This window comes from Heterocephalus glaber, unplaced genomic scaffold (genome assembly GCF_053883595.1).
Source record: "Heterocephalus glaber isolate CG9 unplaced genomic scaffold, H.glaber_assembly_v1.0 deba00001795, whole genome shotgun sequence".
NCBI classification, from domain to species: Eukaryota; Metazoa; Chordata; class Mammalia; order Rodentia; family Bathyergidae; genus Heterocephalus; species Heterocephalus glaber.
In genome coordinates this window covers 4286960-4412183 of record NW_028258476.1, presented here as the reverse complement: position 1 = coordinate 4412183, position 125224 = coordinate 4286960, and the positions used below count along the sequence as shown (strand labels likewise).

Here is a 125224-nt window from a genome sequence, read left to right as displayed (position 1 = left end):
CTCTAAGCACATGAGCTTCTTATAAAGACACACCTTGCTGGACATGGTGTGCACCCCTGTAATCCCAGGACCGGGAAGCTGAGTCAGGATGATCACCACAAATTTGAGGCCAGCCTGGGCTATATAGTGAGTTCAAGGCCGGCCTAGAATATGTAGCAAGACCATTTCAAAAAAAAAAGGAGGAAAAGACCTGTAAGCTGTAAGCTGAGGCAGCCACGGGCTTGCTTTCCTTTTCCCTAAATTTGGTACTACTTGGTTTTTAATGTCTGGAACATTTCTTTTTACAATTTTGACTGATTGTATAGTTGTTTATAGTGGGAGGGCAGTGTCTGCAGCTATATTTCCTCCATGGGTAGAAGCAGAAGCCTTCTTGAGGCAGTTTTTCAGTTGGAAACAACTACTGGGAGGTTATATCCCAAGAGAAAGGCCCCTGAGACAACCTGACAAGGATATAAGGGTAATAATAACCCTGGTCCTGGCCCATAGAGACGCACAACCTTTTGTGGACATAACACATGCTGGAGAGAGGGGAACGTCCAACACCTGAAGAACTGTGAGGGTCCTGCTCGACATGATACTTCAGGGTCCGCAGCAGCACTGTGGGCTTCTCAGAGTGGTGGTGTAGGGTAAGCTGCGTCACAGGCTCAGGTGTGGCCCTACCTGAGGGTCTACTTTGCTCACAGCCCCACCTGGTGGGCGTTTCACCGGTCCCAGTAGACACCCAAAATGGCATATGGTGGCTGGCAGCACCAGTACACGGTGCTTTTTAAAATTTTTTTTGGTACCGGGGATCAAACTCGGGTCCTTGTGCTTGCGCAGCAGGCAGCGAAACCACTGAGCTAAATCCCCGGCCCCACGGTGCTTTTAGTCTGGGAGGCAGAGTTGTGATGATAGGTTTGTTTGTTCGGAAGACCAACATGAAGCCCCCGAAACGGCCTCCTCTATTAAGGGCCAAGAGAAAAAAGTACCACACGAACCCCTCCCCCTTTCTCCAATCCTAGAGATTGAATTTAGAGCCCTCGCACTGAGCTCCATCCCCAGCCCTTTCTAAATGTTTATTTTTGAGACAGGGCCGTAAGTTGCCTGGGCTGGGCTCCAATTTTCGATGTTCCTGCCCGGCCTCCCACAGTGCTGGGATTACAGATGTGTGCCACTGGGCCCAGACTTCCACGTTCCCTTTGAAGATCTAAAGGATGTGGGCTGGGGGCCTCATAATGCCATTTACTTCAGCAGTCTGGCCCTGGCTAAAACCAAAGGGATCCTGGAGAAAGGCAGATCGCTGCAACAGCGATTAAGGTTGATTCTATCTGCCGTCCCAAATGGTCCCAAATGCACTGTCTTTGTTAGAGAAGGTAAAGAAAGCCACAGAACATGGTACCTGTTGACCTCAGAAATGCATTCTTTTTCATCTCTATAAGAAAGGAAGATCAGCCGGGCATGGTGCCGCACACCTGTAATCCCAGCACTTGGGAGACTGAGGCAGGAAGATTGCTGAGAGTGTAAAGTCAGCCTGGGCCACATAGTGAAGTCCAAGGCCAGCCTGAACTACATAGTGAGACCCTGCCTCAAGAAAAAAAAATCATAAAATTCTTCTTTCACTATTGAGATGAGAAACAGCACACAGTGAGTCCTGCCCTGGACCACGTAAAATATCCCACCCTCTGCTGCGGTGTGGTCTGGAGGATGGGGCCATGTGGATGCCCCACGGGATATCACATTATGATGCCAAGGTGGTGAAAGAACAGGATGAGCAAGGAACAGCAAGTAAGCTGGAGGCCTCAGGAGGATGCATGCTCTTCGAATGCCACACGCAAACCCTGCAGGGTCCAGCATCCTGGCGCGCCGCTCAGCTGTCTTTGAGTCCAGTGCTCCGGAGCACATCAGCACGCTCCCTCTCACATAAAGAGAAGTTTTGCATCTCACTTGCATCTCGTTACTAAGAAGGGGCTGCAGAGCCTGGCAAACCTCCCGGGCTCTCGAGGGAGTGCATTCCACACTCGGGAATGCTCCTGGGACCCAAATATCAGGTGCCAACTCCAAGTGGGGCCAGAGCAGGAAGAAAGCTCTGTCACAGGTCCAGCCTGTAGTAGAAGTGGCCCTGGCCCTGCCGCTTGGTATTCTACTAGAGGTACCAGCAGTGGGAAAAGACCACATACTGTTCATGGCAAGCCCCGGCGGGAGGACACGTGGACCATTCTTCGTAAGATGAAGGTGTCATGTGTGGAACTGGCTCAAGCAGGGATGAAGGGTAAAGTGGGCTCACAGGTGACCACGTTTCCTGTCACCTACACTGTTGCCCTGGTGCTTCTCCCTCATTTACGCTGACATCCTGTGGATCAGAGGAGCATGAGCTTGGTTAGTGCAGGGTTCTCAGTAGGTGGAAGCAAGCAGAGAACCAGGTGCTGGACCACGGCCCCACTCGGAGGTGGCCTCGAAAGATGCAGCGTACCTGCCTGAAGCAAGGATACCTGCATAGGCTAATGGGCAACAGTGAATGACTCGACTCGGCTGGTTGGTCAGAAGCCTGGATGGAAAAATGGCAAATTAAGAACAAGGAAGTCAGCTTTGCCCAGTGGCAGTATCACAGGCAGTGAGGTTTATCTGAGGTGTGATTATTGCTAATTGAAAGCAAGGTAGTCTGAGAAGGTCCCTAGTGTGCCTGTTTGTGTTGTGTGTTGGTGCCCGATGGTGAATATCTCATCTACCCCAGAAAAGGCACCACCTTACCACAGGCTGAGGGCCTGGTGACGTCAGCTGGCCTGTGGCTGGTATCTCAGTGCTGGCGAAGGGGCCTGAGTGGAGGGCCACGGTGGAAGTGTGTACAGGCCCCTCCTGGTCTGACTGAGGTCGACCTAACCCCTGCTGTGTGGATGGCCACCTTGCCAGCAAGAGAGCGAAACGGAAAGTCACCCCTCCACTGGGTGGCTTGTCACTGCGTGGAAGGGGCAGTGTTCCGTCCTGGGTGTGAACTGATGTTTATTTTGGGTTGGGTTTGCCTCTCCCTCCTGCAAAGCCTCAGCTGCACCATTGAGGGCCTGCAGTCTGACCCACTGGCAGGCACGGGAATGTCCATTACTTTGGCTCAAGAGGTGCAGCCTGGGGACATAACATGGGATCTGCTGCCCAGAAGCTGCCCGATGAGATAGACGGCCTACTGACGGCACAGCTAAGGAGCAGCCTGGAAGGATGCCCACCGCACTCCAGGATTCTTCATATGTCCCAAGCAGTGGCCCCCACAGAGGTGCCATATCCCTAAGGACACCTCCTGGGACTGGGAAACAAGGAGTGGAAGGAGGAGCAGCCCACAGTGGCATCACTCCCAGTGACCTGACTGGAGAACTGCCCCCTCTGAATGCTCTGGCTCTGAGCATTCCAAAGTGCTGGTTCCCAGAAGGTTCTGCCAGGGCATCTCCGAGGACAGCACCAAAGTCTTGTTAACCTTTGAGCTGTGGCTGCCACCAGACAGGGAGAAAAGGCAGTCACTGCCCTGGCAGGAGTAAGTCACCCGATCACCGGGGTAGGGCTGCTGCCACGCCATGGGGACAGGAGAGAATATGTTTGGCCCCAGGCCTCTCACTTGCATCTCATTTCCCTTTCGCCCAATTTTGTTAGCGTACGTCTGCGCTACATGGTAGTTACAGTCACTTGGGGGGACCGGTACACATATATTCTGATCCTTTCCCCCACATACACACTACCCTCCCTCTCTTGTCCCCCTCGCCGCTTTGAGACAGGGTCTTACTATGTAGTTCAGGCTGCCCTTGAACTTGCACCAATCCTCCTGCCTCAGCCTCCCGAGTAGTACAGGCCTGCACCAGCATGCCCAGCTTCCCCCAGGTTTCAACAGATGGACAAGAGCAGCCATGGCCTGACAAGAGCATGACGGTCAGGGACCTAAGCAGTAATCTGCCTGGACCGGCAGAAGTGCGCATCTGAGGTGGTCAGTGAAGGAAACCAGAATGGAGAGTAGCGATGAAGACCCCCCAGACTCAGCTACAGCAAATCTGGGCCTGACGCATGCTCGGCAAGTGCTCTACCACTGAGCTGTACCCCATCCCTTTTTGAGGCAGTCTTGCTTAGTTGCCCAGGCTGGACTTGATTTTGTGATTCTCCTGCTTCGGCCTCCTGAGCAGCTGGGACTCCAGGCATGCCCCAGTTTAAAAAGTTTCCCAGGAAGAGGGCCGTCAGAACCCTAAGTAAGCATTCCAATACTTGAGACGGCTCTGGGCACTTCAAGGAAACTGGAGTGTCTGTGGTGTGCCGCCCAGTCCCTCCTTCAGGACCAAAGCACTGAGAATGCGGACAGCTGGCAGCTCTTGCCTCAGTCCCACCAGGAAGTGCCTTTGCCTGAAGTCCCTCACCCAAGGCCATGCCCCTTTTGCAGTCAAGCAGGGCTATGGAGTCTAGCTTGCCTGCCCTATGGAGCAGCCTGCAGAGCCACCCTAGTCGGAGTTCCCTGTGGGATCAGCTGACAACTGTGTTCCCACCGCACCAAGCCAGCTACTCTCTGTAGCTAAACCTCTTCTGCCCCCTATGGGTGCTGATCCAGTACTCCCTCAATAAACCCCATGTACAAACCTGTTTTTGCTAAGAACTCAACCTACAAGTATTTCAACACCGGGATTAGTTGTATGAAATATGCCTGTTGTGTTATTTCAGAGCATCGTGACAGTGGTAATACTGAAAAGTGCTGTTAAAAGAACCTTCCAAGTGGGCCCTGTGATCCCAGCACTCGGGAGGCTGAGGAAGGAAGATTGCCACAAGTTCGAGTTCTCCACTACATAGCAAGTTCAAGGCCAGCCTGGACTACACAGCACGGCCCTGTCTGAAAAAAACAAAAACAAAACAACCAGAAAAGAAAGCCTTCCATTTCAAAACTTTGAGAGATAGGGTAGGAATCACTGAAATGGCAAATCTCAAACAGTACCACGCTATGGGAGTTATGAGAGTTCTGGCAAGTGTGTGATTGGGTCACGATCACGATTATCAGTGCAACTACTGACGAGACCTCTCTTTCCTTAGCTGGGCTGAGCTGAGTGACGGGTGAGCTCAAATCGGCAGAAACCAGTCTCTGTGAGCTGCCGGTTAAGGACAGCAAAGGAGTCAGTGGTCTCATCTTTATCCCCCTAAAGTGCAGGACCTCGTGTTATATGTGAGTAACCCCAGCACGACATGCATCAATGGTGGACCTAGGGCTTACGCAGATCTGTGTCTCCTATACCGACAAAACACCTATTCCAGAATGATCTCATCACCTCTGTATTTTTTTTTTGGTACCGGGGATCAAACTTGGGTCCTTGCACTTTTGAGGCAGGTGGCGGAACCACTGAGCTAAATCCCCAGCCCCCACCTCCGTATTTTAACCTTGCCTTAAACTCTTGATCCTCCAGCCACAGCTTCCTTGAGTGCTGGGATTTCAGGCATTGCCACCGTGTCCAGCTACCAGTTCCCTTCTTAAATTTCCTTCATCTCAGGTTCATTTTTTCTACCACTTACCCTTAAGCCTAATTCAGATCTCCTTAGAGAAGTAGAACCCACTGCACCTGTTCACACTGCTGACTTTATCAATATATCTAATGAGAGCAAGGTTTAAGACCAGTGACAAGCAGCTTATGGAGAGAGATTTGCTCACAGCAACTGTGAGATACACAAAGCTAACATATTCTCCCTCTCCCTCCTTTTCAGCAGCAAACTTCAATGGCTCAAGAAGATATACACTAGGGCTGGGAATTTAGCTCAGTGGTTCCATTGCTTGCCTTGCAAGCACAAGGACCTGAGTTCGATCCCCGGTACCAAAAAAAAAAAAAAGGAAAAAAAAGAAGATATACACTAATGTTTTATCTCCAGTCTACTCAAGCCAAGTAAATAACACCTAAAAAAACAAAGACTTTTATTTTTGCTTGAGATACAAATGTTGAGTTTAGATGATGAGACAGAGCCAAGTCCTAGAGACAGTGTCCGTCTCCTCCATTTGTTCCAGTGGATTCCGATGGAGGAAGAGGCTAAGTGGCATCAAGACTGAATCCACTGACACATAGCTCATCAAATCCAGTCTGGTACTTCTTGAGCACAAGTGCCCCAATAAAGCCGGGCTGATGGCTGTCGAAGATGGATGTGGCCTATGGGGGGGTCCCAAACTTGCATGCAGTTCAGGCAGATGTCTCCACTTGCTCTCCAGACTTGCACATTTGGTCAGAGGGGAGTGAAGTCAGGTGCTGGCCCACTTTTGCTCCATTGCTACTGTGTTTCTGCTTTCCGGTCTCGGAGAACAGGTTCAGACCACTGGGGAGCCGGAGGAGGCCATCCCCTTGGCAGCCTGCTTGGCTAGCCAGGCCTTGTATCTTTTGATCTTGGGATTCTCAAAGTTCACCACAGACATAGGAACTTTCACAGTGTCAAGCCCATTTACCTGAACACAAAACAAGCATCCTTAGGGATCAGTCAGATAGGTATTAGCTAACAGGCTCGAGTTCAGTGCTTCATGCTGATTCCCTCCCAGTCAGAGAGGGGCACAACTATATGAGACACTCACCGTCACTTCACACCAGTACTCGCCCAACTGTGTGATTGGCTCCTCTGGTAACTTCAGGGCATGCGGAGCCACCACAACACCAAGCTGCAAAACATCAGCCAAGCGAACTCTCATGGCTGCCAGTGGGCCAGCAAATACACAGGGTTCTATAGTTTCCTGGACAAGGATGAATAAAACTCCGGCTGACCCCACAGAATGGTACAGACTCCCACAGGTGGCAGCAGAGAAACTCAGCCCTAGTTTCTCAGAAAGGGAAGTAGACTCACAAAGAGAAAGGGGACTTGAAACCAAAACTCACTTCATCCACAAAAGTAACAATTCCCCAGTGAGTCACATGATCTCCTGGCTTTCTCTAGTCAGAGAAAATTAATAGAAACCTCCATCCGGTTAGTCACCACCCTTGGCATCCTCCCAGGGGCAGCTTCCACTCTCAGGGGTACAGTGACATTTGAAAAAAAACTCACATTCTTGAAGAAGTGACGAGCAACTATTTCAGGGTTCAACTCCCATTTCACATCGTCCTTCATTCCTACTTCCAGATGACAGCTTTTCAGAAATTTCACTGTCTAAATTGAATTAGAAAGGGAGGCTGGGTTAGTTGGGAGTCAAGAAAGGAAACAGAATTCCAAGGACTGAGAGTTGCGGCAAAGGGCCTAATTCCTGCCTCACGGGCAAGACAGGGGAAAAAATAAGTGGGAAAGAGAATATTTTTATTGTCTCAAGGTTGATATGGCAGAGAGACTTTAGCAATACTTGGTAGAGGCATGTCACCTGTATCTTATTCCTAAGCAAAGAGAGAGTGGAAGCCTCAGGTATATGTCAGGATGAAATGGCTTTCATAAACTATTTAAACCCAATTCTGGCCCTTCAATCCTATATCACCTTAATGGCTCTTCCCTAATTACAGAATGCAATGATATTCATTAGCTAAAAACTCAAGATGTTTTGCGTATCTTGTCTCAATACTCTATTTAGCCATAAATTTCCTAATATACTGTACAAATCCTCTGCTTTAAGCAACTTGGTCTACTTTTTATGTTTAAACATGCCTTAAACTTCTACTTATATTTACTCTCCCTTAAGAACACTTTTCCTACTCTCCTGACTTATTTAAAGGCTACTCACCTCAGAAGACCTAATTTAATCCCACCTGGAAAACCACCCCAAAACCCATTATGATCCATGTAACTCTTATAATTTACTGCCTTCAGTTTACTGATTATCTTCTAATGTGTGTATGTTGTCCCCAACTTGTCTGTAAGGATCCTTGAAGGCAGAGCCCTCACCTCACATTTTTTGCATGGCTCCCCTGATGCCTAGACTGGGGACTCCAGCAATAAGCTAGAGCATTTTACCCAACATGTCATGATTTCCCAAGAAGTCTCCATACCAGTTATGTGGAGCAGTCACAATACTTCTTTCTCCTACTCTTATGTATACAATTATAAGACTTCAAAGAAATCAGGGAGACTCTCAGAAGAGGCTGGTGATTCTAATCTCTTTATTTATTGGTTGGTAACTTATGTTTCTACTTACCGCCTCACCTGCCTTGGTCTGTAGCCTCTCTAATTTTCCTTCTTGTCTCAGCTAGAAAAGAGTTAAAGATGAAAATTAGTAAAAGAAAAATGTGCCTGTGTAAGTAATATCAAACTCTTTTTTTTTTGGTACCAGGGATTGAACTTCTGCTTGGAAGGCAGGTGGCCACACCACTGAGCTAAATCCCCGTCCCAAGTAATATCAAACTCTTACTGTGGTAGCCATAGGCTGGAATTTTGAATTTCTGGTCTTTGATCCTCTATCTCATTTTCAAATTAAATCTCAAAGTGAAGGAAGTTGCTAGAAGTAGCCTTAAAGTTTTATTTTTCCAAGACTTTCCCTTTGAGCTTACCAATTTCTCCTCTTCAAACAGCTTCCTGTTTTCGGGAGATGCGTATACAGCTAGTCCCTGAGGAAGGAGTTTGTTACGACCCTCAGATTTTGTCACCGAGACCAGGTCACCCCGCACTCCAAGTTCTGCCAATGAGAACAAGAGAGACACAGAGACCCCAAGTTTGATCCTCTGCACCACCAAAGGTGGAGGAGGAGATGATCAAAGAGATAAGCACTATTTATTTTCCCAGTGTTTATTCTTCCTAAGATGTTAGTTCATATTCATTAAGAACAACACCGAGGACACTGATAATTTGGTTCTCTGGACCTGACAGAGAAACTTAGTACTCCCTATATGGAGCAAGAAGTTGTCCGATCAGAGGATTTCACTCGCTGTGACACAAACTGTCAGACCTTTACCTCCAGTTAATCGTGTTGCAGCACTATTTTATTTTTCCGTGTAGGGAGCCAATGTCACCATCACAGTACTTTTTTTTTTTTTTTTTGGTACCGGGGATCGAACTCAGGACCTTGCACTTGTGAGGCAGGCGCGGGAACCACTGAGCTAAATCCCCGGCTCCCATCACAGTACTTTTAATGGCTTTCTTTTCACATAGAGCGTATCATCTCCACAAAGTAGAGAAAGCAAGGGCAAAGAGATGGGGGAGAAATGGCAGGAAAAACCATACTGAACAGAAGCAGCCTGAGGTGAAGTGCCTTGGGCCAGGCCTTACCCTCCACAGACTGCGTGAGGATGAGCTCCAGGTTTGCTTTGGGCCGGTGTTTCGTGTCCTCTACCAGCCTGTAGACCCGGTGTCGCCGGCGCAGGCGCGGCTTCCTTCCCTCCCCGGCCAGCGGCACTTTCCACCAGCGCTCTACGATGACTGTGCCCTGTAGCAGGGAGGCGAAGGTAAGCGAGTCGCACCGCTCTCTCCCGCCATGGCCGCTGGCACCCCAAGGAAAAACCGCAACCAAAGGCCAGGCCCCTCCAAGTCTCAACGCTCCAGCATAAATAGCCTCACCAAGGCCAAGGATCCCACAACCCAAACCTGGCCCTCACCCGATGGTGAGAAAGACTGAAGTCGCGCTCCAGGCTCTCTTCAAGTCGCGGCCAGAGCAGCTCCCGAACTCCTCGCAGCATAGCTCTACCGGGGGCAGCAAAGACAAGAGCCGCCATGATGCCGGGCCGCAGGAGACCTGAGGAAGGACCCCTGAGCCGGGAGGCAGGAAAGGCCCCGCCGGGGCTGCCCGCGGCGCGCCTGAGCTGGCGCGGCTTTAGTCTGGGCTGAAGCGGAGTGGAAGAGGAGGATCTGCTGGAAGGACCTTTCCTCGCTGCTTCTCCAACGCCCTTAGGAACTCGGAAAGAAATGTTCTTGGTTTAGCATTTTTCTCCTCTCTTTTTTTGGGTAGAGGTGGTGGGTACCCATAATTATTGATAGATAATGGAATGAGTAGGTGGATTTCTTGAGAAAAGACCATTTCACTGCACAGTGCTCTAGGTGCCGAGGCCACTTTGATTGACATTCTAAAACCGGACATTGACGGAAGAAACACACTGCTCTCACTTTTCAAATCTACCTAAAGGTAGCAGAAAGATGGGATCCTCTGGAAAACCGCCAAGCCCAGGAAGTCTCACCCTTAATGGTTACTGCAGTTTTTGAAGGATTCTCAGTCACAAGGGATGTAAGCCATAGAAAAAAGGAACCACGGTAGGGCCAGGCACTTCAGGAATGTACCAACTTCCCACAAGGAATGTAAACATTATGTACTAATAAATGAAAGACAAAACAAACAAACAAAAACCAGTATGAAAGTCTGTTTGGCAGAGAAGACCAGAAAGATGCTGTGTTTCAACATGTGACCCTTAAGCAGGATCAGTTGATCCTCTAAATATTTGCTTGGCTTTCAGGACTCTGTCTTTTTCAGTCTCCTTTACTGATTTATCTTTTCTCCTCACTTTTTTTTTTTTTTTTGGCGTTACCGGGTATCGAACTCAGGACCTTGCACTTTCGAGGCAGGCGTGGGGCCACTGAGCTAAATCCCTGGCCCGCTCTCCTCACTTGTTAAAGTGTCCTCAGGACTCAGTCTTTGACTTTTACTCTCCTCAATGCACACTCTCCTCATCTAGTCTTGGCTTGCAATGCTATTTATATACCAATGATTTCCATATTTTTATCTCCATCCTAGACGTCTCACAAACTCCACACTAGAATATCTGCTTATACATGTATTTCCTCTTATATGTCTAACAGACATCTCAAAGTTACCTTGTCCCAAATTAAACTGATTTCTGACCCCCTCTCTTCCCAAACCGCCCCCACTGCAGCCTTTCCCATTTCAGTTGATGGAAACCCATTCTTTCAAGTCTTAAATTCTTTTTTTTCCCCCTTAAATTCTTTTATTGGTACATTTTAGGTATACAATACATTTACATTTCTCATTGGGAACTTGTACCTTTACATGACATATCTGGGTTCTTATTTTTTCCCCATTCCCTGCCCTCCCTTCAGCCCCTCCACCCTTCCCTATTTACAAAGGCTTTGTTTCCGTTTTTTCCTTGTCTTAAATTCTTTATCTCATAGTTCATCAGGAAATCCTGTGGGGTCTACTTTCAAATCCTTTCCAGAATCCAGCCACTTGCTACCACCTCCACTACTGCACCTTGAAATTTTTTTTCATGGATTACTGCAGCAATCTTCCAACAGATCTCTACAGCTTATATCAATCAGAAGGATATTTTTAATTTTATTTATTTAATTTTTGAGACAGAGTCTCACTATGTAGTCCAGGCTGGCCTTGAACTCCTTATATAGCCCAGGCTGGCCTCTTAACTGGCTGTGATCCTCCTACCTCAGCCCCTTGAGTGCTAGGGTTACAGGTGTGCACCTCCATGCCCGGATAGAAGGATATTTTTAAAAAGCTTAAGTCAAGGGCCGGGGATTGAGCTCAGTGGTTTTGCTGCCTGCTGTGCAAGCGCAAGGACCCAAGTTCAATCCCCAGTATCAAAAACAAAACAAAACAAAAACTTAGGTCAGATTATGTCATTCTCCCACCCAAAACTTTCCAATGACTTCCCCTTTAGTCAGAATAAAAAATCATAGAAAGGTCTATCAGGGCCTCCACACACTGGCCCCATCAGCTCTTTTTCCCTATATCTTAGACTGCCCCACCCACAACGGCTGCCTTGCGGTTACTTGAAAACCCTGGGGCATATTTCTCAGTGGGAGCATTTGTACTGGCTATTGCTTCTAGATGGAATGCTCTTATCCCCAGGTATTGGCTTAGCTCCCCCAATCTGTGATTTCGTGTCACCTTTTCAGTGAGACTCACTCAGAACATCTTGTTATCACATCCCTGCACAGTGCCTTCACACTCTGGATCCTTCTCTGCTCTCCCCCAACCCACAGCAGCTATTTGCTGATATTACTTAATAGGTTTGTTCTCTTGGTTCTAGAAGAGACCCGATAGGGCATGGATCTTTATTTATTTATTTTTTTCATGGATCTTTATTTTGTTCACTGACATATCCCAAGCACTAGGATAGTACCTGGTCATAGTAGGCCCTCGATATTTATTGAATGACAAAGGAATATGTAAAGGCCTCAAACTGGTGGCCACAGGACCAAATTTTGCTCACAGTGTTAGTTTTTCTCATCTATTTTTGTTAGTAGCTAATACTTAAATATTGAGGAAGTTCACTCCAAGTGTTTTCTAGTTTCTGTTGAAAAATCATAAGATCAGACACTGCTGTGTTCCTGCACAGCAATCAGACGGAGCTGAGTCCTGCTGCAGTTTAGATAGGGATGAGCTTCCCACTTTTGCTATAGCCCTACCCTGCAGCGCCCCCAATTTCCATTTGCTGTTTGGGCCTCTAGGAGTGTTTAGTGATTCCTCCCTTACCTGGCAATGGAGAAAGTTCAGTAATCTGTACCATCTCTGGGTTAAGGGCAGGGATGATACCGGTAGTAAAAATACTGAACTGGGAGCCAGCTAACCAGCTCGATGCAGGATCAAGGCCTCAGAAGCCTCCTGCAGTGCCAGGCACCAACCCTTTAGCTGCTGGATTTTAGGGAAAAGGGGTGTCCCAGAGGGACAGGGTAGGTGGCCGTGAATGCTTAGACAGGGCTGTTTGCCAATCAGTAGAGAAGAATTTTAACCATTGTTATCGTTGTAAAGTGCATACTAATTGACTGTGAACCCGGCTAAAGGACAGGGTGGGGCAGTCCAGGCCTGAGGTGACACAGGGCTGACCTCCTGTCTATGTCACAGTGCCCACCAGGTCACAATGGACAAGGCTGCCTGAACCTCTGCCACCTGCCCTGACCCTCACTTTGCCGCTGGGAGGCACTGAACAGAGAAACTGCCTTGTAACAGGTCCCACCCCTCTCTCTCCTCCCTTTCTTACACCAAGAGGGGAAAAACACGGAACCACCTGGTCACCATACGCCTACTACCTTTACTGTTACAAATACCGGATCACCCTCCGGGAGAAGATGCTGCCTTGTTGTTATAAAAGGTACTTGTTTTCATCTCTGTTTGTAACCTATATAAACTGTAAGGAAAAACAAAAATTTGAAATCTTCCCAAGTGACAGGAAATGATACCAAAATCAAGTGGGAGGCTGGCCTGAAACTTAGAATTTTTACATTTTGCTGGCCTGGGAACTGGAAACATGTTGGTCCACAGACAGCACATAAGACACAGCCTTAGCTCGCCAGTGTGCCGAGATGCCAGCATAAATTGCGGTCTTTCTTTTCCAACCAGCATCACTTACAAGGAAGAGGAGGACCTGACCCTTCGGCCCCGCTGCTGCCTGCAGTGCTCCTGAGTCCCTAGCAGGCCTCCAGGCGGGCAGAAGTACAGAGCACAGGACAGACCAAGACCAGCCTAAAGTGCTGTACTCAGTAAGTGGACTGTGAGCTTGCTGAAACGATGCCTGGCACAGGAGGGGCAATGCCTACTGGAAAATGCATCCGAGAATTAGAGCTAGAGCACATGTGTGAAAGCTGCCTCATCGCTGTATTTATGGGCAAGGGTTCTAGCCAGAGATCTTCAGTCCAGGTCATCCAGCTGCTAGTGAAAAGCAGGGTAGGAAGAGAGGAAGTAGGAACAGAGGTAGGGCAGACTTCTGGGATGTAAAGCTGGGTCTAGAATCCAGAATTCCTGCACCTTCCCTTGCGTTATATTACGGGAACATGCCTGGTCATGACCTCTGCGTTTTAAGTGAGAAATGGAGAATTTAAGAGAACCATATGATGAAAAAGAGGAGGAGAGTAGAGTGAGAAAGGAAATGGATACTAAAGCTGTAAGCAGTGAGTTAGCTGGGTGTGGTGCTAAGTCTGTGTCTCAGCTACTTGAGAGGCTGAGGGAAGAGGATTGCTTGAGCCCAGGAGTTTGAGGCCAGCCTGGGCAGCATGGTAAGACTGTCTCAAAACAAAACAGAGCAAGACACGACCAGTCTGCTGTCTGAGTCTGACATGAACAGTGAGATTCTGGCTAGGTGTGGTGGCACGTGCCCGTAATACCAACACTGCGGGAGGCTGAGGCAGGGAGTCCCAAGTTCACATCCTACCTGGGCAACTCTGTGAGACACTGCCTCGAAATTTAACACTTTTAAAAGGTGGTGGTGCTGGTGATGGTGTGTGCGAGTGTGTGTGAGTGTGGGTGTGCATGCGTGCTGGGTAGAGCGCTCTGGGTTCCAACCCCAGTACCACAAAACCAACACAAAACACGGAGATTCTCAACAGTTAGTGCAGCCCAGGGTTAGGTCAACCGGCAGTCTGGATTCCAGGTTTGATATCAAGTAGAACTCAGTAATGGATGGCCGTTAGTCCCTAGGATTAGGGGAGACATTGGCTCCGCTTCTCCCAGGCTCCTGCATCTACTCCCTCCCTGGCTTCCCCAGATGTCCCCAAACCTGCCTGCGACCTGACTGGAGGGCCAGAGGAGCGCAGAAGCGGGAGACCATTGCTCTCATTTTAATTTCTTTTTTTCAGGCTGGGAACCTGACAGTACTTTCTACTGACCCTCTGCTCCACCAGGACCCAGTGCAGGTAGACTTCCACTTCCGCCTCACCCCACACAGCTCTGCCCATTGGCACGGCCTTCTTTGTGACCACCGACTCTTCCTGGATCTCCCCTATCAGGCCTTGGACCAAGGCAACCGAGAAAGGTGATGGCCGGCATGGGCTGGCGGGGAGGGAATTTCCCCGCCATCAGTCACAGTCAGCAAGTGGGGCTGCAAACACGCAAACCACCCAGACAGCCAGAGCCAAGCCTGGGAGCTGTGCTGGGCCTGGGGTTCACGGGGTGATGGTCCATGGGAGGCTGCTGGACTCAGATTCAGGAACACAAGTGGGGATCTGGAAGTTGTCTACCCAGCAGTTTCCAGCCACGTAAGAGCCCCTTCTTCCTGGACCTTCTGCTGCCTGCACCTCAGTCCAGTTGTGTGCAGTCCCTCGACTTCTGACAAAAAGTTACCAGAGCTAGTTTAGCAACTTTCATTTCCTGGCTTGGGTGGGTGCAGAGTAAGAGGTGACCAGGAAGATTTCCTTTGCCAATTTGGTGTCTTTTTAGATTCTGCGTTAGCTAAACATTTTCTCTCTGTGCCCTAGTTTGACAGCAACACTGGAGTATGTGGAGCAGAAGACCAATGTGGACTCCGTGTTTGTGAACTTCCAAAACGACCGGAAGGAGAAAGGTGGGGATCTCCTGTCCTCCTTGCCCTCTCTACTGAGACAGCTAACAACTCCTTTTCCTTCCCAGGAGTCGCTCTTCGCTTACTCTTGAAAGAGCCACCCTCCAGCATTTCAGGGGTTTTCTCCCTTCCTACCACAATGGAAATTAAGGCACATAGCTAGCATTCTGTTCCAGCAGGACATCCAGGTTACAGCTGGACTATCAGGAAGCTGTACCGGCAATGTCAGAGGCCAGACTGAGGGAGCATTGTGAAATTACACAGAATCCACTCAAGGGATATGGTCAGCCTGAAGGAAAGGATGGCAAAGGCTTGAAGCATCTACAGTGTCACAGGGTTGAGCATGAGGCCAGGACCATACATAACCAGATGCCCAGAAAATGTTATGGAAACTATAACCTCGTCCCTTTAGATTCTAGAAGTTTACTTAGTTGGATATAGGACAAAGGATCGTCAATGCAGTATCGATAGTAGATACCTCCTAAGAGATGACTGTGCCATCACTATGTTGAGTGCCTCATAAACCCACCTTAAATTCTTCGAGGAAGATGCTCTGATTCCCTTTACACATGAGAAAACTAAGAATCGAAGGATTAACCAGGAATGTTCCAAGGTAAGCAAGTGTTACAGCCAGGGCAGAGCCTAGGTGGGTCTGTTTCACCCCAAAGCACAGCCGAATGGCTGCCCCGCTCCCCAGAGCCCTCCCTAGTGGAGACCAGATCTCTAGGGGGCACACAATCAAGGTTCTGAGTTCTGTTCCTTCTGGCCTTTCACAGGTGACCTGCTGCGGGCCTTCAGCTACATGGGCTTTCATGTGGTCAGACCAGATCACCCTGCCCTTCCTCCCTGGGGCAATGTCATCTTCATGGTGTATCCGCTTGAAAGGGACTGTGGCCACCTGCCCAGTGAGTCTTCCTAAATATGCTTTTTCCACCTCTGTGAGGGGCCAGAAGCCGTGACATGCAGGACTCGAGGGCCTAGGATGTAATGTAGGTCACCGCCATCCTAGGAATAAAGGGCAGCGCAATCATGCTATGCACTGTTTCTTGGGGTAGGAGCGGAAGTCACTTGGAGGGGAATGAGCACGAGATAATGACAGATCAGAAGGCCTGAGCCTCTGAGAGGGAAAGGACTCCAGGACTTTATGTCCCTTCTGCTTTCCTGCTACCCCCAAACTATTTCCCTGTGTAACCATTTACTGAGCACCTGCCAAGGCAAGGACCAATCAACTGGGCAGTTTAGAAAGACTCAGCCACACTTCAGTTCAAATTGGAGACAAGCACCAATTCCTTCTCTTTGGGTATGGAGAAAACCAGAGGATACAAAGGGTGATGGAAAGATAGGGTGAATGCTTACACTAAGACTTTATTAAAGATACACTGTGAAGGGAATGGGATGTGTTCAAAGCAAGGAGTTTTTGGAAGAGGATTAATGGTAATGTGTCTTACTGGAATTAAATAGCCACTGTATTTTATGGTCATCTGTCAGATACAAACATTACAGTGTGTCTTCACCCACCTTATTCACTGGATCTGGCATTGTGCAACTTCTGGCTCTTCCCTAAAGTTGAAATGTTCAGGAAAAGTAAATGTTTGAATGGAATCAGGTAAGGAGGCAGCCATGACAGGCAACTAAAGATACAAGAGGACTCCTGGAACTGCCTACGGAAGTGGTGGGAATGATGGGCTAAGTACGTCTGAAAGTGAGAGGGAGTATTTTTGTGGGGATTAATGGCAGCATGTCTTTGAAACTTTAAAAAGGTTTTAAAAACATTCACTCTTATTTTCCAATCACACCTCATCCTATGATCCCTTGGGAGATGACAGAAGTAGCAGCATAGAAGAGGGTTCCAGACAGCAAGCTCGGGGTTATACTGGAGTGACAAGGAGCCTTAGGGGTGGAATGTAAATGACAGAATGTAAAGGTCACATTAGCTTTCTGTGGTATTTTGATAGGATACTGGATTGTGTCTGTCATATTTGTGCCCCTTCCATGTTCATTTGGATACTGATTTGACAACTGACTTAAATATTTGCTTTTAAAAAATATTTCTATGTGTGATAGCAAACTGCAGGTAAGAGACACTAATCTGCCAGAGCAGGAAGTCCTAAGAGTACTCTGTATCTGGGGACCACTGTCCACAAGGCCACTGGGACTGGGGCCTCACGACCCTGCCCAATGGTGGCCCTGATTCCAGGGCCGCGCGGGCATCCCTGAGCTCACTGCACCACCAGCACCAGAGATGCCTGGACGCTTCCAACACTGCAAGAGTTACTGAGCGTTGCTCCTCCTCGAGACCCTTTTGGAGAAGAAAAACCTGCAAACTAGTGGTGGGGAAGATGGTTGCCAGGTAGTGTGCAGTCGGACCTCCCTGTTCCTAGATGGAGGAGAAGGCCTGGTGTGAGGCGCCCTAACCTGCCATTTTGTTTTCCAGTTCATTGCCATTATTCGATCGCACATGTCACTCTACATTTATGTGCTTTCAAGGACCTTCACAGTTCACTGGAGCCTCGTAATACTGTCAGAGATGGAAAGACGCTGTGAGGAAACGGGGCCAGAGTCTTAGGGAAGTTACAGTGGAGACCTTCTCCTGGAATCCAGTTTGCTAGACTGCTAATCCTCCTAGGACTCCCTCTTGTCTGCCCAGGGCCAAACAATGTGAGGTCTTATTTACAGAGGGTAAACCTACACTGCTTCTGGTTCTTGGTGAATGGTCAACCCTGAAATGTAGGACGGGAGTGTGTGCAGGAGAGACCCCGCGTACAGAGCAGCCCAAGCTGTGAGGCACCCACAGGCCAGCTCCCGTTCCGTGATTCAGTCAACATTTGTTTTTAGATAAGTCTGAGAACTTTATTTAGCAAAGAATCCCTGAAATGATTTTAACCAAACTGTGTATGTTCTCTTTCAGTGTATTTCACACATATAGATAATATACTAGCAATTCAGAATATTTCCCGAGTCACCTCTCTCCTTTTCTTTTTAACTAAGGTTCACAAGAAACAGCTGGAGCAGTGTTTAGGGAACCTGTCTCCAGTAACATATCAGCAATGGAAGACGGGAGGTGGCCTCTCGTCCTGCCTCCCAAGGCTTTTTCATATATTTATGCTAATTTTTGCCTTTTCTTTCTGACTCAACTTGAGTCTTTGAGTCCAGTCCTCTAACGCTACCCTTAGCAAGAGTCACCTGGGGAGGTGAGTCACAAGTCTGCAGTCATCGCTGCTCCCAATAACCAAACCGTGGCTGTTTCTCAGCCTCAAAAAGGACACGGCCTAGCAACAGTCTGCACTGTGACTGGCACGGGGCCCAGCCTGAGGCTGAAGAGCTGGAACTAACAGCGGCATTCAAACACTGGAAGACACAGGCGGGATCAGGGTGGGTGACACGGGAAGGGGACGTATGCGTCTTCCTTTGGCCCCAAGGTGAAAAGGGATTTGGTCCACAGCAAGCCAGACTGAGTGTGTAACGAGGGAAGGACTGCATGTATCTATCGTCATCTTCTCTCCAGAAGCAAATCCTGTGCCAAATCCTGCCAAAGACACAAACACAGGGACAAAAAGCTTAAGAGGGCTCAATCTGGGAGCAAGTCACACGCAGGAAAGCAGCTGCAGAGAAACAGATGAAGCTAGGACACAGGTGAGGCCCGCCCTGCTGTCACCCTCATTACTTCCTGTTGCTACGGACAGCTAGCTCCACTCACAGCAAAGCAGATGGCTGAGGCAGCGGAGGCCCAGGCTTCAGAGTAAGTAGTCGTCTTCAAGGTTATCGTCACCAGACATAGAGGCAGCTTCTATTGAACGGAAGTGAGGAAAAAATTAGATGCTGCCCTGTTCTGGCAGGCAGTGCCAGTGGGGCCCAGGCGCAAAGTGGGCTCTTGGTGCTTACCGACCTAAGAACCGAGCGTTAACGTAAGCCCCTTAGTCTGGAGAGGCTGACTGCGGAAAACTAACTTCCACAGATGCTGCAGCCAGGCAACACAGTTCGTACCTGATAAGCTGAGGCAGGACAGGGTATGTGCTAGCTCTCCAGGGCTCTTTCTGGGCTCAGTCAGCATGCTGGCGAGAGAAGCATCTGTTTCAGTGGCCTGAGGGCATGAAAACAAGAGAAAATGGCTCCCAGACAGGCACAGGCTTCATTTCACTGGAAGGTAACGAAATGTCCTGACCAGAAGCCCTCACCGTGTCTCCATGCACTGCATTTCTGGGGAGAAGCACCCTAAGTGACAGTAACGGCTTACCATGTCCTTCAACATGTCTGGGACAGCTCTGTTTTCTTCCACATCTTCAGGAAGCTCAATCGCATATCCTTTTCGGACTAATTCTAGCCCAATATCCAGCTTCTGAGAAGGAAAAAGGGGAATGATGTTCTGTCAGGAAGGGCAAATCTGAGGAAATGGGACAGAACAGCTAGGACTGACACTTTAAAGACTCCTTTGATGGAATGGTGAGCAGAGTCTTCCAAAGTAGGAGGAATATCACCTAAGGGTTTCTGGGAAAGAGAATGTAAGCAGTATCAGGAAAACACAGAAGATACAGTGAGCCTGAGTGAAGCCCTCTTACCTTTCCATTGCTGGTATCATATAAGTAGATCTTTGGCCAGGTGGAGATCCCGGTCTGGACATAGCTAGAGATCTTGGCCACCAGTGGCTTCCAGTCAGCGCAGTAGGTGAGTCTGTCAAACTCATCCAGCGCTTCCTCTTCCCACTGCTCCCCTGGCAGAAGGTTGCAGTGTGTGGGTGCCTCGGAAGGGGCAGCCCCAACAGGGTTCCTGCCCGTCTACACAGGAAGGGTCTGGGTTTGGGTTTGACTGCAGGGCAAGTTTCTACCTGATGCTTTCTAGTGCTGTTAAAGAAAAAAGGCACTGGAAACTCTCGAACTCAAAATGTTCGAGAAGGTGCAAGTTCCTCTCGTGGAGGTGGCTCTACCTGAAGGCAAGGTCAGTGGGTGGGTGGCTGCTGTACCTGAGGGGGCGATCCGTGCCAGACTACATTCTATGGCTTGAAACGGAAGGCTTAGGAAGTCACTCCTAAAGCGAAACAAACTGCAGTTAGCGTCCCAGGGCCAGGAGGGCCTTCCTTGCTTTTAGACAGAACTAAGCTGGTAGAAGAAGAAATCATCTGCACTCGGTGAGCAGCTTCCCCTTCCCATCCCGAACCCCCGGGTGATAAGTGCTCAGTACTAGCAGCTCAGCATCTGTGAGCAGCGGTGAGACCACAGCTGGAACCCCAGCTGACTCCACCCTGGCCTCGGCACCGACCTGAGAGCCCTGAGGTCCCTCAGCGGGCAATCTCCATTATCTCCAAAGTCAACGAAATAGAGGTCCAAGTTCCCATTCTCCAAGGTGCCAAGGATCCGAGCTCGATACCAGGAACCATTTGCAGATAAGGGCGCTGCTACAATGTCTCCCACGCGAGCAGTCAAGTCTTCCGGCTGTACACAGGGATGGGGTCCGGAGGGGTAGTCAGAAGTGGTAGCTAATTAGCAGATAAACGGGGATGCCAGAAGGAAGAGGAGGAGAACGCATTACAGCGAAGGAGCTGGGTTCCTTTCTATCCAAGCCCAGCCCTTTCTGGGACGACTCACCGGACTGTTCTCATAGTGCTGGGTCATCTCACTGACGAGTTTGTCTAGCTGCAGGCTGCGGGAGCCAACGATCTGGATCCAGAAGTGGTTAGGGTGTTCAGACGCAGACACGTAGACCTCCAGGTACTCATCAGCATGGAAACTGAAGTCGGGACTGGGGACTGAACATAGGGATAAGGGCATGGCCTCCTCAGAACCAACTCTGGCGGGCACGGGGAGCATGCGTGGGGGGTGAGAGGTACAAATACTGAGTGGCTATGGACCCTTTGAAAACTGGCTGGATCATATGAAGACATCCTGAAGAAACGCACTAAGTTATTTTCTGTCCCTTTCTATGTAAGTAAATGATAATGTAACACTCTACAGTCTTTTGGCCTGTTCTGTGGCATTCAAACCCTACACCATGTACAATGAAGGTAAATCCTCCATCTGCCAGCTGCAGCAAGGTCAATAAAAGGCACATGGACAGCAGCTCTGCTTGGCCCAGATCCCATTCTACCACAGTCTCATCCTGTGATCCTGGACAGGCCCAGGAGCCTCTCGGGCCCTGGTCTCCCTGCCCACGCCAGCACCCCTGTGTAGAGGAGAAAGCTCAAGACCCTTCCGTTCTTCTTCAATAGTGATTTTTTAAAAAAACAGTAATGAGTCAGGCAAAAGAAAAAATCAGATTGAGAATTTATTTAACAAATGTCTAAGAATAAAACAAAAACTCAATTATTTGATGTATTACTCAGTCGAGTTTCCTGTGTTGGCATATTTCTATCTTATTTTCCTTTACCATTAGCTGGTTTATATTCAGAAAAATATCATTAATGCTTAGTATTAATCTAAGTAAAATTCACCAGAAAGTTATTATCTAGAATGACAGACTTATACGTGCAGTCATAAAAATAGGATTTTTACTGCTTCCTATTTGGGGTCAGTTAAACCAGGACTCCTATCTTTCACATGGCTAATATGTTCCCTCTTTTTTTTTGGTACTGGGGATCAAACTTGGGTCTTTGTGCTCGCTCGCGCCCCTCTTTGTTACATACTTTCAAAAATGGACTTCTCTGGACTGGCCTGGGCTCCAGACTCCTGAAAGCCATGATCAGCTTCCTCCCAGGAACCCTCTTTTGGTCTCACAACAGTCGGGTCACCACCTCCTTTGCGGGCAGGAACCGCCAGGGCCGCAGCCTGCCTGCCGCCAGAGCCGGAGCTGGCGTTTTCCCACAGAGCTGGCTCCCCAGCGCCGCCCGACTCTGTTTCCTCTCTTCTCACGCTGATTGGCTGCTTGCGTGGAACTCTGGCTTCTGCAGAATGGGCGATTCTCTTCCGAAGCTCTTCATCTTCTGACACTTTCTCCAGTATCAAATGCTGTGGAAAAGAGGCGAATGGGCAGTATGTATGCAGCCAGATACTGACCCAGGATGGGGGTCTCGGATTCTTCTCACTCTTAGCCATGAGTCAGGTCTGTGAGTTACGTGCCTTGGCTGCTGCCACTTCCTTCTGTGTCCCTGAGATTTTGATAAGTCTTGATAGTAGTAATGTCCCCTCCGATTCTTTGTCACAGGTAATTTTGGCTCCTGAGGCCTTGCAGATAGAACGAACTGTCTCGCCGCCTCTCCCTACATTGAACAGCACATAAAAAACTGCCCTGGGCCAGGGATTTAGCTCAGTGGTTCTGCCGCCTGCCTCGAAAGCGCAAGGTCCCAAGTTCTATCCCCCGTACCAAAAAACAAAACAGAACAAACAACAACAAAAAAACCCCTGTCCTTTCCAACCTTAACTACTAGAGAAATCCATATTTTGTATGTACTAGGAGAAGGGAGTTAAGTTCTCATTTCCAGACGGAACAGAATGTAAGATGATGAATAGAAGCCTGGAGTTACTGAACACAGGACCCTGCTTTATCCATTTTATCCCTGAACAGGGGACAGGACATTTCTCTGCCTCTAACAGCAGCACTAAAGCAGGACCCAGGGCTGGGGATTTAGCTCAGTGGTGCCGCCGCCTGCCTTGCAAGCGCAAGGTTCCTAGTTCCATCCCCAGTACCGGGGGGAAAAAAAAAAATGACCCTAATTCAGAAAGCATAACAAATGCTCTTGAGTGCACTGTCTCACGTGACCCGGGCTAGCACGAACATTGCTAGTTCACCTAGAAACATCTACTATGAGATGAATACCTTTACCAGAACACTTCTGGAACCTATATGTAAGGTTCAGCCATACAACTTTCTGTCTTTTCTTTCTGCTCGGGGGCACTCCATATTCCCAGCCCCCTGCTTTTTTTTTAGAGAGGGTCTTAACTAAGTTGTCCACGTGGGACTCAAGCTTGCAATCCTTCCGTCTCAGCCTCCATCAGTGTTATGATGAAAGGTGTGTGCCACTCACCCACCTCAGATCATACAACTTTCTGAGGTAATGGGTTCTGTTTTACCCTCACTTCTCAAAGAAAGTAAAGTTCTGATCTCAATATCCAACTTTTTTCCCCCCACGGCAAGGTAAAGAGGGAGTAGGCCAGGAAAGCCCTTGGGAAGGTACGAAAGAAAGGCAAAGGTAAAGAAGAAAGGGAGCAGCAGAGGAAGCCATCCAGTGGTACCTATGATTCTGCCCACAGACCTCTGGGGCACTGAGAGCTGCTCAGACACCGGGGTGTTCTCCATCAGGATCTGATGGATCGCAGCTTTGGCCTTGCACACCTGAACGGGAAACCCACTGATCAGCAGGACGCACTCTTCGCCTACATCCTCTGTGTCCACATCGATCCGAGCACCGGTCTGTTTCCGCAGCTGCAGAGAGAGACAGAGAGAGAGAGAGAGAGGGAGAGGGAGAGGGAGAGGGAGAGGGAGAGGGAGAGGGAGAGGGAGAGGGAGAGGGAGAGAGGGAGAGAGGGAGAGGTGGAGGAGCAGCTCCCACTTGGGCACAGCTAAGAGGAGTATCAACAAAACCCCGGAGGTGGACACAGTAAACCAAAAGCATCAGCTAAATCAGGATGCGTAATCAGTCATTACTTCTGCTTATGAAAGAGGTGAGTGACCAAGGCAGCCCCAAACAGCAGTTAATTCAAAGCCATTCCTCTTTGAATCTACAAGCTTTTCCCCATTTTATTTGGATTAGAGAAATGAGGATTTTGTTTTCTTGGCGTTTTAACTGGATAATGGAAGACGGTAAGAAAAACTAGGTAACCATTCTACATTTACTGTCAATTAATGAGACTCTGTAATAGGAAAGACTAGTTCAAGCTATCACGAGCTGAGATTCATCCAATAAAACACTCCTATTTCAAGCACTCATTTTCTAGGGAGAAGCGCTAATCCCTGGAAGGGAAACAGCACGGTTAGCTTTAAAAATGTTCGCGCGCGTGCGTGCGTGTGTGTGTGTGTGTGTGTGTGTGCGTGTGTGTGTGTGTGTGTAGGTATGAGTCCAGGGCTGGCGTATGCCAGGCAAACACTCCACCTCGGAGCCACCTCCTCAGCCATTTTTCTTTCTAAAATACACATAGCATGGGAGTGGTTTGTGATATGGGGTCTGAGGAAGGAAACGGGCCTGCTCATTCACCTGTTTAATATTGGCTCCCTGCCGGCCGATGATGAGCTTCACAGCCTCCTGGGGCACCCGCATCTCTATCTCGATGTCGTTGTCCCCCACGAATGTCAGCCGCTCTTCTGCAGAGACCATGGCTTATTTGATCAGACTGAAAACACTCAAAGCTGCCACCACCCCTGCCCTCAATCTGGCTGTCAGAAAAACAAGGGCAAACCGGGGATCTCAATCCCAGTGACAAGGAGAAGCAGCAGCAGAGTGGGAGTTAGGTCCCAAAGGCAGGCTCAGGGCTGGGGCTTAGCATGCAAGAAGCCAAGTTCAAGCCCCAGGCCCCCTTGTTCCCCCAAAACCACAATTTAGCATTTTCTTTGGGATACTATTTCAGATGCTAAAATAGGAAAAGCAGACTGCAAAGAAGAGGTTTCAGGAAAACTACTTTCCCCAAGACAACACCTGGAGAAGACTGAGGCCTGAAGTTGCCTGAGGTATCTAAAATTTCTCCTGACTCCTCCGTACCTTACGTATTTTTTCTAGGTCCTATTCTCTGGGTCTACCCTGTGTGGGGACCACCTTTCCCTAACAACTACTTAAAAATAAGGAACATATACATAAGAGTATATATTTAAAAATAATGCCACATTGATTTTGCTAGTGGGAACAGATCAATGGAATTACAAATTCATTTCACAGACTAGCTTCACAGTAAGAACAGGCAAAGGAAGAAAAACTATTTTCAGTCAAATAGTCCTCACAGAAAGCCAGTTGTATCTCAACAAACACCACCCAGTCTGACAAGAAAAGAGTTCTCATCTTAATCCGACAAGGCGGGAAGGTAATCTGAGTGTGGGAGCAGTTGCAGCGGGGCCACTTACCCCTGCTCTCCCTGTACCGGCGGTACAGGATGTAGGCCACTGCTGCGCTGGCGGGGATCCCGAGGCCCAGGGCCACCTTTTGAAGGGTGGACAGGCTTGTCCAAGAAGTCTGCTCAGTGGACATTTTCCACTGTCCTCTTACATCCTGAAAAACCAAACCAAGAAAAAGCAGTTTTCAACCAACACTTGTCTGGCTGGCAGAGAATGAGAATACATGGAGGAGGATACTGCTGCGTATTTTCCTGTTTCAAGAGCTTTCATGGAAAAGGTCTGGGGTGTTTTTACCAAGTGAGCCTAGGGACACACACAACTGGATAGAAGCATACTTCAGTTTTTTTTCCTAAGGAGAGCCATATATTGATCAGTTTTAAAAAGACAAAGCGTCAAATTACTGAAGAATCAAATGGTTAGGAAACATATGGATTTAGATTTTATTTTAATTCCTTCTTTATGCCTCTGGGGCTTTCCAGAAGCTGTTATCACTGCAAGAGGCGCCGTTCCAGGCCCACAAAGGCCTTCCCCTCTACAACTTGGAAGCAGTCTTCATTTACTGTCAGTATTTCTAGTTTCTCTTTGTTCCTCAACCAACAGTGAAATGCAGCCCCGCCCTGCCACTTCACCAGCACTAACTTCCCAGATAATCAACCCTCAGGACGCGCAGGAAACCCCATCTTGGCTCCCTCCACAAAGAAACCCCTTCTTGGTTTCTGTATCTTCTTTCTCCCTCTTCCTCCTGCTTTTCCTTCCTACTTCCCCCGCAGACCCTTCTGAGTTTGGGGCCTGTCTTCCTGTGCCTCCTCTCTGCCCACTGCACCACAGCCGCAGTCTCCATTACTATCTGCATGCCGACCGCTCCAACAGCACAGACCTGGACTGCCTGCGAAGCGCACCCATCCTCCCCCACCGGCACAGTGGCCTTCTTGCATCTTTGTGCCATTAATCTGATACTGTCCCTGCATTTGCTGCCAAGTAAATCTTGACATTTCCCTCACCGTGATTCCTTATTCCACATATGCTCAGACGCTCCCAACCATTCTAGACCTCTTTTCAAAACTCTACTGCTACCTTCTCCATTCTTTTTTTTTTTTTGGTACTGGGGATCCGACTTGGGTCCTTGTGCTTGGGAGGCAGGCGGCAGAACCACTGAGCTAAATCCCCGGCCCCCTCCATTCTTTCGAATGACGTCCTTGCTTCCAATTTCACCGAGAAGGCAGAGCCTTCAAAGGAGATACCCACAAGCTTCACACATTTACCGTCTCCACTTGTTTGTGAGCCCCCTCTCCGGAGAGCAGGGATGCGCTGTCTTTTATTCCTAGCGCTGAAGTCTTCCATAACAGGGTTGCCCCAGTGGCTGTCCTTCCTTCGCCCAGATTGTTCACGCTCTCCCACTGATCTTTCCATCAGCAGACAGACATCCTCCTCTCCCAGAGAAACCCTACGTTGGTGACACTCATCCTCCAGCCACCTTCCGTTTCTTTCCTGTGACACGAAGGCTGGAGAGTGCCGATACCTCTGCCCTCAGTTTCTCACGTCTGTTCTGATGGCTCTGGGCAAGGGCACCGTGACTGCAACACCAGACCCAGAGGCTGGCTCTCAGTGCCCATCTTACACAGCTCTGCCTCAGTATCTGAGCTCGCGATGCCCTTTGCTCTAACGCACCCTCTTCCCGTGGCTTCCCCAGCCAACCTCCCTTTCCGGCTCAGCTAGCAGTCTCAGCTGTCTGTCTCTGTCTCTGTCTCTCCCTCTCAGTTTAAACATTTATTTGTAAATAGGGTGCTTCAAAGGCAAACTCCTGATCCTTAAAACTTAAGCTATTTAGGATATATCTGCAAGTAATTAACTCTTCCTGCACTTAACCCTAACGCAGTAGATTACCTCCCATTTATTTTTTGACACTCTCTTTTTTTTTTGGTACCGGGGATCGAACTCGGGATCTTGCACTTGTGAGGCAGGCGGCGAAACCACTGAGCTAAATCCCCGGCCCCCTCCCATTTATTTTTGACAATCTTTTTCCATGGTGACTTAGAGGAACTATCTTAGCCAATATAAATATTTCATAAATACCTGGCTGCTTTCCAGCCAACTGAGAATCTACCGGTTGCTCTTTAAGTCACTTTATATCTCTCAGCAAGAAAAATACTAACCCTTAACACTACAGCCAGGATGTGACTGGGGGCACAATGAACACCTGCTGTCAGTATTACTCTGGGGCAAAAGTGCCACAATTATTCCATTAAGAAAATATTCAACAGGGCCGGGGATTTAGCTCAGTGGTTCCGCTGCCTGCCTTGCAAGCGCAAGGACCCGAGTTCAATCCTTGGTACCAAAAAAAAAAAGAAAATATTCAACAATCACAACAGTACACTGCAATAGAATTATTTTCTTACACTTCTTACATCTGCACTACTCTGAGCGCTGTTTTTCATTTTTAAGCAGTAGTGAGCAGCGCCTGCTAGTCAGGTGCTGACTGCACCCCCTGCTTAGGCCATGGATTTACAGGGAGGAGGGTCCAGATGCTTGGGCTCCTTCCCAAAATGTGCTTCTCTGGGCGGAGCAGGCTGGCTCTTCAGCTGGACACAGGTGTGGGAATCATGGTTCTTTGACCATTTTTCCTTTAAGATCAAACTGCAGCTACAGTGAGTCTGGCAAGAACTACACATACTCACTAGGTGTCCTAATTATTTGACAAGTCATAGAGAATACCCTTTCCTCCTGTCCCTGTATAGTATTAGAGGCCTGCTTTTGACACAAATACACATTTTTCTGACCTCCTTGACCATTAATCCCAGTTAGCTTTACAAATTTGCTGACCCTACTCAGAACTTTTATTTTTCCCTATCAATGCTAAGAACACTGAACCCTATCACAAGACATCACTCAGTCTCCCAGAACATTCACTATCCGCAGAACTGAGAGAAATGAATAACAAACTAGGGCCTGGTAGAAACGCTCCTGAGATAACATCCCTATACCATTTCCTTGCATTAAAATCAAACGTAAAGGTGCCTGCTTTGCTCCTGGCCGTGCAGTCCTCTCCTGGCGTTTGCCCGCTGCTCCCTTGCAGTGCACAGTAAACTCTTTGGTTTTCTCTGTTCCCTGACTGTTGCTGAATTCTTTTTATCACCTGCAGCACTGGCCTCTCACATGGGCACCTTCAACAGTAATGGGGACCTTTCTCTATGGCGTCCTTTGTTTTCTGATCATTGTTCTCATGCATTGCAGGAAACAACCTTGGCTCTTAAGAGTGTTTAACATGCTGAATATTAAATGTGCTTAATCATATCAATATGCTCAATCCAGGAAGAACCTCGTCCTTATCTTGGTTATTTACAACAATGCCACAAGCAGGCTGGGTAATGCTGTAGACCCCAGTTCTGCCACGGTAACCTGTGTGGTGCTCCTTTTTGAGCCACACCCACTCCCTGATGGGTACAGTATCACCTTTCTGTAGATCTGCACATGTGGCCAAAGGAACAACTCCACACTGGTTTTTTTTGGTACCGGGGATCGAACTCAGGACCTCGAGCTTGCCAGGCAGGTGCTGTGCCAGCCCTGACTCCACGCTTTCTAAAAGGCCTAGAGGACACATTTGGGGTTCCTCTCCCCTTTCCCTTTGTGTTCATCACTTTGGTGAATTACTGCAAAATGGTGGTTCTGCCCAAAAGACCTGTCCCATGTTTTCTTTTTTCTTTTTTTGGTACTGGAGATTGCACCAAGAGCCTTCATACTAAGCTACATCCTAGCCTCCCCCACCTTTTTAAAATTTTCAGGTAGGGTCTCTCTAAGTCACTAGGCCCACAAGGCTGGGCTCAAACTTCTGATCCTCCTGCCTCAGCCTCCCAGTATAGGGAAAGGGTAATGGGAGTTGCCAGAGACCCCTGCAGTGGTCCTGGCCTCCTGCAAGCCAGTACAATGTCCGCGAGATAGGAAAGTGGGAATTAAAAGAAGCACAGAGACAGAGATTTGAGAGAAACTGAGTCTCGGGCTGATCTAAGCCGCTCTGGGCAGCAAAGACAAAGGACTCCCAGGACGTCCAGTGTTTATTCATCACCAGTGTGTGGGGGGGAAGCTGGGCAGCCTTGGACACCTGCTGATTACAAGGATCAGGCAGGTGGGACTGGAGAATGTGGGCACAGCATATCGGTGCTGAAGAAAATACATGGCTAATTCAGAGGGGAGGATTTAGCTGGAGTCAGTTGACCTTGGCTGGGAGTAGACTCAGCCAAGCTCTGCTACTTCCAATGTAACACAGGCGAATCATGGAGGGACAAGAAGCTAGTGCCACCACAGCCTGCTAATCCTGGATGAAGGTGTCTGCTATATCCCAGGGTGCTACGATTACAGGAGTGTGCCACCACCCTGAATTCTCATTTTTCAAACCCCTAACAGGGCAGTCCCCCAGGGATCTGTCCTTTGGCCTCTTCTCTGATCTGTCGCACTGTCCGGGTGATCTCATCAAGCCTCATTTTTGGTATGGCTTTAAATCCCATCTATAATCCGCTAACAGCCTCACAGACTGTCAGGACCTTCCCCTCGGCCCCAGGCTTCTATAACCAGCTGCACTTGGCTTCGCCTTCAGGCTAGGAGGCGCCTCCAAAGGAACAGGTGCCTCTCTCAGCTCCTGACACACTTCCGGTAGTCTTTGCCATCTCATTAAATAGCAGCACCATTTCTTGGTTCATTAGGCTGAAAAATCTTAGTCATCCTTTTTGCCAAACATATCCAGTCTGTCAGCAACTTATTCGTTCTACCTTCAAATTATCCAAAATCGGACCACTTTTTACCTCTCCACTGCTACAATGCTGCTATAACCTAGGGCTGGGGATTTAGCTCAGTGGTTCTGCCGCTGGCCTCGCAAGCGCAAGGTCCTGGGTTCATCCCTGGTACCAAAAAACCCCCCCAAAACCCAAAAGCAAACACCATTACCTTTAGCTTAGATTTCTGTAACTGCTGAGTTACATCCCCATCCACTTTATTCTCAACACAACAGCTTCAGTGGTTTCCTACCTCACTGATTAAAAGCCACACATTATAACAACCTACACAGTGCTCATCTCCCCATTAGAATGTAAGCTCTATAAAGGCAGCACTCATTTTCCTTCCTCTCCAGTGCTTAGCCTACCATATAGCCACTCAAATATTTGGTCGATAATAATTTGTTGAATGAATAAACTTTCTCATGTTTTCAGTGACTGTCTCCTGGCTAAGTGCAAAATCCTTAATGGAAAAAAGGAGCTTTGTAATCTGATTGTGGCCTGCTGTCTTCATAGCCATAGCTGCATATTCTTATCCCACCTCTCAGGGGAACTTGTGTGGTCCTGTGACTTTACTCTGACACGTCGCTTCTGTGTTCCTAGTCCCTGACAAAATTCTAGGCCTTCAGGGTTCACGTTAGTACCACCTCCTCTTTGAGGCCTCTGGGATTTCTGGTGCTAGCTGACTTGGGCCGCTTCTCCCAGCTCACACAGCTGTGTGTGGCACCCACTCACACCCTGGTAATTATCTGTTAGGACTGAGTCTGCCACACCAGGCTGTGGCTCTACCCGTTTCACCACATTTATTAGCCACTTTTCTGTACCAGATGCTACTGTGGCATTAAGGACGCAAAGATAAAAAGACAAATGTGTTGAGTATCTACTATGCCAGGCACATTATTTTATTCAATATCCAAACAACCCTGTAAGGCAGGAAATGTCACCCTAGTTTTAGAGGTGTTGCCTGTGACTGAAGAGATCACCCAATTGCTTGCTCAGAGTCCGGGTTATTAGCTGCTATGAAAAATCCATTAAAGTGATTTTAGAAGTCCTTGCCAGCCTTCCCTTTATCTACTCTCTGAAGTACTTAGTGTTTTTATTCTTTATTTTGAATTTAATTCAAAACAAACACTGGTAGAAAACAGTGATGATAAACAAAAACTAAAGGCTGCCCATTTCCACATGTTACAATCTAGAACAAAACAAAATGTGGGAAACCCCCCCCCCCAAAACTCAATTGCTCGCAGTCCCAACATATACCAGTAAAAAAATCTTAAAGGTGGCTTTTAATGAGATTAATAAGTAAATGTACTTTATGCTACAATTTGCCTCCCAAAAAATCAGCCCAAATAACATATAATTTAAAATGTCCACCTTATAAAACTAGTTTTGTCCTGGTAAGGCTAAAGACATACTCATTAACAGAGCCTATTCGGAATAAAACTAACTGCATTCCTCAGCGTGCTCTCCCTGAAAGGGTCTAAGCAGGAGTGAAGACGGAAGGGAGCCAGTGTGGAAATCTCACTTTCGGGAGCAGCTGCAGACAGGGAAGGGGCTGGGGCGGACTGCTCATTGCTGCTGTCATGGAAGGGCCAGAGCCAGCACCTGGCCGGCCTCCTGCGGCACTCCTGCTTGGCATGGGCTTAGGTTCAAGCTCCAGCACGCCCACCCCAATACACATGCACGAGCGCGTGCGCGCGCGCACACACGCACACACGCACGCACGCACGCACATGCACGCCCACTGCATCTGGCCTCAGAGGGATTTTTTTGGAGACAGGGTCTGGCTATGTAGTCCAGGCTGGCTTTGAAGTTGTAGTGATCCTCCTGCCTCAGCCTCCTAAGTAATGGGACTGCAGGCGTGAGCCATGGCATGACCCCAGAAAGATTTAGAGGGAGCTTAATGGACCAGCAGAATGAATAGGGCTCTTCAGAGGACTATCAGAAATGTGCCAAATCTATTTCATCTAGCCAATAGTTGTCAACAAATTTACCCTCTTGCCCAGATTCATAGCCTGACGGAAAAAAACAAAAAAATCAAACAAGCAAAACACCATTTATCACCTTGGTGGACTCCTTCCATGTTCTTATTTGGGACAATTAGTTACTCAGTAGATCCAGTGTATTACTTTTAGAGACCGAGCACCCTGAGGGAAGAGTGCTCCTCTTCTCTCCTCTTTCAGGGGGTAGGAGAGAAGGTGGAGTCTAATGTGGACTGTTTTCATCTATCAGGTACCATCCCAAAAATCACTTGATAAAAATCAGCCACAGCTGGGTGTGGTGGCACACTCCTGTAGTCCTGGCACTCAGGAGGCTGAGGCAGGAGGATTGCCACAAGTTCAAGGCCAGTCTGGACTACATAGTGAGTCAAACAAACAAAAAATCAGCTACTTTCTTATTTAAAATAGCTTGCAAAGCTGGACACGGTTGTGCATGCCTGTAATCCCAGCACTCAGGAGGCAGAGGCAGGAGGATTGATCACACAGAGTCCAAGGCCTTCCTGAACTGCACAGGGAGAAACTGTCTCTACTGCTCCTGCACCCCTCAAAACAAAAACAGCCTGCAAAAAAAACCCGTGGCAACTCTGGGCAAGTCTGTGGTTATCAGGTAAACGCTTCTGCATAACCCGAGGAAACAAGTACAGCTTTATACAGGATAGTTTTTCCTTAAATAATTTTTGAATGCATAACTTCCAAACTGCTACACTACAAAATAATAAACTTTTCTACACTAAAAAGGAATTCATTCTGGATGTCCAGAAAGGAGTTGTCTTTATCCTCTGGTTACTTCATTTCTTTTCCCATATGGTCTCTGAAGAGCAAAGCCTGTCTTCATTATTAACCTGCCTCAGTTAAACACTGCTCTGTTATGGACTGAGCATGCTGGGGAGAGAGAGGGGGAGAAGTAAGACAGAATTCCTGCTCTGAGACACTAACAGTCCAAAAGAAGTGATAAACACCCAAACAACTAATTACACGACAATAGAAAAGCATTATAAAATCTTGGTCAATGCAACAGTGTGGAGGAACTGGAACTTAAAACGTTTATTTCTTAGATGGGGCACAGTTGAAAACCATTTCATTAAAATACAGCTCATTTATCTGTTGCCAATTTATTCAAACCAATACAAACTGAGTGCTGGGTGTGACGACGCATGCTTGTAATCCCACCACTCGGGAGGCTGAGGTAGGAGGATCATTGTGAATTTGAGGCCAGCCTGGACTACATAATTAGTTCAAGACCAGCCTGACTTATATAGTGAGACCCTGTTTCAAAATCCAAAAAGTAAGGGCTGGAGATTTTAGCTCAGTGGTGTTGTGCCTGCCTGGCAAGTGCAAGGTCCTGAGTTCAATTCCCAGTACCAGAAAACAAAACAAAACAACAAAAAACCCCCAGAAAACTGAGTATCCCAAGGGAGCTCAGCTCAGGGGACACAGCAATCAAGACTAGATGCCTTCATCGAGTCCAATAGGGAATGTCTTGTCAGGCAGGAATCTCTACGTGTTAAAAAGGTTTTGGGAAACCGAAACAAATCTAGCCTTGTGTTCTTTAATGCTTTCTGCCTTTAAAGCCATCTTTCTGGCCATATAATTTATGCTTGTAAGGCAGCGGTGGTGAACCCATGGCACGCATGCCACAGCGGGCTGTTTGTTATCATCGAGAGCTCTAAAAGTTTCGCCATCACTGTCATAGGGCACAGACGTTGAAGTTTTAGAACTGGGAAGGACCACTGAGATAATTTCGTTCCATTAATGTTATAATGTGGTGAAAGTGAGCTCAGAGATACAAAAGGATCTCCTAAGGTCACAGACCTGGTTAGCAATTTCTGCACAATACAGTGTGCAAGAAACGAATTTCCTTTTTGAGGAGCAGTCATGATCAAACCTCTTCACCAAGCCCAAAAGCACAAACGGTTTTTCAGAAACAATCAGGGTGAAGGCCAAGGGTTCCTGCTATTTTTCTGGCTCCGTTTCCTGAATCCCGACCTCCCACACTGGGCTGGTTGTCGCGCACATCCCTGTAGCACACGCCCGGCTCTAATTCTTGGTTAACGGCCATGCAGGCAGCAGCGGGTCCGGCTGGAGACCAGTGGAGGTATGGATGACGGAGACGCTGGTAAGCAAGAGAGTTTCAGTGGGTGGAACGCACAAGACCCAGCGATTGATTTCTGGCAAGGCAGAGGGCGGAGGCGGAACCATTTGGTGGGGGTCTGGACGGAACACCAGCAGAGGGTAGAGGCTGAGAGCCTGCACTAGCGACGCGGAGGGAAGCTACCCAGACAAGGGTAATCCGTCGGGTGACTTCTATTTCAATCAAAAGCCAACATTTGCTAACTCCTCCTGCAGATGTTGCAAATGCATTTGTGTTATCAGCTGATGCCTCAAGGAATGAGTTGAGAAAGTCCAATTAGCCCAAACCCGCAGCTATCATTCGGTGGGCGAGGAGGAAAAGCCCACGCGCGTCCTTCCGCGCCTGCGGCCCCAGCCTCGGGACGGGGCGCTCCCGGGACGCAACTCAGACGGCAGAATCACAACCCGAAGGTGCGCCTCCGTCTCAGGAAAGCGCAGCGTCGGGCCAAGGTCTCCCGCCGGGCCCGGCTCCAGGCCACTTCCCACGGCCCACGCGCGGCTGCCCTCGCCTCGCCTCCCCCCAGGGGCCGCCCGCCATCCCTCCCTCCGCCGAGCCTCTGCCGCCCGCGGCCGGGCCGCCCTCCGCCTACCACTCCTCCAGCGTCCACCTTCGCACGCTCCGCCTCACACCTCCGCCCGGCCGCGGCCGCCGCCCTCGAGTACCGCGACTCGGACCGCCGGCCGCGATTCAGCCCCCACTTCCCCGCCCCCGCACCCCGTCCGCGCCAATCAACACTGCGCTCTCCGTCCGTCCAGTAGCCTGTGCCCGCTGCAACCAATCCTTCCTCGACTTGCTGTGAGCGACGTAGCTGCGGCGCGCTGGTGCCCAATGACCGCGATGAACTCTAGAGCCCGCCCACCCTGCTAGCCAATAAGGTCCAGGGAAGCAGATGTTGCGCATTGAGATTGCACCTGGTCTGAATTAAACAGCGAACTGGAGACTTCACCGAGCCGTCCTCGCCCCGCTCTGAGCCTGTGATCGGGAGCTCCGGCCTCCGAATCCCGGGGAAGTCCGCGCGGGCGAGGCCGGGACCGTGCGAGGGGTCGGGTCCCCCACGCGTGCACCGATCGCAGGGCATTGCTCAGTTTCACGCCACAGCCCGGTGATGGTGGGCGAAACAGCTCCACCACTTGTTTCTCTTGCGATTTTATTTTTTGCCTCCATCGGTCCCCCAAATGGTGACGGAGGCGCAGGCGACGCGGGAAACATTGGATTTTTCATTGGAAAACGTGACATGGGCTTCGTGGGCGGAGGTAAGGCGGAGGAGGCGGAGGAGGCGCAGGGCAGCGCGGGCCGCTGGGGAGGTCGCGCCCGGCCGGGTGTTGGGGGCGTTGGGGACGTTGGTCCCGCGCGCCCTGAGTCCCGCCCCCGTCCCCGCGCCCCGTCCTCGCCTGGGCCCGGCCTGCGCGCGCCTTCCGCCCTCGCCTTTATGGAAATGCCTGTCACTGATAAGTACTCCATAAACCTTTGTTGAATCTTACGTCACTTAGGGAGATGCCTTTGAGCCTCATTTTTTTTTTTCTTTTTCCTTTTTAATTAAGAGAAAGGGTCTTAGTGTGTTACCCAGGCTGACCTCCAACTCGGGTTCAAGCCATTCTCCTGCCTCAGCCATTACAGTGGACCCTTGACTTATGAATTCAGTTCGTTCTCGAGGGCTGGTTGTAACTCAAGTTGGTCAGTGGAAGGCTCAGGCTCCTTTACACAGGCTTCGAAGTCTGTCCTGTATCAGGCAGATCTCGGTGTCCTTAGAGAGACACTGGCCCAGGATTTCTCAGTTGACCCCACATAGGAAAGGCTGTTGTAATGTTCCTTCCAGAACTCTTTAAGGGTTAAATCTGTGTCTGAGACCAGCTGGAAGCACAAGCGGTGGGCATTCAGGTCATAACTCAAGGATTTGTTCATAAGTTAAAATTTAAAATTGAGTCATAAGTAACCCAAGTCGTTGGCATATCTGGCTGGTCGTAAATAGAGGGTTCACCGTAATTTTAAAAATATGTATGAGGGCCAAGGGTTTAACTCTGGCACCGTGCCTGCCTCACAAGCACAAGATCCTGAGTTTGATCCCTGGTATCAGAAAAAAAAAATATATATATATATATGTGTATATATATATATGTATATATATATGTGTATATATATATATATGTATATATATATATATGCTTTGAGTAAGTAGTACTTGCACATTCTAGGTGATTCAAAAGGAGCAAGAGATTATTACAGACTCCTCTTTCCTTCAGAAGCTACCAGTCCCAACAGCTTGTGAACTGTTTCATAAGATATTCCACCGTTAACATGCATTTGTGTATATGTACTTCACCCAGTTAATAGCATATTGTACATTCTATTTTGCCACTTCTATATAATCTAGAAATCTTTTCATAGCGCATACATATCAGTGTCATAGTACAGTTTCAGAGTGAGACTGAGGAATATACCCAGATGTGTTTAACTAGTCCTTTAGCGTTATGTTGATATACAGGCAGACTTCGTTTTGCTGTTGTATATCTGTGTGATAAATACTTGGCATGAAAACTCTAGGTCAAAGAATGTGTGCTTTTTTGTTTTTTTGATAAATACAATTTTGCAAATTCCTTTCCTCTCATACAAGGTTTTTCTGATTTTCATTCCACCAGTAGTGTATGAAAAGGATTTTGGTGTAGTACTGCCAAATTGTCTTCCATGGAACTTTTACTAATTTACTCTCATCTGCTGCCAGGCATGGTGGGGCACACCTGTAATCCCAGCACTCAGGAGGCTGAGGCAGGAGGTTCCCCCATCTCAAAAAAGAAGAAAAGGATCTGTTTGATAGCACATTAAGGGTGTGTTCACGTCTTGTTTTTTGATAGTGTAACTGGTATCTCATTGCAATTTTCATTTTCATTTCTTTTATTGTAAGGTTAGCATCTTTTAATGTTTAAGAGTCAATTGTATTTTTTGTAAATTATGTTTATATATTTTGTTTATATTTTTACTTGTTTTGAATCTCTCTTTAATACTTTGAATCTCTCTTTAATACTCCTACAGTTTGTCCTATGTCATTTTAGTTTGTTTAGGGTAATGTTTTTGCTCTCTACAAAGTTTTTTAAAAATTCGTTTGTAGCGTCTTTCTGTATTTGTAAATACTTGACTTATCTGGAATTTATTGGTGTGACAAGTCCAACTTTGTTTTATCCTGCTGTTCTTATTTAATGATACTTATTTTCTCCATTTTTAATGCTAACTTTGTAATCTCCAAATTTTTGCTACCTTTATAATATCCAATTGTCAGATTTTTAGTGCTACCTTTATAATATCAAATTGTTGAGTCTGTTTCTCAATTTTCCATTGCGTTCCATTGATCTATTCACTGCCATATTATTTCTCAAAATTGCACATGTGGTTTTATTTGTTTTATTTTATTTTATTTTATTTTGGTACCAGGGATGGGACTCAGGACCTTGCACTTTCCAGGCAGGCACGGTGCCACTGAGCTAAATCTCTGACCCTGCACATGTGTTTTTTTTTTTTTGGTACCGGGGATTGAACTCAGGTTCTTGCATTTGCGCAGCAGGCAGTGAAACCACTGAGCTAAATTCCTAGGCTCTGCACATGTGTTTTCAACATAATTTGACAAACTAATGTATAATGTATATCCAGAAAAATGCAAGGATAAAACGTGTACATCTTGATGAATTTTCAAAAATGGAATACATTTGTGTAACCAACACCAGATTAAAAAAACAAAACCAGGGCTGGGGATTTAGCTCAGTGGTTCCACCGCCTGCCTCGAAAGCACAAGGTCCCGAGTTTGATCCCTGGTACCAAAAAACAAAACAAAACAAAACCAGAATCCTGCCCATGCTGCAGCTGCTCTCGTGTCCTCTTCCAGTTACTACTCTCCTCCAGGGTGGCCGGTTTTCTGACTCCTAATCCTGTAAACCAGTTTCCCTGATGTATACGTACGGAGAGAATCAGAGTGTATACGCTTTTGTGTCTCATTTCTTTTGCTAAAATTATTTTGAGATCAATCATGTTTGTATCATTTTAGGGTGTTCATTTTTATTACTGTTTACAGTGAAAATATACCTCACTTCACTTTTCTATTCTACTATTAATGTTATTTTGATTGGGATCATATTCTTTTAGATTACTTAAGGGAGAATTGTCTTTATGATGTGGAATCATCCCATAAGTTTTAGTCCTTGATGTCCCATCAGTAGTGTTTTAAATTTTTTATCATGTACAGTTTCTTGTACATGTTTCTTGTTAAGATTATTCCTAGGTATTTTGAGTGTCCTGATTGCTATAGCTATTTTTACTTTAAAAAGGTAACAGAGTGATTAAATCTAAGAAATAATGTCCAGTAGTGCTATAAAAGGCACAGAATTACTTTATAACCCTATCATCTTCTGACTCCAGTGTGAGTCGCAGTGGACAAAAAAGAGGAAATGAAATGGAAATTTAGAATAGGAATTAAATATTAAAATCACAGGCTGGGGATTTAGCTCAGTGGTTTCGTTGCCTGCTGCACAAGTGCAAGGACCTGAGTTCGATCCCCGTTACCAAAAAAAAAAAAAAAAAAAATCACACCAGGGCAGTGAAAAGGAAGATGGATCTCTTTTCTTGGAAATTTTAGAGAAGAAGGTTGATGTCTTAACTGGATGGGTAGGGAGATTGGGAACTAGAAGGAATAACTTTAGATGGAATGATTCTAAACTCGCTTTCAATTCATCATGCATTTGGGGTTTCTCATCTTATTTCCCCTCTAAGAGCCCAAACCAAAATTGAGAGATTGAATTGTGAGATGCTGGGTTGGGTGAATTGTGATTTATTCTCCTCTCCAGTTCCTAAACATTTATTCCCTTTCTTTGGTGTATGTGTGAACAGGCTGCAGGAGGCAGCAGGTGAAATCAGTTACCATCAGGCCTGGGATTCCCAGGGCCTCCTTCACTGAGCAGGTGTTTGCACTCAGCCAGATCAGGAGTAGACTTGAGCTAGGGCCTGGGCGGGAGAGGTTCTCAGACACAGTGGCCCTGACTCCAGAGCCTTGGCCACTCAGAGTTCCTCACATACAACATACGGGTCACTGTGTGAATAATATGCAGTTGTCTATGTCTTTGAAAAGCAGGAGTTATCTCTTCTTTTACGCATTGTAGGGGTCACTTTTGCTCCCGGTGAATCAAGACTCTTTACCAGAAACCAGAAATGGGAGCAGGGTCATAAGCTATGCTGGTTCCATCTTTAGATCACACTGGTGAATTGTGCCCAGAGTTCCAGGACGAGATTCTCCTCAGCCTCTCCAGCGCCCACCATAGGCTCTAAGTCTTCCAGGTTGGTTTCCCTTACAAGCAATCTGCAGGAACAGGGCTCAGGAGTCCATGGTCTCCGATGTTCTCCAGCCTGAGTCATCCTCACACTCATTTCTCAGGGCAAGGTTCCCACCCAGGGTTTCCTGCCTGTCCCTGACATAGGTGCTGGTGGGAAAAGGGGACAGGACCCAGCCCAGCACCTCCTTTCACCTGTGCTAACGTCTGCTCCACACTGCAGCGCTTCCCACCCTTTTCTCCTGGTCTCTATCAAATGGACCCCGGGGAGCAAAGGCAACCTAAGCCCTCAGCTTTGCCCCTGCAGCCTGTGACCTCCACAGCACTTTTTAACCTGTGCTCCGTGGGGTCTGTGAGGGCTTCAGACAACTGGGAAACAGATAAATACTTTTGTTCAAAGCGTGCACCAGGTGTTTTCAGTGGGGGTTGCAACTCAAAGTTGAGGATCATTACTTTGCAGGGCTCTCATTCCTTGCATCAGGATCCAGTACAGTGAAAGAAATAGAAATCAGACATGAGAGAAAGAATGTATCAGGGAGCAACATGGGGAGTAGCAGAATGATGCCAGAGTGCTCTCAGCCTAGGTGAAAGCATGATTGAAATAGGAGGAGGAGGAAGGAAGGATGAGGTGGCCTCGGGAAGGTTCTGTTAGGCAGGGGCAGGCAGAAAGTGCAGAGAGCCAGTGAAGGCAGAGAGCTCATAGGTTCTTCGACCATGCAGAAAATTCCTGATAAGGGATTTCTCTAGCCTAAGAAGGTGCTAAATGTAGGACCCAGAAAAGGAACCAGGAAATCGGAAGACTGCATTTTCGTTTGTTTTTTTGTTGTTTTTTTTTGTACTGGGGATCGAACTCGGGTCCTTGCACCTGTGATGCAGGTGGCGGAACCACTGCGATAAATCCCTGGCTACATTTTCAATCAGAAGACATCCATTGCTGGGAGACAGACCTTTCTCTTCAGTCTGGGATTGGGACTTCTGCTCCCTTTCACCAGTCCCTAAGGCAGGGGCAGGCAGGACAATGGAGAGGGAGGGAGGAGAGGACAAATGAACAACTTCCTGACTCAGATACATGAGGGTCATGGAAGAAAGGTGAGGATCAGCAGCCGATCCCAGGCTTCCATAAAAGCTCAGCATGAGTGGGGTGGAAGATGTCACCTTTGTCACAAATCGTCCCGCTACGGAGAGGTCGTGGGAGGAGTAATAACAGTGAGTGTGGCAGGATGGTGGACACTGCATAGGTTTTCAGCCAGACAGTGCGGAGTTCAGATGCAGGTTCCTTGTTCCTTAAGTTGCACTCACTTAAGCAGCGGAATCTCTTTGACCTTCAGTTCCATCAGCTCAGTTGCCTGCCTGCCTGATAGGATTGATGTGAAGATTAAACAAGAAAGCATGCATAAGGCCCCCCATGTGACATGGAATAGGCCCCCCCGAAATGTTCCCTCCTCTCTTAGTCTCATCCCCAGCCCACCCCAGGCGGTGCCTCTGTTGGATCGGCCCTACAGTGTGGCACCATCCCAGCCTCACTGGGCCTGCAGAGCCAGTGGTCAGCACCCCCCACTCCCATCCTCAGCTGTATCTGCATTTTCTTTGGCTGTGGTGGGGCCAGCCTTGGAAGTACTCAGCACAGTGACCTTGTTCCCTTGACAGGCTTCACCTCTCGAAGGCGTCCCAGGAAAGCCATGAAGGTGAAGAGAGGTGGTAGTGGAGAGAAACCCTGCAGGCATCTCCGTGAGATGTGAATGCTTCCCGAGTGAGACTCTGTCTCCCAGGCAGACCCCAGTCCTTGCCCAAGGTCATAGTTTCTGCAGCTGTACTGTCCAGTCTAGTGGCCACATGTAAATGTGACTGGAGAATGGAAATTTAAATTTATTCAATTTCAATTAATTTAAAATCGAGAACAGACCCTTGATTCAGTTATGGGAAAACTTTGAACTATGCTTAGAACAACTTGAACATGTGAATCTACTTCTTCAAAGGTGAATTTTAGGAAATTAAATACAGATATTTCTGGCAAAAATTTAGTGACTGAATTGAGAGGCCTTATAAGTGTAAATTATACTCTCGATTTCAAAGACCAAGTATGAGAAAGAAACTTGTCATTACTGATTTTTACATCGCTAACATTGAAATGATAATAGTTTGGGTGCATTGGGTTAAACAGATACAGTATTAAAATTAAGGCTGCTTCATTTTGGTTTTGTTTAATGGGGGGGCTACTATAAATTTGCAGTTACACACATGACTTGACTTTCCCCTCTCTTGCAAATCTGTGTCACCGCAGTCTCTCTGCCAGACAGACACTCATCTGTTCCTAGCTGCCCCAGGGGCTTCCAGCAGCTCTGGTTCCGATGCTGTCCGCATTGCAGGAAGGGCAAGTAGAGTGAGAAGCTCGGCGTCCAGGTGCCAACCTAATAAGCTGCTGGGTGGAAGGAAGATGAGGGCGAGGAGGGACCATCGGGGGCTCGAGAGGGGGCTTGCTGGGTGCTGAGCTGTGTGTGGGGGATGGGGCGCAGGGATGGCATTTCTCAAGAGCGCAGGTCTGTCCGGGCTCAGGCCCCTCGGCCCCACTGCAGAGCTCAGCACCTGACCTGATGGGCAGTTTGAGCGGTGCTGTGGTAATGAATGGGCTCTCCTCAGAGCAAGGACAGGCGGCAGCTAGGTAGCTCAGGGTGCCTTTGGCGTGGGGCCGGTGGGCGAGAACTCCACTAGGAGGAGGGAAACTAAGGACCTAAGGACACGGGCAGGTGCTGCTGCAGAAAGGCTCAGAGCCCCCCAGTGACTTTTCACTTGTCCGTCCCTCCTCTCGCTCCCCTCTGCTCCCTTCCACTCCTGGTCTTCCCCCGATGCTGAGGCTGCTGTCCTGTCCCTTGATTTTCAGCACCTGCACTTTCCGGAGCTCTGCTTTGTCCTCTGTGTGAGCCACACTCCGGGGTACTCGGCAGTTCTGGGGCTCATCTGCTTCCCCTCTGTCTGTCCAGAGACAGCTTCCCACTGGGACCGTGGTAAAGATGGGCGTGTGTGTGTGTGTGCACGCACGTGCACTGCAGTGGAAAGGAACCAGGCAGGCTGTACCCTCTGCACCCCTGTTTCCTCCCCTTTCCCTACAGCTTGCTCAGTCCCCCGCCCTTCTTCCTCCAGGCTGGGTCTCTCCGACAGAGGCAGTTTCTGGCATTTATTAGTCATTTTCTAGGCGGTCCCTTCTGGTTTCCCCCCAAGGGCACTAGGGATCTATTAGAAATGTAGAAGGGAAGGAGCTAGGTGTCCTAGGCCGGGATTTCTGCACAGGCATCCCTTGGGAGGTGCAGGAATCTCTCCTCAGCTCCAGAGATGGGAAGTAAAAGGAAAAGAGTTGAGTGGTCAGCGGGAAGTGCTGAGCTCTCCAGACACATGGCCTCTGCCTTCAGTGGCAGGCTGGGGTAGGTGGAGGCAAGGTCACCAAGACCCTCATCAGCGGGCAGGCAGAAAGGAGAGAAGGGAATAAACCGAGGTAAAGCAAGTTCCAGAGATCATGATTTGTCCTGGCTGTGCCTCTGGTGGCTTTGGGGCAGCAGGTTTCATGCTCAGACAGGAAGGCGGCCGAGGCCCGTGCAGATGTGTGGTCTGCCCTCCCCACCCGCGCATGCGTGCCCTTCTCCTTAGCTGCGCACCCCCCGGCTCTAGTTCCTTGCACCTAGAGGCTGGGGCTGCGGACCAGAAAAGAAAGGCAGGCTGTGTGGGTGAGGACCAGGGACCCCATTAACCAAGTGGTACTTCCCAGCCCCACCTCTGAAATAATCTTGTGGCTGCAGCTGGCAGGTGGCATTGGTTATTAAAGTTATAAGCGTGCGAAGGAAGCCCAGTGGTTAGAATAGCAGGCTGGAACCTTGGTTATGGTTCGTGTGTTGTGCGTAGGTGTTGATGGGGTGGTTAAGGGAAGGCCGGGCTAACCACAGGGTCTGTATCTGTAGCTCCCTGGGCCGCTCAGAGGAGAGATGGCAGTGCCATCCTCAGACTGGAAAAGCGCAGGGCAGCAGCCCGAGACCAGCTTCCCCAGCTGCTGGCACAAGGCAGAGGCAGGTGTGAGTGAACTGCGCTCCTCGGGGTGCAGTCCCGTCCAAAGTGGCTCTGGTTCTGTCTTCTGGTTTGGTACCTGGAGTGCACTCAGTTGGATCCTCAGGGTGGGAGGAAAGGTCAGAAGAGCTTGGCTGTGACCCGGTTCCCCCCGGAGTTCTTATCCCCGGAGGGCCGAGGTGCCACGAAGTCAAAGGTTGTGTGGTGTTTGACGTGGCCCTTGCCCTTGCTCCAGAGGGCGATCAGCCCAAAGCAGAGGGTCACTGAGGTGAGGAAGGGGAGGAAGCCAACTGCTAGCACCATGGCCACTCCCCTGCTGTCCAGAAGGAAAGGCCCTGGGATCCCAGGCATGGTGATGTTGGGGTCAGAGAGAGTGCCATTTGGTGGTTCAACTTGGATTACTTCCAGCCAGGTCCTTAGGGAGTCGGTCCCGGCCGCATTGCTGACCACACAGACATAGGGCCCCCGGTCCCGTAGCTGCACCGAGTGGATCTCCAGTGTCCCGTCCTCCAGGACCCTAATTCTCCCAGCCCTTCCCAGCCAAGGCCCCTGAGGCCTCATCCAGGAGATGGTGGGGGCTGGGTCTCCCTCTCCCGAGCAGGAGAAACCAGCGTATCCTCCCTCCTCTGCAATGACCCACCGAGGCCCTGACTTTCGGATCAGGGCTGGTTTGCAAGTAAAGTGGCCTGGAGGCAGGATGTCCGCAAATTCCCTCAGGTTCTTCCCCTGGACATGCTGGGGGCCGGCACAGGCAGGGGGCTCCGAGCCAAAGTCCAGGTGGCTGCGTAGCCGCAGCAGCCAGAGGAGGCGGCAGTCACAAGTGAGGGGGTTGCCAGACAGCCTGAGGGTGACCAGTTTGTCAGGTGAAGGGAAAGCCGACTCCTCCAGAGTCTGAAGGTTGTTATCTGCCACGTCCAGGAGGTGGAAGGCAGTCAGGCCATGGAAGGCGTGGGCGGCAATGGAGGTGAGGCCAGCCCCTGACAGCCGGAGCTCCTGGAGCCGCACCAGAGGGCTGAGCCTTCGGGCTGGGATGGCCGAGATTGGGTTCTGAGATAGGTCCAGCGCCCTGAGGAAGCTCAGGTGGTACAGTGCCTGGAAGGGCACGGAGCTCAGATTGCAGTGAGTGATGGCCAGGCTGCTCAGATTGAGCCCCACCAGGCTCCCCGGGTCCAGAGCCTCCAGGGATGGCCAGTGGTGGATCTCCAGCTCCTTCAGCTGCCCCAGCCCCTGCAGCGCCCCGGCAGGCAGCCTCTCGATATCCAGTTCTCGGAGCCTAAGGGCCACCAGAGCTGGGAGGCGGGCGAGGGCCATGCCAGGCACCATGCTGAGGTTGCATCGCTCCAATGTGAGGGCGCTCAGCTGCACCAGCCCTGTGAAGGCCCCGGGAGCCACAAACACCAGGTGGTTGTTCCCAACCTCCAGCTGCCGGAGGCTGCCCAGCTCCCCGAAGGCTCCATCCAGGAAGAGGACGATCTGGTTGAAGCGGAGGTCCAGCAGAATGAGGGCAGACAGGCCTGAGAAGACCCCAGGCCCCATGATGCGGAGGCGATTGCCCTGGAGCCTCAGTGTGAGTAGGCTCTGCAGGCCGTGGAAGGTCCCGGGCTCAAGGGTGGAGAGCTGGTTGTAGCTGAGGTCCAGTTCCCGAAGCAGGCCCAGGCGGGAGAGCATGCCCTGCTGAAGCCCCCACAGGTGGTTCCCACTGAGGTCCAGGAGCTCAGTGTCCGGTGGGAGACCCCCAGGGATAGCCTCCAGCCGCCTGTGGGCACAGAGCACTGCCCGGGGTTGGGAGGCGCAGTCACACACGGCAGGGCAGCTGGCACTGCCCGCTCCAGGCAGGAGGAGCAGGAAAAGGAGGGGAGGCCATGGGGGCCAGGCTGGCTTTGGAGCTGTGGCCGCGTCCATCCCCTCTTGAGTCCTGGAATAGATAAGGACATGGCCCTTTGTGAAGAGTGGCTTCAGGTGATGACCCTGATCTTCCCTGAGCCACCTCGGAAGAGAGAGAATTGGTCTGTTTGCCTCAGCATTGCCGGTAAGGAGGACACAAAACCAGGACGGATTCTGGTGTGCCATCTCCCTGGGGCTTTCTGGGCTCCTCTTCAGGGAATCTCTCCTTTCCTTCCCTCCCAGCCCTGGATAACGGCCATGTGCTCAGGGAACCCTGGTCAACCTGCTTTCTGTGGAGAAAGTTTTATGGGAACGGAATGGAACAGCAGGGGAGAAACTGAGTTTGCCCACAGTGGGGTTTTCCTGCGTCTGTGAGACAGGAATCCCACAGGCCCCTTACCCTCCTCTCAGCCCGGCCCCCACTGCTGTCCGCCTCTCAGGCCGCTGGTCACTCCTGTTTTGGGTATCCACAGCTTTGTCTAAGGCCCAGGGAGATCACATCCTTGGCCAGAGCTTTTTGTGCTGACAGAAACAGGTCCTCACCTTGACGGAGTCGCTGGAGGCTGGGGAACACGCAGGCCTCAGCTCTGACCCAGTGTCCGAGCTCTGGACTAGCAGATCCTAGGTCCCTAGAGACCCTGTGCGGACAACAGGCTGAATGCAGGCAGCACTTGGCGGGGAAGCCCGGAAGTATACCCCTCCTCCCCTGCACTGCACATGGAATTGGGGTGTGAGAGGGATCCAGAGGGTGCCAGGGTTTCAGTTCTGTTTCTCAGAGCTGTCTGGGGTGTCTCTCATGACCCCCTTAATGGGGTATTGCTTCTAGTCGATGTGTGACTCTGAGAGGGAGCTGTTGCCCGCTTTGCCCTAAGCTACTGGAGCAATAATGAGGCAGACTGTGACCAGGGAGGGAGACAACATCTGACAGATGCTGTGGAGCGGGAACAGCACGCCAGAAAACTGGGCCCAGGCAGTGTGTGGAGCACCCAAGGCCTGGGCAGTATTAGTCATGACTATGATGACTGACCGCAGCAGACCTGGCTGAGGTGACAGAAGAGAAGGGGTCTTTCTGGTGAGAGCCCCTCAGCGTGTCCTGTTCCATGCAGCAGGAACCCAAGGGAGGGGAAGTGTTGGAGTTGGCAAGGGATGGCCAAGTAATAAGAGCAAGCGCCAGCCAGCTGGTGCTCCTGGGGGCAGCAGGCCTGGGACAGGCTGTGGGTCTCTGCCCGGCTGCGGGTCCTGATCACTTCTGGGTTTTGGGAGCTCTGGCTTTCTGGGCCCTATGGGGTCAGTTTTCTGCTACTTGCCCTATTTCCTCCCATGTGGAACACAGGAGAGGCAGTTTGAGATGGCAAGACTTCTTCCTCTTCCTTCCCACTCTAACCTTCCTCTGGGAGGGTCACTGGGGAGGCGGTCCTTAGTTACTTCACAGATCTGTGGCGCTTGGCTGGCTGAAGGAGGCCAACAGAACAGAGCGGTGTAGGAAAAGTCACGGCAAGGGGCAAGGGCTGCCCTTGTTCTGACTGAACGGGCATCTCCGGCATGCTCAGAGTTCTCCAGGGAGGGCAGTGTCCCAGCTCCCTCCTGCTCCCTGGGCCTGTTCTGAGAAGTCCACCTGACAGCTAGCTCTCCATCACCACCGCTGCAGTTCCTGCTCATCCTTTCCGTTCTGCATTCAGCAAAAGTGCAGTGGAGCATGTAACCCAGCTTCCCTCCCTCCCACTCCTGTGAGTTTCCTCTTACTTGCCAAAGCCTGCTGGGCCAGGGGCTGGGGGATCTGGGGTCCACCTTCATTCATAAAGTGGCTGATTTAATCACACACGACCCTTGCCAACCTCCGTGGCTACATGACTGGCTTCTGGCCACTTTGCAGGGAGAGACAGGTGCCAGAGCCACTTCTTTCTCTCCTTCGGAGGGTGGGGTCTGGGCATCACCCCCCTCAAGGAAAGGAAGCTTCCTTCCTGCCTCAGGGAGCACCCCTGTGCTCTTTCTACACACCTGATTGAGGACCGTGTGGGGAGTGGTGCCCTGGGGGAAGATTCCTGGCATGCCCCTTAGATTGTGGGGAAACCCTACCTGAGGTAGAGGGAGTACTGGGGAGAGGGAGGGGAGGGCTCCTTGGAGTCCGGAAGTCTTAGTTTCCCCATCAGAGTCCTGTGGGGCCAGGATTAATGGGTGGTGGGGGTGAGGTACAACTGCCGCGTTCGTTCGCCTTCATTGACAGGGACACCGGTCCGCTTTGTCTGTGAGAACGTTAGGGAAAAGGGCAGCTGCAGCTTCAGGACCGAGTAGGGGCACTTACCAGAGAAGCTGGAGGGTGGCATCAACTTGGTCACTGCATCTGGCCAGGGCTGAGGACCCTGTCCCATTCGAGCAGGCCCTTGGCCCCTGCACCTCCCCTCTGTGCCTCAGTCCCCACCGCCCACTGCCCCCCTGCCTGCTGCCGCTGCCGGCCGCCGCCGCCGCCGCCGCTGCTGCCGCTGCTGCTGCTGCTGTGCCTGGTGCTGCCAAGACTGAGGGAGAGAAAAAAAAGCCAGGAAGCACCCCCCCCCTCCCTGTCTCCCTGTCTCCCTCTCTCCCTCTCTCCCTCTCTCCCTCTCTCCCTCTCTCCCTCTCTCTTTTTTTAAACCAGGCGAGAATGAGTCTGCAGCAATCCTGTTGGTGCAAAATAAATAAATAAAACAACCAGGGGGGGCTGCAGCAAGTGGGAGTACAGGATGGGGGAGGAGGGAGAAGGGGCCGTGGCAGGAAGGGGTCTGTAGTCTACGCTGCAGCAGGGGCTCACCCAAGGCCTCTCAAACACCCTTATTCCCCTCCGGAGAGCTACAGGCCTCCTGGGACCAGCTACCTTCCAGGGTAATCTCTTTTAGTCTCCAGGATGCAGGGCAATTCTGTGCAACCTCTAAATCGGAACAACCCCCATGGGCATCATTTGTGGGGAAGTCCTCAGTCCAGAACATCCCCGTGGAGCTCAGTATGAGGCAACATCAGTGGGGTTACATGAGGAACAATTGGCTAGCCTCATTGGGGGCTGCTAGGCCTGGGGGGAGCCCCAGAGGCTGGAATCCTTACGCTGCTGGTGAGTCCACAAGAATGAGACCGGACAGCAGGCTTGTAGCCATCTTTTGGTAGTCCACCACACACGCATGCACACACACTTCTGCCTTTGCAATCATTCTATAAGGAGTGGCACACGGATTTTATGTTTACCCAGCTAAACCCCTCCCCTGAGAGAAGACAAAAAGATTCTCTTCCTATCATTCGCTGTTTATCTCTCCCAGGAGAGCCCACAGCTACTTATAAAGCCAAGAGAAGTTTGGGGCAAGATCACAGCAGGAGAAACAGGTCCTGCTCCTCCTCATGCAGGAGTCAGCAGCCTCCAGCTGCAGAGTGGTGGGACAGCATGGCCTTCCTTTCTCCAGTGTGAGTGCAGTGCTGGGAACCAGGGGGAGGAGATCCCCCCTCACCCCCATGCTGTTACGGCCTTCTGGTCAACCCCAGTGCGGCCCGCTCTACTTGCCCTGGTTTTCTTGTGATAGAAGGCAGCTGGAGCTGGGGTGGGGTTAGGACCACCCCAGCCTAAGATTAATGGGCTGGAGCCCCGTGGAAATGTTCCAGGTAGGTCTCTTCCCTCGGTCACTAGGATTTTCTGAGCTGGGACCTGAAGGATGAGTGACTGTGCCCTATCACAAGCGTCCGCACAGCCACACGCCCGCAGGGTGGCTTGGCATGCTTTCCACCTGTATGTGAACGTGTGTGTCTGATCAGGTCGTGCTAACTCCTAATCTGTTTTTAAAGTGCCTGTAGGAAGTTTGAGTTCCAGCCCTGGTCTCTGTCTGTGGTGTCCTTAGCCTCCACTGTACCCTCTCCCACACCCAAATCCTTTAAAACGGTTAACCCTGGTCCCTCACCCCCATGCCATCCTCACCCTCCACATAGCCAGTTTTTTTCGACCCCAGGAAAAAGGCAGGTGCCCAGCAACCTCTTTGCTGGACCGAGAAGAAGTAGGAAGTCCACACAATCTAAGGATCCAGTTTCATGTTGTGTACACGTCCTTCCGGGGTCTCACACTAGTCTCTGAGCTTGATCCACCTCCCCAGCGGAAGCGCTGGGGAAGTACAATGAGGTATTTCGAAGGCCTCTTCTTAGCTTCCGAGCCCAGAGTTGAGATCTCTTCATCCAGGCTGCGCTGGATTCTCCCTTTCTTGAGGACACCTTGGTCCCCCTAGAGGTCTTTATATCCCACCCACTCCACCCTTCCAGAAGCCGGGGTGAAGGCTGTGGGGAAGGAGCCCGAACAAGGCTATTGTCCCCTGCTAGGCAAGTCTGGGGGCAGAGAACTGTCTCAGCATTTGCTCAGCTGCCATCTCCCCTGTAAAGGGTGTGGGGCAGGCACAAGGATGGGCTGAGGGTGGAGAAGGGTCCTGGAAGGTGGGCCCGACAGCCAGGCCAAAGGGAGAGAAAAAGCATCCCCCTCCAGGTCACTCGGACAGCCCCTCGGGGGACTCGGTTTCAGTGCTGAAGAGTTCCTTGTAGAGCGGTGGGAAGGCGGCTTGGACCACAATGGGGTGGAGGTGCTGGAAGACTTGCAGCTTCTCTACGTGCTGGCTGCACAGGCTCCGAAGCTTCCCCTTGGGTGGCAGCTGCAGTGGGTTAGTGCAGAAGGAGGGTCAGTACTTCAGGGCTCTTCCCAGAGCCCTTCCTGGGCTGGGATGGCCTGCCTGGCTTTCTTCCTATATGCCTGGCCCTTTGGGGTCCCCGAATCCCCTGAGTAGAATCCCCCAGTTGTGTTCCTGGTACTCCTAAAACAAACCTTTTTCAAGGCCCCTTGTCTTTGTTCACATTGCTCCCCTCATCCTTTCTTGCTTGGCTAATTCCTACTTTGAGTGCCACCCCCTGAGAATATTTCCCTAACTCCCCCATGCCCTGCCTGGATTAAAGGCCCTTTCTTTGGGCTTCTCTCTGCATAGCACTTACTACACTCTAGGAAAAGGGTCGGGCTTCCTGTCTTCCAAGGCTACATTTAAGCTCCTCAGGTACAGTCTGCCTGCCTGCCTCTGTATATTCTGTACCGGTTATAGTGCTTGGCACATGCCAAATGCTTAGTAACGTTTGAACTAAACAGACTTTCTAAGCAGTTTCCTGACACTGCAGGAATAAACCAACCCTGCCAGCCCTCAGCCAGAGAGGAAATGGAAAAGGCCCCAAAAGCCAGGCACAGGGTTATACACCCTTAATCCCAGCTACTCAGGAGATGAGGCAGGAGGATTAGAAATTCCAGGCTAGTCTGGGCATTTCAGTGAGATGCTATATCAAAATAAGAGGAAAAAAGGGCTAGGATGTAGCTCGGCAGTAGAGTTCTTGCTTAGCATGCATGAGGCCCAGGGTTCAATCAACCAGCACTGCAAAAGGAAAAAAAAAAAAAAAAGGCACAGAAGCCCATATGGAGACAGGGAACAACACCTCATGGGAGAAAGGGTGAAAACACAATTTATCCTCTGCAATATCCTGTATAACCAAGAGAGGCTTAAAAACACCTCTCTCTACCTATTACCTCACTCCCCCAGTTTCATTTCCCGGGAAAGTGACCCCTTCATAGCTCTTGAATTCAATTTTTTTGTGTCTACTACTTTATTCTGAGTTTGTCTGGCCTACTGCAATAGCTTCATTCATTCATTCAACAAATATTTGTTGAGAAACTATGAGAATCTTGGCTGGGAAAATGTGATAGACTGATGAGATCAGATCTCTACTTTTATTAAATTTATATTTTAAGGAGGAAACCAGAAAATAAACAAATATAGTTAAATTCCACATAGCAGTGTTTCAGGAAATGACGAATAACATACATCAGATTATATTGTTAGCTATCGGCTTAGTTTATGTAAGTAAGCTCTGAGGTCACTTTACCAGGAAGCTTCCGGTAAGCAACACATGACTGTGCATGATATACTGGATGAGTTCTCTATGGGAAGCTAATGCAGGGTGAAGGATACAGTGCTTAGTGTATGGGGCACTGGTTAGGGACAACCTCTCCTGAATGATGGAGCAAGCCATTCAGAAAACGGGGGAGAACCTTCCTGCAAGTACAAAAGCCCTGAGATGTAATTGGCCTTGATGTGTTCAAGAGACAGCAAGAACACTAGGGTGGTTGGAGTGAAGGATGAAGGGGGAATGTTGTGGCCGTGTCTAGATGTCCCCGCAAAGCCTTGTGCAGTCATAAATGGGGCTTTTCGGAGGTGGCTGGATCTGGAGTGTGTGAGGCTGGGACCAAGGGTGTGTGTTTACTAAGTCAGCCCACTGGTTGCTTTGGTACAGTTCTGGGTAGGATTAAGGGTGCCCCACCCTGGGTATGAGTGCTGCCTGCCCTAAGCACAGAAAGAGGGTTGCTGCTGGTCACTTATAGCTTGCTGCCTTGCTACCTTCTGCCTATGAACTATCTCTCCTCTGCGATGCCCCTCTGCCTCGCCAGCCTGCCTTGGAGCCAGCCAACCATGGACTGAAACCTCTACAAACTGTGAGCTACAAGAAAACCTTTCCTCCTTTAACTTTGGGTATCGGGTTATTTTGTCTCAGCAACAAGAAAAATTAGATAAAACAGTGCAGGGGGTGAGGTCAGAAAAGAAGCCCAGGGTCAGCTCGTGAGTTGGGTTGGTCATGACACGAGACCGTAGGTTTGCATCTCAGCATGACAGGGATCTACAGGAGGGACACGAGGGAACTGCCTTCTTAGTAGGGCCATTGAGTAGGTGCCATGTGGCTGCAACAGGGCAGGCAAGGCTGGAGCAGGGGTCCGTGCAGGAGCCTCTCTAATGGACCTCGCGAGAGCTGATAGCTGTGCAGTGACGTGTGGGAGGCACTGTGTTTCAAAAGTGGATCCAACCACATTTGCTTTCCAGGTTACAGTATCTTCTTCTATCTTGTATTAGATTTAAATTCAAGTTCTTTCAGGCAGAGGCTGTTTAAAGTCATTTCTCTCTTTTTAAGGTCATTTCTGTGTGCTCAACACTATCTCTGTGCATAGCAAGGGCCCCCTTGATTACAGAAATGGTTCCTTCATACTGGTTCCAAAGCAGACTGACCAAATGACACTGTGATTCTATCGTTCCTCTCGCCCTCAGGGCTGCCCACTGCCTAGAAAGAAAGTCGTGACTCTTCCATGTGGCACTGAAAGTCCTCCCTGGCTTTCCTCTGACTTATTTCTCACCCTTGACTCTTGCTACTCTTCCACCTCATCAACCTACCCTGGCTCCTGATCACACGCCTTAGTGAAAAGGTACCATGAGCGATTCTCCATGTATGCATCATTGTTATTGCTATCTATTATTATTATTATTATTATTATTATTATTATTATCATCATCACCATCAGTCCTAGGGATTGAACTCAAGGTCTTTGCACTGAGTTACCTTCCCAGTCCTTTAAAAAATTTTTTATTTTCAGACAGGGTCTTGCTAAGTTGCTTCAACTTGCAGCCCTCCTACCTCAGCCGACAGAGTGCTGAGATTTAGGCAGGAGCCACCAGACCTGGCCACGTGTGCATTATTTTGCCTCCTTTTTATCCATATCATTCTCTAAGCCTGGGATGCCTGTCTCCGCACGAATGGCTGTTGAAACCGTATGTCTTTCATGGCCTTGTCTAAATGGCGCCTTCTCTAGGAAGTCTTTATGATCTGCTCTTTTACCCTCAAATTGCTTTGAATCCCTGTTCTACGCCCTCTTGGTATTTTTCCAAAATCTTTTACAGTAACATATTGGGTGTATGGGGATATGGTGAAAGAGACCTAGGACTAAAATTTGCATTTATCACTTCATAAATCACATAAGTCACAGAAGTCTCCTTACTGCTGCAAAGAATTTTTTTTTATGATAACAAGGACTGAACTCAGGGCCTTTGCACTGGGCTACATCCCCAGCCTTTCAAAATTTTCTGTTTTGAAATGGAGACTTGCTAAGACACCAAGTGCCTAGGCTGTGTTTGAACTTACAACCCTCCTGACTTAGCCTCCCACGGTGCTGGGAATCATAGGCAGGTACCATAATGCCCAGCACGACAGGGAAATTTTACCACTTGTCCTATTGACTGGGTTGCCATGAGGACAAGAGTTCATAACAGTGAAAGCACTTTGTGGATCACATTATTATAATATCACATATCATGCTCTAAGATAGAGCTATATTAAAAGGTACATGAGACTCTTTGTACCAGATTAAAATCAGTTGGTGGGGGCAAAAATGAGTCTCTGTATCTTTCCACAGTGCCTTGCACAAGCAGGTGCTGCTGAGTGTTGGCTCTATTAAGCTGGATTGCTCCCTGGGGGTGCCTTCCCATTCCAGGCTCTCTAACTGTCCATCTCTAGGCACATGGAAGGGGCCGCTCATCCTGCAGCCCCACTGCTGCCGCCTCCGACTCTCCCTCTGTCCCCGGAGCCCCTGGCCCCGATGTCCCAAGCCCTGATGTCACAGATCTGGTACAGGGCCTGGCCTCTCCCGCCCTGGGGGTGGCTCCTACCCTTGCCAGGATGCCTTGGCGATGAGTCCTGCAGAGATGATGATGAAAGGCCAGCTCCAGACTGCACTGCAGCTGTTCTACTTTCCTTTTCTCCTGGAGCCCTGGCCGGTCTGAAGGAGGGGAAGAGACCAGGGCGAGAATAGAAAGAACACGGACACTCATTTCCAGCGAAAAAGAAAAACAAAAGGAGAGGGGCTTGTATCTTTTGGGGGACCTGTGCTGAAGAGGCCTTCCCCGCTGAGTGTGTGTGTGTGTGTGTGTGTGTTATGTTGGTTCGATCATGGTTAAGCTCTGGGATCTTGGGGTTGGCCAGCTGTCTACAAAGGAAATTGGGGAGAAAAGAAAGGGATGGCAGCTTCTCACCTCCTAACTCCAAGCTACCTCTTCCCCTTAACCTGGTATTTCACAGAAACCGGAAACCGTGTGATGCTAGGTACTAGAGTTCGGTCACCAGGAAAGGGTTGGAAGAGAGCTTCCCCTACTCTTACAAGCCTGGCTCTGGGTAGGGGTGGCTTCCAGAGGCCCCTCAGGGCCGTGCCCAGGCCCCTGCAGCAAGAGGTCGGTCCATGGCTAATTTCAACACCCAAACCATGTTTTGCCTTGATTCCCTAAAATACCCGAAAGTCATCTTTAAAGTCTTTATTTCCAGATGGAGGGCCATGTTTAGGCCTCTCTTTATTGTTAGAGCCCAGAAGGCTGATTCTGTTGATCTGCAGTCTCAGGTCAGCAGCCAGGCCACTTCCTGGGGTTCAGCCGCTCCGCTCAGCCCACCACTGCAGGGAAATGGTCTCAGAAGGAGTTCACTCAGAGCAGAGATTCTCAGAGGTGGCCGGGGGGGGGGGGGGGTTGTTAAAAATTCCAGTGCACCCCTGATCAATTATGCCGGAATCTCTGGAGCAGGGACCCAGGAAGGATAGTGTTTAGGCTCCTCAGGTGGTTCCAAAGTGTGTAAGCAAGGAATCTGAGGCAGCGAAGATCAGGCTCACCTCTACCACATCTACGGCCCCCTTTTGCTGCTCTTGCCCGCTCCCGGGTGCTTCTGCATCGTCATTTTAACTCATTTTATCTTACAATCTAGCAATATTGACTGGGGCTCTACTCCGCTGTTTCAAGCACTCGCCCAGACTGAACAGGCCAAGAGCCCAGACTGTTCAGTGTCTTGCTGCGGCCCGGCCCCCTGAGAGTCCCTTCCCCAAGCCTGGCCACACTCACTGGCGTTGATGAGAACAAGGGCCGTGTACAGGGCGATCTCGTCCTCGGAAAGGCGCAAGGCACTCAGGGAGTGGGAGAAATCAAAGATGGAGCCGATGAGCTCGCTGCAGCCTGAGGGAGTGAAAAGGTGAAGCGTGACCGAGGCGGCCCGGGGACACCGCCCTCTGGGTGTCTGGGGCAGAGGGGCTGGCCTCGGAATCGCTCTCATTTTCCCCCTGCCCCTCACCCAAAGCTCGGAACAGCTCCACGCCACCGTATTTGCCTTCAAAAAAGACTGTGTGGTTGTCGGCGTTGTAGGCGCGGCACATCCTCACCAGCACAACTTCCATCGCTCCTGTAGGGGGCAGAGAAGTGGGACGGATGGCGTCAGGCAAAGCGAGGAGTCTCAGGCGCCCCCTGTGTCCCCCCTCGCTCCACGGGCACCAGCCCGCCCCCGCCCCCGCCCCGGGCAGGGCACCTGCTTTCAGTAGGATGATCTGGTCGTTCTGGCAGAGCTCCATGAAGCCAGAGAGCCGCTTAGCAAACTCCACCACGTGCTGGATAGCCTCGGTGAGGCGGTGGGCGCAGCGCTCCCACATCTCCCACTCGGACTGCGGGGGAAGGGCACCCCTGTACTCTCCGTAGGGCCCCGCCTAACAAGCCGAGGGGTAGGCTCTGGACTCTCAACACTGGCTTATGTATTTCTTTATCCTTACGGTGCTGAGGCTCAAACCCAGAGCCTTATGCATCCCAGGTGAGCATTCTACCACCGAGCCACCCTCCAGCCCAACACTGGATCATTATTATTATTTTTTATACTGGGGATTGAACTCAGTGAGTGCTGAGCGACACCCCCACACTTTTTAATTTTATTTTGAGATAAGTTCTTGCTAAGTTGCCCAGGCTGGCCTAGAACTTGCTATCTTCCTACCTCAGCCCCCTAAGCAACTGGGATTACAGGTGGGTGCCACCCTCCCCGAAAAGGGATATGCCCAATGTCTTAATAACCTAGAGAAGCCATGGGAAATGCCAAATGTGTGTGTGTGTGTGTGTGTGTGTGTGTGTGTGTGTGTGTGTGTGGGTTGTCAGAGTGTGACAGAAGACACAGCATAAACCTTGGGGCCTGGTGGACCTGAATTTCACTTTGACTCCACATCTGTGTGACCTTGAGCATGTCTATGAACCCCTCTGAGCTCAGTTTCCCAATTATTAAAAATAGGAATAAAGAGTGCTGGGGATTTAGCTCAGTGGTGCTGCTGCCTGCCTCACAAGCGCAAGGTCCCTGGTACCCCCCCCATAGGAATAAAGAGCCAGTATGGTGATGTATTCCTATAATCCCAGCACTCTGGGAGGCTGAGGCAGGAGGATTGCAAGCTTCAGCCAAGCCTGGGCAATTTAGCAACTTAGCAAAACCCTGCCTCAAAATAAAACATTAAAAATAAAAGGCTGGGGATTTAGCTCAGTGGTTCTGCCACCTGCCTTGCAAGCGCAAGGACCCGAGTTCGATCCCCAGTACCAAAAAAATAAACAAAATAAAATAAAATAAAAGGCTGGGGGGCCGGGGATTTAGCTCAGTGGTGCTGTGCCTGCCTCGCAAGCACAAGGTCCTGAGTTCCACCCCTGGTACCACAAAAAAAAAAAAAAAAGGCTGAGGATGTTGCTTACTGGGAAGGTCCCGGGTTCAGTCCCCAATACTGGAAAAAAAAATAAAAAAAGAATAAGGGCTGGAGAATGTAGCTCAGCAGGAGAACATTTGCCTTGCATGCATGAGGCCCTGGGTTTGACCCCCATTACCCCTCCACCAATTTTTTTAAAAAACAGGAATAAGTGTCACCCTTACAGTTTGGTTGTTGAAAGAGTTGAGAGTAATCTATGTGTGGCATTTAGCACAATGCCTGGTGGAGAAAAGGCGTTTCACCAACAGTTGCTGGGACTCTGATCATGGTTGGTACTGGTAGAGGAGAGAGGGTATACCAAGACAGGTTGAAGGCTGGGCAGCAATTTAATAGGCAAGGCCTAAGGAACAGTTTTCACCCATCTGTTAGGCTGTAGACACACACACAGACACCGAAGCATATCAGCGGTGGCGGGCCCTCCGTCCTGCACCCCCGGTTTACCTTCCTCTGGTAGCTGGTCACCTCCTCTCGGGAGAAGAGGTTGGTGCGCTGCCGAAGCAGGTCCTCCAGTCGCAGCTGACAGGTCTCTCTGTAGGACTTGCAAACGTTCTGCACCAGGTGCTCTGGGGCCGGGGGAGGCACTGCTTGGTCTCAGGCAGACCCTTCCCCTCCCCGTATGAGGACACCTCTCTGCCTGCCCCCCACTCTGCCTCCTCCAGCCCCTTGTCTGGGTCCCCGCAACTCCTGGGGATCGTGTTTAGTCAGCAGGGATGGGGTGCTAGCGGGATCTCCTCCCTCATGCTCACCGCCCCCTCGGCCTCCCCAGCGGCTCACCAGTCTCTTTCAGGCAGGCGTACGGTGCCTCTGGGCTGCTGCAGAAACTGGGGCTGCAGTAATTGTCCGGGCCCTGTCCTGGTTGCCCAAGCCCAGGATGCCTGGGTCCCCCAAAATGAAGTCCACACCTGCCAGGGGCAAGCTGGCTGCCCTCGCCGCAGGCTCTCTCTGCCCCCTCTGCCTTGCCCTGCTCGGGGCTGTACTTGAGGTGGCAGGGGGGCCCGCTGAGCTCTGCTTTGGCCGAGGTGTTTGAATAGGATAGCCCAGAGCCTGAGGCCCTCAGGAGGCCAGGGGGACAGGCAGAGGCCTCGGGCAGGTCAGGCGAGGAGCCCAGGGGCAGCTGCCCGTCAGGGAGCCCCAAGGTGTAGGTGAGGGCGTCTGCTCCGTGGGCCCCTGCGGGAGGGGTCTTGGCTGCTTGCTCCCGTTGCAACTGCAGCTGCTGCTGCTGTAGTTGCTTCTGCACCTCCGCGTGCAGGCTGTCCCTCTGCTTCTTGGACATGCGGCCGAACTTGACAGCTGCAGGAGGCCCAGGGGTCAGGAGTTTAGGGGGCAGCACAGGATCCAGAGCAGGGTCAACAGGCACGTGGGTCAGTGCGGGACACACCTGCCTTCCCTGCCCCAAGCCCAGATTCCATCTTTGCCCCAGAACCACCTCCCTGGTTTTGGGAACTTAGGCTCAAGTCTCCTCCCAGCCCTCATTCTCTTTCCCATTGGGATGTGTCCGGCCGCCATTTCTGTCTCCTGAGCGCTATCTAGGTTCCAAACCAGCTTCGGATAGAGGCAGAATCCCAGAATTCTGACCTCCCGAGACTGGGGCTTGGGGACACCAGGCAGAGGAGGGCCTCGGGCTATATTGGGGTCGGCACGCCTGCCTGGGAGGGCCAGAGGAAGAGAAGGGCTGAGAACACAGGTCTCCCTGTGGTCAGGCTGCAGGCTCCCCGGTGACCTAGATTACCCACCACAGCCCAACCCAGGCTCCGTGGCTGGCTTCTGACATCCTCTTCTGCTCTCTCTTTCCTGCCTTTTGCTCCCCCTGCCAGCCCTCCCAGGTGTGGGGGCACAGCCCCTCGCCCCGCCTGCCCCTGGTACCCCTGCATGTTTCCTTTCGGTTTGTTATTTTGAGCACTGAAAAGTGCTGACAGGCTCCTTCTGGCTCCTCATCACCTCCTCCCACCCCAGCTCCTTCTGTGGTGGGAGTGGGGGGACCGGTGAGGAGGGGGGGGTGAGGAGGGCGAATGAGGCACCAGGAACACAGCCCCACACTCCCCTGCCTGCCGCAGGTTCTCGGGCAATTGGGTCCCATTCCTGGCCACCACCTGGGTCCTAGGATGGGAATGGGGGGCCAGGGAGGGAGATGCAGCTGAACTACGGTGATGGATCAGGAGGCAAAGATGTGGGACTCGAGGGGAGCTGGGTCAGAGGCAGGGCAGGGGGAGAAGAATTCATCCCATGGAAGAAGAGGTGACAGGGCTGGGTGCTTGGGGAAAGGTTTGTTGGGGCAGAGCCTTGGGACGCCAAAGAGCTCTGAGGCAGCGATTCCCAAAGAGAAGTGACAGGCAGCTGTCCAGACGAGTGGCAAGGGACGGATTGGCAGGCTAGCTCTCATCCGGCACAGCAGATGAGGCTGAGCCCTGGACACTCCCGGGAACCCCCGGGGGCTGCCCGCTCGGCCTCACCGTCTCGGGACATGCCCAGTGCCAGGCATTTCTGCAGGCGGCAGTGCTGGCATCGGTTGCGGCTGGTGCGGTCGATGGGGCAGTTCTGCTGCCGCGTGCAGGAGTAGGCCACATTACACTGCTGGCTCCGGCGGAAGAAGCCCTGGGGAAGGCCGGTATGGGGGAACTGAGACTGCCAGGCCTGGCTCTGTCCACAAGTGCCGGCCCCAGCTTCGCCACATCCTCCAGACCACCCTCCGTTTTCTCGCCTCCATTTCTTTCTGTCCTTGTAGTTTGTCCTGCAATTACTTCCCCAGCTCAGGAAGAGGGACTCTTGGGTGCTCAGGGACTCCATGGAGGCACCATCTGGACAGCTCCCTCACTGTATCTGGAGACCACGAGGGCCTTGTCCTCCACGCCGAAGACAGCATGTGTGTGTGTGCGTGTGCGTGTGCATGTGTGTGCCCACACGTGCATGCACAAACATATTTCTACAACTCACCTTGCACCCCTCACAGGTGATAACCCCGTAGTGGATCCCAGATGACTTGTCCCCACAGATTTTGCAAGGGATCACTTCAATTTGTGCTGGAAGAGAGAAGAGAAGTAGGTTGGCCCGGAGGCTTTTCCAGGGTCCACCGCCACACACCTGGGCTGCAGACACAGGGGCCTGGCGTGTCCCCAGCTCCTCCAGCCAGCTCCCTCTTGCTGTTTCCCTCCTGCAAAATGGAAGGAGAAGTGGAGTGGCAAGTGCTCCTCAGCGAAGGCTCTCAGGAGCTGCGCCTGTTCACAGAGGAGGGGCAACCAGGAGTTGTACCAGCTTTATGGAGGCAAAGAGAACAGCTGCAGGGAGGCCACCTGCTCAGCCCTGCAAGTTGAACAGCTCCAGTTGCCCCCTCCTGCACTGGGCCGCAGGAGTCCCCGCTGCCTGACACCTGCTTCCCGCCCTGGGGCTTCCTTTGTGCCTCCCTCCCCCTCTGGGGCTGGGCATGAGTGAGGGGCATGGTAGGAAGATGTGGTACACCAGGCAGGAGACCACAGGGGTGAGGCGGGGATTCCAGCTGTCCTCACCCAGACAGTGACAGCTCGGCCAGGGGCTGCGGAGACCAGGAGCCCAGAGGCGATGGGCATGGAGCGGGTGCAGGGAGCTTGGAAGAAGGGTGTCCGAGCCCAGGGAGAGAAGCAGGCAGGGTTCCAGGGCCCGTGGTCCCAGCAAGGAGAGGGTGAGGGCATCTGTGTCCACCTGTGTGAGCACAGACCCTGGCCGCTGAGCTGGCTGAGGCTAGAGACTGCCTCATCACCCGGTCACTGGATGGGTGAAGGGAGGCCGGACGGTCCAGTGCACATAGCTGGGTCTGCTGCCGCATTCCCCTGGGCTGTCCCCAATGCTGCTCTGTGCATATGGCCCTGTCAATGCCCACGGCTCTTTGCTGAGTTTCAAGTGATCAGCAGGACTTCTCCCAGCCTGTCCTCAAAAGGCAGCTAGGCAAAGCTTGGGGGCCCTGACTCCTGCAGGTGTTTTCAGCACTTCCAAGGACACATGGGTCTCCTTTCCACTGTCACAGACCTGCTGGCTTCCGCTTGGAGTGGGTGGGCTGGGGTGGAGCAGGCCAGAAAAATGGCCAAGGGCCAAAGCTGCTTCTCCTCTGTGACAGGTGTCCCACCTTGGGGCGGAGGAGGTGCCCGCTGGAGGCAAACCCGCAGTCCTGTGAGCTCACCTCCAGCCCCAGGCCTGACCCTTGCCAGTGCAAGTAAAGTGGACAGGGAGCCCAAGGGCTGCCCACCGTCCTGACATTTCTGTTTGCACCGTCCTCAAAGCAGCATCCTCTCTGGCCAGTCTAGAGCCGAGTCAGAGTCGGGAGCTGGCTCCTGGGGGGCGGGGCAGGGTGCTCGCACGTCTGACACCCCTCTACCAGACCCCAATCCTTCTCCCACATGCAGGCACTCTTGCTGCCCAGCACCCACAGTGGGAGCCGTGGTCACCTCAGGACCAGGTGGCAAGCGAGCCTTTCAGATTCTTCCCAGGAAGTACGAGCAGATTTCAATGCAAAGATGGGAGGAGCGCAGAGGGGGCCTGGTGCTGGAAGAGAGGCGGAGTGTGTGCGGGCCCTGGCACTGCTTGCCTCCCACATTCTGCCCGGGCCTCAGTTCCCTTGGCAATGAGGTGAGGATAAAAATACCGCCGCCTGCCCGGGGGACCGTAGGTAGCAGAGTGGTCACGTGACGTCACCGTGGAGGGCCGCGCGCTGCATGTGCCAGTTACTGCTGACTGAGGCACAGCAGAGGAGCCTGCGGGCCTGGTGGGCTGCCCGGGGGCCCCACAGATTCTGCCCCAGCCTGGCACCCGCCCCAAAACTGTGGTATCGCTCTCTGCAGTGGGCCTAAGACCAGAGAGGGGGGAAACCAACATGGGTCACCCGAAAAAGCAAGCAGGAGAGAGATTAGGCCAAGCCACGGTGGGAACTCAGGCTCTGAGCCAGCAGCGAACCACAGGCCTCCCTGCCTCTTCCCTTCTCCAAGAGCCACATCCGCGTGCGTGTGTGCACTGACCACATGGCTGACCCCACACACCTCTCCCTGCCCCGTACCTGACCCGCTGCTTGTCCTGGCCCTCAGAACCTTACCACAGTATCACCATGGCTCTGCCCTACTCGTAGGAAGATGTGGCCAGCCGAAGACCCCTTCAGGAATACCTGTACTTGGGGGATACCAGAGGCCCACACCCCAGACACCGGGCCAAGCCCTCCACCACTGTCCCCGGCCACAGCTCGAGGCGGAGATATGGCGCGAGGCAGGCATGCAGAGTCAGCGGCTCTGAGGGTCAGGGCCTGAGGCCCAGGGGCGGCGAACCTCTGACACTCATGCCGTGCCGCAGCAGGCTGTTTGTGTCACTGAGACCTCTCAAGGCTTCGCCATCACTGCTCTACCCTCTCTGAGGTGGAGAGGCTTCAAGGTTAGGGGTGGGAGACAGCCAGCAGACCTGGAGGTGCAGAGACAGCCACAGAAACACGGGACAGCCCGTGCTTGTGTCTTGGCCCGGTGCCCATTCCCCAGCACTCTCAGGCCACTTGTTCTACTGCTCCCTCCTTCCGTGCCACCTGCACCCCCTTGACTGTCATCACCCCAAACCTCAAAGAGAAAGTACCGGTGCCTGTGAGTGTGTGACTTGTGGAGGAGGGGCTGGGGAGGAGGGCAGGGCCCCGCTGCAGAGCTGAGAACACCCGGTCCCTTCCCTGGGAGACTTACCCCTGTGAGCCAGCCGGGCCGCAAATGCTGGGAACCCAGCCAGAGAGAGGGAGCTGAGTAATCACAGGATTACTCAGACTGTTGCCTGGGAGCCCGGCCTGCCAGGAACTTACCATCTCAGGCCCTGCTGGTGCCAGGAACTAGAGCCAAGCAAAGGTCAGGAGCTGAGCTTCCATCGAGGCCTGCTCCCTCCCTCGGGAGGACATGTGTGCCTCACGTGCCTTGGCCTGTCCTGTCTCACTGAAACCCTCCCCGTAGCTCTCTCCCCAGGCTGACTGAGAAGAGCCGCCAATTCCACTGTCCCAAAGGAGAGGTGTGTGTGTTGCTTCCTGAAATCGCGCACTCACAAGATGACTCTAGCCTCATCTTGGACAAGATGGCCCGAGGAGCTTGTGGAAATGTAGCTCCAGGGGCGTGGGGCACAGTTCAGTAAGACGGCGCTTGCTGAGTCTACACGAGGCCCTGTTGGATTCCCAACACTGAACAGCAGAACAAAATGCGGGCCCCTCTTCAGGAAATCTGAGGTGCGGCCCGAGAATCTGCATTTTTATAGGTTCCCAGGTGATGCCTGAGCTTCCTGGTAGTCAGCCTACACTTTGAGTAGCAAGAATTCGGGCTCTCTGCCTGCTTCTGTGTCAGGCTGCTCCTTTTTTATTTTTTATTTTGATACAGGATCTTGTAAGTTTCTCAGGCTGGGCTTGAACTTGAGATCCTCCTGCCTTGGCCTCCCAGAGTGCTGGGATTACAGGTGGTGTCACTATGGCTGACTTAATTGAACCCCAAGCCTTATACGCACTAAGCACACCATCTCCCACTGAGCCGCACACTCAGCTCGCCCAGCTCATTCTTGTCTTTTCCCTGCCATCCAGGTGATCTCTAAACCTTCATTCTGATGCAGTCCTAGAAAGAAGAAAACGCATCTTCCCTGGACCGCTTCAGACACTGGAGGCTTCATACGGGCCTCCTCCTAGAGCCTGCTATGAGGAGAAATACGGTAGAGGCCAACCTTTCCTGCCTCCAGCCCCTCTAATGGCACCCTCTGCAGCTGTGAGATTCATTGATAGCGCTTTCTGAATGTATCCAGAGCCCGCGGGGCCTGGCCAGGTGCCCTGTGCCAGAGAGGAAGTGGTGGGGTGGAGGAGGGGCTGCAGGCCGGGGGGTCTCGCTCCTCCGTGCCACTCAGGGGTACAGAACCATCAGGCAGAGGGGCTCCGGGGTCCTCCTCCCCTCCTGAGGCCCTGCCAGTCTGGAGCGCTCCTTGCTCTCCGGTAGATAACTGTAGGAGAAGCAGTCACGACCACAGGCACGCGCATTGGCTGCACTCTTACCCCGCGCCAGGCTTCAGATACATTTTTCATTAGTTTTTGCGATATTGAAGATTGAACCCAATGCCTTTCACATGGTAGGGCGGTAAGTGCCCGCCCCTGAGCTGTGTTCCCACTGTGTGATCACAGCCTTATGAAGCAGGTACCAGCAGGGTTGTCCCCATCCCACAGATGGGCATCCTGAGGCTGGAGATAGTAAGAGGCTTGTGGAAGAGGTCGGAGTGGAGTTGGAAGCTGGGTGTCAGTAGCTCCAGAGCCAACGCCCTTGGCCATTGAGCTGTGTGCCTATGAGAATGGGTGCCCACACGCACCAGGAACAGGCAAGGGGCAAGGCCATTCACTGGCTGCAGGGGAAAGTGTAGATGTGAGCGAGCGTGGCAGGCTAGCAAGGAGTTTGGGGGGAAACTCACAGAACCAAAGCCAGGACTCGGGTCTCAGAGAAGATCTAAAGAGAGGTTCTCTCTGCTGCAAATTTTCCTTTGTGGTCCCAGTCCCCTTCTACCTTTACCCATTTCTCTAAGGCCAAGGCAAGCCGGGAGTGGTGGCGCACGCCTGTGATCCCAGCGCTCGGGAGGCTGAGGCAGGAGGATTGCCTCGAGTTCGAGGCCAGCCTGGGCTATGTAGTTCAAGGACAGCCTCAGCTGCATAGCGAGACCCTGTCTCAAAAAATTAAAAAAACAAGGTCAGCCAACTCGTGCATTCCAACACTGCTCTGGAAGACCGCAGCTCCTGCAGTGTGTGGCCTGGGTTTCTCACCTCTTGGTAGGCCTATCTTTGCAGAAATGAATGAATGAATGAATGGATGGGAAAGAGGAGGGCAGGTCTTTTCTTAGCTTAGGCCCTTCCCTTCCCCTTCCCACTGAGACCACAGCTCCAGCCAGGGGTCCCCATCCTGCCACCAGCCTCCCTCCTTTCTTGCTCTCAGTTCCCCCAGCTTCTGCAAAGCTGGGAACCGAGGTGGTGGGCGCCACCACAGAGCCCGGGAGAGGGCGGGCTGGGTGGGGTGCGGGGCTCCTCGGGGCTGGCTGGTGGGCACTGCTACCCAGGCCCGGGCAGGGTCTCCCCACAGCCCCATGAGAATTTTCTGCTGATACACCCAGATCCCAGAGCTGGGAAACCAGTGAAGCTAGAACTCAGGTAGGCGAGGGAGAGTCTGGGGTTTTGAAGAGCCAGAAAGACAGGCAGCACCCGAAACCCCCTCCTGCTGCCCCCGCCACCCGCGCAGTCTGGGACAGAGGAAAGGAGAGGAAACAAAAGAACCCGGGGAAAACAACCAGTGATGGGGGAGGGGATGAATCACCAGGAGGAAGCGCTGAGGAGTGGGAGCCCAGACGGACGGACGTCACAGCTGCAGCCTCCCCTGCGCCTTCCTTCCTCCCCGAGCCTGAGCCTCTGCTGTTCCCCAAGGCCAAAGGCCCAGGAAGACCCTGGCTCTGAGGCCCTGCCCTGTCCTTGGCCCATCTGAAAAATGACCTTTCCCTTCCGGCTGGGCCTTGGAGGGCCGGGGCTGTGTTTCAGCAGCAGCAGGAGGAGTGGGGTGCAGGTTAGGTCTCAGAAGGGACTGGCCGCTGGGCGCCCGGGGTGAGGCTGCAGGAGCCTCCCGTGGAGAGGAAGTGTGGGGAAGCCCCTGTCCCTCCTTGGTTTCAGTCAGCCGCACAGAGCTGGGGATGGGAGCGCGAGCCCCTGGTGGGGCAGCAACACTGCACACATATTTCCACTGGGGTGGAACCGGCGAAGAGTCCACCTGCCAGCACCTTGGGCCCAGGCATTTGGGATTTCTGCTAGGAATGGGAAGGAAGGAAAGAGAGAGGAGCAGAAGGGAGATCAGGGACAGCAGACAGGCGTGTGCCCTCACACCCCCAGGCCGCCCGCCTCCCAGCCAGTCTTCCTGCCGGCCCTGTGCCTCTGGCTTCCACGCTGGCCATGCCCCTGGGCTGAGGTGACTGGTCACCCCCTCTCCTGGCGGACTCCGTAGGCATCACCTCTTCTCTCCCTCTGCCTATGGCTTGTGTTCTGCACTCCAGTGGTCTCTGGGCTTCACTCTTCCATGGTTCTGATTCTCCTGGTATTTATTCATCTCCAGCTCCGTCTAGACAACATCCTCTCCCTCTCTGTGTGTTTCACACATCTGTCCTTTGAGTTTAGTCCCTGCCCCCATACCTTTCTTTTTAGTGCTAGGGATTGAACGTAGTGACACTCTACCATTACATTACATTCCTTAGCTCTTTTTAATTTTTTAAGTCTCACTAAGTTGCCCAGGCTGCACCTAAACTTGAGATCCTCCTGCCTCAGCCTACCAAGCATCTGGGACAACAGGTGTGTACCACTGTGCCTGGCTCTGCCTCTCTATTTCTCGGGCTGTTTCTGCTCCTGGTGTGTCTGGCCCTTGGCCTTGGGATGTGTCACAGTCCCAGACCCCTGTGTGCTCTGACACCCCAGCTGGTGGTGGCTGGCGCTCACCAGGGTTAGAAAACTTGGAGCAATGAGATATCCAGAAATGTCCAGGTGAGAAGAAAAGTAGCACAGACGCCCAGGTGGAAGGAGACCCCCCCTTCTCCTGCCTACTGGTCTGAGTGAGCCATGTGCATGGCGGGAGGCGGGTATAATGCCGAGTTGCCAAGTGTCCCCTTCAGCCCAATTGGCTGGAAGTCCCCGGCTGTGGCCCCCCACGTTGCTGTGCTAAGTAGGGGTCATTTTCTAGGAAGGCCTTTGCTCTAATGGGGAGAAGCTCTGCTCGGCCCCCTGCCCCTTCTGCCCATCGGCTGGTGGGTAGGACTGCAGGTCCCTGTCCTGGAAGTGGAGCTCCTTTCTTGCCCTGGTTCCCTCCCCTCGGGGACCAGGCCTCTCTCCTTGATCCTAGTCTGGGAAACTCTCCTTAGCTGGTTTTCTTTTCTTTGGAGATTCAGCTCCCCTTTTTTGTGGGAGACCAGGGCCTGTGACTTGGCCGCTTCACAGGGTGGGGCAGTGACAAATGGCACCAGAACTGGTCGTTGGGCTGAGTTCGTGGGTCTTTCCAGGACCCCACACGACCTTCCTACTTGTGGGAAGACCCCAGGTCAAAGCCGGGGCTGCCTCAGGCCACAGGGACACGGGCTTCCCTTTTCCTCCTCCGCCCTGTACTCGGACAGGCTCTCTGGCTTCCCCTGCCTGAGCACAGGGCACTGTCTGATCGGCCACCCCTGCTCATGTGGAAGACACAGGACCCAGACATCTGCCCAAAGCTGTTGGCCATGGCTCCAGGCCAGGGAGGGAGGCCCAGGGCTTTCTGCACCCATTTGCAATGCCTTAACATCTTTCCCAACCCCCCATCAAATGGGTGACTAAACCTGGAAGAGCACACACAGACACACACACACACACACACACACACACACACACGCACGCACACGCACGTGTGTGCGCGCGCGGCTCCTGGTTGGATTACAGTTAGTCCTTCGGTCTCTGGTGGGTAGAAAGCATGACACTCAGAGGCCTAGGTGCTGGGGTTGTGACCTCTGCTTCTGCAGACCTCAGTTTGCTCTTGCTGTCCTGCCAGCAGCCCCTTGGGCCTCCTTTTTTGCCCCCACACAAGCAGGCTGGAGGCACGAGGGAAATGCTTTGCTAGGAACCAAGAGAGCAGGTTCAGGCCGCGGTAAAGACTAACTGACCTCCGCCAGCTGCCAGCTGTGTGTGGTCCTGGGTGGAGCACTCCCCTCCTTGGGTCTCAGTCCCTTCTTTGGCACTCTTGGACATTTTTCCCAGTACTCATGACCAAGAAGTTCCTCAACAGCTCTTTCATCTCCGCTGCTGAACGCCTGGGCAGTGAGAGTCCCCATCTGCTCCAGCCATTTCCTAACAGATCTTGACCTTGACCGGTACACACCCTGCCAGGGAGGAGCCCTCAGCACCGTTCACACTGTTCCCAAGACACCCCTCCTACCCCAGGGCGCAGGGATGAGGACAGACCCAGGCTTCCCTGGGCTGGTGACCCATGCACTTACTTCTCATGGCTAAGCCTCGGCCTTGCCAGCCTTGGCTTCCTGTCCTCCTCAGCAGGGTGGTCCTGGGATGGGCACAGCTGGTAGCAGAGGCAGGGGCCAGTCCCTCTCAGTGGTGCTCAGCCTGAAGCTCTGCACCTAGCTCTCCCCCGAGCTTCTGGGCAGGGGGGGTTTAAGCTCTGCACCACACAGGTGGCCAAATAACAGCCCCCCGCCCCCCAGGGGTGCAGCTGGTAGGATGACAGGCGCCCCACGTGGCCAATCTGGACCTGGGGCTGGGTGTGAGGGGTGGGGCAGCCAATCATAGGGGGCGTTGGAAAATTCCAAAACCACAGGCGACAGCCACACGCGGTCAGAGCTGTTTCCACTTGCCAGGGGAGTTCTAGGTGGGGAGCCCAAGTGGAGCTCTCGAGAGTCTGGGGCCAGGCTCCTCTCCTGTCCCTGAGGACCTCAAGCCTGACTCTCTTTGCCAGGTGACTCCAAGGACAGGGGTGTTTCCAAGGTAAGTCACAGGATGTCCGCCTGGGTGGTGGTGACAAGTGCCACCTGAGATCTAGGCTGCTGGCAGTCCTGCCCAGGGGCACTACTCCGGGAGGCTGCCGACCACACACTCTCTCTCTCTCTCTCTCTCTCTCTCTCTCTCTCTCTCTCTCTCTCTCTCTCTCCTCCCCACTGAGATGATGGATACCCCTGCCTTAGGGAAACCTGAAAATAATAGCTGCTGTAATGATCATCGGGCGAATACACAGAATCTGCAGGATCCATTCAAAATTTCCATAGGAGCAGGACTGCCAAAATCAGAATGCACATAATGGTAATCATCACCGCAATTATTGTCCCACTCGAGGTCTTAATAGTGCTTAGTATGTGCAGAAATGGTTCTAAAATAGCTTATGTGGACCACCTAATCCTCACAGAATACTACATGAGGTGGCTACCACTGTCCGCATTTCAGAGAACAGGAAAGTGAGGCCAGAGAGCTTAAGTAACTTGCTCAAGGTCACACAGCTGGAGTGGTAGAGTCGGGTTCGAGCCCAGGCAGCTTAGCCCTGGATCCCACCTGAAGGACAGGAAGTTTTCTCTGGTTCAAGTCTGCTTTTGGAGGTGTCAGCTTGGGAAGTCTGGAGGCAGGGAGGTTTTTTTGTAGATTTTCTTGGACTGGAAGTTCCTACTGATGGGCCAAACAGTTTCAGAGGCCCTCTTGTCCCCTCTGTGCTCTGTGGAGTACTTCAGCCTTGGGGTTCTCTCTCTAGGGTCCCTCAGTAATCAGGCCCCCTCTTGTCTGGGGTTTCCCTGAGCTCCTCATCTGGGGCCTCTTTCTTGAGACTGTTTCAATTCAGGGGCCATTTTCAGCCTCTTGACCCGGGAGGCCTTAATATTTCCTAGATTCTCTGATCCTGCGGGAAGGCTAGCAGCTCCTCAGCCAGCCACCAGCCTCTCTCACTGGCCTGGATCCCCAAGAGGACACTGGACAGGAAGGTGGGGAGATGGTTTCCAGGCCGGGGGGCTACAGAGGGGCTCCCAGCTGCCGCCCTGGTTTCAGTGGGAAGGAATCAGGGCAGGAATGGGGCTTGGCCGCTCCCCGTTCCTACTGCTCCCAAACTCCCCCTTTCACTCTCCACACCTGTTCCCCGCCCGCCCAGGGGATGTAGACAGGCGTCACTCTGACCCGCTTTCCTCCCAGGGCCCTGCTCAGCATTTCTGCGGGGCGCTATGGCTAGCGGCAGGCAGGCACAGGCGAGGAGGCATGGACCAGGATTGTGCTGAGCAAAGCACGCTCCCCACCCCCCACCCCGCCCAGGGGGACGTCACCTCTTAGGTCTCCCCCACCCTCTGTGTGCCCAGCTCTGGGGCCAGGGTGAGGGATGGCAGTGGGTGCTCAGGAGTGGCTGGAGGCAATCAAGGGTGGGCCACGGAGAAAGGGTCCGGGCTCCTACCCCGGAAGGTGTCATCAGCTCCAGGGCCAGTGCCCACGGGAGCCTTTCCCAGTGGTACCTGTGGGTTCGGGCTTTGGGGACAGGCGGAGAGGGCGCGTGTTCTGGGTGGGGGAGCGTCTCCACAGGGAGAGCAGATCTGATGCTCTGAGAGGCCCTGCAGAGAGTGCATAATTGGCTGTGTCCCCGGGGAAGTCCTTCCTGCCGCCTTCACACCTCCCACAGAGATGAACACCAAACCCAGCCGGCTGCCTGCCGAGGCGCCGATTCCGCCTCTCCTTCCCTTCCCGACAGAGCAGCAGAGCAGCGTCCCGGCCCTGCTTGGTTCTTTGTAGTGCTTCCTTCCCCTCTCCAGGCTTCTTTACCAGCTCCCTTTGCCCTTGTCCTCACCCCTCCTTTCTTTTCCTGGACCTCTCTGGAGGCTGCCATCACCCCTGCCATCTGCGTCCAACTCCTGTGCCTTTCCTTCCCCAGGCCCGGCAGAGCGAGCTGGCTCCTCTCCGTGTCACCACACTCAGCACCAATTCTTGCCCCCCCCTACTCACAGGTGTGGGTCTTCTTTGAAGCCAGCAGCTCTGTAAAGAGAAGAAAGCACGTGAGGGGCCCAAAGTTGAAGACCTAGGGAGCCGAGACACCCCACTCACAGGGCCTGTCTGTCTCACCTTGCTCCTTCCCCGTGGGTCCTGGCACCTGAGGAGAAGCCAGGCCACCCTCGAAGTGCCCTCTCCTTCTGTCTCTGATCTGCAGCCATCCTGGTCCTCCTCCAGGTCCTCAAGGTGCCCGGCTCCTCCTCGTGGCCCACAGGACTCACCCACACTGCTCTTGGGCCTGGAACACCCCTCCTGCCCACATCCCGGTCAGGCCAGCTTCTCCCCAAGCCCTCGGGTCTCTGACTAGGTCTCTTTGGCGAAGCCACCTGTGCCCTCTCCCCTGCCCTGGTGTGCACGCTCAGCACCTTCCACTGAATTTCCTGGCCCTTACCACATCACCTAACTGCCGCAACTGCAGCTCGAGGAGAGGGTGAGCTCCTCGGAGCCGGGCTGTCCTGTCCGTTCACCTTGCTCTTCCCAGGTGCCCATTGGAGGTGCACCATAAACTCTGCACCCAGAGCTAAAGCTCTGTGGGAATGAGATCTCTTGGCTTCCTATCTGCCTGGAAGAACGGGGACCTCCAGGGGCGCGGGGCTGGGCAGAGGGCGGAGAGGGTGTTTGGAAGGCAGAGGCCGGGGACAGCTGCAAACGGAGACCCCTTTTAGGCTTCCCCTGCCTGACCGCTTCTCGGCCTTCAGCCAGCAGGGGGAGAATCCCGCCGCCGCCGCCGCTGCCCTGCGGCTGTCTGGGTGAAGACCAGGCCGGAGAGCACAGGTGGGTGGCGGGCAGGATGGGGGCCTCTGAGGAGCAGCTGCTGGGAGGCCTGGGCGGAGCGCTGTCTGGGAGGGGTAGTTCTTTCTCCCACCCAGCCTTCCGAAATGCCCAGTAGGGTCCCCGGGAAGAGCCTGCCTCTGCCACCCTCCGTCCATCCCCAGCACCCACAGATCGGCTCCTCACAGACGGCCCCCTGTTGGTCCCACACAGCCCGCGGCCACTAACCCTGACTGCTAACCTCTGACTGCTCCTCTGCTACTTTTTGCCTCAGCCCCCAGCAGCGCGCGTCTTCCCCGCTGCGATCCCCCCGGCAGGGGCTGCACCTCAGGGCCCGCTGCTGGGGCAGGGGAGGAGGTCTGCCCCGGGTGGGCCCCCAGCCTGGCCCCGCCCAGTTTCTTCCCGACGCGCGACCCTCTCCAGCCTCGGGTACCCCAGCGGTCCGGACGGGGTGCCCCTCCTCCCCGGGGCCCCGGCTGCGGCGCGCGCGCTTCCCGGTGCTCACAGCGGACCCAGCGGGAGGCTGGGACCTGGCTCTGGGGCTTGCCCTGTGAGTCCGCGGGCAGGACCAAGGACTGCCCGACTCGGTCCCTCCCTCCCCTTGGCTCCGTGCCCCACGTTCTCTGCCAGAATGAAAGCCCACACTGCTGGGCCTGCGGGGAGGAAAGTGCCAGGCTCGTGGGCATGGGCAGTGCCGGGGTGTGGCTGCTCCCCCGCCCCGCTCCTTAGAAGCAGGCCGGTCTCCTCCCCTGGGGAAGGAGCAGAAGGTGGCGCGGCCGCCCCCTGCCAGGGGCCGCTCAGACCCGAGAGGGCCAGGCCAGTCCGATCCCTCCCTCACCTGGCTGCCTCGCCCTGCTCCCGTGCCCACCCCCGTCTTCACTCTTCCCCCTTTTCCTGTTCCCCCCTTCTCGCTTCCTGGCTCCTCCTCCTGCTTCTCCTTCCCCTTCCATCAAGACTCATCCTGGCTCATTCCCACCTGCGCATCCCTCCCCCTCACTTGTCCGGCAGTGTCCCCTCTTTTGAGCCTCCTGGCCGTCGTCCCTTCCACCTGCCTGCCAGCCGCAGGGCCTCTTACCCCTCGAGGCTCGGTGGTGTCTCTGTGGGGCCCTGTCCATGGGGCAGCTCCCTGGGTGCCGTCCTTGCTGCCCTGGCTGCCCGGGAGGGCAGGGGGCAGGGCGGGGGAGGGGGGGGAGGAACGGAGCACCTGGCCCCGTCAGCAGGCAGGGGAAAGGAGTGGCTGGCAGAGCGGCCTGGCACCCAGTGGACGTGGGGAGAGGCCAGCAGGCCAGGGTTTGGAAACAGGATCAGTGCAAGGAAGGGAACTAGCATTTACTAGTCACCTACTGTGTGCCAGGGCCTTTGGCAGGCCCTCTGTGAGAATCACGATTTCGCTTTATGTAAACCATCCCAGAGAAGCACTATTACTGCAGGGTTACCAATGAATCAAGTGGTCCTCAGAGACATGATGACATACTTGGCCGAGGACTTACACAGGGACATAAGTGGATGAGCTATGATTTGAACCCAGGTCTTTGTGACTTCAGAATCCAGTGGCTTCTACCAGATTAAGGCAAGTGGGGAGCTGAGAAATCACAAAGAGAAGACAAGTTTGGGGGGATTCTGTCTCATCTCTGGGAAGGTCAGGTTGATGCCAGGGGTCTTCTGTTCCGTGAGGACGCTGCCTGCTTAGCTGCTGCCCCTGCCGCCCTTCCTAGAACTCCTGGGCTGCCTGGTGTCTGTGTGAGTTGGGGGCCAGGGGCAGGGTGGGAGGAGTGTGAGGAGGCCGAGGAGAAGAGAGGAAGGAGAGCAGAGAGGGGAGGGAGCTGCCACGCTGGAGCAGTTGGGAGAGGAGCCTGCCCTGGGCTGGGGAGGCCAAGGCACCAGGCCCCCCATCTCAGAGGCCACCGCCCTCCAGCCGGCCTTGGCCCAGCATTTGATTAGCTGGGCCTGGCTCTCCTGGTTACCCAACAGGCAGCTGGCCAGGGGCCAGTCTGCAGCAGGAGGCTCCCTGGCACCTCCCCCTGCTCTTTCTCCCAGCTGGTAAACAGCAGAGCAGGAGCCAGCCAGGCCGCGGCCCTGCGACTCGCCCACTGTCCCCCAGCCGGTGCACGTGGCACCTGATGTGGAGCAGCCAGGCCCTGCGCCCTGGAGCTGCACGTTCACCACCCTGGACACCTCATCTCAGTGCCCAGGTAGCTTCCAGTCTCCTAGGGGCTGTAGTTTGAGGGACAAAAGTTAGAGGAGGAGAGGAACTTTCCAACTGCTGGGGTGACTGGCAAGGGGGGAGAGTGAGGAAGAGGGAGGGAGCTTGTGAGGCCCTCCCTGTCTGAGAGTGGAGGTGTGGTGGCCTCTGAGGCTCTGCTTATGCCCCGCTTCTCCTGCTTCTCGGTAATTGAGGTGTCCGTCTGAGGCGCTGCCTTCAGGCAGCTTTGGAGGTGAGGCCAAGCTGCCAGGTTCCACGTCTTCCTCTGACAGGTAGAGCTGGAGAGGGCAGGGGAGCTGTGTTCTTTCTAGGTCTCTTCTGCTGACGCTGCCTCCCTGTGGCTCTTTTCTTTTCTCTTCTCTATTCCTCTTCTCCATTCCTTCTTTTAGTCTGTCTGTCTGTCTGTCTGTCTCTCTCTTCCAGAGCTGGGGATTGAACCCAGGGCCTTTACACTGAGCTGCATCCCCAGCCCTTTTAAAATTTTTATTATTATTTATTTATTTATGTTTAGCCCTTTTTTTTTTTATTGAGACAGGGTCTCACTAAGTCGCTAAATTGCCCCAGCTGGGCTTGAACTTGCAATCCTCCTGCCTCAGCCTCCCAGAGTGCAGGATTACAGGAATGTACCAGTACACCCGGCTTTCTTTCTCCACTTTTTTTTCTTTTTTGGAGGCAGGGTCTCTCTATGAACTCGCTGGTGATCCTTCTGCCTCAGCCTCTCCAGTGCTGAGATTACAGCAGGGATGCTCCACACCCAGGTCCTTTTTCACTTTTTTGACCCTCTTCCTTTGTGACTCTGAGTGTCCCAGGCCCCTTGCCACCCCCCCACCCCCCATTGTACGTAGAAAGCTTGCGGATGGGCTCTCCACACCCCCAATACCACCCCACACACAGCGCGGGTGGCTGCCTCTCCCAGCTGTGCATTGCCTGATGCTGTGGAGTGGGGAGGAAGAGACCCACCGAGACCGGGGATTGGCCTGACCCCTTCTCTGCCCCAAGAATGTATGGCATGGTGCGCCCCCCCCCCCCAGTCTCGCTATGTATCCTACACTGTCCTCAAACTCAAGGCAATCCTCCTGTCTCAGCCTCCAGGGTGCTGGGATTACAGGCATGCCCACCACTGGCTTGGGTTCTTTCTTCTCCAGTCAGAAGGTAGCTTGGTTATCCTTTTGGGGAGCTCCCTTTTTTTCTTTCCTCCCACCTGCTGCAAATCACAGCCCCTGTTCTGGAAGAATCCTCTTTTCACAGCAGGGCAGTGCTTATTTCCTCCTCAAATACATTCTTATGCAAGGAAGAGGTGATAGGGATCGGAGAGTCATTTCACCCCCACGTGCCCAGTCCCCTTATCAGCCTAGAGAATCTCCAGCTTGAAGGGGTGGGAGGTGGTGGTGGTGGAACTGGGGAGCAGTCACTAACTTCTCTTTCCCTTCCTCCCCACCCCTAAACCACGCAAACCACTCAAGGCAAACTCAGCCTGCCCGTCCAGGGAGGGCCTGGGGGCAAAATATGTGGGGCACGGGCAGTCTGCCCAAGGGGTGGAGAGCACCTCTTCAGGAGCCTAATCTGGTGACTAGGGGCCACCTTCTTTGGGTTCTTGTGACCACTCCGGTGCCTGACCATCACAAAAGGAGCAGCGAAGGCCTATAAACGTTGTAGCCTTGGCCCTGCCCATTCCTATGGAGAAGACCACTGTGGGCCGAGTCTGACCCTAGCTCCCAGGCCTGAACTTTCCTGGTGACTCTGCTTGTGCCTCTTATCCGTCTAAGTCCACATGGATTTAGAGACAGCAGGGAGGGTTGGAAAGTGGGAGCAGTGAGTTTGGAGTGGAAAGAGTTACAGGAATGTGGTCTGCTGTGTATTAGCTGTAGTCCCTGAGGCAAATCACAGCCCTCTGGGACTGAGACCGGAGATCAGGCACAGCAAAGCTGGCTGGGGAAGTAGGCGTGACCTGTTAATTACAGAATCCCAGGGCACGTGGGGCAGAAATGGTTCCCAGAGCCCTGCTCCTCGGCTTCTTCCAATCCGAAGGTTTTCCACCGGACAGCCTGGGCTTGACATCAGTTGGCCTGGGGTGTGAGTGATACTAACAGGATGGTCTGCACAGAGCTTTTGCCACCATGTTTGCTCTCTCGCTGTGGCTGTGGGGGCACTCTTTCCTACCTATACTTGGCCAACACTCACTCTGCAGAGCCTGTTTCTTCTCCTACCTTTAATAAAACTTCGCTACCGTTTGTGCTTGTCTTGATCTATTCTTTGTTCAGGACAGAAAGAACCTAGAAACCACCTCCCGAAGGAGACTCCAACACCCCAAACCCAGAAACATGACCACTTCAGTATAAGGGGCAGTGTTTCAGGGCTGAGGAGTTTGCACCCAGGAGGGGTCCTCGGGACTTCCTTCTGCTGACTCTGGCTGGCAACACGGACTTTGCACGCACCCTGACCTTGAGACTGTGAATGCCAGGTGAATTCTCCCAGCCTCCCCTGACCCTCGAGGGGTGAGGCTGGGTTTTGGGTACAGCCATCTTCAGAAACCTTCCCTGCAGCCAAGGCTGATTCTCAGGCAAGTTTACCTAACCTCTCTGGTCTGTTTCCTCGTTTGTAAATTGGGAATAATCACACTTACCTTACGGAGTGGGGTTACTGAGATACGGCTGTCGGGTAAAGTACAGGACCAGTACAGTACAAAGTACTGTGGTTAAAAAACTGTGCTTAGGGACAGGGATTTAGATCAGTGGTTCTGCCGCCTGGCTCGCAAGCGCAAGGTCCAGAGTTTGATCCCCGGTACCAAAAAAAAAAAAGTGCTTTATTCCCTCCCTCTCTTTTTTTTTTTCCTATAATCTGGCTTCTCTTTGTCTGACTCCCTTTTCTGTTCTCTTTCCTGCTTTGTTTTTCTGTTCTATATCACCTGGTAGCATTGTGTACATTCTTACCTGTTGATTTTGTAACTTGTCTGATCCCTACGTTTGTTTTGACTGCTGACACCTCATAGAATTTTCCTAAGTTTTCCTTATGGAATACGAAGTTTTTTTCCAAATCCTTTCCAACCCAGTTCTTCACTCAGGGTTGTTGTGGGAGGATTTGGGGGCCGAAGCAAAAATACAGTACAGGGCTAGGGATAGAGCTAGACTTATGGATGGACATCCCAGAATTCACACATGCAAGTTCACACTGCCAGCTGTGAAATGACCAGAGAACTATCTTCCTGAGGAACTGGGACCCTTCCAGAGTTACCTGGTGGAGAGCAGAGTCGCAGCAGTTGGCAGTTGAGTTGTACATATTAGAGGTGATAAGGAATCCAGATTCTCAAGCCAGACTCTCTGGGGTCAAGTTCCAGTTCTACTCTTTATTAGGCTCGAGGTCACAAAGGATGACAGGAGTATTTGCACCCTTATGAGAGTTGCTGGGAGGAACAAATGTCCTGACAAACTGCGGCAACAGTTCTTGTACAAGTCTAGAGCCTGTAGCGTTTAAGGACGTTTGTTTGGTCAATGCTACCACCTGGTGGACACCTTGGGCAAAGTCTCCCTCGCCTTGGGCTCAGGGGTAGGGATCTAATCAGGGAAGGAACGGAGGAGCGGTCTGAATGGAAGGCGTAGCGTGTGTGTGTGTGTGTGTGTGTGTGTGTGTGTGTGTGTGTGTGTGTGTGTGTGTAGAGGTTCATATGCTATGGTGCTGAGGTTTTGTTGGGACCCAGCAGGCTTAGCCCTGGTGCACAGCTGGCACCAGGGGAAATGAAAAAGAGTCAAGGGGGAGGGAGATTTTCCCTCCCTCCTCCTCCATGCCGGACCTGAGCCAAAAGGAACCAGTTCCTGGGAATGTGGGAGTAGAGAGCAGAATGTCACCGCTGACGCCAGGGATCTTCAGGTAGGAGGTAAACAAAATTTGACCTACATTTATTTATTCATCTTCCACTCCTTCCTCCTCCTGGTCAGGGAGGCCTTTTGGGGGGGACTCTTCATGCCTAGCTCTCCATTCCTGGACGAATATCTCAGTCATTAAGTACCCCAATGCTGCCTGATTCTTGGCTCCACACTGCTCCCGGGGCAGAACAAGCATGGGAGAGGCAGGATGGTTAAAGGGCGCTGTGCGTTAGCCTGACATCTCCTGACTCACTTCCAAGACCCTCAAATTTCACTTGTCTTCAGGACAGGTGTAAGTGTAAGGGGTAGGGAGGGCAGTAGAGCTAATAGCCCCAGTGCAGCCCCAGGGGCCTGCTAGGGGAATGCGGCTTGCGTTGTCGTCCTCCGTTACCGAGCTCTTGATGGGGTTAAAGGGCTCCCTGGACGTTTGGGGTCCTGAGGGACGAACGAACGTAGGACCTACCCAGCCCTGGCCTCTGGAAGTAGCATCGCTTGGGGACGGAGCCCAGGATCCAGCATGTTTAACAAACTCTGCCAGGACTTCTCATGTCTGGTTACTCGGATGCTCCCCCATCAGAGAAGCACTGCTTAACATCTATTCCAACTCAGACAACCTGAAAGAGCGTCTTTGCCCGGTGTGGCCCGCACAGAAAGCGCAGAATGCAAACATTTTATTAGCAAAAACACATACACGGAGGGCCGAGGATTTAGCTCAGTGGTTCCGGCGCCTGCCTCGCAAGCGCAAGGTCCTGAGTTCGATCCCCAGTACGAACCCCCCCCAAAAAACCCCCCACATACACGGAGGGGCTGGGGATGTAGCTCAGTGGCACCGCGCCTGCCTCGCAAGCGCAAGGTCCTGAGTTCGACCCTGGTACAAAACAAAAAACAAAAACGCACACATGCGCGCGCGGGCGCTGGCGATCTCCGGAGGAAGCTGCTGTCTTAGGCTACAGGCTGAGATGCGTCGGCGCCAGGGAGGACCCAGGGCCCAGCCCCGCACCCAAGGGCGGCAGCAGGGCAATGAGGGGCGTCTCGCACTCCCCCAGCAGCACGTCCCTGCGCAGCCCCGCGCCCCTGTCCAGCACCTTGGCCCTCAGGCTGCGGGTGGTCAGGTCCGACGGGCCCAGCCCGTCGAAGAAGAAGTCCTGGTTGAAGATGGGGTTGGCGCTGCACTTGACCACGCGGCTCCGCTGGGCGCGCGGCCGGACGCGGGGCTGCAGCCTCAGCACCACACAGCAGCCGCCGCCGCCGCTGCCCGGGCCGACCCGCGGGCGGGACAGGCCCTCGGCGCTCACGAGGCGCAGGCGCAGCTGCCCGGGCGCCGCCTGGAACTCGGCGCAGAGGCGCAGCTGCCCGCCCCGCGGCCCGAGGCGCAGCACGCTCTCCTTGGCGGGCCGCAGCTGGCGGCACAGGAAGTCCAGGTGGAAGAGCGGCGGCGGCGGCGGGGGCGACGGGGACGACCGGCAGCGGAGCGGCGCCCAGGGGCTGGCGTCCGCCCAGTGCGCCCCCTCCGGGCACCGCGGGTGCGACAGGCGCCGGCCCGGGCCCTGCCGCGGGGAGCCGAAGGGCGACGAGTCGGGCGAGGAGGCCGCGTCGCTGTCCGGGGCGCGGCAGAGGCGCAGGTCGGGGGCCGAGACGTGCAGCCGCGACGGAGAGGGGGGCAGCCCCGGGGCCGGGCCGGGCGGCGGCGCATGGAACAGGGACTCGCGGCGGCGCGTGTGCGGGCTCTCGGGCAGGAAGGCCCAGCCCTCGCGTCCCGCCAGGTGCGGCAGCGAGCAGGCCGGGGGGACGCTGCGCGCGACCGGGGGCGAGGCGCGGCCGGGGCTGGCGAGGCGCGGCGGGATGCAGAACTGCGGGATGCGGTCGGGGGTGAGCACGTTGGGGCAGGCGCGGCGCGCGGGGAGGAACAGCCTGCAGCGCGCCCGGCGGGTCCCCGGCTCCGCGCTGCCCATCCTGTAGCCGGCCTTTTCCAAGAGCCACATGTGGCGGGGTGGGGGGATGAGACGCCAGACTCCGCGGGGCCGACAGGGTTCAAATCCAGCGTCTCCGCCGGGAGGGCTGACGGAGCTGGGCTGTGCGCAGAAAGGAGGATGCGGGGCTGGGTGATGCGGAGGGCCTCCCGCCGCCGCGCCGGGATTCGGGGGGCGAGGTGGGATAGAGCACGGTGCGAGAGTCACATTTTCACATGCAGGCCTCGGCACCCTAGGACAGAGACTGCCCGTTAAGGGTAAGCCCCCCCCCACCTGAGAGTCAGGGGCCCCAAACACCCCCATAGTTACTGTTAGGACTGGAACAACACCCGCGCGGCTTAGAGGTCCTGCGGTCACAAACGGGGACCCAGATCCCGGGTCCTCTCCCTTGGACCCTGTGGTCCTGGGGGGCCCGCCCCCTTCTCCCAGCCCACTCCAAACACTTTGTCCCTTCTCCACGATCTAGTTTGGAGTCCGGAGGACTCCCTCCCTCCCCGGTGCGGGATGCCCCGGCGACAGCTTCCCGGACCGACCGAGCCATCCTTCCTTCCGCGCCCCTCCCGCCTCCTCTGGCGCCTCCCTCAAGGCGCTCCTGGCCTTCTCAAGTTGTTCCCGGCCGGAAAAAGGCCTCACCTCTGCTCCTGGGAGCCGGCGGACACGGCTGACCCGAGGACACCTGAGGTGCGTCTGCTTAGACTCCTTAGATTCACCTCTCGGAGTGCGCAGCCCCCCCCGCCCCCATCCCTGGCCGTCTGGTCCCCAGCTTCGCTACCCTCGGCATCCGCAGTCGGCGGGGCGGGGCCAGGCTCCGGGCCCGCGCCTTCCCCCTCCAGTCTTTTTTGCTAGGAAACCACCCAGCACAAAGGCACTATTGATTCTCTGCCCCCCCCCCCCCCGACTCAGGACGGCTCCTCAGCTCTGGTTAGTGGCACCCCAGCACTGAGTCACGGGAGCGCGATACTGCAGACTTCTGCCTGGGAGTCGGAGCCGTGACAGTCTCCGGGTGCGTCCGCAGCACAGCGCAGGCCTTACCTGTGGGCGGCTGCTGGATCCTGGCCTTGGCTTCTGGCCCCAGGCTTGCGGAGTCCTAGGGAAGCAGCTTCCTCTCCAGCGTGTTCCCCTAGCCCTCTCCTTCTGGGAGGAGCTGGCAGGGGCCTCCGTGCCTACGTCTGACTTCTTTTCCTGGACAAACACAGCTCTTGTCTCTGAGGCCGGCAGCCTGGCCTCCTCAGCTTCTTCCTCCAGCCAGAGCCAGGTTTCTAGCAGCGACCTCTAGATCCCGACTCGGGCCACCCGGGCTTGGGGGAGACCGCCTTCAGAGGACATGGGCCCATTCCTCAGTGCGGCGGGGGGCCTCGCCCGGCCTCCTGTGAGAAGGCCGCGGCCATGGCCATACAAAGCCCTCTTCTGCAAGTCCCTCCTTGCTGGACTCCTGCCTTGGCCCCGGATGCTGAGTTCCGGAGCCATCCCAGGAGCTCTCAGGCAGTCGGTCACTAGGCAGGGTGACCAGGTCTCCTAATTTTAACAGCCCAAAGAAAAGTGGCTCAGTCTTTCTGGACATAGAGACCCTGAGGACAGAGCTGGTTCCCATGACCATCGGGCCGGGCTGGCCTATGCCCTCCACCTTAGGCAGATGATAGGAAGCACCAGGGATGCAGAGAATGGAGAAACAGACAACAGATACGCAACAAGAACCTCAAGACAAGTTGTGAAATGCAGGGAACAAGATGAAACAAAGCAGTTAATGCGATGATAATTCTGTCATTGATACGTGAGTGTTTTGACAGCAAGTATTTCTTGTGTGGAGCTTCTTGGTGCCCCCCGGCCTTGCATTCCTGTAGTCCTGATTCAGCTCAGTCCTGGTGCTGTTTCTGTTGAGTCTCCCCCAATTGCTGTAACCAAAAGCTCATCTTTTGGGCATTGGTTGGATGGACTGGGGATCTGGGCTTTGCAACTCACTAGCTTTGTGACCTCTAGCATGTAACGTTCTCTCTTTACCGGGTTGGTAAATAAAATAAACCTAACTCTCAGAGTCAATGTGCAGGTTAAACAAGATAACACAAGGGTGTTAGTTAGGCTGGCTTTCGCTCCGTGTGTAGGAAGAAACCCCATCTTGATCTCACTTCACAATAAGGGCATTTTGTTTTTAAACTTCCATACGCAGGCCAGAAGTATGGCAGGATTCAGCGAAGTTTAATTTTTTGGCCTCATGCATTCATTCAACTGTACTTCCTGAGTATCTACATAATGTGCCATGTGGAATTCAGATAAATCCTCTGAGCAGATGTAGTTTGCACTTTAGTGGAGAAAGACATTATGAAAAATAAGCTAGTAAAATATAAAGTTTAGCAGATGGAAGTGTTGAGAAGAAAATTAAATGAGAGGATGAGAGGTGCCAGGGAAATAGGCAATTTAACCAAGTAGGAAGGGATAGCCATTTTGAGAAGGTGACATTTTAGTAATAACACAAAGGAAAGAGGAAAGACTTCAAGGGAAAAACATCCAAGATAGAAGAAATCATAAATGCAAGGGCTTGAGGCAGTAGCAGGCCTGGAGTGATCAAGGAAGCTAAGAGGTATAGCTGGGGAAGGACCAGTGAGGGGAGGAAATCAGAGGGGTAAGAGGGCCAGACTGTTGGGGCTTGTACTCACTGTAACCGCTTTAGCTTTGCTTGTGATGAGTTAGGGAGCTTGTGTAGAAAAAGGCTCTGTCTGGTGCCTGTGTTGAGAATAGAGTGAAGTGGGTAGGGAGACCAGATAGGTGACTAGTGAAATACTTTTGGCCTGATATGACAGGGCCTGGGTCGGGATTGCTTAGTCAGTTTCTGGATATATTCTGAAGAGGATCCATCCCCATCCAAAGAGAAAGGATGGTCGAAGGTTTTGGGTTTGAGCAAGTAGAGGAATGGAGTTGCCATTTTACTGAGTGTAAGAAGTGTTGGGTGCTCAGCCTTGGATCTGTTAAATTTGAGAAGCTTGCTAGACATCTAAGTAGAGGTGTTGAATAGACAGATATGTGGATCTGGAGCTCAAAGGGGAGGCTGAGACTGGAGGTAGAAATGTGGGCACCAAGAGAGATGAAGATGGAATTTATGGTCATGAGACATGATGAAGTGTAGGCACAAAAGAGAAAGGCTCCAAAGACCAAGTCTTGGGTGCTGCAACATTTAGAGACTGGGAAGAGGAGAAAGAGCCTGGTGTGCTCAGGGCCGAGATGAGGCAGGACGGGGACTAGGAACTGACCATTACATTTAGCAGTGGGAAGTGATTGATGACTTTGACAAGAGCACTTTTGGTGTAGTGGGGGTGGTGGCAGAAAGCATGGGAAGAGAAAGAGTAGAGAAACTATTGAAGAGTTTCCAAGTTTCAAGGAAGTGAAGTAGTGGACAGTGTAGAAATGGGGCAGTGGCTAGAGAGGAAAATAGAATCAAGAGAGAATTTTTATTTTTATTACTTATTTAATTTTTTTTTCTACAGTGCTGGGGATTGAACCCAAGGCCTTGGACATGATTGGCAAACACTCTACCACTGAGCTACCTCTCCAGCTCAAGAGAATTTTTAAGTGACAGAAAACAATGCGGTGTTTGTATGGTGATAGCAAAAGATCCAATAGCAAAGAAAGAAAAGATAGATAATGCAGAAGTGAGAAGGGAGAACTGTTGGAGCAATCAGTGCTTCTGAGTAGACAAGAAGAAATGGGCGTCCTATGTAAGAAGTAGAGGCAGGAGCTGTTCCTTGCCTGCTCTGTCGACAGTTCACCCACAGACAGAAGGAAGAATAAAGGGCTGCGGTGTGGAGATGGGATGGATGATGAGAAGTTGTTCTCTTCTGACTGCTTCTGATTCCTCAGTGAAACGAGAAGCAGGGTCACCATCTGAAAGTGACTTGGGAGGGAGTGGCTTAGGGGGTGGGTTGCGAGGACAGGAATGGAACAGTGCCTAGGAGGAGGAGCGTGAATGGTCCAGGGAGCTGCAGGAGGACTGAGGGCAGCATGAACGGCCCATGTTAGGGTAGTGACTGAGGCTTTAAAGTGACAGCCTGGCTATGTGTTTCGCTCCAGTTGTGTTCATCTGTGCAGTGTACAGAGGAAATGACAGGGGCTTGGATTTAGCCAGGACTGTGTTCAATCTTTGACAGCTCCCTTCCTTCCATTTTCTTCTTTCTGTGGATGCTAAATGAAGATTGTACACCATCAGGGCTGGACAGCAATGGGATTAAACACTGACTACAAATTATCTACAGCCTGGCTGTGTTTGTCAGGGTGTGATCAGGAGAATGGCCCTAGCTAGGTGGTTCAACAGGGAGTTTAACACAGGTTCTGGAAGAGTTTGAAAGGCACAGAGAGTGACAAGAGGCCATCTAGAAAGACATGTCATGGTTTGGGTCAGAAATGTTCCCCAGAGATTTGACATGGCTGAATAGAGGAGGAGCCACGTTGGAGCTACTTAGAGAAAAATCAACTAAAAACAAAGGTAATTGGAAGAAAGCGAGGGACATGCATCCTGATGCCAAAATCAATCTGAAATAAGAGACTTGTAGATAAAAAAAAACATAGGCACAGGACTTCCTAAAGCAGCACACCAGCCCACGGGGCTGCCAGCAGCAGTGCCACCTGTGTGCCAAGCAAGAACTTCTGTACTGGGAAGCCTCCGAGAAACTGACAGCTGAAAGAGTGCGGCTGGATGGATTTGGGACATCAGGCTCCTTGCCTCTTTTGCCTTCCTCCACACAGAGGACACTGCAGCCTGGCAGCAAACTTTGCCAACACACATGTTGGTGGTGAAAGAAGTGAGTGACAACCAGTGGTTTGAGAGATCCAGACATACATGTGGTATTTAAACAGCCTTGGGAGGTAGACACTCAATCACTGGAGAGGCGATTAAAGGGGAGCCAAGCAGCATTGGGCTGTGTCCTCGAGAGCAATAATTACACCCCATCCCCAAGCAGCTGGACTGGATAGAAGTGGGCTAGTGGGGGTGGGACAGAGGCCTTGGCTGCCCCTGCCTGAGGGCAGCACAGCAGACTTGGGTGGGGCACCAAGGGATGTCCAAAAAGCTGTTGGCTGAAGACCAGCCCCAGCCCCCAAGCCAAATTCAGCCCTAACCCAGCACTAATCCTGCTGCAGACTTGGCAGGGTTATATAGCAAAGGACTGGGTGCTGAGCCAAATAGGAACTTCTCATCCTTAATGAATTGGGAAGGTAGGATCTTGGGACGGGCACAAAGACCAAGAATCATATATGCCCAGAAGATATCTCTGAGGAATAGACATTTCCTAGGGAAGCCTTGGTACTAGTGAGAAAACTACAAGAAACAAATTTAACTCGAAAAGAAATTCATAGACTGAAAGTCAAAGGATGGAAAACAGTTCTCCATGTGACAGGAACCCGGAAAAAAGCAGGGGTAGCTATTCTATTTGCAAACAATGTGAACTTCAAGCCAAGACAGATCAAAAGAGACAAAGAAGGCCGGGGATTTAGCTCAGTGGTGCTGCCTGCCGCCTGCCTTGCAAGCACAAGGTCCTGAGTTCAATCCCTGGTATGAAAAAAAGACAAAGAAGGTCACAACATACTTGTTAAGGGAACAATCCAAGAGGAAGAGATAGCAATCATAAATATATATGCACCAAATACTAGTGCACCCAACTATGTAAACAGATATTAATGGACATGAAAAATCTAATAAGCACTAATACAGTTGTAACGGGAGACCTTAATACTCCACTGTCACAAATAGACAGATCAACTAGACAAAAAATCAACAATAAAATCTGAAATATCAGAACTGAACCAAACCTGTGAACAAATGGACTTAGTGGATTTCTTTTTGTTTGTTTGTTTTGTTTTGTTTTGTTTTTTGTTAAATTCTATTATTGGTACATTTTAGGTATACAACACAATTACATTTCTCATTGGGAATTGTACCTTTACATAATGCATCTTGGTTCTTATTTTTTCCCCATTCCTAGCCCTCCCTTCACCCCCTCCACCCTTCCCTATTTACAAAGACTTTATTTCCATTTTTTCCATTTCTCATCATTTTTCCTTTCCCTTCTTTCCTTTCCCCTGCCCCTCCCACTACCCCTACCCCTTTGGACCTTTTCTTCCTATTTTGCATTATCAATTACTCATTCTAATCATTGGTACATTTTAGGTATACAATATAATGACATTCATCTTTGGAAATTTGCACCTGACTTAGTGGATTTCTACAGTGTTCCACCCCACAACATCAGAATACACATTCTTCTCAGCTGCACATGGGACATTCTCCAAAATAGACTGAGTACTAGCTCATAGAACATGCTTAAGTAAATGCAAAGGAATTGAAATTATCTCATGCATATCATCAGAGCATAGTGCAATGAAATTGGAAATCAATGGCAAAATAAACCACAAAAATTCCATAAACACATGGAAATTAACACCCTTCTGAATAACAAATGGGTCACAGGTTAAAGAAGAAATTAAACAGTATCTAGAATTAATTGATGACGCTGATACAACGTACTGGAACTTATAGGTCACAATGAAAGCAGTCCTAAGAAGGAAATGTATAGCATGAATTCTCACATCAGGAAAGCAGAACTAGCTCAAATAAACAACCTAATGTTGAACTTCAAACATGTAGAAAAAGAAGAACAAGTCAAACCCAAAGCTCTTACAAGGGAGAAAATTATAAAGATCAGAGCAGAAATTAATGCAGTCAAGACTAAGAAAACAATACAAAGAATCAATGAATTGAAGAGTTGGTTCTTTGAAAGATTAAATAAAATTGATAAACACTTAGCCAACCTTATCAAGAAAATAAGAAAGAAAAAACTCAATTTCATGCAATTAGGAATGAAAAGGGTGAAATCACAACTGATCCGGAAGAAATCTAGATCATCAACACTTACTTCAAGAACCTGTACTCTAACAAGATGGAAAACAGAAGAAATGGACAGATTTCTAGATACATATGGATTACCAAAACTGAATCAAGAAGATATAAAAATTCTGAATAATCCAATATCAGTCAATGAAATTGAAAATGTACTTAAAAACTTATCAACAAAGAAAAACCCAGGTCCTGATGGTTTCACTACTGAATTCTATAAGAAATTCAGAGAAGATCTTATCCCACTACTCTTCAAACTCTTTAATGAAATCAAAAGGGAAGCAATACTCCTAAAATCATTCCTGGAAGCATGCATTACCTTGATACCAAAGCCAGGGAAGGATCCAACCAAAAAAAGAGAACTATAGGCCAGTCTCCCTAGTGAGCACAGATGCAAAAATCCTCAATAAGATACTGGCAAACAGAATCCAACAAATCATCAAGAAGATTATACACCATGACCAAGTAGGATTTATCCCAGGGATCCAGGGATGGTTCAACATATGCAAATCAATAAATGTAATATACCATATCAACAGAACCAAAGACATAAATCACATGATCAGGTTGGGGATTTAGCTCAGTGGTTCCATTACCTGCCTCTCAAGCACAAGGACCTGAGTTTGATCCCTGGTACAAAAAGAAAAAAATCATCACATGAACATCTCAATAGACACAGAAAAAGCATTTGAAAAAGTCCAACATCCATTTATGATAAAAATAAAATTGGAATAGATGGTCTTTATGTCAACCTGACAAAAGCCATCTATGACAAACCAACAGCCAACATCATATTAAATGGTCAAAAACTGAAAATTTTCACTCTAAAATCATGTCCTTTATCACTCCTCCTCCTCCTATTCAATATAGTTCTGGAAATATTAGCCAGAGCAATTAGACAAAAGAAAGAAAAGGAATAAAGATAAGAAAGAAAAAAGTTGAATTATCATTATTTGCAGATGCCATGATCCACTACACAGAAGACTCCAAAAACTCCACCAAAAGACTTCTAGATTTAATAACCAAATTCAGTAATATAGCTGGATACAAAGTGAGCACTCAAAAATCAATAGCATTCCTATACACAGACACACAGAAATTAGGGTAACAACACCTTTCATAATAGCATAAAATTGAAATACTTAAGAATCAATCTAACAACGGAAGTAAAAGATCTTTACTTTGAAAATTACAGTACTCTGGAAAAGGATTGAAGGGGATATTAGAAAATCTTTTGGGCTCTTCCTTCGGTAGGAAGAGCCAACATAGTGAAAGTGGCCATACTCCCAAAATTCTTATACATATTTAATGGAATCCTATTCAAATACATTTAGCATACCTCACAGAACTAGAAAAAACATACCTAAAATTCATTTGAAACCAGAAGAGACCTAGAATAGCAAAAATAATTCTGGGCAACAAAGGCAAGGCAGAGGGCATCACAATCCCTGACTTGAAATTATACTATAGAGCTACTGTGATAGAAATAGCATGGTACTGGCAAACAAACCTCAGGATCAATGGAACAGATTAGAGGATGCAGAAACAACCCCAAACACACTCAGCCACTTTATCGTTTATAAAGGGGCCAAATATGCTCACTGGAAGATAGCCTCTTTAATAAGAGGTGCTGGAAAAACTGGCTTTCCACATGCCAAAGATTAAAACTAGACCATGCAGTAAACTAAAATCAAAATGGATCAAAGATCTAAATATTAAAACAGAAACATAATCTACTGGAAGAGAGAATAGATGAAACTCTTAAAGACATGGGTGTAGGCAAAGACTTCATGAACAAATCCACAATTGCATGGGAAATATCACAAAGAATCAACAACTGGGATCTCTTAAAAAGCTTTTGCACAGCAAAATAAACCACCAACAGGGTGAAGAGGCAACCCCCGAGTGGGAAAAATTTTTTGCGAGCTGTTCCTCAAAGGACTAATATCTGGAACATATAAAGAATTGAAAAAAATAAGACCCCCCAAATTTAAAGACTCAATCCAAAAATGAGCATCTGAGATGAATACACATTTCTCAGATGAAGAAGAATAAACAGCAAATAAATGACAAAATGTTCAACATCACTGGTCATTTGAATTAAACAACTCTGAGATTCTATCTTATCATTAAAACAACTCTGAGATTCTATCTTATCCCAGAAAGAATGGCTATTATCAAGAAATAAACCAATAACAAATGCTGACAGAGCTGTGGAGAAAAAGGGACAATTCTCCACTGTTGGTATAGACTGGTGCAACCATTGTGGAAATCAGTGTGGAGATTTCTCAAAAAACTCGGGTTAGAGGCCCCATTTGACCCAGCTATTCCCCTTCTGGCTATCTTCCCAAAAGAATTAAAAGCATCATAGCACAGCGATATATGCACACCCATGTTTATTGCAGCACAGTTTGTAATAGCTGAATCTTGGAAACAACCCAAATGCCCATCAACTGAGGAATGGATAAAAAAGATTTTTTTTTTAATGGAATGACTACTAGGATAAACTTGAGACATTTCTAGGTAAATGGATACACTTTGAGACCATACTCTTATGTGAAATAAATCGAAGATACAAGTGTAAATATTCCATTGTCTCTCTGGTGTGAGAAACTGAAAATGTAAATAAGGACCAAAATGTATAATAGATATTGTGAAATAGGAAGAAATGGTTCAAAATAATACCAAGTGTCAGATACTTTGTTGGTAATTAAAATGTTTTATGCTAAGAAGTTACAGTTTTCTTAGGAGATGAGCTGAGAGATAAATTAGCAACTGAAAATATAGTCTTTTAATACCATGATACACAGTGTATTTGCCATTGTTACTCTTATTATTTTGTAATGAAATTTTATTTTTCATAGAAGTACTTTTATATTTTATTTATTAATATCTACTTGTTTTACATGAAAATAAAAATTAAAAAGGAAAAATAAAATAAAATTTTAAAAAAGAAATGTTCCCCAAAGACCATGTGCTACTTTGTTGCCAGCTGATGTCCTATGTAGAAGTGGTGGAACCTTTGGGAGGCGGGACCTAGTTGGAGGAAGTAGGTCACTGGGGGTGTGGCCTTCAAGAATGGACCTTGTCCCTTCCTCTCCCCCACTTCCTGTTTTCCATGAGTTGAGCAGCCTACTCACCTACAGGCTCCCACTGCCATGGTGATGTTCAGCCTCACTTCAGACCCGAAGCAATGGAGCTAGCTGACCATGGACTGAAACTTCTGGAACTGTGAACCCAAACAAATTTTGCCTCCTTTAAGTTGTTTTTCTCTAGTATTTTGTCACACCAATGCAAAGCTGATGAACACAATTTGTAACCATGGAGACAGTCACTACTTTCATTGCTTCCCAAAGAGAAGTGGAGAAATACCCTGTTTCTCCGTTCTTTCCACTTTCCAAGCTGCCACCACGATCTTCTGAAGGCTGATGAGAAAGGGGACTGGATAGTAAAGTTTATGGATGCCAGCCCTCTGCAATATAAAGCAAAGTAGGGGAAACGGGAATCTGTGAGCAGGCAGGCAAATGACTGGCAGATGTGTAGCAAAGGCTGGCATGCTTGGAACAGTTAGATATCTGACCTGGAATGAACTTAGATGTCACCCACCTCATTTATGCAGAGCAGGAACCAGAACCAGAAAGAAACAGGGGGCCAACCAGTAGCAAAGTTGAGACTAGAACTCAAATTTTCCTCCTCAAAGAAACAGAGTTCTCTTGGGTGTGGTGACACACACACCTGTGATCTCAGCTCTCTTGTGAGGCTGACACAGGAGGACAAGTTTGAGCCCATCCTGAGCAACTTAGCAACTTACACCCTGTCTCAAAACAAAACAAAACAAACCTTCTGCCCTAGATATTTTCAGCTTTGAGCAGAGCTGCTCTCTTGAGTGAGGACCCAGCATGCTCTTCCTTAGTCTCCCCGGTCCATTGCTGTCATTCCTTGAGAAATTTGCAGTCGATTTTCTGATTTTCTGTAGCTGTAGCAGAATTACCTAAGGCTGAATAATTTACAAAGAATAGAGTTTATTTTGGCTCCTGGTTTTGGGGGTTGGGAAATGCAAGGGCATTGTCCTGGCATCTGTAGGGGCCCTGTGGTGTGTCTAACATGGCAGAAAAGTGTCAGGACGTGGTGTTGAGAAGACGGAGTGGCCTTACTCTGTAACTACCTGCTGTCACAGGAGCATGTTGAGGAAAAGGCAGCCAGCCCTCTTAATGACCTCATCACCAATTAAAGGCCCCACTTCCCACCATCACCACAGTGGCCTCGTATCTCGGCATGGGCTTCAGAGAGGACAAAACATTCAAACCAAATCAACTTCCCAGGTGACCCATGGCTCCTGACTTCCTTGTTCTCTCAGGGGCCCATGTAGAAGAACTCTCAGGGGAATGGGCACTACACAGTGCTTCCTGGGTCCCAGCCAGGTAGAAGAGGCAGAGGAGGGTTCGATCTTTCTTCCAAGCTGGAGGCAAATGCTACAGGGTCCCTGGGGTTTGGGGTCTTGCTAAGCCGTAGTCCTGAGACCCTGAGTGGTGGCCTCAGGCAGCATAACTGGGCAACCAATGCTCACTGTGAGCCCTGGTGACAATAAACTGATGGTAAATTGTGTCATACAGCTCTGGGTCCTCACCCAGGACCTGTAATGAATGGCCTCATCCTGCAGTCTTAGCTCTATGAAGGCCTTAGGGGTTCCTTATTCAAGAGCTGGTACCAACTACTGGTATCTCTGTCTTCTTCAACTGGTTGATCTTGGAATGATCATACAACATGTGACCAAAACATACAGTGAATGTTTAAATTTTTAAAAATTTATTGTACTAAACGACACATTACCATTAATCCCCCTCAAAATATTACCCCTCGCTTCAAACATACTCCCATCATTCTTGGCTCTTTTCTTTTTTCTTTTCTTAATGTGGTACTGGGGATTGAACCCGGGGCCTTGCGTGTGCTAGGCAAGTGTTCTACCACTGAGCTACATCGCCAGCAGTTCTAGTCACTTTCTGAAACAGCCCTGGAAGTCCTTGTTCCTATCTTTAGTTGTGCTGTTGTGGCTGCCTTGATGCCTAATTGATTAAAACATTTACCTTTCACGGTCATTTTGACTTTGGGGAAGAGCTAGAAGTTGCAGGGTGCCAGATCTGGTGAATAAGGGGGTAAGGACACACTATAACATTTTTAGGACAGAAATTGCTGTAAACATTTGATCAATGAGAGATGATCATAAAATACAGTGTTTATTTATATATTTTTTGAGACAGGGTTTGTAGTTAAGTCTAGCCTTGAACTCACTATGCAGCCAGACTGGCCTTGAACTTGCATCAATCCTCTTCCCTCAGCCTCCTGAATGGTGGGATTACAAGTGTGCATCACCATGCCATACTCAAAAACACAGTGAAAGTTTGAATTGAAAAATGTATTACAAGGGCCAGGGATTTAGCTCAGTGGTTTTGCTGCCTGCTGTGCAAGTGCAAAGACTCGAGTTTGATTCCTGGGTACAAAAGAAAAAAATGTATTACAGTAAAAGATACATTACCATCAACCCCCTCTAAATACTCAAATTTCTCCTCATTTCAGACACACTTATACCATCATTCTTGGCAATGCATCTTTTACTGTAATAAGGTTTTTTTTTCCAGTTTAAACATTTGCCACATCCTTTGATCCTTGGTACTCTTGGTACTTGACTCAGGCATCTTCCAGCAGAACAAGAGCCCACACTTGCCTTCATGGCCTACCAGATTCCACCCCATCTACCTCTGCAGAAGTGGGGCTCCAGATCAAGACGCCACACACGGAAATGAGGATGTAAGTGTGGCAGTAGCTTCTCCCTTTGTTCCACCCAGACAGCTGAAATACTTGGCCTCGTAGGAGAGGAAAGGCATCTGTCAGAGGCCCGGATGCTAGATAAGTGTCCCAGCAGCTTATGGGCATATTTCCCTTCCAAACCCTGCTTGTCCGGTCCAGGCAAGACTGACCCTCCTGGCCTGAGAGGCCCCCGCCCGCTGCAGATTTCCATGCTGAGCTGATTTCTGTTACAAACGGGCCCCTGCAGAGAAGTGCCAGGGTGCATTCAACCTATTGTAACACGGAAACTCAAACACAACTGTTTTGTTTGTCTTTCTTTCTTTCTTTTTTAATTGTATAGGAAGGATGAACTACATTTCCCTTCTCCTTCTGGGAGTGTTTGAATGAAGATTAGCTTCTCCCTGACCATGAATAAAGGGCAGGTTTTTTTAGGATACAATGATTTAGACTCTGGGTGTAACATTATCGAGGACAGTGGTGAAAGCTCAAAGGAGGAGAGTTTTGTGAGTCTGTGGGGGAGAGGACAACTGGTTGTCACAAGATTTCTGGCTATGGCTTGCAGGACACCTTTAGCTCACAAACCCATGATCCAGTCGCCTCCCCAAAGTCCCACCTATGAGCACATAGGGCTTTGGGGGAAACCGAGATATAAATAGTAATAATCTCTGTCTTAGTCACTTTCTTTGGTGCTGGAGCAAAATACCTGACACCCACAACTTAAAGGAGGAGAGGTTTATGTTGGCTCATGTTTCAGAGGGTCGGCTGGCTCCAAAGAAGAAACAACATGGCGGAGGTATATGGAGGAGGAGAGGTGTTCATGGCATGGCTGACAGGGAGCAGTCAGAGGAGGAGCCCGGACAGGAGATGCACCCTTCCAGGTCACGCCCACAGTGACCCACCTCTTCCAGACCCCACCTCCTCACAGCAAGCCAACCATAGCACTGCCGTGCTCCATTCACCTCCCCAAAGCCCCAGCTAGGACAGCCTGAGGTTTTGGGGGGACATCTAGATATAAATCGTGCCACCACACTATGTCAGATCCGTGTCCACCCATGACCTGTGGATTCACTCCTGTTTTATCCAACAGCTAGATGCCAATACCCAACTTTGGAAGTCATGAGTGGAGATGGCAGAGCTTTTGTCAGTCAAGTTCCTGATTGGCTCCTAGGCACCACCAACTGGACTTTACGTGAGTGAGAAACACATTCTACTGAAGATATGTCTTAAGCTGTGGAGAGGTAAAGGCTTATGTGTTTCAACATTTGGCTTTGCCAAACCTGATAATAAAATCCTTTATGATATGGGACTTGAAGCTCTCATTCTGGAGTAAAACTTTTCTGACCTTGATCTCTTCCTGGACATCCTCTCCATCTACTGGCCTCATGAGATTCTGGCTGTCACAGGACAGGACCCCTCTTCTCCTGCAGCCCTCCCGGTGGCAGCTGCTCAGCTTCCCACCCCCGTCCTCCCAGGTCCTGAGGAGGCCATTGTCTCCCGACTCCGTTGTTCTCTCTCCGGGCAAACCACTGCGCTGCTGTCTTTCCTCTCCTACCACTGTCCTCACAGCGTCTGGGCTTGCCCACCTTGTGCCTGGGTTTTGCTGGCTGGCTCCCCCTTCCTCTAGCTCAAGTTGTTGGCACTGGAGATCCCTACTTTTCCTCATTCCCCATTCATTTCTTCATTCATTATTTTTTGGATTTTACTCCCTCTCCCTAACTTGCTCTGGCAAATGGGAACTCCTTCCTCTGCCCAATCCAAAGTCCTCTTTTTTAGCTGTCATCTTCCTTGCTCTCTCTTCTGCCTTCAACACGAAGCCCTCGCTCATCCTCTAGGGACAGTCACTCCGGTTCTGTTCTCAGGCCCCCTTACTGGGTCCTTGATCTTCTGCCCCAACTTGAAACCTCAGTGAGGCCTAAGGCTCTATCTTCGAGTCCCTTCCTCCTCTCTGTCCTCCCCTCACTGTCAGTCCCTTGCTTCCTCTTCTCTTTCACTCTCAGAGGTGCCATGTCAGTTTTTACACTGACTCACAAACTGAATCAATAGCTCTTCCCTCCTGAGCACCTAGTCACAGAGGCCAGGGTTCTGCCGCTGTGTGCTCTGTGATGGGAGCCTGTGGGCACTTCAAGCTCAGCACCCGTAAACCTGAGCTCCTGCTCCACCTCTACTTCACACCTGCTCCTTTTGTTCTCCCAATGCTACCACCTGAAAGCCCTCAAGCCAGAAGCCTCCCAATCCAGGGCTCCAGGGCAGGAGCTCGGAGTCACCCTACACAGCTCTCCTGCACCAATCCAAGACATACAGCTAGTGGGGAAAGCCCTGCACGTCTTTATTCGGTAGCATTTCTCATCCCTAATCTCCATGCTGCGACCCAGGCAGCTCTTACCGTCTCCAGTACAGAGCCCCGCAGGGGTCTTCTCCCCTGTGCTCCCACCTTAGTCTTTTCGCCACTGTAAAAGACAGAACTTTATGAAGCTTCCTAGGCCCCTGTTACCTACAACACAAATCCCAAGCCCTATGGCGGGAACTCTGAACCTGCCAGGGGCTGCTCCTACACTGCCCACCTTCTCTTTCCTTAGATGCCTGTCCTGCTCCAGGCCTTGCTGTTCTCCAAGGCCTGGTGCTCTCTCAGGGCGCTGTGCCTTTTTTCTCCCAGTTCTCCCTCTGCCTGGTGAGCACCACTGAACTTTTGAGACCAAGCTCAGGCACAGCTTCCTCTAGAAAGCCTTTTCTGACTGTGTTCAAAGAGTAAAATGGACCCACTTCCCTTTGGGCCTACCCTGCGCTGATGCGAGCCGGGGCGGGAGGGAGGGCTTTGCTGGGGTGCTCTGGGGCCTCCAGTTGTGCCCCTTCATTGCTGTGGGCCGGATGCCTCACCCAGAGCCTGGCAGGGGCTCAGTAAATCTTTGCTGTTGGTGTGGAATGGGCAGGTGGGTATGTGGGAGGCCCAGGAAGGAGTTTGGCTTGCAACTACAGAAGGCTGAGCAGGGGGCAGTGAAGTTTATTTACTCAGAGAGAGGGCTCTCAACAGCCTCTGCACCTGCTTCCTGGGGACCCCTCCTGTTTGTGGTGGGTTCCAGGCAGACAGGAGGATCAGGGTTGTCTCTGCCGAAGACATAGTGATGACTACGGAGGTGACTCTTCTTCCAGCTGCAGCTGAAGGAAGACACCTGCAAGAGAAGGATGGGCAGAGTGTTGAGAGCCGAGCTGAGGCCACGTAGGCAGGAGCTTGCTGAGGTGCTGTGAACATTTTGCTCCAAATTACTCAGAATATTACCTGGAACTGTCCTGAAGTACAGGCTGTGCAACTCCTACGTAACAAAACATCCTACTTCCCTTTGTCCATGTCTCTAACATGTGCAAAATCCCATCCCTTAAAAAGCTAGGGCCCCAAGCTGGGCATGGTGGTGCACGCCTGTAGTCCTAGCACTTGGGAGGCTGAGGCAGGGGGATCGCTGCGAGTTTGAGGCCAGCCTGAACTACATAGTGGGACTCTGTGTCAGCAAAACAAAATAAAACAAAACAGGGCCGGAGATGTAGCTCAGCGGTGCAGCGCCTGCCTAGCAAGCAAGAGGCCCTGAATTCGATTCCTGGTACCAAAAATAAAATAAAATAAAATAAAGTAAAGTAAAATAAAACAAAACAAGAAGCTGGGCCCCCACGTGGGACTGGACCCTTAGCATTCTTCTTCCCCTCCATGTGTCTGTGCTAGGGTGGGTCGGGCCGGGGCTGAGGCTGAGGCCGTCTGTACCTGAGGACTTGGCAAAGACTGTCTGCTGGTCTCTGCTCTGGGTGATGCAGGACATGTAGAGCTTCTGGTCCTCAATCTTCTCCACTTGGACGTTCAGGACGGCCAGAGAGCCCACAGGGATCAGGCTGGGGGAGCAGCCATAGGTCATCTCCCATCTCCTCAGCCCTCTGCGACCCTCCTTGCACCCCACCTGCCTGGAGGACCACTCTGTGGCCTGATCTCAGGAGCTGTTTGTTGGTCCCAAAGTGGGGGAGCTAAGATTCTTCTGCACAGGGACAATAGAGCGCCCGGGACCGGGCTGGGGAGGAGAGGGCAGGTGGGGCTTCCACACCCCAGATACCAAGGAGAGCCACCGCAGTGAGGCAAAGGCCCTGACTTTGGCCCCTGCCCCAAGGATCCATACTTACTTTTTGAACCTGATGTTGAGGCTCAGTGTGAGCAGCCCCTCCCCAGCCAGGTAGGCAGTTTTAGAAAAGGTCTCATCCATCATGGCGGCCAGAGACCCTCCGTGGGCGAACCTGAGGACGGAGAGCAAGTCTAGCGGCAACCCCATGCTCCTCCCCTCCCCACAGCCTCAGGCAGCCAAGCAGGAAAGGACAGAGCTGCATCCCAGGTGACCAAATCAGTCAAAATTACTGAGCTTTTCTTCTGTTCTGCTTCAGCACGTGTTAGTAACCACGGACACAAGTATTTTATTTCTCCAGGAAAAACATTTTTTCTCATAGAGCTAATGGAAAACATTTTCCTGATTTATCACCTAATTGCTTGCAACAATTGCTGTAATTTGGAAGTGTGGATGGATGAGGAGAATGGGCAAACCCCTGAACTTCTTTGACTTCATCTTTAAAAGGAAGTGTGGACTATCTTGGGCCACCTCTCAGCTTACCAGTCACTACAGCCAGCGGTGGGCCCACATTTTCAAGACAGGCAGATGTGAAATGTAACTCACAGCATATAAAGTGCCAGCAAAACCCACCTCTGACCGGTGCTGCCCGTGGAAAGGCAAGGGCCTGCCTCAGCAGCGTGCCGCAGACATGCGCTTCCTTAAAGTCTGTGAAACCTTCATTCTCATTCCACACATGCTGCCTCCGTGCCAAAGCCACTTCATTGTTGTTTAAGTTGGGGAAAACAGAGGGGCACCCAACTTGAGAACGCAAATGACACAAAACAGATCTGAGTTCCTGAACTTGCTGAAGAGCCTAAGCTGGTCTCAAGCACACAGCCCTTCCGCCTCAGCCTCTCAGAGGCTGGGATTACAGTTGTGTACCACCGTGTCCGACTCGAGCTCCTGATTTTTCAAAGTGCAACTGTAACTCTCCACGGACCCTGCTGTGGGCTATTCTCTTGTTCCTGCCACCAACTAGCCCTGTGTCCCTTTCCTTTGTGGACACTGCTGAGGACCATGGCATTCACTACCTTGTTGGAGTCCTTGCTCCACCTGTTTGATTCTGAGCAAGTTCCTAAGTCTGAGCTTTAGTTCTTTTTCTTTTTTTTTTTTGGTACCGGGGATTGAACTCAGGTCCTTGCGCTTGCGCAGCAGGCGGCGAATCCACTGAGCTAAATCCCCGGCCCTTCAGTTCTTTTTCTTTATCTCTTCCTCCTCCTCTTCTGCCTCTTCCTCCCGCTTCCTCTCCTCCTCCTCCTTCTTCTTTTGCAGGACCTTTACACTAAACTACATCCAAAGCCCTTTTAAAAAGGATCTTACTAGACTGGGCGTGGTGGCGCATGCCTGTGATCCCAGCACTCGGGAGGCTGAGGCAGGAGGATTCCTGTGAGTTCCAGGCCATCCTGGGCTACATAGTGAGTTCAAGGTCAGCCTGAACTACAAAGTGAGACCCTGTCTCAAACAAACAAAAAACCCCTCAAAACCCCAAACTTATAAAAAGGATCTTACTAAGTTGTTAAATTGTCCAGGCTGGCTTTAAACTTGTGATTCTCCTGCCTCAGCCTCCCGGAGTGCGGGGATTACAGGCGTGCATCACCACACCTGACTTAGTTTTTCTACAATGAATTGTGAATTGTGAATAAAAATGGACAGTCTTCCTCACTTCCCAAATTGACTGAAAGTAGGAAAAGGTGGTGGTGTCAAAGAACTCCAGGCATGTTCTTCCCTCCTTGCCCTCACTGCTGAGGAGAGGGACCCACTGGCAAGTACAGGTTCAGCAGAGCTGCTAGTCAACCGGTAACTCCCTCCCACTTCTGGTGCCCAAGGGCCTGGTGACTTTAGTTTTTTGCTGGCTTCTCCTCAGTCCACTGCCTGGCTTGGGTCGGGATAGGCTCTATTGCCTCTTTGTCGTCACCTACACAAGCCCCTAACATTCAGCCACGAATCAGCCCCCGTCCTGGCTCCTTGGGGTTTTCTTCTTCAGAAGGGAGGGGACCCATGGCCCAGGGTGGGGTGAGAGCTATTCTCCCAGACAGTGTCCGCATGGAGGACACCTTTGAGATGGCCACAGGGACAGGGGGCTGCAGTCTGTGCAGACGACGACATCTATTTACTACTCTCAATTCTGCTTAACCCCAATCCAGCCACTCTCAGGCCTCAGGACCCTGAACCTGGTCCTCTAGGAACTCCTGTGCCACCAACTACCTTTTGTGACTGGAAGGAAACAGGCCCAGGAGAGAAAGCAGACAACCATGACCTTGGTGGGGCAGAGAAAAGAGGCCCAGGGCCAGCCTGGTATATGCCCAGCACAGGTCTCTCCTTAGGTCTATTCCAACTGTGAGGCAGCAGAGAGAGCGCTGCACTCGAGTCCAATTTCTAGAGTCCTGGGTGTGACTTGGGCAAGTTCCTTTACCTCTGTGCATTTCAGCTTCTCCATGAGTAGAACCTGGGGTTTGGAGAGGCGGTGCTCGATAGCTCTATTGTGCTCTATGGCTCGTGAGGACACCTGAGTGGGTCCCCAGTGTCGTGTCTGTCAGTCACCCTGGCAGGCAGATATTACTGGCCGACGTTTCAAGTAAGACTGGAAACTAGATGTCATACTGATTGCAACAGTGAACCAGGACTGCAAGTCGGGCTCGTGATTCTAGATCTTGCCCTCTTCCAAATGCATCACATCCTTCTCAAGGTCCTTTGCTGCTGGAAAATTCTGAGACCTAGATAAGGGAGCTCTCTAACTGCTGGTGGGATTGGGCCAGGTAGATAACCCAGTGTGTCCTTCCAGCCCCAGCCCTGTGAAGCTGGAGCCCAGCCCCTCGCTGGCTCCCAGGAGAGGTGCAGCCCGGGCCTCATGGGTGCCTGCCCATCCCTCTGAGCCAAGCTGGAGCCCCTTCCGGCCCTGCCTGCAGCCTTACCCTGGAGCCCCCTCCAGGTAGGGGCCTGGTTGGAAAAGACAGACAGACTTCTTCTTGGCTGGGTGGAAGAAGATGACGTACTCATAGCCTTGTCCCGCCACCTGGATGCACCTGGTGAAGATGCGCCAGTCGCCTTTGTCTGGGGAGAGACAGGCAGGGTCACAGCTGGAGGAGGAGGGTGTGAGGTTGCCGGGATGCAGCACCAGGGGCTGAGCCCTGCCTCTGCTACCAGGCCAGAGAGACCCAGGGAGCCCTCCAGCTGGGAGCAGATGCACAGCGCCTGCCTTCAGCGAGAGCCCATGTCTGGGGGACAAACGCTCTCGAAGTTCCCTAGCTCCGGGTGGAGTCAGGAGCAGAGCCAGATCAACACTTAAAACAAGCTAAGCTTTGAAAATTAACAACGTGATCACTTGTGTAGCCACCTGCATTGGAAGAGTACAAAATAGCAAAATAAGGCAGAAAAGTCCACGGGAGTTCCAAGTCAATTACAACTATTTCTTTTTTTGAAAATATCAAACTCTTAAAAGAAATTATTTCAATGCCCCTGCTTTGTGGCATAACCTAAGAGTCTCCTGCCACCTCAACCCCCCATTTCTCCCTGGGCAGGAATCATGTGTAAAAATGAGACAGACAGACAGACAGACAGACAGACACACGTAACAAGGTGCCAATCAGATCCAGGGGTGATGCAGAGTGGCACTCTGGGCTGAGGTCTGCGATCCTGGGTGGGTGGGGATCTGAGGGTTTGGCTGGGGTTAGGGAGGAGGGCTTAGGGGAAGGCTTGGCTGTTGGGGGAGAACTGCCAGTGAGAAGCGGGCAGGGTGCGGCACTGAGCTAGCAGTTCTCCAGCGGAGCGGCACTCAGCTGGCAGCAAAGGTGCCCTCTAGGGCGTGCCCTGGTCAGATGGGAGGAAGGGAGCCAGTAAAGTAAGATCCTTCCCAGCCACTTCCCCAGTGACAGCAGAGGGTGGAGGGAGACAGCAGGAAGAGCTTCTGGGCTGAGAACTAGAAGGGGGCTTGTGAATTTCCTTCCCAAGGATCTTCAAACACAGGGAAAGGGGCCTGGCTGAGGGGCCCAGGCAGGCTCCCATCAGTGTGGGCTGGGGTGCGTGCGTTCCTATGGCCCCCCTCGGCCCGGGCTTACCCGAGGCAGCCACCAAGCCAGACGGGAGCTTCAGCCCTTGGATGTGGTCTCTGTTGGACTTGAAGGAGGGCAGTTTGATCCAGCTGCCTGAGTTGGACTTCTCCAGAAACTCCTGGTACAGGCTCAGCATGTCTGGACACCAGCTGGCATTGGGAAGGGCATAATCCTTCAAGTCTGTCTTCTCTGGACAGAATCTGGAGACCTGGCAAGGAGAAATCAGGGGGACCAGCCGATGTCCTGGGGGCTGGGGACTGCTGCGTGGGCTGTGGGACCTCCAGGTGGCTTTCCCCCTTGGTTTTGGGGCTTTTTAGGCTCAGCTACTGGAGAGTTAAGGTGAGGGAAAGGGCCCATCTTTGCAGATGATCTGAAGCCCTCTGTGAGCGACTGAGCAAGGGACGCTGAGAAGCCAGAGAAGACAGAGGGGGCAGGGACGAACAGTGATAGCCGCGCTGCTCAGAGGCAGCGCGCACCGCGCAGTGTAAGCATCTGTGGGTGGTTCTTTGAGGCTGAGAACTGCTGAGCCCCACTGCTCAGACCGGGAGCTCAGGAAGACGGTTAAGGGTGCCCAGCTTGAGTGTGAGAGCTGATGCCTCCAGTCACGCCTCGGGGCTCTGGCCACGAGCTGGAGGGGCGATCTGGGGTGTTCCTCCGAGCCGAGGCTTGGGGAGAAGCCTGCCCGTCTAGCTGGGCTGGGAACTCACTCACCAGGGCGTCCGTGGAAGATCCAAACGCAGAGGCGGAGTTGAGTCCAGGCAGGGTTCGAGGGGCCCTGGGGAGCGCTCGGGGGTGGAGGAGCCCCGCTGCCGCCTGGAAGCCTCTCCTCATCGTGGCCAGGTCCCCGCTTGGATCCGGGCGCAGTAAGAGCGCGCAGTACAGTGGCGCTTGGGCTGCGGGTGCAGCCGCCGCCCCCTGCCACTCCTTTCTGTCACAGCCTCTTTCACAAAAGATCCTTGGGCAAGGCCAGGCTGGGCTGCTGCAACGCCGAAGATAACCGGGGCCTGTAGCTGCCCCAGAGCCCCACCCAGCGCTTTGCCCGGCACAGACGTCGAGCTGCCTCGCAGGAGCCGCCCGAGTTCAGGAGAAACAAGTTGCCAAAGGGTGAAACGCGCATGCGCGAGTAGTGGTCGGCGCCTTTGGAGCTGAGCTGCGGAACAGCGAGGTTTGCGCCTGGACTGAGGAGCGTCCGGGGCGTGTGCGTGGCTGTGCGCTGCGGCAGGACTCTGAAAGCTGTGGCTTGATTCGAGGGCAGAAAACCAGCTCACAGCCCTTAGATGTCCCCTTCTTATATCCCGGACAGGGTCGGCACAAGGAGCCCGCACCGGCTGGTCCCTGGCCGGGGAGAGGAGCTGGGAAGGGGAGGAAGCAGCTAGCAAGGGGATTCGCGTTTGCGGGACGTCAGGAAGGGGCCGAGGGCAGCAGACAGCGCTGGCACTGAGGTGGGGACAGGTAGGGGAGGTCGGTCAGCGGCGAGTCTGGGAGCTTTGGGTGGGTGAGTGGCGAGCAGTGCGCCGCCAGTGTCAGCTGAGTTGTGAATGTTTTTTGGTGGCATTATTTCTTCTCTTGAATGACAGTAGCCGGTTTTCAATGAAAAGCCCCAGTTTTGTTTTGTTTTTTCTTTCTTTCTTTTTTTTTTTTTTGGTACCGGGGATCGAACTCTGGTCCTTGAGCTTGCGAGGCAGGCGGTGGAACCACTGAGCTAAATCCCTGGCCCCTCAGTTTTTAATTTACCAAAATAAAGCAGATTCTAAAGATCAGAACCGTGGAAAGTGGAATCATGATGATGACAGCGATGGCAGTACTTTGGCAGCTTCTGAGAGATCAAACTGATCGCATATGGAAAGTTAATGTGGTTACCGAGCCAGGCCCATTTTGCTAGCTTAGCTGCCCAGGTCACGGATCACAGAGACAATGGGTGTTGGAAGAGTTCATTTGCACATCAGCAATGACACATAAATCAGCAACTGAGACTTTGATATCTGACACTTCATGTTTAATTGCTATGCTGGGATACAGTGATATCTATAGGATCAGTGAGAAATTTGACAGGTTAGGAGTGAAATATGATTCTTCAGAGCCATCAGAACTGGAACTTCCAATGCCTAGCATGCCAATACCTGCTGAGATTCATTATGTTAAAAAAAAAAAAGTTTATTTACAAGGCAGCTAAGCGTGGAAGGGAACACCTAAGCCTCAAGTCTGCCTCCCTGAGGAAGGGATTTTGGGTATTGATGGGCTATAAAGCCCCAGAGTGGTTCAAGGTGTGGGAAAGGGGAGTGGAGGTGATCAGTGATCTCTGCATGTGTAATCAAACTCCACTTTGGCTCCTCGTGTTCAGAAAACCCTGGTGTTAGCTAATCCATGGGTGGAGTTTTCACAGTGATGGACTGGAAGTAAGGAGAAAGGTATCTGTGCGAAGTGACTCTGAATTAGGCTGCCGGAGGAGAATGGAGGGGGTTGTCCAAAGCTGTCTAACAAGAGGAAAACTAGGACTGTGGAGAAACTGCTCCTTTTCCCTTTCCAACTCTTGCTGCTATTGTGCTGCCCATTCCATGCATCCTGCTGGTCCCTAGCTGTGGGCTGAGAGGCCCTGTCTCCAGGGTGGCCGTGGTGGGGTCTCAGCTGATGCCTTCAGGGGGTTTCATGGCAGCATGAGCTTTGGCCTCAACCCTTCTCCAATGGTAAGAATTTAGCTCAGAGAAAACAAACTCGGCTCAGAGAAAAGGAAGCTTTCTCCTAACTTGGACTCTATGGAAAGCAAAGAGGAAGAGGAGAGAAGCCACTGAAGGCTCAGCATAGTTGGGAGCTCCTGCCGAATTTATTTCGTTTGTCACCCTGGCTCTTTCACTTCCAGTTTGGGACCCATGGGTCATGCTGGGGGCACAGGTCACTAGGTACAACTTGTGCCCAGAAGCCCCCCTGGGCCTGACCTGGCTGGCGGCCAACAGAAGACCTAGCTGTGGTGCTCCGGGACATGTTCAACAATCTGGACCTTCCCAAGGCTCCTCCTGCACCCTAGAGGGAGAGGAAAGTAACTGTCACAATTAGGAACTAATGAATCAGTTGGCATCGTGCTGCTTGCGGATTTTTGCTTCATTCTGTTTCTGAGGCTTTGATCCTTGTTGGGGATGAGAAGTGTTAGCAGGCAGCTGGGAGAAAGGCGGAAGCCCTTTCCAGGGCTGGCTGAGCATTGGCCAAGACCAAAAAGAGACTGTCTTGACAGAATGCCAGAGCTAGAAGACAGTGGGAGCCAGAAGTGGGTGCTGAGTGCTTTGCCTCAGGGCCCCGAGTGGTTGGGCCTTGAGCCGGGTGAAGAAAGTCCAAGCCTGTGGTGTAAGAACCTTGTGCCACAGGGGATAAGGTCAGGGGTAAGGGGGTGTGGGCAGCTGCCTGTGTGGTCACACGGCAGACAAGGGAGTGTCAGCCAAGGATGGGGCAGGGAGCCATGTGGAGGCCTAGGGGAACTGGGGGCCATTTTGGAGGCCGTTCCCAAACATCAGAGCCTTGGCTCATGCTCAGCTGAACTGAGACTGCCAAGAGGCAGGGAGGAAGAACCTGCACGCTCAGAACGATGCAGTGACAGATCCTGAAGGTGTGTGTGTGTATGTCTGTGTACTTGTGGGGCTCATAAGCCCTAGGCAGCCTGAATGTTCTCCTCCAAAAACCCAGACAATAGCTTGTTGTGATTCCTTCAGACCAGTGGGCCATCCATACAGTGCCATTGGCACATCTGCCCAGGGGTGACCTAGGGAGCAAGTAAGAACACGTTCCTTTGAGAAAGCATGTTAAGTGGCTGACTATCTGCCCGTGATATCCTGAGCACCTTCCTAAGAACTCTAGCTCAGAGGTGTCATTAACTGTTGGACCAACTCAGGGGCCAGAACTTCAGATGACTTCAGGTGACTTCAGGGCCCCAGGCCCTGCTCCTTGGGTCATACGCATCCCGGAGGTGAGTGGGTGTGCAGACCATGCTGTCTCCAGGGGTTGACTTGGCTCCCAGGGACTCTGAACACTGACCCTGCAGGGAATCTTCCAAGCTTGTCCCACCCCCACTTCACCTCTGTGCTCCCCACACAAGGAAAAACCCCACCTTTGGGCAGTTTTCTTTAGCAGATCCCCCAAAGTCCCTCTTCCCTACCTCCCTTCTCCCTGCCTGGTCCAAAATCCCAAGAAAAGACAGCACTGTTGAGTCATGTGCCTCCTCTCAGACCCATGTCCGCTGTCACGGGGTTGAGGGGGTGACAGCCCAGGCCGGTCAAGTGCTGTGCAGTGTCAGTGGTGAGGGAGTCCTCTCCCCCGAGGGTCAGAGGAGAGCTGGGAGGGCCACTGCCATCAGCTCAGTCCTGTTAGCAGAAGCCGGGAGGATGGAAAGGAAGGCAGACAGGAGACAACTGATGTCTGGGAGGAGACAGAAATCCCTTCACTTATCAAAGGGCCTAGATTCTGGCTGGAGCTAAGGCTTGAGAACGGCGTGGAGAGGTGTTAGGAGGCTCAGCGCTTCAGAATTGTCCTCCCTGGATTCCGTGTTAGTCACATCCTCAGTCAGTGCTAACTTTCTTCACATCCTGGATCTGTTAAAACTACAAGAAGCAAACACGAAATTCACTACTTCTTTGATTGGCAAAAGGCTGCTGAGAACCTTGTCCATTTCATCGTGAGGTAGCCACCTTTTATGAAGTCCCCCATGAGAGGCTCTTTTTAAAACTCAATTCTAAGAAACTCACTTTCCCCACAAAAAGAATGACAGTCCTCTTACTTGCCAATCACAGGGACCATATAGCGTGGTGTTTTCTTTGGAGAACTGTTTCCGGGAAGCTCTGAGCCAAGATTTGAACTATAATAATGGCAGTAGTGTTGGCCTTTGTGGGTGGAAAATTTGAAATTTTCCTTTTTCCTTCGTTTGACTTTCTGATTCCTTTTTTCTTATTTTACTATTTTACTGTCTGTTTTATGGCCAGCAGCTTTACAGCTATCTGAAAAAGCTGTAAATAAAAACAATAAAAAGGGGAAAACCAAGTTTCTCCACTATTACTTTATAAATAGTGCATAAAGAGATACTTGGTTTATATATAATGATATCAGTCTCCTATTTTATAGCTGCTCTTAATGACAAGAGTAGGTTCATGAAACTCTAGGTTAGGATAGGAAAGGAGGAGGTGAGGATATTCGGACACCAGTCAGAGGCATCACACTCTGCACACAGGACCCTGAATTTCACAGAAAGGACCAAATGCAGCGTCCAACAGACAAATCCACTCTCCTTCAGGTCAGTGAGACCCTACCATTGCTGTCACTGATCAGTCAGCCAGTAAGTGAGCAGTTACCAGAGCAAGGTGTGGATCAACACACAAATATGCAATGACTAATAGAGCCCAGTATCATTTCAAGTGTTAAATGGTTAAGAAGAATAAAATTGGATCTCTAGGGCTGGGGATGTAGCTCAGGAGCACCACGTCTGCCTTGCAAGCACAAGGTCCTCAGTTCGATCCCCGGTACCAAAAAAAAAAATTGATCTCTAATTCACAAAATAATTGAAGAGACAAGATGTCTTCATAAAGCAAATAGAGACTATAGTTAACTGATGGAGGCTTAAATGAGGCCTCAGTACAGACCTGGCTAGGCTGGGCACTGACAACCACTGTTAAACAGTTCCACTCTTGCATGTAGGTAGTCATTGATTTGCTTGTTCGACAAATATTTGTTACAGACCTATGACCTAATCAGCATTTTCCAGGTGTTGGGAAGGAAGCAGAAAATAAGACATGCTAGATTCCTGCCACCCTGGAGCTCATTCTAGCAGAGAAAATAGAAAATAAACAGCCATATAATATGTCAGGTGAGGTAGATGTCAGAGAGGGTAAAAAACAGAGAGGGCATAGGGAGGGAGTCGGGAGTTTGGACAGCACCTTAGCAAAGCCTGCAGGTAAAGAGGAAGGGAGCCCTGTGATGGCTACAAGAGAGAACATTCCAGCAGGGGGAGCAGCACCTGCTGAGGTTCTGAGGTCAGCATGCCTAGCAAGTTTAGGGAACAAGAAACGAGTACAGCAGGAACTCAGCGACAGGAGAAGATGAGCCAGAGGCAGGAGGGCAGGGCTTGAGTGCGCTCCTCAAAAGTCCATGTGTGGGAAGCTTGGTCCCCAGCATGGTGGTAGTGACAGGTGGTAAAACCTTCAGGAGAGGACAGGTGGTGCAAAGCAACTGGTCACCGAGGCCTCACTCTCCAAAGAAAGAGGTGTCATTGTGTCAGGGCCAGGCCAGCTCCGGTGACAGTGGCTGCTGTGAAAGAGTGACGCAGGCTCCTAATCACACTTGTTTCTTGTCCCACAACACGGTCTCTCCCTCTCCCTCTCCTACTGTGAGGACCTCACCAGGGCTGAGCAAATACTGGCGCCATGCTCTTGAATCTCCAGAAACATGAGCTCAGTCAACTTCTTTTCTTTATAAAGTACCTGGACTTGGGTATTTGTTATAGAAATGGAAAATAATCTAATACACTAGAGAACGTTGCCAGAGGAAGATGGGGCCTGGCTAGGAGGGAATGTGGTGTGAGACCAAAGTGACTCCATTTTGCTAAAATGCACCACTCCCCTAGTCTCTCACAAATTAATGGTTAAAATGTGCTTGCTTTGGGACAAAAGATACAATCTGTAACAAAGCAAAGTTCCTAAGTTAATTACTCAGCCATCTGTTTGCCCAGGAAATGAATGTTCCGGGTCCACTATCTATAGAACAATCTGTCAATGTGCTGACCATCAGTATGTGACCATCGACCACTAACCTTTGTCCCTCTTTTCCCCCGTAAAACCTACATGTAACTGCCCCTCAAACCCACGATGGGCCTAGCCAATCAGAAATATACACTTCATGCTTGCAACATGCCAACCAATCATGTAACTGCTAAGTGGAAAATCCCCAAACCTTGCTGTAACCACAATAAAAACCCTGCTAATTTGAAATTCGGGGCTCTCAATTCTGATCCGCTGCATCTGTGACGGTTGTGAGCCCCTGCTCAAGCTTGAATAAACGACCCTCGTGTGCTTACATCGGGATTGGCTTCCTGGTGGTCTTTGGGACTACGCGATCTGGGCATAACAGTGGCTGGCTCTTCTCAGGCCAAAGAGGATGCGGTAAACACCGCACAGAGGCAGGGAAAACGCAGGAAGAGCAAGGTGCCTGAAAGTCTGGAGTGTGGAGCCAACCTGATCTCAAACATGGGTAAACGCAAGGGGAGCCTGCATGGGGATGAGGGGAGAATGGAATCTCATTTAAAAGCTCCACACTTTATTTGTTCTAATTTTTTTCTAAGAAGCACTTGGGCAGGAGTAGCAACCCCAGTATCACCCTTTCCACAGGGACTCAATTTTGGCCCATACCAGGCACCATTTTAGGTGAGGGGGAACACAGGAAGGAGTAGAATTTGATGAAATGACAGAATTCTAGCCTAGGGACTCAAGAAGAAGAAGGAAGGAAGGAAGAAGGAAGGGAGGACAAAAGGTGGAGGGAGGAGGGGGAGGAGGGGGAGGAGGGAAAGGCATGTGTTGTGTAAAGGGGCAGTCAAGGCTAAACAAGAGCTTTTAAATTGCTCTAGAACCTCTTGGAAGCTTCCGGGACCTTCAGGAAACATCACAAACATTGGTTCCTGCCTTCTATAAGCTACTGAAGGAAATATCAGGAAAGTTTTCAGAGTCAAGACTGAGGCTGGTGGACTAGACTTGACCACCACTGAAGGGGTCTCCATGACAATGAAGGGCCAGAGTCTTCTTTTAGGTCCACCTTTGGGAAAGCGGAGTGTGAGGAGAATACTCAGTGGACCAAGACAGTGAGGCTCGAGGCAGGGGAAGAAACACAAGATTTGTCAGCAGTGCTACAGCTTTTGGAGAAGAGAGCCTAAATGCATGCTGAGCTTAAATCTCTGGGCCTCATTAAAAATCCACACGAGAATGTTCTGGCTTGCGGCGGTTAGGGTGGCATGATTTTGAAACACAGTATCTGGAACTCTTTCTAGCTGTGCTGCTGCTGCTTGAATAAAATGCTGCCCAATCATTTCTCTCCAATAAGTTTTCAGTCTCTTGGGCCTGAGAGGGGTGGAACCGGGGCGCAGCGTCCGGGGAGTGGGAAGGCAGGACGGGAAGGTCAGGCACAGGCAGTTTTGGTGGAGCCATGGGGCCAGGTCCCCAGGGTCTGTACTGTGAGAATCCGCCCACAGGGGCCCCCCTCTCTGGGAGCACCCCAGGGCCTGCAGTGTTGGGAGCTCTTGTGCCCCTGCCGGTGGTGCCCAGCAAGAGAAGGGGTTTGGCCCTGGCTGTGAGGGTGGGGAGCCCTGGGGTGAGCTGGGTTGGAGGGGTCAGGTGGAGCTTCCTGGGGAGGAGGGGGGGCCTATTAACCTTAAGCTAAAATCACTAGTCCTCTAATCAAGCCTTGATCTTTCTGGTGATCAGCCCCCAACCTGAAGCTGTCTGGGAAGCCCTAGCTATCTGTCATCTCATTAGCATACAAAACACATTCTGCTCTCCAGAGATTTGCAATTTTAGGGAACTGCCATCAACGGGCTTCTTTGACATGGCCCAGATAATGAGGATTAGGAATGGCCCAGGAGAAGAAAGAGGCATTTGAGTGAAAGGAACAGCAGGAGAAAAAGCCAGTTCTCCAATCGAGTCAGGAAATGAGACAGGAAGAGACAAGGTGGGCATGGAGCAGCACTGGGCACTAGCAGGTGAGGTGACTCGCAGCCACATTTCGATAGTGGCAAACGCCTTTATAGGGCCTGCCCTTACCGATGCAGCATCTTCCTTCCCCTAAATGCTTCTTGCATGCTCCTTACAGCTTCAGGAGAGGCAAGGCAGGAAATCAAGGTGGGAAGATCCTGCCCTCCATATCCCCTCACTACTCCTTCGCGCCCATTCAGAGATTCTCGTGGAGCCCTGTGAACAACAAGACCCCCTCACCACTGATTGTGTGCAATGGACAGATCAGACCAGGGATGGGGAGTTTGGCAAAAGCATGACTTTATTTCTCAATCTTGCAAGAGTGGGTACCAGCCTCACAAGCACCCAGGCACACCTCGGGTAGTTACAGCAAGCAACTTGTCTCCTAGCATGCAGGTCCCTTCCCCTTGTTCCTCATTGGCTGAGTACGATGGGGGATTTGATCTCCCTGAACATCACCCAGATTTTATTAGGAGAGGCCTGGGGATTTAGCTCAGTGGTTCCACCACCTGCCTTGCAAACACAAGGTCCCTAGCTCAGTCTCAGTACTCAAAAAAAGAAAGAAAAGAAAAACAGATTTTATTAGGAATCACTCTAGGCCCACTCCTCTGCAAATATTCTGTGGGTTTAAAGGAAACTGATTAACTTCTAACTGCCAGGACTTTTCCAACCAGAGTTAGCATAATGAAGCCTTGTTTCATGTACTCTATACCCCTTCCCTCCCTAGTTCAGGGACCTTTCAGATGCAAGACCTTAGTCACGCCTTTAGGCCAATAGCTTTCCACTCAGAGTGAAAGACTTGATCTGGAAAATGGACACTTTAAGTTTCGGTGTCTTACACAGCCTACTCCCTCTCCCGCACTCTTGCCACTCCCTTCCGGCCCCATAGCAAAGCATGGCCAGAAGTTCAGGGCCCTCTCCTTCTGCAGCCTAATCCCAGACCCCACACTCTAATATTTCTATGAAGCAGGGCATTGTCCTTGAGCTCCTCTAGGGACAGCATTCCCACATCCCCTTCACTGGCCACACACGGGTGACAGCAGCAAATGACTTCTACTGTGTGTCCAGTATGACTGGGCCCTGAAGTGAGGCAGGGGATAGATCCTGGGATGCAAGGATGGAGGAGCTGGGAGAGTGGAGAATGTGCAGAGAACAGCGCCTCTTCTGAGCCGGTCCACAGCAAAATTCCACTACCTCCTGGAATCTTCTGCTCTAACCTCCAAACTCCACAGTCACCAACATATCCATTTGTCCATTCATTAAGTCATGCAGCAAACATGACTCCGGCACCTGCAGTGTGCCAGGCCCTCTTCTGGGCAATGTGAGAATGACAATGGGCTGGCTCCCAGGGCCGGGATGAGTGAGGGACAGGGGGTCGTACACTAGGCCATGCACTGGGCACACTGACCGAGTGGCACCATCAGGACATTCTGCGCACCTGGAAAGCTCACCTTCTGCTTGGGGAGCTGAGGAAGACTTCCTCAGGGAGGGGGTGGTTGAGTGGGGACGTGAAAAGTTTTGAGTTTCAGTGAAGGATGCAGGACCAGGTGCTCCAGGCAAAGAAAACTGCATTAGTGAAGTCCTAAAGGCCTGGAGAGCTGAAAGAGTGTGGGTGCTCAGGGAGTGGGGTCCACAGGGAGCCCCACCAGCAGTTAGAGAACGTGTGGCTAGAGAAGCCGTTGGAGACAAAAGCAAAGGGCCCTGGAGCCGCAACCTTATCCTGGGCACAGAAAGAAAGGATAAAAACGGTGGTGAACGTTAGTGTCATTAAAGGAAAGGCAGGATTGTGAAAACATTATGTTGTGTCCTCACTCACCTCATTCACTGGATGTGGGACTCTGTGGCTTTTGATTCTTCCCAAAAGTAAAAACAACTATGAAACGTCAAGGTTTTCAATCAATTCTGGACATAGAGGCGGTCACAACAGTGCAACTAAAAAATGAAAGTACTCCCTGAACCGCTTCAGCAAAGTGATATGATAAGTGACAGGGAGCGTGTGTGTGTGTGTGTGTGTGTGTGTGTGTGTGTGTGTGTGTGTGGTGTGTGTATGTTTTTTGGGGGGATGGCAAAATGTCTTTTACTGTAATAAATATTTAAACTTTAAACAATCGCCAAATTTCAATCAAACCACATACACCAGATTTACTTTATCTGTTCATTGGCTGAGGGCTGTTTAGGCTACTTCCAAAGCTTAGCTATTGTCAGTTGCACTGCTGTCACTATGGGTATGCGTGTCTCCCTGCAGTATCATGATTTAACTCTTTCAGGAACTACCACAGAAGGGTATGTTACACCAACATCTTTTCTAGCTTGCCTTCATCAACCCACTATAACAATTTTCTCAACAAACAAGTGGTTTATCAACACACTTTTCTGTTTCTAAACTAAAAATATAGCTCGAATTTTTAAAAACTGAAACCCTTTGCAATGCCAAATTATAGCCACAGAGAATTACATTGAATACTTATGATTCAGCAATCATTCCTGTAGGAGTTTATCAAAAAATAATTGAAGGCCAGGGATTTAGCTCAGTGGTTTTGCTGCCTGCTGTGCAAGCTCAAGGACCCTAGTTCGATCCCCAGTACCAAAACAAAACAAAACAAAACAACAACAAAAAATTGAACAGGTATTTAAAGCAATAATCAGGAAAATATGTACCACTGCAATATCTATAATCAAGAAATGTTAATAAAGTTAAACCCTTCGAATCATGTAGTTAATGGCATTGATATATCAACAGGATTCACCCTTAGACACTTGCTAGATAACAATCTACCTCTTAAAAGAACTTCATCTCTGATCTATGGTTGCTGGTGCAGGGAGGAGAGTTACGTTGCTTCCTCTTCACTTTACCTGTATCAGTCAGTGTTTTCTGAGAAACAGATATAACCTGAGATATACGAATATACGTATATAAGAATGTACAAGACTGCTTTACAATGACCACTCAGAGTCGGATGAGGAAGAGTGCAGGGGGTCTGTCTGTGCATTGGAGGCTGAAGGATTCAGTCGCAGGTCTGGAGCTCACTGCAGAGTCTGTATCAGGAGGCCGATGGTCTTCGATGCAAGGCTGAAGAGTCTGCATTAGAAGCTGAAAGTCTTCGCTGGAAGCCAGGAGATGGCATTCCCTAGGGTGTGGAATTGCTGAGCTGGTTTAGTTGAGCTTCTGTTACTGAGGTTGACACCATCAATCAACCATCACACTACCTTAGGTTCAGTCTAGGACGAAACACCTCCACCCGGAATGCCAGTCCCACAGACTGTTCCTTCCACAGAGCTCTGGCAACTACCCTCTTCCCTGATGTTATGCCAGAGATCTTCTCACAAGCTTAATCAATACTACATGAATTTTTTAATAAGCACATGATGCTCGCTTGGATGTATCAAAACTTGTCTTTTTAAGACATTATTGGTAGACACATTAGCTGCCTTTAGTTTATATATTTTACTATGACATTTTTACTTAAAATTGCTATTTCTTCAGAATTTTGCCATGAGTTAGGTGGCAGTGTGGGGATAGGGGTCTATGGACAGGAAAAGAAGGGAATAAGGGCCTCAGTAGGCTTTATTCAGCAAATTAATAGGAAAGTTTGCTAAAGCCGACTTGATTTGAGCAATTAAAAGCATGAAGGTAGAGAAAGAGAGAAGAACCAGACCAAGAAAAGGCAGCAGGTAGTGCAATTAACATAAGACTCTACTAGGAGAAGAGATGCTCCACAAAGCAGGGGGAAGCTTAGAAATTGGGATGACTGGAAGCCATGGGTGGAGCCATCTGACTAAACTTGAGCTGCATGGATGGGAGAGCTGGCAGGAGGAAACCTAGTGAGTGGAGTGCAAGGGACCAGAGTGGATCCCAGTGAAGCTGTCCTGAGGTCCTGAGCTGGAGCTGTGCGGGGTGGAGTGGAGCTAAGAAGATTCAAAATAGTGGATGTCAAGAGAAGCTCAGCCGGTCCCAGCACCTGGAAGGAAGCTCCCCACCTCTATCCCAGGCTCCTAGGGCAGTGAAGCTCAGCCAGTCCCAGCACCCAGAAGGAAGCTCCCCCACCGCCATCCCAAGCTCCTAGGGCAGAGAAGCTGAGCCGTGTGGGCACCAGAAGCCCCCCCCCCGTGGAAATGAGAAGACACATAAACAAGCCTCAAAAACAGACTTCCTGATCACCTATAGCAACCCCAAAGGGAAACGAGATGGAACACTCTGATACTCAACCACCTGGACCCTCTGAACTGGCAACAAAAGAGGATCTGGGAAAAATGAAATCAGAAATAATTACTCAGATAACAGCAAAGATTTTGCTCATGGTGCAAGACATGATTAATAAATCTAGAGAGGACACAGATAAAAAATAGAGGATCTGAGGAACCTGATGGAATCCCAACATAGGAAACAAATGGAATCCATAAAACAGATACAAACAGATTTCCAAGAGATTAAAAACTCCATCAAAAGTCTGTGCAGCAGAATGAACCAATCTAAGGATAGAATTTCACATATAGAAGATAAGATTGCAATTAGTGAGGAGGAAAAGAAAAATTGCTTTAAAATTGTAAGGGAACACGAGAAATCAATCCATCAGCTGCTAGACGATGCAAAGAAGAATAACATAAGACTGATTGGAGTCAATGAAGAAAGAAGACAGCGTGCAGATGACATAAAAACTCTGTTCACAGAAGTGATGGCAGAAAACTTCCCAAGGAGGGGAAAAGAACTTGACATACAGATAAGTGAGGCATATAGGACTCCAGCTAGCCTTAATAAAAAAAAATCTACACATAGGCATATAATAGTTAGGATTCCAGAAATCCAACAGAAGAATAAAATTCTACAAGCAGTGAGAGAAAAGAAACAAATTACATACAAAGGAAACCCCAGCAGAATCACAGCAGACTTCTCAATGCAAACCCTCAAGGCAAGAAGAGCTTGGAGTGATGCATTTCAAGCCCTAAAGGAAAATAGCCTCCAACCCAGATTGATGTACCCTGCAAAACTATCTTTCAAAATTGATGGAGAAATAAGATACTGTCATGATAAAGAGCACCTCAGGAACTTCATGAATACCACACCGGCACTCCAAAAAATTTTAGACCATACCGTAGGAAAAGACAATGAGGATCACAACCCGAGGAAACCCAGGAGAATGAATCCATTGGGTGTGACAAATTAAACGCAAAGGGGGAGAATCCAACAAAAAGAAAAAGTCATGACAAGGCTTTTAAAACTTTTGACTTCATCTCCCTAATGAGTGTATAATTCAATCTTGTTATTGTACTGATTAGTATTTTTCTGATTCTAGAGTTGCACACCATTCCTTGAGCTATACTGGCTATTTATCAACTTCTTATGTCTACATTTTAATTGGGTTGTCTATTAATGAGCTCTAAGAATTCTTTATATATTCTGCTCATAGGTTATATGCATTGTAAATATGGTCTGTTTAAGGACTACTTTTCATTTTAATGATGTCATTTAAAGTTCTAAATTTTGATGGAATCTCATTTATCAATTTTTTTCTTTTATACATCCTAGGTAGTTCTTGCCTACCCTGAATTCATACATATTTTCCCTTATAATTTCTTCTTAAAGTTTTATACTTTTAGGCTTTCTTATTTAGGTTCATAGATCCCTTCAAGTTATTTTCACGTATGGAAAAAAAGGGTTGAGGTTAATTTTTTATATACGGATACCAGGTGTTCTAGTGCTGTTTGCTGAAGACACTATCTCTTCCTCGGCTCTTGAATCGAGTTTATATTCTATAAAATGCTAATGTTAAATAATCTTTCAAAATTCAGTGGACCATATATGTGTGGTTCTATTTCTAGATTCTCTGTTTTATTCCAATGATCTATATGCCTTTCCTTACACCAACACTGCCTTGATTACTGTAGCTTTAGAAGAAGTCTTAAAATTGGGTGCTAAACATCTTCCAACACTGTTTTTGTTTTTGGCTTTTCTGGGTCCTTTGTACTCCTACATAATTTTTAAATTTCAATATCCAGTTATTCATTTATAGCAAGTATACACAGACCTGAACTTTTATATATACCTTGTGTTTTCTAATCCTGCTAAATTCAAGTACAAGTTCTAGGGGCTCCTAGAGATTTCTTAGTATTTTCTCTGTAGATGATCATTTCATCTACATATAAAGATTTTGCTTCTGATGTGCCAATCCTATCCTGTGTCATTTTATTGCCAGACTAGTTTGGTTTAGACCTATGTTTCAAAGTCTAATGGACAGATGAAGAGTAGGCATATATGCCCTTGTTCCCCACTTTAGGGAGAAAGTATTGTATCGTCTCCATTTATAGAAGGAGTTTTTGTTGAAAGTTTGGAGTACATGTCTTTGATCTGTTGAGAAGGTTCTGTTCTACTTCTAGTCTCCTGATAGCTTTTACCATGAACAGCTGTAGAATTTAGTCCAATACTCTTTCTCCAACTAGTGACAGGATCATATGGATTTCTCCTTTCCTCTGTTAAAATGATGCCTTTTGGGGGTGGATCTTCCAATGCTAAACCAACACTGACATCCCTATAATAAAACCACTTTCTACATACTGCCAGATCTGACTTCTAAGAGTTTGTTTTGTTAAACAAATTTCTATCTATGTTCATACTTTTTTCTTCTATTATCTTTATCCAGTTTTAGGATTAGCACAATGTTGATTTCTTAAAATGAGGGGAGAAGTGTTCCTTCTTTTTTCTGCTTTAAATGTTTGATATAATTTATCAGTTAAAATGTTTATGAGCCTGCTGTTGTCATATAGGTAGGTTTTCAAGCTAGGAATATACTTTCTTTAATAGGTGCTATTCAAATTTTATATTTCCTCCAGAGTTAGTTTCATTCGTCTTCTAAGTTACTTCTTAGAAGTTGTCAAATTTATTTCAAAAAAGATTTTTGGAATATGCTTTCTATATCTTTTTAAATTCTGTAAAATCTGTGGTAATGTCTCCTAGATCTTAATACTGCAATTTAAAAACTGATATCGTGTAACAGGAAGAAAAGGTCTAAAAGAGCAGGGGAATTGGGAGGGGTAGGGGAAGGGAAAAAAGGGAAAGGAAAAAATATGAGAAGAGGAAAAAAATGGAAACAAGGTCTTTGCAAATAGGGAAAGGAGGGCAAGGGAAGGGGAAAAAAAATAAGAACCAAGATACTCATGTAATGGTACAAGATCCCAATGATGAATGTAACTGTATTTTATACGGAAAATGTACCAATGAACTTAATGGGGGAAAAAAAGAAATCGGGATGACTGCTTCCCTTTCCTCATCTCCCACACAATGCAAAGGAAACAAGGAGTGGCCATGTAACTCAAAAGAAAACACTTATTTAGCATATAAACACACACACTTGCATTTATCTACATATATACATGCATATATACGTATATTCGCTCTGTGGTCACTATATTCCTGCACTACATACACACACATCCCCTTACTTAATCACGAACTCTAAGGTGCTCCCCCAACCAACTTACATATCACAAGAAAGCAGGAAGCAATCAAACAAAGCCCACCGAAAGGAATGTGCACACAGGCAAAGTGCCCAGGTCAGGGTCTGGGGACCTGGGATCCACCCAAAGACAGCCTAGAAACCAATCAGACTGTGATGAGTTCCAGGTACCCACCTGGAAGGAAGGGTCCCCAGAACTAACAAGAGAAATCGGGAGCAGAGGCTCAGGAGTATCCATTGTTCACGTGGACCCCCTGCCCTCTCTTCAGGGCAGCTTCTGTCTTCTGCTTTTTCCTCCTTACAAATAAATTATCTCCCTTTATAAAACCCAACCCTCTAATTCATTATTGGTGCTGAGCTTATTATCCCAGCTAGCTGCTCTCCCTGACTGAGAAATCAAAAGGAAGACTGCAGGACATGGTCAGTACCCCAGCCCTGGAGTCTTTGGCCACAGGCTGGCCCCTAGGGGTGAATGATAGAGGACCCCACTTTTAGGAAGTACATGTCCTGTAATAACTTAGCAGCAATTTATTCTGACAATCCTGCCAGAATCTGGCTGGCTACTCCAGGGGTAACCAGGTGGGGAGTGTCTACCCCTATGCCTATCCTAAAAATGTGCCTCCCTGGACTGGTAGCTAGTCTTTCTGTCCTGACAAGAGAGCCCATATTCAAAAAGGAAAAAGTAATGCTGGGCTTTCCTGTAAGTGCACCGGATCCTTCTTTTTAAAACAGTTGTTGCAGGTTACTTTTTTTCTCTCTCTCTGTCTACAGCGTCTGTACCTTTAGAATCTTCTCTCCTTTTTAGTAGCTGGAGACTCTTAAGGTAAATCTCAGAAAATGAGTGTTCACTCATAAGGACACCGAAGATAAGAGGCACTGGCTGCCTCTGAGCAGGATTGGAAAGAGTCAGGAGGTACTCCAGGACAAAAATCCTCTAGGTGAGGAGCACACACCCGCATCTCAGGGGCAGCTGAGACTCTGGGATTCTTGCTCCTCCAGGGGAGACACAAATACGGATGAAGCCCCACCCACTGTCTCAGGCAGAGTTTCTCAGGCAGAGTTTCTCAAGGCAACCAGCATGGGAAACTCAATCCTGTGACGCAGTAGAAAGAATTGGCTTCCAGATGACACTGGAGGAAGCCCTTTCTGAGGCATCTGTGGGGACCTGAACATATTTCATTTCCAGGGGAAGTTCTCTAAACTAGTCTTTTAATCTCCTCCTCTTTCTCTCAAAACCACAAGGTTTAAACTCGTCCTCCTGACGCCATGGCTCCCCTTTGTGTGTGGCTGTCCTAAAGCAAGCTAATTCAAATAGTCACTCAGGCGATACCTGATTGATCCACAGGACTTGGTGAAGTGAATAGACTTAATACGTGGTTTTCTCGTTCACTCTTTCATTCTCGTTCACTCTGTAAAAGTCTCAACCTCCTTCTTCTTCCCCTCCTCACCTTAGTTCTCATCATTTGTGTGTGTGTAAGGGAGGGAGGGAGCTGGCATCTGTTCTTTACTAGTGTGTAACTCACGGTTGCCAGACAACAGGTATAGGCTTTAATCTGTGAGTTTCATGGATGTGTCATAGTACTGAGATGTAAGTCTTCAGGGTGGATTTTAAATCCACTCTAGCCCTGCCCTGCTGCTGAGGGGAATTATGTTGATGTTTCAATAGATAACACAAGAAAGTTCCAGAGATTACTTTGCCCTAGGGCCCAGGGGCAGAACTTCTCCAGGCCATTACACACCTAATTATAAGGTCAAGAGGGATTAAGGCTTGTATGGGAAACAATATGCCTCATATAGGGCACAGGACTTCCTGGGTCCGTCGTTGTAAAGGTGACAAGTTGGCTGGGGATTTAGCTCAGTGGTTTCGCCGCCTGCTGCGCAAGCGCAAGGACCCAAGTTCGATCCCCGGTCACAAAAAAAAATTAAATAAATAAAGGTGACAAGTGGAGCCTCTATTCTCAAGTCTGGGAGGATGGGTTTCACTGGGGCAGTCTGGCCCAATCCCCCTTCCATGCTCATGGAAGGGAATGTTGAGCCTGCTCTGCCTCAGTTTCCTTTCTGATTTAATTGTCTGCTGGTGAGAGGGCAATTTTAGCTCCTGAGGATCCTGTTCTCAGTCTTTCAAGACAGAGTGACAGCTACTGGGCAGATTGCTCCATTAATGCAGGAGAATCATTTGGGGAAAACACAAAAGACCACGTGCACTGTTTAAAAAGCTCTTAACTCCAACTTTCTCCTGTCACTTTTTTCTTTCTTTCTTTCCTTTAGAGACCTGTTTTTACTAATCAGGGAGAGACTCACCCTGAAAAGGTTTTGGTCCCAATTTGTCTGTTCCTGTCCTTAGCGTAGGGCTATAAACTAAGAAATATTTTTATTCAGTCCTCCTTCCCTCCTCCCCAGGCCTTCAGGAATACCACCTGAGGCAAGGTGGACTGACAGGTTTTCTAAGGTAAGGCCATCCCAGCACAGGTGATTATGTGAGCAGATCTGAAAACAGCTTGTTAGAGATCCGCACAGTTGGATGGCTACTTTACTCAGAATGGACATTAAGGGAGCCAGGATCTGCCTCTCGCACTGTGATTCCTTTCTGGAACAGGCCAACAAATGCTCAATGAGGTTTGGAAATTCCACTGCAGTTGCACAGTGTAAGCCAAAGGACCCTAACACTAGGCCAGGGAGCCTCTCTTCCTGCTCTTTCAGAAATTTTCGATTCAAACTCTTGGGATAAAATTAGAAAGTAAACCCAGAGAGCCATTGGTGGCAACCAGAGAGTCTCCACCTCCCCCCTTATGTTCTCCTTCTTTCAGAAAGTCCCCAGATTGGTTTTGGACCTGCACTGAGTCTATAGATTACATTTGGGAGATTTGGGAATGTTAAAATAGCAGAGTCTTCCAGTCTATGAACATGGTATATCCCTTCCTGAAGATTGATTAGTAACTTTCCATCTCACTTAGAATAAACTCTAGGGCCGGGGATTTAGCTCAGTGGTTCCACCGCCTGCCTCACAAGTGCAAGGTCCCAAGTTCGATCCCCAGTACAAAAAAAAAAAAAAGAATAAACTCTAAATCTGTAAAGTCCTACTAGTTTACCCTCTCCCTACCTCTCATACCTCACCTGCTGTCACTTGGCTCCTCATTTATGCCTTCCAGCCCCTTTATCTATTCTGTGAACGTATCAGGCTGGCTCTCACCTGAGAGGCTTTATCCTGCTCTTCCCTCAGGCTGCAGGGCTCTTCCCAGGACCTTGCAAAGGCTGCTGCACCCCCTATTATTCAGATGCAAGATGACACAGTGGTTCAGAACAGGTACATTTTCTGGTTGTGTCACCATTAACATGTCACTTTACTTGTCACACGAAGATGAGCTGAATAGACAGATATAAAGACCATGAAACAGTGCTGAGCACAGAGGAAGAACTCAGAGTTATTTTCTCATTCTTTCCTGTATGCACTACCTGGACAGTTTGTCTCAAGGACTGTGAACTTCTCGCAGGCAGAACATTATCCACCTGATTTCTACCCTTCTTTCTGGCACCGTGTCATGTCCACATTGTCCAGCAGGGGCTGGCACACTACAGGTACTTGTGCAATCTTTCTTGAATGAAAAATAAATGATCTTTTTTTTTCAGCAGCTCTGTGTCAAAAACAAAGACCAAATATAAATACTTTTTATTAGCACAAACATTTTATGCATATATGTGCATCAAAATTTACTTGCTCAATTCACCATTCTTAAAAACTTCATTTTCCCCCCTTTTTTATCAACTCCTAATTAACAATTATATTTCCAAAAATATTTTTTTTGCACTGGGCATTGAACCCAGAATCTTTGCTATGAGCTACATCTCTGGCACTTTTTCATTTTTCATTTTTGAGACAGGGTCTCACTAAGTCCCCAAATTGCTGAGACAGAGCTTAAACTTAAAATCCTCCTGCCTTAGCCTTCAAGGCTACTGAGATCAAAGGCGTACATCGCTATGATTTTGTGCAAAGTTCTGTAGTAAGCACTGAAGAGCTTCTAATATAAATACATGAATTTTAACATCATTTCCACCTGCTCCAAGGAATTTCACCTCCCCAGTTGCCTGAGACAAGTGATTTGGCCATTCTGGGATTTTTTTTTTCTTTCTTAATAAACTCCAGACATCTAGCTCTAATAAAAAAATTGGTATAATTCTTCAACTCTTGGTTTCTGGAGCCCAAACATTTTTAGGAATGGCTTTACAGAAAAGAAAAATTGAATGTTGCACAATATCCTCTAAATCACCCTATTATTTTAACATAAGTGAATCATAAATCTCTCAAGGCTCTTATAACAGGCTTGCATATTCAGATTATAAACTTTATAAAAATTAACTATAAGGAGTTAGCAAGCATCCATTTCTGCTTTGTTTTTTTCTCTCAGATTAAAAATGATGGAACATCATAGCCATACCCTCTAGAACAGGATTTCTTTTTCACTATCAAACAAATGTTCTTTTATCTATTTAATCAATAATATTTATATCCTCATTCAACTCCCCCCAAAAGCAAAAATGTATCCTGTGGTATGATGTTGTGAAATATAGCTGGGTGTGGTGGTGCACACCTACAATCCCAGCCCTTTAGAAGGCTGAGGCAGGAGGATCACAAGTTTGAGGCCAGACTGGACAACTCAGTGACTTAGTGAGACCCTGTCTCAAAATTTTAAAAGTTTTTTTAAGGGGGTCAGGGATGTGGCTTAGTGTGAAGGCCCTGGATTTAATCCCCAGTATTGGGAAGAAAGAAATAAAGAAAGAGAGAAAGAAAGAAGAAAGCAAGCCTCTGGAATAGAACTTCTGTATTTAAAAGTCTGTATGCAAATGTCTGGGCCCATCAAGATGTATATATTAAATGTGTGCAGTTTTTACATATCAATAAATTTTTTAAAGAAAAGCAGGAAAAAGGAAAATATTTTTAAGTAGACATACATGAAAACAGAATAGAAAACACAAGAGCCATGGAATTTATTTAAAACCGAAGGACTCAAAACTTTGATAAATAATTAAAATGAGAAAAACACTAGATAGATAGAGATAAATGGAGAGATACAGAGATACCACATAACTAGCTACAGATATAGAAAAATAGAGTTACAATAACTATCTTTAGAAAGACAAAAAAAAGAAGAAATAGAAAAAGTCTAATGCCAAAAAAAATGGATGATTTTTCTACAAAAAGCTGATTCCAAGAAATGTATAAGTATAACCATGGGCAGAGGAAGTGAACTTTCCAGGCCACTGTACCACTACCCCCAGCGCCCAGGAGCAGAGCTGCCCGCAGCACAGAGGAGGTGAACCTTCCAGGCCGCCATACCACCAGCGCCCAGGAGGTGAGCCCCATGGGCCCCAGAAGCACACATTCCTCACACCCACCCACCCTTGCCCCGTTGAAATGAGAAGACACGTAGAAAAGGAGGAGAATGGAAAAGCAAAAAGGACGGGCTCCTTCCTGTGGTTCCCTGCGTGGCCTATCTTCTTCACCTAGCAGGTAAGCCTCCCCACAAAGGCATGAGTGCAGATGGCGCCATCAGGAGTCTGGACGAACCAGGATCCAGTTTGCAGTGATTCCGACCTCCACAGAATCAGTCCTTAAAGAATGTCTCCCCCACCCCTGGCAGGCGCTGCCCTCCCAGAGCCAGGCTCCCAGGGGCTCACCTTTCAGCCTCTCTGCCTTCCTTCCCAGGCCCAGGGCGCTGCTGCTGCTGCCTGGGCTTGCAACTTCCTGCTGTGTCCTCATCCACCTTATTCACTGCCTGGCTTCCTGCTCTTCCCCAAGTCAAATGAAGTTAAATGAATCATATGAAATGAAATGAAAAATAAATGTTTCTAATCAATTTAGAACATCGAGCTAGCCAGGACAACACTACTAAAGACTCTCACGAAAGAGGACTTCCAGAACTGCTTCAGACAATGGCGAGAACGATGGGATAAGTGTGTCCCAAGAGAGGGAGTATTTTGAGGGGGGTTGATGGCAATGTGTCCATTACTGTAACAAATTTTAAAATTTAGACATTTGCCATGTATTTTCTGACATATATATATATTCAAATACACAAAATGGGCCGGGGATTTAGCTCAGTGGATCTGCTGCCTGCCTCGCAAGCACAAGGTCCCGAGTTCGATCTCCGGTACAAAAAAAAAAAAAGAGAGACATCAAATACACAAGATAAGCAAATGTATGTATGTATGTATATGTTCAAAGCAAGGAAAATATGGAATAAAATTCTGGTTTTGCTATATCTAAATGCATATTACAACTTTAATAAGGTAATTTTTGCTATTCTTTCTTCCCTAAATTATAAAAATAATGGAAGGAGGGAGGGAGGAAAGGGCCCACTGGACGGAGAAGGTGAAGGGTGACTGTATCGGTGCTGGTGCCGCGTCACCGACTCCCAAGCTCCTGTTGTAGCAGGCGCCTCGCATCCGCAGGCTCCGACCCCTCCAGCCGCTGCTGCTCCTCGGTGGGACGGAGGGCGGCTGGGGATCCCACATTCTGGCATCTTTATCGCCCCCTAAGATCTGCGGCCCCAGGTGGGGCGCTGGGTCGGGCCGCACCCGCGCGCCCTCCAGCGAGCGGACCCGGCGGTGCAGCCCGGCCCTGGCTCACTTCCAGAGCGGGCGGGCGCGTTCCGTCCGCTCGGCTCACCGGGCCTTTCCTTCCGGCCCGCCGCTCCCGCTCTTTGGGGGCCGGGCCGGTACCGAGGGTGCGGCGGGCCAGGCCCAGGCAGATACGGACCCACTGAGTCATCTTCCCGAGCCCAAATCAGGTTCCTCTCCAACCTGCTTTGTCTCTAAGGTCTCCACTTAACTTTCAGATCGTCCTCCTCTAAAAGGGCGTTTGCTTTTCTCTCTTGGACAACGCCCCAGACCACAGGAGGGGCCTCACCCTCACTCCGAGTCAGGCAGAAGCAAAAACAACTTAAAGAGAAGACTTGCGCAGCGGTGGACGGTTCCCGCGAGCCGGTTGACTAAGAAACAGGAAATTCCTGTCCACGGCTGTCTGGTTTCTGGCTCCCCGTCAGGAGGTGGCTGAGGAGATGGAATCCTGCCCGGGAGAGACTTGGTGCAGCGGGAAACGGGCGGAGGGGGTGACAGGGCCCACCAGGGCCTAAGCGGCCCTGCAGGGACCGCTGTCCAAACACCTCACGGAACCAGCAGCTGGCCTTGTGTCGTGGATGCTGGGACCCTGCAGAACTGCTGCTAACGAACAAAAGAAGGGACTTATTTGTCCTCTCAAAAACCGCCAAGCCTGGAGGGGCAATTTTGCAACATCTGTCAAAATGTTAAATGTTCTTTCTGGGAACCACACATCCTTCTTCCGGGATCTTCAGATGCCTGAGCATGTACAGGATTTCTGGAACATTTCTTGGGGAATAAAATGAAACCATGAGGTTGTCTCTCAGTAAAAGCCCACTACTAGATATTTGATATTATATGTGCAACAGGGTCCTATGTCGTCGTTCAGAAGACAAAGGTGGAACTATGCATTGGTATGAAAGCAGTCCAGGACATCATTCAGTGAAAACAAAGCAAGTAAACAGAGTGATGCTGCATCTGTAAGTCAGTTCCTGATATTAAAAGGAAAAACCCTTAGACTCTTAAATTTTAGCACATTGACTTGAGAATTACAAATGAAATAAAACAAAAACTGATTAACAAGTCAGCCAGCCCCAGAACCACAGCAGGTTCAGAAACTCCAACCAAAGAGACAACCTGATGCACAGGAAGTGGAAATGTGGTGTAGAGCCAACTTCATTGGTTATGGCTACACTGGTTAATTGGCTACACGGCCTCTTGCAATTATCTAAAACTTAGCTACTGTTGTTAAACTGTATATAGGTTCACCCTGTTGGTGCTTAGTTCAGGAGACGAGATCAAATCACCCTTCTCCCACAAAATCTACTTAGCACTGAGAAGACCACAGAAACTTCTTAGAGGGGCTGTGAGGTAAATAGGTGTTGAAGCTGTCAAAACATCTGCAGAGTACAATAGAGGGTACTGCAGCACTTCAGCCAGAGTCACCCAAAAGGAGCAGGGAGTGGGAGCCTATAGTCCCAGCTACTCAGGAGGCTGAGGCAGGAGGATTGAAAGTTCAAGACCAGCCTCGGCAACTAAATGCCACCTTGTTTCAAATGAAAAGGGAAGAGAGCTGGGGACGTAGCGCAGAACCCCAGCTTCAATCCCTAGTACTGCACAGTCTTTTAGATGTTAAGGTCCAGATAGCAATTGAGATTGTTTTCCTTGGATCCCAAACACCCAAATTACAACAGTGCCATCTTCCACTGCAACTTCTCAAGTAAGATGCACAAAATCATTGCTAATTATTGTAAAGCCTGACCTCCAACATCCCATAAAGGATATCTAAACTCAGTGAATACGTTGACTAAATGACAAAATTAAGACACTGGAGAAAGCACTGAGGACACAATGATCACAATGATTTCTTTATTGTTTGTTGGGTTTTCTGAGACAGAGTCTCACTGTGTAGCCCAGGCTGGCCTTGAATTCATAATCCTCCTGCCTCAGCCTCCCTTGAGCTGGGATTACAGGTGTGCACCACCACCGTCAGCCCCCCACTGTGACTTTTACAATGGTCCCCTGCTCTAGTTATTCACTGCTGCATGACAAACCACCCCATACCTGGTAGCCTGTAAAAAAGCTCTCCCTACTTCACACGGTGTCAGCAGAGGCAGCAGGACTCTAGCTGGAGGATCTACTTCCAAGACAGCCCAGTCACAGGAAGGAGGAGGGACGAGAGGGGAAGTGGATGAAGACGGAACTGAGATGTGTTCTGTAGGCGGACCAGTTCTGCGGTGAGTGTAGTCAACATGTGCTGCACACATGTACTAATTTACAAAAAGAAAGTTAAAAAGGAAGAAGCCCTCTCGCATGGCTAGAGATTCAGGGCAGGCTGTCAGCCCCTTCCCTGGGGTCTGTCCACAGGCAGCTTGGACTTCCCCACAGCAAGCTGGCCCGGTTCCATGCTGAGTGTCCCAGAGAGAAGCAGGAAAATGCTGCATCGCCTCTTAACATCAAGTCTTGGAAATCATGTAACATCACTTCTGAAGTACTCTCAAGCTCAGCAAGACTCAAGAGACCTGGCTGTTGATGGAAGAGTGTCACACTGTGACCTGGTAAGACGATCACATTGTAAGAAGAATGTGTGAGAGGCAGATATTGTCATGACCATTTGGGGAAAATGCAATCTACCACAGCTCCACAACATCCATCCCGCCCCAAACCATCTGTCTTAGCAAACTAAGGCAACTGTCCTGTCGGCCCATGATTGGATTGGGGACAAGC

The 125224-nt window shown here is 50.5% G+C and overlaps 7 protein-coding genes, 1 long non-coding RNA gene and 1 pseudogene across 18 annotated transcripts; 3 read left to right on the top strand and 6 right to left on the bottom strand.

Moving 5' to 3' along the window:
• The first annotated feature begins 2561 nt into the window (after positions 1 to 2561).
• LOC147820839 (U4 spliceosomal RNA) lies at positions 2562 to 2633 on the top strand (annotated as a pseudogene).
• A 3240-nt stretch (positions 2634 to 5873) lies between these two features.
• Positions 5874 to 9637, bottom strand: Mrpl9 (mitochondrial ribosomal protein L9). Of its 2 annotated transcripts, none has more exons than XM_021265953.2 (7): positions 9462 to 9637; positions 9136 to 9292; positions 8421 to 8545; positions 8069 to 8119; positions 6997 to 7098; positions 6533 to 6688; positions 5874 to 6409 (listed from the first exon to the last, which is right to left on the bottom strand). In XM_021265953.2, the coding sequence occupies exons 1-7, from the start codon at positions 9576 to 9578 to the stop codon at positions 6275 to 6277; spliced, it is 843 nt and encodes a 280-aa protein (XP_021121612.2). In that variant the 5' UTR covers positions 9579 to 9637; the 3' UTR covers positions 5874 to 6274. The 2 variants fall into 2 exon arrangements, with proteins under 2 accessions (XP_021121612.2, XP_004854153.2); XM_004854096.3 differs by having other exon boundaries at positions 6533 to 6616.
• A 3177-nt stretch (positions 9638 to 12814) lies between these two features.
• Oaz3 (ornithine decarboxylase antizyme 3) lies at positions 12815 to 16128 on the top strand. Its single transcript, XM_004854097.3, is given in 6 exon segments — positions 12815 to 12917; positions 13166 to 13226; positions 13228 to 13305; positions 14398 to 14573; positions 15016 to 15101; positions 15875 to 16128. Coding segments are annotated over 6 exon segments (567 nt in total). The 5' UTR covers positions 12815 to 12894; the 3' UTR covers positions 16018 to 16128.
• A 351-nt stretch (positions 16129 to 16479) lies between these two features.
• Tdrkh (tudor and KH domain containing) lies at positions 16480 to 34675 on the bottom strand. The gene is made up of 14 exons (XM_004854098.4): positions 34548 to 34675; positions 25074 to 25218; positions 24217 to 24323; positions 23258 to 23447; positions 22145 to 22284; positions 21712 to 22033; positions 20678 to 20838; positions 20352 to 20524; positions 20056 to 20120; positions 19655 to 19806; positions 19333 to 19434; positions 19083 to 19179; positions 18796 to 18885; positions 16480 to 18624 (listed from the first exon to the last, which is right to left on the bottom strand). The coding sequence occupies exons 2-13, from the start codon at positions 25195 to 25197 to the stop codon at positions 18833 to 18835; spliced, it is 1686 nt and encodes a 561-aa protein (XP_004854155.1). The 5' UTR covers positions 25198 to 25218; positions 34548 to 34675; the 3' UTR covers positions 16480 to 18624; positions 18796 to 18832.
• A 6770-nt stretch (positions 34676 to 41445) lies between these two features.
• Positions 41446 to 45216, bottom strand: Lingo4 (leucine rich repeat and Ig domain containing 4). Its single transcript, XM_021265952.2, has one exon. The coding sequence runs from the start codon at positions 45214 to 45216 to the stop codon at positions 43435 to 43437; it is 1782 nt and encodes a 593-aa protein (XP_021121611.1). The 3' UTR covers positions 41446 to 43434.
• A 4005-nt stretch (positions 45217 to 49221) lies between these two features.
• On the bottom strand, positions 49222 to 72022 carry Rorc (RAR related orphan receptor C). Of its 10 annotated transcripts, none has more exons than XM_021265956.2 (11): positions 71926 to 72022; positions 70035 to 70064; positions 59510 to 59595; positions 59029 to 59170; positions 57353 to 57868; positions 57020 to 57141; positions 55381 to 55555; positions 55150 to 55257; positions 54924 to 55034; positions 53712 to 53821; positions 49222 to 49841 (listed from the first exon to the last, which is right to left on the bottom strand). In XM_021265956.2, exons 1-11 carry the CDS (start codon positions 71963 to 71965, stop codon positions 49680 to 49682), a joined length of 1602 nt encoding a protein of 533 aa, XP_021121615.2. In that variant the 5' UTR covers positions 71966 to 72022; the 3' UTR covers positions 49222 to 49679. The 10 variants fall into 10 exon arrangements, with proteins under 10 accessions (XP_021121615.2, XP_087059582.1, XP_087059584.1 ...); XM_087203456.1 differs by having other exon boundaries at positions 55381 to 55513; XM_087203458.1 differs by having other exon boundaries at positions 55186 to 55257; positions 55381 to 55513.
• A 31-nt stretch (positions 72023 to 72053) lies between these two features.
• Positions 72054 to 81967, top strand: LOC110351028 (uncharacterized). The gene is made up of 3 exons (XR_002398052.2): positions 72054 to 76924; positions 79350 to 79564; positions 79787 to 81967. It is a non-coding gene; the product is annotated as an uncharacterized LOC110351028 (long non-coding RNA).
• Positions 77570 to 79746, bottom strand: C2cd4d (C2 calcium dependent domain containing 4D). Its single transcript, XM_004854108.3, has 2 exons — positions 79517 to 79746; positions 77570 to 79115 (listed from the first exon to the last, which is right to left on the bottom strand). The coding sequence occupies exon 2, from the start codon at positions 78893 to 78895 to the stop codon at positions 77861 to 77863; it is 1035 nt and encodes a 344-aa protein (XP_004854165.2). The 5' UTR covers positions 78896 to 79115; positions 79517 to 79746; the 3' UTR covers positions 77570 to 77860.
• A 12576-nt stretch (positions 81968 to 94543) lies between the features above and the next one.
• Positions 94544 to 100805, bottom strand: Them5 (thioesterase superfamily member 5). The gene is made up of 6 exons (XM_004854109.3): positions 100459 to 100805; positions 99754 to 99955; positions 98611 to 98749; positions 95721 to 95831; positions 95314 to 95438; positions 94544 to 94732 (listed from the first exon to the last, which is right to left on the bottom strand). Exons 1-6 carry the CDS (start codon positions 100576 to 100578, stop codon positions 94689 to 94691), a joined length of 741 nt encoding a protein of 246 aa, XP_004854166.1. The 5' UTR covers positions 100579 to 100805; the 3' UTR covers positions 94544 to 94688.
• Between the last annotated feature and the right edge of the window lie 24419 nt (positions 100806 to 125224).

What these genes read in the sequence shown, in the direction of transcription:
- Mrpl9 (XM_021265953.2), bottom strand. Translation starts at nt 9,578, where the DNA reads ATGGCGGCTCTTGTCTTTGCTGCCCCCGGTAGAGCTATGCTGCGAGGA. An exon ending in AGACCAAGGCAGGTGAGGCG is followed by an intron (nt 7,099 to 8,068) that starts GTAAGTAGAAAC and finishes AATTCAATTTAG; the next exon opens with ACAGTGAAATTTCTGAAAAG. An exon ending in CTCGTCACTTCTTCAAGAAT is followed by an intron (nt 6,689 to 6,996) that starts GTGAGTTTTTTT and finishes ATCCTTGTCCAG; the next exon opens with GAAACTATAGAACCCTGTGT.
- Tdrkh (XM_004854098.4), bottom strand. Translation starts at nt 25,197, where the DNA reads ATGTCCACTGAGCAGACTTCTTGGACAAGCCTGTCCACCCTTCAAAAG. An exon ending in AGGAAGTGGCAGCAGCCAAG is followed by an intron (nt 22,034 to 22,144) that starts GCACGTAACTCA and finishes TCTTTTCCACAG; the next exon opens with CATTTGATACTGGAGAAAGT. An exon ending in AGAGAAGTCCATTTTTGAAA is followed by an intron (nt 20,839 to 21,711) that starts GTATGTAACAAA and finishes CCCTATGTTCAG; the next exon opens with TCCCCAGTCCCGACTTCAGT.
- Lingo4 (XM_021265952.2), bottom strand. Translation starts at nt 45,216, where the DNA reads ATGGACGCGGCCACAGCTCCAAAGCCAGCCTGGCCCCCATGGCCTCCC.
- Them5 (XM_004854109.3), bottom strand. Translation starts at nt 100,578, where the DNA reads ATGAGGAGAGGCTTCCAGGCGGCAGCGGGGCTCCTCCACCCCCGAGCG. An exon ending in CTCAACATCAGGTTCAAAAA is followed by an intron (nt 95,439 to 95,720) that starts GTAAGTATGGAT and finishes CTGCTCCCCCAG; the next exon opens with CCTGATCCCTGTGGGCTCTC. An exon ending in AGTCTTTGCCAAGTCCTCAG is followed by an intron (nt 94,733 to 95,313) that starts GTACAGACGGCC and finishes CTTCTCTTGCAG; the next exon opens with GTGTCTTCCTTCAGCTGCAG.
- Rorc (XM_021265954.2), bottom strand. Translation starts at nt 67,310, where the DNA reads ATGTCCAAGAGTGCCAAAGAAGGGACTGAGACCCAAGGAGGGGAGTGC. An exon ending in GATCATCCTACTGAAAGCAG is followed by an intron (nt 55,258 to 55,380) that starts GTGCCCTGCCCG and finishes TGCCCCCTACAG; the next exon opens with GAGCGATGGAAGTTGTGCTG. An exon ending in CCTTGTTCTCATCAACGCCA is followed by an intron (nt 53,822 to 54,923) that starts GTGAGTGTGGCC and finishes CCCCTCCTTCAG; the next exon opens with ACCGGCCAGGGCTCCAGGAG.
- C2cd4d (XM_004854108.3), bottom strand. Translation starts at nt 78,895, where the DNA reads ATGTGGCTCTTGGAAAAGGCCGGCTACAGGATGGGCAGCGCGGAGCCG.